At 43.9% G+C, this 143,789-nt stretch overlaps 6 protein-coding genes and 1 long non-coding RNA gene across 17 annotated transcripts; 2 read left to right on the plus strand and 5 right to left on the minus strand.

The window, feature by feature from the left end:
• Positions 1–7,897: 7,897 nt before the first annotated feature.
• Positions 7,898–83,246, minus strand: LOC110497941 (signal-induced proliferation-associated 1-like protein 1). 4 transcript variants are annotated; one of them, XM_021574424.2, is made up of 22 exons: positions 82,976–83,246; positions 41,476–41,841; positions 40,242–41,430; positions 39,864–39,994; positions 38,637–38,825; positions 38,253–38,427; positions 35,962–36,065; positions 35,540–35,697; positions 32,031–32,610; positions 27,201–27,475; positions 26,814–27,068; positions 24,451–24,600; positions 24,037–24,176; positions 23,811–23,887; positions 23,236–23,606; positions 21,155–21,379; positions 20,696–20,852; positions 12,103–12,304; positions 10,642–10,794; positions 10,416–10,524; positions 10,101–10,179; positions 7,898–9,334 (listed from the first exon to the last, which is right to left on the minus strand). In XM_021574424.2, exons 2-22 carry the CDS (start codon positions 41,686–41,688, stop codon positions 9,191–9,193), a joined length of 5,076 nt encoding a protein of 1,691 aa, XP_021430099.2. In that variant the 5' UTR covers positions 41,689–41,841; positions 82,976–83,246; the 3' UTR covers positions 7,898–9,190. The 4 variants fall into 4 exon arrangements, with proteins under 4 accessions (XP_021430099.2, XP_021430097.2, XP_036810783.1 ...); XM_021574422.2 differs by having other exon boundaries at positions 40,242–41,841; XM_036954888.1 differs by lacking the exon at positions 82,976–83,246 and adding an exon at positions 59,884–59,933 and having other exon boundaries at positions 40,242–41,841.
• A 16,343-nt stretch (positions 83,247–99,589) lies between these two features.
• Positions 99,590–101,081, minus strand: gpx2 (glutathione peroxidase 2). Its single transcript, XM_021574425.2, has 2 exons — positions 100,322–101,081; positions 99,590–100,173 (listed from the first exon to the last, which is right to left on the minus strand). Exons 1-2 carry the CDS (start codon positions 100,547–100,549, stop codon positions 99,820–99,822), a joined length of 582 nt encoding a protein of 193 aa, XP_021430100.1. The 5' UTR covers positions 100,550–101,081; the 3' UTR covers positions 99,590–99,819.
• Positions 101,082–104,373: 3,292 nt separating this feature from the next.
• LOC110497943 (ras-related protein Rab-15) lies at positions 104,374–109,479 on the minus strand. Its single transcript, XM_021574426.2, has 7 exons — positions 108,529–109,479; positions 105,799–105,859; positions 105,547–105,607; positions 105,308–105,385; positions 105,030–105,119; positions 104,870–104,935; positions 104,374–104,772 (listed from the first exon to the last, which is right to left on the minus strand). Exons 1-7 carry the CDS (start codon positions 108,650–108,652, stop codon positions 104,623–104,625), a joined length of 630 nt encoding a protein of 209 aa, XP_021430101.1. The 5' UTR covers positions 108,653–109,479; the 3' UTR covers positions 104,374–104,622.
• A 2,377-nt stretch (positions 109,480–111,856) lies between these two features.
• Positions 111,857–116,237, minus strand: LOC110497944 (protein max). Of its 4 annotated transcripts, none has more exons than XM_021574428.2 (4): positions 116,040–116,237; positions 114,169–114,276; positions 113,676–113,814; positions 111,857–113,139 (listed from the first exon to the last, which is right to left on the minus strand). In XM_021574428.2, the coding sequence occupies exons 1-4, from the start codon at positions 116,073–116,075 to the stop codon at positions 112,952–112,954; spliced, it is 471 nt and encodes a 156-aa protein (XP_021430103.1). In that variant the 5' UTR covers positions 116,076–116,237; the 3' UTR covers positions 111,857–112,951. The 4 variants fall into 4 exon arrangements, with proteins under 4 accessions (XP_021430103.1, XP_021430104.1, XP_021430105.1 ...); XM_021574429.2 differs by having other exon boundaries at positions 113,676–113,799; positions 114,160–114,276; positions 116,040–116,227; XM_021574430.2 differs by having other exon boundaries at positions 113,676–113,799; positions 116,040–116,226.
• A 4,021-nt stretch (positions 116,238–120,258) lies between these two features.
• Positions 120,259–124,559, plus strand: LOC110497947 (sodium/bile acid cotransporter). Of its 2 annotated transcripts, none has more exons than XM_021574434.2 (6): positions 120,259–120,411; positions 122,072–122,511; positions 122,796–123,000; positions 123,175–123,353; positions 123,473–123,672; positions 123,821–124,559. In XM_021574434.2, exons 2-5 carry the CDS (start codon positions 122,090–122,092, stop codon positions 123,657–123,659), a joined length of 993 nt encoding a protein of 330 aa, XP_021430109.2. In that variant the 5' UTR covers positions 120,259–120,411; positions 122,072–122,089; the 3' UTR covers positions 123,660–123,672; positions 123,821–124,559. The 2 variants fall into 2 exon arrangements, with proteins under 2 accessions (XP_021430109.2, XP_021430110.2); XM_021574435.2 differs by having other exon boundaries at positions 123,606–123,672.
• A 100-nt stretch (positions 124,560–124,659) lies between these two features.
• On the minus strand, positions 124,660–134,507 carry LOC110497946 (sushi domain-containing protein 6). Of its 4 annotated transcripts, none has more exons than XM_036954890.1 (8): positions 134,408–134,507; positions 129,758–129,909; positions 129,121–129,312; positions 128,584–128,976; positions 128,273–128,467; positions 126,746–126,884; positions 126,189–126,580; positions 124,660–126,078 (listed from the first exon to the last, which is right to left on the minus strand). In XM_036954890.1, the coding sequence occupies exons 2-8, from the start codon at positions 129,873–129,875 to the stop codon at positions 126,053–126,055; spliced, it is 1,455 nt and encodes a 484-aa protein (XP_036810785.1). In that variant the 5' UTR covers positions 129,876–129,909; positions 134,408–134,507; the 3' UTR covers positions 124,660–126,052. The 4 variants fall into 4 exon arrangements, with proteins under 4 accessions (XP_036810785.1, XP_036810787.1, XP_036810786.1 ...); XM_036954892.1 differs by lacking the exon at positions 134,408–134,507 and adding an exon at positions 134,125–134,389 and having other exon boundaries at positions 128,590–128,976; XM_036954891.1 differs by lacking the exon at positions 134,408–134,507 and adding an exon at positions 134,125–134,388 and having other exon boundaries at positions 128,584–128,973.
• A 3,304-nt stretch (positions 134,508–137,811) lies between these two features.
• Positions 137,812–139,861, plus strand: LOC110497948. The gene is made up of 3 exons (XR_002469746.2): positions 137,812–138,828; positions 138,983–139,064; positions 139,357–139,861. It is a non-coding gene; the product is annotated as an uncharacterized LOC110497948 (long non-coding RNA).
• The last annotated feature ends 3,928 nt before the right edge of the window (positions 139,862–143,789 follow it).

The following is a 143,789-nucleotide window of genomic DNA, read 5'->3' on the forward strand; positions in this document are numbered from 1 at the left end:
ACTGTAGTTATTCTGTAATTCTCATCAACATGCTATAGAAACATATTCCAACTAAAAATGTGCTTGTTCCAGGATGGCAAGAGACGATAATCTCTTTCCCTTGCCCTCCCGCTCTCTCTCTCTCACTGTCTTCTCCTCTCTCTTTAACACTCTAGGAACATCCAAGCTTAAATGGTAAACCAAAATGGCGGAAGCTTTTTTTTCTCTTATAAATGAGATCCAAATTCCCCCAATGAATATTCTCCCAGAAAATCTTTGCCTGGCCAATTTATGAATACATACAAACACACTCACTCACACACACACGTGCACATGCACACACATACACATGCACATGCACACACACACACACACACACAAATACTTTTCACAGAACCAGTTAACCGTCTACATATATAAACTCAAACAGAGCACAAGGGCCTGTATTGCGGCATATATCCTTGTTGTCTACTCTAATTCCTTCCCTGTCATTCCTCCGTAACACCTTCTCTTGTAGCCGAGCAGCCCACATGCTGCGACTGAAACCAAGGACACCTCAGAAACATGCAGCTTACCTTCTGCTTCTATCAGATGAACTGCGTCAAAGGGAGCATTTCTACTTTGGATGCAAATCATCATTCAACATCGAATTGTGTAAAAAACAAGCTCACAGAAACACAAGCAAACCATGTCAGAGCTGAATAGGAAAGTCAGACGTCAGACTACGTATGTCACGTCTATTATTAAATGTACAAAGAAAAGTAACCCCAGAGTGCTTCCATTGAACCTTCTCATATAGTACTGTTAACCATATACTATTACTACCCTCCCCCATTATGGCTGAGATGTATTAACAATACCCTTTGTTGGTGCTTACAGTAAAACATAAACCACAGTAATATGACAATATGATAATCCCCCACGCCCCACACCGTACAGTATTGCATTATGTCCGTGACCTGCAAAGCTGTTACTGTAACATCTCCCACTTACATCAGCCAAATGTACCATTAAGACAATCTAGGCTCTGCATCATTAACAAGCAGAGAAGGAGGTCTCATTCTAATCCGCTTTAAAGGAGCCAGGCTTCATCTGCATTCATGCTGAATTATTGAGGAGACATTCGCCACAGTTCTTCCCTGGTGATATATTAACCACGAGATCACCACATCTGACATCCCCCATCACCTCTGCTCCTCTCTGGGCCTCACTGCATTATTCAACTGGATCAGTCAACTGGGACAGGTTCTTATCTATGTACACCACAGCATGCATATGTTCTAAATCATGTCCTAGGACCTAGAGAGAACATCTGGAGAAGTCAGCAACTCTGAACTCAGCAGGGAAAACATACTTGGAAAAACATGGTCCTTTAAGCTTTTGATTTTTCTATTTAATCTTCATTTTTCCAAGTTTTTGCAAGAAAGACCTGGTTCAAGGCAGCTGCAGGGTCAGCAATGTTACAACTATATCAACAAATAACCTCCCTGTATAAAACACCTTCAATGCCAAGGCATCACCTAAAACCCCCTCCTCTCTCTTCCTCTCTCATGTTGAATCTGGCTGGGTGCGACATGCTGTAGCCTCAGTTAGGCTGTTGTGTAATGGTCTGTCAGTGGAAAAACAGCAGCTCACTATTAATCACAAAATAACACAGGCTACCGCCCACCTTCTGAGGCTGCCACTGGACTGGCAAGCAGGGTACGAATTACGGGGGAATGAGAGCTCAGCTCCCCTGAATGAGATGTTAGCTCCCCTTAATGCAACAAAAGTACAATATTGGGGGGTCCCGGGTGGCACAGCGGTCTAAGGCACTGCATTTCAGGTTTGATTCCAGGCTGCATCACATCCGGCCGTGATTGGGAGTCCCATAGAGCGGTGGGTTTGGCCGGGGTAAGCCGTCATTGTAAATAACAATTTGTTCTTAACTGACTTGCCTCGTTAAATAAAGGTTCAATTTAACCCCCCCCCCCAAAAAAAAAATATATATAATGCTAATTTAACCATTCTTCTATTTGTTTAAAATACAGTGGTAGCTGTTTTACAGTGGTAAATATGAAAATAAAAGCTTCCAAATGAAATGAACACCCCCACCTCCCTGTCATGGTTTACATCATTTATTGGCTCATATCTAAGACTACACCACTCAGTAGGGCTGAATGTCTGCCTCAGCTGTGCTTATTTGAGAATTCATTTTATCTTGTACTTCCTCCATTTGTTTGCCATGCGTCCTTGATTAAAATAGCCTTTATCCCAAAGCATTAGATCTATCCGTTGATTTACCATTGTTTACTTTTTGTCGGTCAGCTGTTTAGAGCGATCATTGCTTTGTTTTTCAGGTGCACACGGGTGCTGGTGTTCTCCATGCCGTCCGTGGCCAGAATTACTAGACCATTTATTTACCTTTATTATTTTCTATAAATATTTGTTTTATTTCCTGGATCAGCTGATGACGGTCAACAATATCACTAGACAACTAGACACCAACGTGCATCCAATCCATCCAACAAGTACATTAATGACAGTAGGCCTATAGTTGACTATTTCTGTTAGAAGCATTCGGCATAGGACTACATTATTTTGGATTTGAGGACTGTTGTCACGGCAGAACATAATGAAATGTTACGTAGGCATAGTTAGTTACAGTTACAGTGCATTTTCAGAGATCTCCAAGATACACACAGGGTTTAGGTTCAATGTTCTAATTCCATTGTTTAAATGCTTAGTAATGACAAATAACACTGTCATAAATGCTATTAAAGTAAGGAAAGAAAAGTAGTGTTTTATATCACATGGTCTGTATAGACTTCAAGCATTAACTCATGAATTATGCACAACAAACATGTTTTGATTCAACTAAGTATGAGGTCTATAGTGAATGTAGGCTACCTGTTCTGCATATGTTCCTGTGTGTAGAATTGCCTCAGCTGAGAGGATAGGCTACTGCCAGTGGGGTAGGCCTAGCGGAGGGTAAACGCAAGTAAACGCCATTTACCCACCTTTTTCAGAAAAATGCATTGAAAGTATAGGGAGCGTTAGGCAATCAGAGATAACCCACCAATTGTTTTTACTACTACATCACTACCGGTAGGCCTATTAGAAGTTCATGGTAATACACATTGTAGCCTAGTCTAGTATGTTGACATGTGTGTGTTAGCGTGGCCATCACGTTTTTCCCGGGACAGGTTCAGCCTAATTAAAGGTGTCCAACCTTTTCAGGCTACAAAAAATGTACATTTGTCAGCAAGATGTATCAATTAATAGACCCAATCAATATAGGCCTAATTAATATAGACCTAATTAATATAAACCTAATCAATATAGACCTAATCAAATAGACCTAAGACCTAATTAATATAGACCTAATTAATATAGACCTAATCAATATAGACCTAATTAATATAGACCTAAGGCCTAATTAATATAAACCTAATTAATACAAATGTAATTAATATAGTTGTCACGTTCTGACCTCTATTTCCGTTGTTTTTGTATTTATTTAGTATGGTCAGGGCGTGAGTTGGGTGGGTAGTCTATGTTTGTTTTTTCTATGTTTTGGTCTAGTTCTATGTTCGGCCTGATATGGTTCTCAATCAGAGGCAGGTGTTCGTCATTGTCTCTGATTGGGAACCATATTTAGGTAGCCTGGGTTTCACTGTGTGTTTGTGGGTGATTGTTCCTGTCTTTGTGTAGTGTTCACCAGATAGGCTGTATTAGGTTTCACGTTCCGTTTGTTGTTTTCATATTCATTTAGTTATTTCATGTATCGTCTATTATTGATTAAAGAACATGAGTAATCACCACGCTGCATTTCGGCCCTCTCTCTCTACAAACGAAGAACGCCGTTACAGAATCACCCACCACACCCGGACCGAGCAGCGTGTTAACAGGCAGCAGCGAAGGGAGGACGTTATGGACAGCAATGGCATGGAGTATACTAGTTGGGAGGACGAATTAGACGGTAAAGGACCTTGGGCTCAGCCAGGAGAATATCGCCGCCCCAAGGAAGAACGGGAGGCGGCGAAAGCGGAGAGGCGCTGGTATGAGGAGGCAGCGCGGCGTCGTGGATGGAAGCCCGGGAGTCAGCCCCAAAAATTTCTTGGGGGGGGGCTAACAGGGAGTATGGCTAGGCCAGGTAGGAGACCTGCGCAAACTCCCTGTGGTTACCGGGGGGCTAGAGAGACCGGGCAGGCACCGTGTTATGCTGTGGAGCGCACGGTGTCCCCAGTGCGGGTGCACAGCCCGGTGCGGTACATTCCAGCTCCGCGTATCGGCCGGGCTAGAGTGGGCATCGAGCCAAGTGCCATGAAGCCGGCTCTACGCATCTGGTCTCCAGTGCGTCTCCTTGGGCCGGCTTACATGGCACCAGCCTTGCGCACGGTGTCCCCGGTTCGCCTGCATAGCCCAGTGCGGGCTATTCCACCTCGCCGCACTGGCAGGGCGACCGGGACCATTCAACCGGGTAAGGTTGGGCAGGCTCGGTGCTCAAGAGCTCCAGTGCGCCTGCACGGCCCGGTCTATCCGTCACCACCTCCACACCCCAGCCCTCCGGTGGCAGCTCCCCGTACCAGGCTGTCTCTCCGGCCCATCCGTCCAGAGCCTTCCTCCTCTCCAGCGCTGCCGGAGTCTCCCGCCTCTCCGGCGCTACCAGAGCCTTCCTCCTCTCCAGCGCTGCCGGAGCCTCCCGCCTGTCCGGCGCCTCTGCCGGAGCCTCCCGCCTGTCCGGCGCCTCTGCCGGAGCCTCCCGCCTGTCCGGCGCCGCTGCCGGAGCCTCCCGCCTGTCCGGCGCATCTGCCGGAGCCTCCCGCCTGTCCGGCGCCTCTGCAGGAGCCTCCCGCCTGTCCGGCGCCTCTGCCGGAGCCTCCCGCCTGTCCGGCGCCGCTGCCGGAGCCTCCCGCCTGTCCGGCGCCGCTGCCGGAGCCTCCCGCCTGTCCGGCGCCGCTGCCGGAGCCTCCCGCCTGTCCGGCGCCGCTGCCGGAGCCTCCCGCCTGTCCGGCGCCGCTGCCGGAGCCTCCCGCCTGTCCGGCGCCGCTGCCGGAGCCTCCCGCCTGTCCGGCGCCGCTGCCGGAGCCTCCCGCCTGTCCGGCGCCGCTGCCGGAGCCTCCCGCCTGTCCGGCGCCGCTGCCGGAGCCTCCCGCCTGTCCGGCGCCGCTGCCGGAGCCTCCCGCCAATCCGGCGCCGCTGCCGGAGCCTCCCGCCTGTCCGGCACCGCTGCCGGAGTCTCCCGCCTCTCCGGCGCTACCAGGGCCTTCCTTTTCTCCAGCGTTGCCGGAGCTTCCCGTCTGCCCAGCGCCAGCTGAGCTTCCCGTCTGCCCAGCGCCGCCAACGCCGCCCGTCTGCCCAGCGCCGCCAACGCCGCCCGTCTGCCCAGCGCCGCCAGTGCCGCCCGTCTGCCCAGCGCCGCCAGTGCCGCCCGTCTGCCAGGAGCCGCCAGTGCCGCCCGTCAGCCAGGGGCCGCCAGTGCCGCCCGTCAGCCAGGGGCCGCCAGTGCCGCCAGTCAGCCAGGGGCCGCCAGTGCCGCCAGTCAGCCAGGGGCCGCCAGTGCCGCCAGTCAGCCAGGGGCCGCCAGTGCCGCCAGTCAGCCAGGGGCCGCCAGTGCCGCCAGTAAGCCAGGGGCCGCCAGTCAGCCAGGGGCCGCCAGTAAGCCAGGGGCCGCCAGTGCCGCCAGTAAGCCAGGGGCCGCCAGTGCCGTCAGTCAGCCAGGGGCCGCCCGAGCAGCTGCCCCTCTGTCCAGAGCAGCTGTCGCCCCTCTGTCCCAAGCTGCTGCCGCCCCTCTGTCCCGAGCTGCCGTCCCTCTGTCCCGAGCAGCTGCCGTCCCTCTGTCCCGGGCAGCTGCCCCTCTGTCCCGAGCAGCTGCCCCTCTGTCCCGAGCAGCTGCCCCTCTGTCCCGAGCAGCTGCCCCTCTGTCCCAAGCAGCCCCTCTGTCCAGTGGGGTCATTGAGAGGGGTGGGCAGGGTGAGTAAGCCACGGAGGCGGACAATAAGGCGGACTAGGCCAATGGCGAAGTGGGGTCCGCGTCCCGCGCCAGAGCCGCCACCGCGGACAGACGCCCACCCAGACCCTCCCCTATAGGTCAAGGTTTTGCGGCCGGAGTCCGCACCTTTGGGGGGGGGTACTGTCACGTTCTGACCTCTATTTCCGTTGTTTTTGTATTTATTTAGTATGGTCAGGGCGTGAGTTGGGTGGGTAGTCTATGTTTGTTTTTCTATGTTTTGGTCTAGTTCTATGTTCGGCCTGATATGGTTCTCAATCAGAGGCAGGTGTTCGTCATTGTCTCTGATTGGGAACCATATTTAGGTAGCCTGGGTTTCACTGTGTGTTTGTGGGTGATTGTTCCTGTCTTTGTGTAGTGTTCACCAGATAGGCTGTATTAGGTTTCACGTTCCGTTTGTTGTTTTCATATTCATTTAGTTATTTCATGTATCGTCTATTATTGATTAAAGAACATGAGTAATCACCACGCTGCATTTCGGCCCTCTCTCTCTACAAACGAAGAACGCCGTTACAATAGTCATAATCAATATAAACCTAATCAATATAGACCTAATCAATATAGACCTAATTAATATAAACCTAATTAATATAGACCTAATTAATGTAGACCTAATTAATATAGACCTAGTCATTATAAACCTAGTCATTATATACCTAATTAATATAGACCTAATTAATATAGACACAATCAATATAGAACTAATTCATATAGACCTAATCAATATAGACCTAAGACCTAATTAATTAGGTCTAATTAATATAGACATAATCAATATAGACCTAATTAATATAGACCTAATTAATATAGACATAATCAATATAGACCTAATCAATATAGACCTAATTAATATAAACCTAACCAATATAGACCTAATTAATATAGACCTAATCAATATAGACCTCATTAATATAGACCTCATTAACATAGACCTCATTAATATAGACCTCATTAATATAGACCTAATCAATATAGACCAAATCAATATAAACCTAAAATCGAATTAATATAGACCTAATTAATATAGACATAATCAATATAGACCTCATTAATATAGACCAAATCAATATAGACCTCATTCATATAGACCTAATTAATATAGACCTAATTAATATAGACCTAATCAATATAGACCTCATTAATATAGATCTAATCAATATAGACCTAATCAATGACCATAGCTAAATATCATTAGGCACACTGTTTTGTAACAGATGTCTATTTCCATTTATCAAATGGCACCAGAATACATGCAGTTTGGATGCTGGAATTATTTGGGTGGACGACCATGCAGTTAGCCTACTTTTAGAAGTGATTTATTTGACAACCAGATGAAAATATCATGACCGGTTGTGTTCATGCCACATTAAAAGGTAATTCATTTTTAACGTTAAATTACTTTTTTTTTTTTAAATTACTTTTTGTCTTTGTTATTAGGCCCATAAAACAAAATGTAATGCACACGCTTTACTTTTGACTACTTTAATACACTATAAGTGAATTTGTGAAAATACTTACGACATCTTCAACTGGGGGACTAAATACATAAAGTGCTTTCATTTCTAAACGGTAGAACAGATACGTCTCAAAGTACCCTCAAATTAAAGGTGACATTCTGTACTGTCACCTCATATGAAACATTAGATCTCAAATCATATTCTAGAACCAAAAGTTACTAAAAGTTGCTTCATTATGCAAATAAATACGGAGGGGAGTGGATAAAATCAATGCACTACTGCCGCTAAAAGCTAACCATGTTTATAATCTACTACATCTATAAATAATCTACATGGATTAGTGGAAAATAAGCGGAACCCTGTCCTGTGGCTACATCATACATACCATATCTGCATTTGGGTGTGCAGCCCCACACTATAACGACTGCTGTACAAAGACACAATCACTACAACGACCCCTGAACAAAGATAAAATTGCACAAAATATCTTTAATAGATATAAACATTTGTATACATCACAGCTCAAAGGAAAGATCATCACATGCTGTAAAACATGAATGAAGGTGCAAATTATGATGAGCATCAGAATCCTTTGTTATATACAGGGTGTACAGTGTCAGAACACACGGGAAAGCTTGGAGGTTTAATAGTACAACTGACTGTAGACATGGAGGGTCTACCAAGTCGCACCATTAACAGGTGTCAGGTCTCCCTTCTAAGCAGACCAATGGTCAGGTTGGACTCACTAATAGACTTACAGAGGACTGTAAACTGGCATTTCAGGATGTACATAACCTCTTTATATGGCATGGCATACAGTAGTGATTTCATCTACAGAGAGTAGTAAAGGATCACATGTGGCACCAGAGGCCTTCTAAAACGCTGCGGACCAGGATCGAGTATAGTACGTATTGCCATGTAATCTGACATGTTATTATCACAAGGTGCCCCTGTGGATCCAAAACCGCAGCCAGGCAAGGAAGGAACCATACCAATATTCTGGTAGGATATTAAAATAGATCAAGAAGAATTAATATCGTCACTATGAAGTTCATTGAACAGTAACCCTCACCTTCCAGTCGTCCACCCAGACAGCCCAGTTGTTTTCACACAGAAACCAACAGTACAATCTGGTACTACTGCATCCAGTAAGCCCATTTTACTCTCCTGAAATGAGGTCATTCCATAGAGAGACATGGGGAAGTGGTAAAACGATATCCGTTTTTTTTCAGTGGTAACATTTCTGTTCATATATATTTACAAAATAAATTGTTGAACAGCTGTAGTTGATGATGAATTGCCATCATTCTTCAACACAGTGGATGTGTAATACCGCAACCACTTACTGCTCAGTGAGGTTTTATAGGAGGAGAGAGAGGATGGATAGAGAGAAAGACTGAGAGATCAACAGCATGCAATCTTTTCTTTAGGATTTACTGGCACTGTACTGTAGTGTCCCTGCATGTCTGACAGAGATGTATTAACTTCCCTGGGCTATGATGATCATGACAATAATAAGCTTGGCGGATCAGTTCATGATGGGACCGTTGAAGACCAAAGTGATTCAGTTCCTGTTGATCATATAGCATTTAGATCCACTGTGAATCGGTCCATGTCAATAGCAGAATCACAGTTAATGTAGAAGGAATCAAAGACCAACTCCTGTGGTTCTGAGCATCCATCGTGTGAATCAGTTTAAGTTTGAGTGTGTTGTGGTCACGTGTGTTCAGGTGCTCCTCCTGTCTACTGCACATAGACAGAGTCAGTTCATGTCGATGGTGTTGAAGACCCACTCTGTGAACTTCTTGAGCTTGGCCGAGGCGCTGTAGGACTCCTCGTGGAGCCGCTGGTTGTGCTCTCTCAGGCTCTGTATCTGGGCCTGCAGGGACACCTTGGTATCCTTCTCCTGGACACACACATAGGGGGAGTCATCAATAACACAGAGAGGAGTGGAAAGCTCTCTTTACTCTCTAGTACTGTCCTCAGGAGATATACAGGGCAGCTAAAACCAGGAGGCAGAGTAGTAAATGCAGATGCTGAATGGGTACTGCTGATATACGGGAAACTGGAACCACACTACAGAGATATCCCTGCACACTTGTTTGACATTTCCACACTGAGAAGTAGTGATGGGGGATCAATACAATTACATATTGGGATATTAGTTTTGACAATATATCGCAATATTAGTTTTGACAATATTGCAATATTACATGTGTGCTAGTTAGCTGTACCTGCACCAAAACTCCTGTATTTTTTCTTTATAGCTTGTTCTCCATCTTCTTTTTGAATAGGGAGACAATTTGTTTTCAGCATTTTTATGCCCATGACTGTGCAAAATTCGTTTTCTCATGGCTCTCTCTTGTCCCGCTGCAGCAGAAATATGGTGAGCAATATTTTTGGAACATCGAATCGCAGGTTCGCAGGTTCGAATTGCAATACATATAGAATTGTTAGAATCTTTATACATATCATATTGGCACCTAAGTATCATGATAATATTGTATCGTGAAGTCCCTGGCAATTCCCAGCCCTGCTCTTTCAACTGTTCTTTCTACTGGTTGAACCCCTGTTAGGGAAAGGGCACAAGGTGTAGTAGGATGTCAACAGTAGAGTACAAGATGGCTAGGCTAAGACACGGGTGCTAGAGGTCTGGTTGTGTCTTGTCTCACCTTAATAAGGTCATCCTGCAGCAGCTTCACCATTGACTCCAGCTGGCTGACCTTCCCCATCAGACAGGCTGGGCTCTCACTGTGGGAGGGGACACACTGTTCACTACCATACTACCATATTCTAAACTAGAACAAGACTAGCATGACCTGGGCCAAATTGGCTTAGGCAGAGGAGTTGACTAATAGGCAGAGGAGTTGAATAATTCCTGGCCATGTGACCTAGCTGGGAAAAACTGGGCCCAAGTTGTAGGATAAACTCCTGGCCCTACCTATGTCTACAGAATTATCTGGACGTGCATGGTAAATGGGTCTTACCCAGGCGAGGGGTGTCTCTCTGGGGCAGCCTGGGGTTCTGCCTGCTGGGGGCTGGTGTCTGTGACCTCTGGCCTGGAGCTTTCATCATTTACAGATAACAGTCTCTGAACTGCCAGAGAAAAACAGAACAGTTACAGCTTCAGTCACAGCTCATATGGACAACACAAAGCAATTAGACAGAGTGCCACTGCCCTCTGCTGGTAAAGATAATACATCTCTAGCTTACTTTGCCTACCCTCGAAGGCCTTCGCAGCATCTACCAGGTTGGACCAGTCCAGAGCGCGGTCAGCTCCAGAGTTAGGTAGGGGTATGAGGCCTGGGTCCCCCAGCTGCTTCCTCATGCCCCCCTGGTCCTGGCTGGACAACTCACACAGGTCACCTGAAAGGGGGGAGGAGAGAGGGAGGAGAGACAGCAGATTACAACAAAGCCCCAACATATCAGAAGCCTTTCCCATCAAATAAAGCACTAAAAAAGATGACCAATTATACTCCATATACACATAATGGTAAACACACTTAAACCTCTTGGTACTAGGGGGCAGTATTTTCATTTTAAACGGGATATTAAACGGGATATTTTGTCAGGAAAAGATGCTAAAATATGCATAGAATTGACAGCTTTGGATAGAAAACACTCTATCGTTTCCAAAACTGTAAAGATATTGTCTGTGAGTATAACAGAACGGATGTTGCAGGCGAAAGCCTGAGAAAAATCCAATCCGGAAGTGCCCCAGGTTTTGAAAGAGCTGCGTTCCAATGACTCCCTGTTCAGCTGTGAATGTACCATCAATGAGCTTACGCTTTCTACGTATTACCTAAGGTGTCTACAGCATTGTGACGTAGTTTTACGCATTTCTGTTGAAGAATAGCTGTAGGCGGCCACATAGCGTAAGTGGTCACATGGTGGCTCCGAGAGAGATTCTCGCGTAAAATACAGAGGTAGCCACTACTCCAATCAGCCCTACCGAAAAACTAATTGTCCCGACGGATATATTATCAAATAGATATTAGAAAAACTCCTTGATGATTGATTATAAACAACGTTTGCCATGTTTCTGTCGATATTATGGAGCTAATTTGGAATATTTTTCGGCGTTGTGGTGATCGCAATTTCCAGGCGATTTCTCAGCCAAACGTGAAGAACAAATGGAGCTATTTCACCTACAAAAATAATATTTTGGGAAGAAATTAACTTTGGCTATCTACCTGGGAGTCTCGTGAGTGAAAACATCTGAAGTTCATCAAAGGTAAACAATTTAATTTGATTGCTTTTCTGATTTCTGTGACAAGGTTGCCTGTTGCTAGCAAGGCATAATGCTATGCTAGGCTATCGATAAACGTACACAAATGCTTGTCTAGCGTTGGCTGTAAAGCATATTTTGAAAATCTGAGATGACAGGGTGATTAACAAAAGGCTAAGCTGTGTCTCAATATATTTATTTTGTGATTTTCATGAATAGGAATATTTTCTAGGGATATTTATGTCCGTTGCGTTATGCTAATTATTGTCAGGCGATGATTACTCTCCCGCATGCGGGTTTGGGAATATCAAGAGGAGGAGTTATGGCATTAATCTGATAACACTTCTAAGATAAACCCTGCTCCCCTGGTTTGAGATAGAACTCAATTGGAATGAAATGGCATTCCCTTTACTCAAGGATCATTTGCAGGATAACCTGAGGCTCACCCAGAGACTTATGTGAGGGTTGCCGGGGTGGCGCGTGGCGGGCGGTGGGCGAGCGGGGCACGGTGGAGCAGTTGAAGAGCAGATCGCTGGGCGTCTCTCTGTGCCCACTGTGCGAGGGCTCCCGCTGGCCACTGTAGATGCTCTCATCTGACAGGGTCCTCTGCAGGGAGCGCCGGCTGGGTGGGGGGACAGGGAATGAGGGCTGGAGAGAGTGAGGGGGAGAGAGAGGAGCACTGTGAGGCTGCTGATTGACCTATAAACTCAGACTTTAGCATGTTGCACAGTTTACGTGGCAAAGCAGGGGAGGGAGTTTGGATTCATCAAGCAAATACTCACATCAACTACTCTGGAATACATTTTTTATATACAGTACCAGCTAAACGTTTGGACACACCTACTCATTCAAGGGTTTTTATTTATTCGTATTATTTTCTACGTTGTAGAATATTAGTGAAGCCATCAAAACTATGAAACAGCACATATGGAATCATGTAGTAACCAAAAAAGTGTTAAAACAAATCAAAATATATTTTATATTTGAGATACTTCAAAGTAGCCACCTTTGCCTTGATGACAGCTTTGCTCACTCTTGACTTTCTCTCAACCAGCTTCAATAGGTAGTCACTTCAATTGCATTTCAATTAACAGGTATGCCTTGTTAAAAGTTAATTTGTGGAATTTCTTTCCTTCTTAATGCGGGGGTTTATACAGAAGATAACCATATTTGGTAAAATACCAAGTCCATATTATGGCAAGAACAGCTCAAATAAGCAAAAAGAAACAAGAATCATTCATTACTTTAAGACATGAAGGTCAGTCAATTCAGAAAATGTCAAGAACTTTGACATTTTCTTCAAGTGCAGTCTCAAAAACCATCAAGCGCTATGATGAAACTGGCTCTTACAGTGGGGCAAAAAAGTATTTAGTCAGCCACCAATTGTGCAAGTTCTCCCACTTAAAACGATGAGAGAGGCCTGTAATTTTCATCATAGGTACACTTCAACTATGACAGACAAAATGAGAAAAAAAATCCAGAAAATCACATTGTAGGATTTTTTATGAATTTATTTGCAAATTATGGTGAAAAATAAGTATTTGGTCACCTACAAACAAGCTGTCCTCCACTCATTACCTGTATTAATGGCACCTGTTTGAACTTGTTATCAGTATAAAAGACACCTGTCCACAACCTCAAACAGTCACACTCCAAACTCCACTATGGCCAAGACCAAAGAGCTGTCAAAGGACACCAGAAACAAAATAGTAGACCTGCACCAGGCTGGGAAGACTGAATCTGCAATAGGTAAGCAGCTTGGTTTGAAGAAATCAACTGCGGAAGCAATTATTAGGAAATGGAAGACATACAAGACCACTGATAATCGCCCTCGGTCTGGGGCTCCACGCAAGATCTCACCCCGTGGGGTCAAAATGATCACAAGAATGGTGAGCAAAAATCCCAGAACCGCACGGGGGGACCTAGTGAATGACCTGCAGAGAGCTGGGACCAAAGTAACAAAGCCTACCATCAGTAACACACTACACCGCCAGGGACTCAAATCCTGCAGTGCCAGACGTGTCCCCCTGCTTAAGCTAGTACATGTCCAGGCCCATCTGAAGTTTGCTAGAGAGCATTTGGATGATCCAGAAGAAAATTGGGAGAATGTCATATGGTCAGATGAAACCAAAATATAACTTTTTGGTAAAAACTCAACTCGTCGTGTTTGGAGGACAAAGAATGCTGAGTTGCATCCAAAGAACACCATACCTACTGTGAAGCATGGGGGTGGAAACATCATGCTTTGGGGCTGTTTTTCTGCAAAGGGACCAGGACGACTGATCCGTGTAAAGGAAAGATTGAATGGGGCCATGTATCGTGAGATTTTGAGTGAAAACCTCCTTCCATCAGCAAGGGCATTGAAGATGAAACGTGGCTGGGTCTTTCAGCATGACAATGATCCCAAACACACCGCCCGGGCAATGAAGGAGTGGCTTCGTAAGAAGCATTTCAAGGTCCTGGAGTGGCCTAGCCAGTCTCCAGATCTCAACCCCATAGAAAATCTTTGGAGGGAGTTGAAAGTCCGTGTTGCCCAGCAACAGCCCCAAAACATCACTGTTCTAGAGGAGATCTGCATGGAGGAATTGGCCAAAATACCAGTAACAGTGTGTGAAAACCTTGTGAAGACTTACAGAAAACGTTTGACCTCTGTCATTGCCAACAAAGGGTATATAACAATGTATTGAGATAAACTTCTGTTATTGACCAAATACTTATTTTCCACCATAATTTGCAAATAAATTCATTAAAAATCCTACAATGTGATTTTCTGGATTTTTTTTCTCATTTTGTCTGTCATAGTTGAAGTGTACCTATGATGAAAATTACAGTCCTCTGTCATCTTTTTAAGTGGGAGAACTTGCACAATTGGTGGCTGACTAAATACTTTTTTGCCCCACTGTATGAGGACCGCCACAGGAAAGGAAGACCCAGAGATACCTCTGCTGCAGAAGATAAGTTCATTAGAGTTACCAGCCTCAGAAATTGCAGCCTAAATAAATGCTTCACAGAGTTCAAATAACAGACACATCTCAACATCAACTGTTCAGAGGAGACTGTGTGAATCAGGCCTAGATGGCCGAATTGCTGCAAAGAAACCACTACTAAAGGACACCAGTAATAAGAAGAGACTTGCTTGGGCCAAGAAACATGATCAATGGACATTAGAGCGGTGGAAATATGTCCTTTGGTCTGATGCGTAAAAATTTGAGATTTTGGGATCCAACCGCCGATCCTTTGTGAGACGCAGAGTAGGTGAACGAATGATCTCCACACGTGTAGTTCCCAACGTGAAGCATGTAGGAGGTGTGATGGTGTCGGGGTGCTTTGCTGGTGATATTGTCAGTAATTTATTTAGAATTCAAGGCAAACTGTCATGTTGTCTTGTCTCTGTCCTTTCCCTTCACCCTGTCTCCCTCTGCTGGTCGTTGTTATGTTACCTTTTCTCCCCCTCTTTTCCCCAGCTGTGCCTTGTCTCCTCCTAATTACCCATTCACCCCGTTCCCCACCTGTTCCCTTTTTCCCTCTGATTAGGTCCCTATATCTGTCTCTGTTTCTGCTCCTGTCCTTGTCGGATTCTTGTTTGTTTGTGTCATTCATGCCTGAACCAGACTGTCGTCATGTTTGCTGTAACCTTGTCCTGTCCTGTCGGAATCTGCCGGTCCATCTGAGCCTACCTGTGTGTGGTAATTAAAGAAGCTCTGTTTAAGTTGATTCGCTTTTGGGTCCTCATTCACGCACCGTAACAGAAGAATCCGACCAAGAATGGACCCAGCGACTTCGGATCCTCTCCACTCAGCCGTCGAGATCCAGGGAGCGATGCTAGGCAGACACAAGCAGGAATTGTCTGCTGCTCGACATGCCGTTGAGACCCTGGCCACCCAAGTCTCCAACCTCACAGAACAGGTTCACCATCTCCGCCTCGATCCACCGGCCACTTCCAGGGCTTTCGAATCTCCGGAGCCCAGAATCAATAACCCGCCGTGTTACTCTGGGGAGCCCACTGAATGCCGCTCATTCCTCACCCAGTGTGATATTGTGTTTTCTCTCCAGCCCAACACTTACTCCAGGAGCACTGCTCGTGTCGCCTACGTCATATCTCTCCTTATTGGACGGGCTCGTGAGTGGGGCACGGCAATCTGGGAGGCAAGGGCTGAGTGTATTAACCAGTATCAAGACTTTAAGGAGGAGATGATACGGGTTTTTGATCGATCTGTTTTTGGGGAGGAGGCTTCCAGGGCCCTGTCTTCCCTATGTCAAGGCAATCGATCCATAACAGACTACTCTATTGAGTTTCGCACTCTTGCTGTCTCCAGTGGCTGGAACGAGCCGGCCTTGCTCGCTCGTCTTCTGGAGGGTTTCCGCGCAGAGGTAAAGGATGAGATTCTCTCCCGGGAGGTTCCTTCCAGCGTGGATTCCTTGATTGAACTCGCTATTCGCATTGAGCGACGGGTTGATCTTCGTCACCGAGCTCGTGGAAAGGAGCTCGCGCTCTCCGTCGCCTCCCTCTCCGCATCACTACCATCTTCCTCTGCCGGCTCGGGTGCTGAGCCCATGCAGCTGGGAGGTATCCGCATCTCGACTAAGGAGAGGGAACGGAGAATCACCAACCGCCTCTGTCTCTATTGCGGTTCCGCTGGTCATTTTGCCACTTCATGTCCAGTAAAAGGCCAGAGCTCGTCAGTAAGCGGAGGGCTACTGGTGAGCGCTACTACTCCTGTCTCTCCTTCAAGATCCTGCACTACCTTGTCGGTCCATCTACGCTGGACCGGTTCGTCAGCTTCCTGCAGTGCCTTAATAGACTCTGGGGCGGAGGGCTGTTTTATGGACGAGACCTGGGCTCGGGAACATGACATTCCTCTCAGACAGTTAAAGGAGCCCACGGCCTTGTTCGCCCTGGATGGTAGTCCTCTCCCCAGGATTCAGCGTGAGACGCTACCTTTAACCCTCACTGTTTCTGGTAATCATAGTGAAACCATTTCTTTTTTAATTTTTCGTTCACCTTTTACACCTGTTGTTTTGGGCCATCCCTGGCTAGTTTGTCATAATCCTTCCATTAATTGGTCTAGTAATTCTATCCTCTCCTGGAACGTCTCTTGTCATGTGAAATGTTTAATGTCTGCTATCCCTCCTGTTTCCTCTGTCTCTTCTTCACAGGAGGAGCCTGGTGATTTGACAGGGGTGCCGGAGGAATATCACGATCTGCGCACGGTGTTCAGTCGGTCCAGGGCCACCTCTCTTCCTCCACACCGGTCGTATGATTGTAGTATTGATCTCCTTCCGGGAACCACCCCCCCCCGGGGTAGACTATACTCTCTGTCGGCTCCCGAACGTAAGGCTCTCGAAGATTATTTGTCTGTAGCTCTTGACGCCGGTACCATAGTCCCCTCCTCCTCTCCCGCCGGAGCGGGGTTTTTTTTTGTCAAGAAGAAGGACGGGTCTCTGCGCCCCTGCATAGATTATCGAGGGCTGAATGACATAACAGTGAAGAATCGTTATCCGCTTCCTCTTATGTCTTCAGCCTTCGAGATCCTGCAGGGAGCCAGGTTTTTCACTAAGTTGGACCTTCGTAACGCTTACCATCTCGTGCGCATCAGGGAGGGGGACGAGTGGAAGACGGCGTTTAACACTCCGTTAGGGCACTTTGAATACCGGGTTCTTCCTTTCGGCCTCGCTAACGCTCCAGCTGTCTTTCAGGCATTAGTCAATGATGTCCTGAGAGACATGCTGAACATCTTTGTTTTCGTTTACCTTGACGATATCCTGATTTTTTCACCGTCACTCCAGATTCATGTTCAGCACGTTCGACGTGTCCTCCAGCGCCTTTTAGAGAATTGTCTTTTCGTGAAGGCTGAGAAGTGCACTTTTCATGCCTCCTCCGTCACATTTCTCGGTTCTGTTATTTCCGCTGAAGGCATTAAGATGGATCCCGCTAAAGTCCAAGCTGTCATTGATTGGCCCGTCCCTAAGTCACGCGTCGAGCTGCAGCGCTTTCTCGGCTTCGCGAACTTCTATCGTCGTTTCATCCGTAATTTCGGTCAGGTGGCAGCTCCTCTCACAGCCCTTACTTCTGTCAAGACGTGCTTTAAGTGGTCCGTTTCCGCCCAGGGAGCTTTTGATCTCCTCAAGAATCGTTTTACATCCGCTCCTATCCTTGTTACACCTGACGTCTCTAGACAGTTCGTTGTCGAGGTTGACGCGTCAGAGGTGGGAGTGGGAGCCATCCTTTCTCAGCGCTCCCTCTCTGACGACAAGGTCCACCCATGCGCGTATTTTTCTCATCGCCTGTCGCCGTCGGAACGTAACTATGATGTGGGTAACCGCGAACTGCTCGCCATCCGGTTAGCCCTAGGCGAATGGCGACAGTGGTTGGAGGGGGCGACCGTTCCTTTTGTCGTTTGGACTGACCATAGGAACCTTGAGTACATCCGTTCTGCCAAACGACTTAATGCGCGTCAGGCGCGTTGGGCGCTGTTTTTCGCTCGTTTCGAGTTCGTGATTTCTTATCGTCCGGGCTCTAAGAACACCAAGCCTGATGCTTTGTCTCGTCTCTTCAGTTCTTCAGTAGCCTCCACTGACCCCGAGGGGATTCTCCCTGAGGGGCGTGTTGTCGGGTTGACTGTCTGGGGAATTGAGAGGCAGGTAAAGCAAGCACTCACTCAAACTCCGTCGCCGCGCGCTTGTCCTAGGAACCTTCTTTTCGTTCCCGTTCCTACTCGTCTGGCCGTTCTTCAGTGGGCTCACTCTGCCAAGTTAGCCGGTCACCCTGGCGTTCGGGGTACGCTTGCTTCCATTCGCCAGCGTTTCTGGTGGCCCACCCGGGAGCATGACACGCGTCGTTTCGTGGCTGCTTGTTCGGTCTGCGCGCAGACTAAGTCCGGTAACTCTCCTCCTGCCGGCCGTCTCAGGCCGCTTCCTATTCCCTCTCGACCGTGGTCTCACATCGCCTTAGATTTTGTCACCGGACTGCCTTCGTCAGCGGGGAAGACTGTTATTCTTACGGTTGTCGATAGGTTCTCTAAGGCGGCTCATTTCATTCCCCTTGCTAAGCTTCCTTCTGCTAAAGAGACGGCACAAATCATCATCGAGAATGTTTTCAGAATTCATGGCCTTCCGTCAGACGTCGTTTCGGACAGAGGTCCGCAATTCACGTCTCAATTTTGGAGGGAGTTTTGCCGTTTGATTGGGGCTTCCGTCAGTCTCTCTTCCGGCTTTCACCCCCAGTCTAACGGTCAAGCAGAACGGGCCAATCAGACTATTGGTCGCATCTTACGCAGTCTTTCTTTTCGCAACCCTGCGTCTTGGTCAGAACAGCTCCCCTGGGCAGAATACGCCCACAACTCGCTTCCTTCGTCTGCGACCGGGCTATCTCCTTTTCAGAGTAGCCTCGGGTACCAGCCTCCGTTGTTCTCATCTCAGTTCGCCGAGTCCAGCGTCCCCTCCGCTCAGGCTTTTGTCCAACGTTGCGAGCGCACTTGGAAGAGGGTCAGGTCTGCACTTTGCCGTTATAGGGCGCAGACTGTGAGAGCTGCTAATAAACGTAGAACGAAGAGCCCTAGATATTGTCGCGGTCAGAGAGTTTGGCTCTCCACTCAGAACCTTCCCCTTAAGACGGCTTCTCGCAAGTTGACCCCGCGGTTCATTGGTCCATTCCGTATCTCTCAAATCATTAACCCTGTCGCAGTGCGACTTCTTCTGCCGCGATATCTTCGTCGCGTCCACCCGGTCTTCCATGTCTCCTGTGTCAAGCCCGTTCTTCGCGCCCCCGCTCGTCTTCCCCCCCCCCCCCCCCCATCCTTGTCGAGGGCGCACCCATCTACAGGGTCCGTAGGATTTTGGACATGCGTCCTCGGGGCCGTGGTCATCAGTACCTAGTAGATTGGGAGGGGTACGGTCCTGAGGAGAGGAGTTGGGTTCCCTCTCGGGACGTGCTGGACCGTGCGCTGATCGATGATTTCCTCCGTTGCCGCCAGGCTTCCTCCTCGAGTGCGCCAGGAGGCGCTCGGTGAGTGGGGGGGTACTGTCATGTTGTCTTGTCTCTGTCCTTTCCCTTCACCCTGTCTCCCTCTGCTGGTCGTTGTTATGTTACCTTTTCTCCCCCTCTTTTCCCCAGCTGTGCCTTGTCTCCTCCTAATTACCCATTCACCCCGTTCCCCACCTGTTCCCTTTTTCCCTCTGATTAGGTCCCTATATCTGTCTCTGTTTCTGCTCCTGTCCTTGTCGGATTCTTGTTTGTTTGTGTCATTCATGCCTGAACCAGACTGTCGTCATGTTTGCTGTAACCTTGTCCTGTCCTGTCGGAATCTGCCGGTCCATCTGAGCCTACCTGTGTGTGGTAATTAAAGAAGCTCTGTTTAAGTTGATTCGCTTTTGGGTCCTCATTCACGCACCGTAACACAAACTTAACCAGCATGGCTAACACAGCATTCTGCAGCGATACGCCATCCCGTCTGGTTTGCACTTAGTGGGACTATCATTTGTTTTTCAACAGGACAATGACCCAACACACCTCCAGGCTGTGAAAGGGCTATTTGACCAAGAAGGAGAGTGATGGAGTGCTATATCAAATTACCTGGCCTCCACAATCACCCAACCTCAACCCAATTGAGATGGTTTGGGATGAGTTGGACTGCAGAGTTAAGGAAAAGCAGCCAACAAGTGCTCAGCATATGCGGGAACTCCTTCAAGACTGTTGGAAAAGCATTCCAGGTGAAGCTGCTTGAGAGAATGCCTAGAGTGTGGAAAGTTAACATCAAAGCAAAAGGTGGCTACTTTAAAGAATCTCAAATATAAAATATATTAATATTTTTTTAAAACTTTTTTGGTTACTACATGATTCCATATGTGTTCTTTCATAGTTTTGATGTCTTCACTATTATTCTACAATGTAGAAAATAGTAAAAATAAAGAAAAATCCATGAATGAATAGGTGTGTCCAAACTTTTGACTGGTACTGTATATTTCAAATGTGATTCCTAATCAATGTAACAATAACGTCCATAGTAAAATGGATGATCGTGACAAAGCGTTGCCAGCTACCTTTTGATCGTGGGAGGAGGGCGGGGGGCTGTCCAGGGTGATGAGTTTCTTCAGTTCTTCCTGCAGGTTGGACTTGTTGACCCGCTGGGGCGATTGGGCCCTGAGTTGGGCCCGGAGCTGAGGGTTGCCACCCAGCAACCCATCACTCTGGTGACGTCTGAGGAAGACGGAGAGTGAAGACCAGCAGTGTTATGTTGCAGTTCTCAGTTGAACCACAGGGTGGGAGTGTTGCACTTGTTTATAAACAAACGTGAGCCATGACTGAGGTGGGAAATGCATCTCCTCTCAGTTGACTCAGATCTTAAGCCTCCATAACATCAACAATCTAGGACAGTAGGATTTGTTTGTATGGGGAAATAACATTCTTTCACAACAAGACTCACAGTGTAATGGTCTCATTGACCTATCAATAAACACACGTATGTTCAACATTCCTTCTCTATTTCCCCCCATGCTTACTTGCGTATGTTGCCAAAGTCCACAGAGTTGATGGTGCCTCCAGGCTTCCTCCAGCCGATAAGGAACTTGGAGGTGGCTCCCTGGCGGGGGTAGAAGCTCTTGGGGGCTCCAGGGGAAAGGGAAGTGTGGGAGGTAGGGGAGGTGGTCAGGGCTGACTCCTCCTGGGAGGAGCTGGGGCTGCAGCCTGGACCCATGGGACTGCCTGAGTGGCTCGAACTCAGAGTACTGGGAGGGAAAACAAACAACTAGTATTGGTATATTTATAAACTGGGTGGTTCGAGCCCTAAATGCTGATGGGCTGAAAGCCGTGGTTTATGAGACCATATAGCATGGGTATGACAAAACATTTATTTGTACTGTTCTAATTATGTTTGTAACCAGTTTATAATAGCAATAGGACACCTCAGGGGTTTGTGGTATATGGCCAATACACCATGGCTATGGGCTGTATCCAGGCACTCCGTGTTGCGTCATGCATAAGAACAGCCCTTAGCCGTGGTATATTGGCTATACTCTCACCCTCTGCCTTATTGCTTGATTAAACACTACCGTTCAAAAGATTGGGGTCACTTTGAAAGAAAAGCATTTTATTTTGTCAGCTTCAGAGGAACTCTGCCTAGAAGGCCAGCTACCGGAGTCGCCTCTTCACTGTTGACGTTGAGACTGGTGTTTTGCGGGTAATATTTCATGAAGCTGCCAGTTGAGGACTTGTGAGGCGTCTGTTTCTCAAACTAGACACTCTAATGTACTTGTCATCTTGCTCAGTGGTGCACCGGGACCTCCCACTCCTCCTTCTATTCTGGTTAGGGCCAGTTTGTGCTGTTCTGTGAAGGGACTACTAGTACACAGCCCTGTATGAGATCTTCAGTTTCTTGGCAATTTCTTTCATGGAATGGCCTTAATTTCTGAGAACAAGAATAGACTGACGAGTTTCAGAAGAAAGTGCTTTGTTTCTGGCCATTTTGAGCATGTAATCGAACCCACAAATGCTGATGCTCCAGATACTCAACTAGTCTAAAGAAGGCCAGTTTTATTGCTTATTTAATTCGCACAACAGCTTTCAGCTGTGCTAACATAATTGCAAAATTGTTTTCTAGTGATCAATTAGCCTTTTAAAATTATAAACTTGGATAAGCTAACACAATGTGCCATTGGAAAACAGGAGTGATGGTTGCCAATAATGGGCCTCTGTACGCCTATGTAGATATTCCATAAAAAATCAGCCGTTTCCAGCTACAATAGTTATTTACAACATTAACAATGCCTACACTGTATTTCTGATCAATTTGATGTTATTTTAACGGACAATTTTCTTAGCTTTTCTTTAAAAAACAAGGACATTTCTAAGTGACCCCAAACTTTTGAACGGTGGTGTATATACATTTCTGTAATGTGCACTCATCTATGAACACATTTCTGTAAAAGTTTCAAAACTATTTCAAAAACAGCTGGTACTTTTCACTACTTTTCCCCACACACTACATTTCTGACACCTCCACATCTGAAATGAGAGAAATGAATAGGTCACAGTGTCCTTGGACTTCTTCTACTTTAACATTTCAAACAATATTTCTCCCCAGTTTGTCTTGAAAGCGAGCGTCTCCCACCTCAGACATGCTGTGTGTACATTAAAACAAAGTCTGGTGGTGCTGGAGTTATTTCAGGGCCACAGAGGAGAGGCTGAGGAGAGGAGGAAAGCCTCTGTTCACTCAAAGGAACGGTGGTTTGGAGTGTTAACAGTGTTGAGCTCTCACATTCAGCATTCCTCTGTGTTTCAAGTGCTCTCTTTCTCTCTGTGAGAAACTAGCTCACACACACACACACACACACACACACACACACACACACACACACACACACACACACACACACACACACACAGCAGATTGCAGCTTGCTACCTCTCTCACCGCAAAGTGCAAGGCTTGGGAGTTTTCCATCTGGGACAATAGGGGATATATATGGACTACAATGCATCACTGTCGGCTTAATGAAACATTGATACGTGAGAAGAAACATTGGCTGCATAAAGAGCTGACTGTAATAGAACTCTAGTGTAGCACAACACAGGGAGGCACACACCTGGAATGGGAAGCAGCATCACTGAGGGTGTAGGAGCCACTGTCTGGGGCTGAGGGGAACACAGGGGGGCTCTGGGCGGGGTCCTCGCTGCTCCCTGGGGGGGCGGGTGAGTCTGGGGCTGAAGGAGAGGTCTCTGGGGCCCGCCGCTCTTTGGCCCTGGAGCCCCCGGACCCTGAGGCCCCGTAAGAGGTAGCGTCGATGCCGCTGTCTGTGGACTCCCGCTGCAGGTAGCCGTTGAGCTCTGAGTCAGGCCGCACCCCCGTCCTGCTTGAGCCAATCTCATACCACTTTTCATCACTGTGGGCGGAGCTGGAGGCGTTACTGGACAGTGTGTTACTGCCTGATTGGCTGGAGGAATAGGAAGTTTCCACCTGTAGAGACAGGGATCATAAAGTCACTTCCTGGTTGTTTGACCACAGTAAATAAAGACGACTACTTTGGCATAGACAACAATACATTGCCAAGCTAGCTATATTCCTATGTCTATCTGCCAGAGCTCAAAGTCCTGTAAGACTACAGCCTCTTCACTAAACCTTAAAATACATATTTGGTCATATTTGAGCCTGCTGCCTGACCTTGATGTTAATGTTGGGGGACAGGTGCCCCCCCTGCTCCTGGAAACGAGGTACTGCAGCCTTGGAGACAGCTAGGTCTGGGAGGGACAGGAGCAAACAGAGGAATGAGACAACCAGGTAACAAAATGAGTAACATAGAGAGGTGGTCCTATCTCTGACTGTCACCCTCTGCATCAACCAAAACACCAGACAGGACATGGGCATTTTCTAAAGCATGTCCTCATACCTGTTGTGGCTCTATCGGCTCCCCTGTTGGCCCCCTCCCCCTCTCGGGGCCATCCGGGAGCAGGCTTAGCCCCGTTAGACCCTTCTCCAACTCCCTGGCGCTCAGCAGACACAGGGGAGTGACGGTTATTGTTGTTAAACCTGGGAAAGAGATGGAAGAGGGCATCATGTCTAGCTGCATCATTTACTGAAGAATAGTAGTTTATCATATCAGTTAGTACAACGTATATTTCAGTCATTTCCTTTCTGTTGTTGGATAACTCCCAAAGAAGTAATTCAAATAAATATGGACTACATCTGGAAATAAAGCAATTAAAGCGAAACCCTGCAGCGAATTTGGGTCTGTGTATGATCGGTGTATGGTCTGAATGTGTTAGCTTGGCCCAGGTTTGTTGCGGCCTGAGTGTTCTCTCACCCGTCTGGCATGGACTTCTGTCTCCAGTGGTTGGAGCCTGCACTCCCGGTGTCTGTGTAGGAGAGACTGGTGGGGGAGTTGCGGGTGTGTGGAGAGCGGCCCATTACGATTGAACAGGCCAGGGCATAGTTATCATTCCCTGGGGAATACCTGAGAGAGGGATACATACCAACATACATAGGGAGTTATCATTTAGGTTATTTCAATATGTTTAATGACAGAAAGAAAGGAAGCATAACGATTCCACCACTACTGATGAGCGATTAAACCAACATGTCTGTTTATTTTCTGTTTCTAAATAACTAATTGACCGAAGTCGGTTCCATTATTTGAATTCCATTTTGTTTTTGTAGTTTGTTTGTGCGCTCAACGCGCTGTTTGTGCCATTTCTCTAGAGAGATTTCTCTCTAAGACATGTTGTCCAACTCATCATAGTTAAAGGAAAACAATGTTTTGGTATTTGTTTCATTAGTCCATTGTTGATATAGTCCCAAAATGTTTTGCATGTGAGCAATCATACCGGACTATATCAACAGTGGACGAATGAAACAAATACCAAAACATTGTTTTTGGGTGGAACTTTCCTTTAAGCTCAGAAAACGTGGTAATGAACTACAATGACTAGAATCCATCCATCTACAGCTGCCTGTTCTCATTGGTTCTCGCCGTGCAAGCCTGTGGGTCCGGCAGACAGACAGACAGACAGACAGACAGACAGACAGACACTAAGAAGAAGAGCAATAGAGACAGGAGCGGGATAGAGAGTGGTTGTTAGCTACACTATATACAAAAGTATATGGACACCCCATCAAATTTGTGGATTCGGCCGTTTCAGCCACACCCATTGCTGGCAGGTGTATTAAATCGAGCACACAGCCATGCAATCTCCATAGAAAAACATTGGCAGCAGAATGGCCCGTACTGAAAATCTCAGTGACTTTCAATGTGGCACCGTCATAGAATGCCACCTTTCAAACAAGTCAGTCAAATGTATGCCCTGCTAGAGATGCCCCGGTCGACTGTAAATGCTGTCAGCGGGAGTAATGTAAAGCTCGCCGCCATTGGACATGGGAGCAGTGAAAACGCGTTTTCTGGAGTTATGAATCACGCATCACCATCTGGCAGTCTGACGGATGAAACTCGGTTTGGCGGATGCCAGAACGCTACCTACCCCAATGCATAGTGCCAACTGTAAATTTTGGTGGAGGAGGAAAAATGGTCTGGGGCTGTTTTTCATGGTTCGGTTTAGGCCCCTTAGTTCTAGTGAAGGGAAAACTTAACGCTACAGCATACAATGACATTCTAGACAATTCTGTACTTCCAACTTTGTGGCAACAGTCTCAGCATCCTGTCTCAGCATAACAATGCCCCATGCACAATGCGAGGTCCATACAGAAATGGTTTTTCGAGATTGGGGTGGAAGAACTTGACTGGCCTGCACAGAGCCCTGACCTCAACCCCATCTAACACCGTTGGGATGAATTGGAACGCTGACTGCGAGCCAGGCCTAACCGCCCAACATCACTGCCTGACCTCACTAATGCTCCTGTAACTGAATGGAAGGCTGCAATGTTCCAACACCTACTGGAAAGCCTTCCCAGAAGTGTGGAGGCTGTTGTAGCAGCAAAGGTGGGACCAACCCAATATTAATTACCATGATTTTGGAATTACATGTTAGACAAGCAGGTGTCCACATACTTTTGGTCATAGTGTAGTGTAGTTGTTATTTAGCAGCCTTAAAGGTATGCCTTGTCTAGTTTGAAGAACTACTGAAATAGTGATGTTGTCAGACAACAGGCAGCTAGCCAACTAGACTAGCCTACTAGCCTGAAGGATGACTCTTTGGGGAGCACAGAGATAGATGGCTGGCTGGCTGCTACTGTCTGAGCAGAGATAAGAAGATGACTTGGAATTAAATAGTAAGTCAACAAATAAAAAAAGGTAATATACACAACTTAAATATTTTATTAAAGTAAAGTAATGTGAATAAAGGATGGTTTATTAAAAAGTGATATGCAGTAATGGGCAGTCACTACCTTCATTGGGGTTTTATTAATTTAATAATAATGACATCGTTATACTAAAACAAATATGTAGTATAAACAACCAAAATATATTATTTAAGTAAAGTAATGTGAATAAATGATGGTTAGAGCCTAATAAGTGATAGAAATGGGCAGTCACAGCTATCAACTGTTTTATTCTGTGTTGTTACAGTATCGAACTCACATAATGCATTTATTAAAAACCAAACTGAAACCGAACCAACCTCAAAAATCACAAATCGCTCAGCACTATCCACCACTAGGCTTGAACACCTTCCCTCCTATATATCATATCAATAGCTGGGGTGACTATCTTACCTTTTGGGGTTGAGAGGGCGCCCATCGCTGGACACACTGCGCGGGATGACTCCGGCCCGGTCCTGATAGTCTGAAGCCGGGGCCTTGATGAGCGACCCCCCTAGCGCCGCTGTGGTGTGGCTCTGGGGGCTGGAGGAGGTGCGGGACCACTTGTTGTTGTTGTTGCTGCGGAAGGGGAATTTAAACTCATAGGGCATCCCTTCCTTGTGGTTCTTATAGTTCACCAGGGGCATGTGGTACAGCTCTGAACAGCCTCTGTGAGAGGAAACAGAAATATACACTAAAAACACCGCAATGCTGCACCAGTACCCAAATGCATGCTACTGATATGACTGATGGAGGGTATATCTGTTTATGGATAGATGATTGGCTGTCTATAAGCTGTACCTGCGAGGGGTGGAGTCCTCGTGCGGGGGGATGATGACCACCTTGACAGTGACGGAGGTCCTCAGCAGGTCGATCATCTGCTCGTGGGACAGCGATGCCACGGCCACCTTACAGATCTCTACCAGCCTGCTGCCCTGGCGCAGCCCCGCCTGCCAGGCGTACCCGTAGGACTCGACCTCCGCTACGATGCCCTCAAAGTTCACATGGAAGCCCAGCTGGCCCAGACCGTTTCTCCTCAGGATCATCTCTGTGGTCTGGCTGCCCTTCGTCAGAAGCTATGGACAGACAGGAGAGGAGGAGAAGCACGAGAAATAGGAGGAGGTGGAGGAGGAGGAAGAAAAGGAGGGGTAGGAGGAAGAGGTGGATAAGTGAGGAAAGAGTTTTTACTACAAAACATCAGAATCCTGCAGGGAAACTTAAATCGGTTTACCTCATTTCTATCAGCATGTTAGATGTGCAACCAAAAGGAGAAAAAATCTCTAGACCATCTTTACTCCAGACAGAGATGCGTACAAAGCCCTCCTTTTGGCAAATCTGACAATCATTCTATCCTCCTTATTCCTGCTTACAAGCAAAAATGAAAGCAGGAAGCACAAGTGACTCGGTCTATAAAAAAAGTGGTCAGATGAAGCAGATGCTAAACTACAGGACTGTTTTGCTATCACAGACTGGAATATGTTCTGGGATTCTTCCGATGGCATTGAGGAGTACACCACATCAGTCACTGGCTTCATCAATAAGTGTATCAACGACGTCGTCCTCACAGTGACTGTACGTACATACCCCAACCAGAAAGCCATGGATTACAGGCAACATTCGCACTGAGCTAAAGGGTAGAGCTGCCACATTCAAGGAGCGGGACTCAAGGACTCTAACCCGGAAGCTTTGAAATCCCGCTATGCCCTCTGATGAACCATCAAACAGGCAAAGCATCAATATAGGACTAAGATCAAATCGTACTACACCGTCTCTGACGCTCGTCGGATGTGGCAGGGCTTGCAAACCAATACAGACTACAAAGGGAAGCACAGCCGAGAGCTGCCCAGTGACACGAGCCTACCAGACAAGCTAAATAACCTCTATGCTCGCCTCGAGGCAAGTAACACTAAAACATGCATGAGAGCATCAGCTGTTCCGGATGACTGTGTGATCATGCTCTCTGCAGCCAATGTGAGTAAGACCTTTAAACGGGTCAACATTCACAAGGCCACAAGGCCAGACGGATTACCAGGACGTGGTCTCCGAGTATGCGCAGACCAAATGGCAAATGTCTTCACTGACAAGTTCAACCTCTCCCTGTCTGAGGCTGTAATACCAACATGTTTCAAGGTGACCACCATAGTCCCTGTGCCCAAGAACATTAAGGTAACCTGCCTAAATGACTATCGACCCGTAGCACTCACGTCTGTAGCCATGAAATGCTTTGAAAGGCTGGTCATAGTCCACATCAACACCATTATCCCAGAAACCCTAGACCCACTCCAGTTTGCATACCACCCCAACAGACCACAGATGATGCAACCTCTATCACACTCCACACTGCCCTTTCACACTTGGACAAAATTAACACGTATGTGAGAATGCTATTCATTGACTACAGCTCAGCGTTCAACACCATACTGCCGTCAAAGCTCATCACTAAGCTAAGGACCCTGGGACTAAACAGCTCCCTCTGCAACTGGATCCTGGACTTCCTGACGGGCCGCCCCCAGGTGGTAAGGGTAGGTAACAACCCATCAGCCATGCTGATCCTCAACACAGGGGCCCCTCAGGGGTGCGTGCTCAGTCCCCTCCTGTACTCGCTGTTCACTCATGACTGCACGGCCAGGCACGACTCCAACACCATCATTAAGTTTGCCGATGACACAACAGTGGTAGGCCTGATCACCGACAACGATGAGTCAGCCTATAGGGAGGAGGTCAGAGACCTGAGCATGTGGTGCAAGGACAACAACCTCTCCCTCAATGTGATCAAGACAAAGGAGATGATTGTGGACTACAGGAAAAGGAGGACTGAGCACGCTCATCGACGGGGCTGTAGTGGAGAAAATTTGGCTTTAGTTATCATTGGTCCTCAGATCCTCAAAAGGTTTTACAGCTGCACCATCGAGACCATTCTGACGGGTTGCATCACTGCCTGGTATGGCAATTGCTCGGGCTCCGACCCCAAGGCACTAAGGAGGGTAGTGCGTACGGCCCAGTACATCACAGGTGCCAAGCTTCCTGCCATCCAGCACCTCTATACCAGGCGGTGTTAGAGGAAGGCCCTAAAAATTGTCAAAGACTCCAGCCATCCTAGTCATAGACTGTTCTCTCTAATAACGCACGGCAAGTGGTACCGGAGCGGCTTCTAAACAGCTTCTACCCCCCAGCCATAAGACTCCTGAACATCTAATCAAATGGCTACCCAGACTATTTGCATCCCCCCCCCCCCCCCCCCAGCCCAACTATTGTTATTTTACTGCTTCTCTTTAATTATTTGTTATCTTTAGCTCTTACTTTGTTTAGGTATTTTCTTAAAACTGCATTGTTGGTTAAGAGCTTGTAAGTAAGCATTTCACTGTCAGGTCTACACCTCACACTTTTATTTGAAATCAAAAGACAGACAACGTTGGCTGAAGTCTGAATCGTTTAATCTTAACTATTCTGTTGGCTGCTACTGTAAAGCACACCATAAAACCCCAAATGTGCCCCATGGCAAAGATCTGATACACATGCCAGCACAGACACACGCCAGCACAGATTCAATCTATCACCAGCGGATGCAGCACCCTTCAATTAAAGTGTTTGTGTACAGGGGCGAGTGTTGAAGGAGACACGGGTAATAACCCTGCCTGGCCTTCTGAACCAGCGTCAGGTGGAAAGAGGTTGTAACAAAGTACTTAATATACAGTACCAGTCAAAAGTTTGGACACACCTACTCATTCAAGGGTTTTTCTTTATTTGTACTATTTTCTACATTGTAGAATAAGAATGAAGACATCAAAACTATGGAATAACACAATGGAATCTTGTAGGAACCAAAAAGGTGTTAAATCTCAAATATATTTTATATTTGAGATTCTTCAAGGTAGCCACCCTTTGCCTTGATGACAGCTTTGCTCACTCTTGGCATTCTCTCAACCAGCTTCATGAGGAATGCTTTTACAACAGTCTTGAAGGAGTTCCCGCACATGCTAAGCACTTGTTGGCTGCTTTTCCTTCACTCTACAGTACAACTCATCCCAAACCATCTCAATTGGGTTGAGGTCGGGTGATTGTGCAGCACTCCATCACTCTCCTTGGTCAAATAGCCCTTACGCAGCCTGGAGGTGTGTTTTGGGTCATTGTCCTGTTGGCATATTGCTGCAGAATGCTGTTGTAGCCATGCAGGTTAAGTATGCCTTGAATTCTAAATAAATCACCAACAGTCTCACCAGCAATGCACCCCCACACCATCACACCTCCTCCTCCATGCATCACGATGGAAACCACACATCCGTTCACCTTCTCTACGTCTCACAAAGACACGGCAGTTGGAATCAAAAATATCAAATTTGGGCTCATCAGACAAAATTACAGATTACCACCGGTCGAATGGCCATTGATCGTTATTACCACTGGTCTAATGTCCATTGATCGTGTTTCTTGGCCCAAGCAAGTCTCTTCTTCTTATTGGCGTCCTTCTGTAGTGGTTTCTTTGCAGCAATTCGGCCATGAAGGCATGATTCACGCAGTCTCTGAACAGTTGCTGTTGAGATGTGTCTGTTACTTGAACTCTGTGAAGCATTTATTTGGGCTGCAATTTCTGAGGCTGGTAACTCTAATAAACTTATCCCCTGCAGCAGAGGTAACTCTGGGTCTTCCTTTCCGGTGGCGGTCCTCATGCGAGTCAGTTTCATCATAGCGCTTGATGGTTTTTGCGACTGCACTTTGAAAGTTCTTGAAATTTTCTGCATTGACTGACCTTCATGTCTTAAAGTAAAGATGGACTGTCGTTTGTCTTTGCTTATTTGAGCTGTTCATAGCCGTAATATGGACTTGGTCTTTTACCAAATAGGGCTCTTCTGTATACCACCCCTACCTTGTCACAACACAAATGATTGGCTCAAACGCAAGAAGGAAAGAATTTCCACAAATGCACTTTTAACAAGGCACACCTGTTAATTGAAATGCATTCCAGGTGACTACCTCATGAAGCTGGTTGAGAGAATGCCAAGAGTGTGCAAAACTGTCATCAAGGCAACGGGTGGCTATTTTGAAGAATCTCAAATCTAAAATATATTTTGATTTGTTTAACACTTTTTTGGTTACTACATGATTCCATATGTGTTATTTCATAGTTTTAATGTCTTCACTCTTATTCTACAATGTAAAATAGTTTACAAAAATAAAGAAAAACTGGAATGAGTAGGTGTGTCTAATCTTTTAACTGGTACTGTAGAGCTTCAGGCAACCACAACAGAGCCAGAGCAGGATATTATGCTACAACACTGACACACTAACTAAACACAAACATTAAATAAGCCTTAGCAAACAGCGTTAATCTTTCATTGAAGACAACTGGCTTTGCCTAATCTCATGTGAATGATTAAACTACCTCCCCAAATAAGGTCACACTGGCTATTTCACCACAATGCTGAGAGCTATACGGTATCTCCTTTGAACATAATGGATAGTCAGAGGTGGAGATTAGAGATGTATTCATTATAACACATTTGTTAGTGAGGAAAATATCTTATATGGCTTGAAGCTTGAAAGACCTGTAATTGTCACAACAGATGGTGTCTGAAATATTATTTTAGGTCATCAGCCAGTAATAATACACAGACTAACTGTGCTGCTACTGACCTCCAGGCGTTTGACCACCTCTCCAAAGTCCTCCGTGTTGTTGTTGATGGAGCGCAGCGACACACTCTCCCCACGCTCATAGTAGATCTTCATGGAGGCGGGGCTGCCCGAGGACCAGCCAATGACGTCGCGCGTGGCGCAGTTGAAGACCACAGCTTTGGCTTCCTGGTCCAATAGGATGAGGAAGTCGTTGGAGATGGCCAGTAGACACTCCCTCTCCGCCCCGGCTACCTGGTCCTCTACATGCACCGGCCATGTCACCGCCCCCAGGCTCCGTAGCTCTGCCCCACTGTATGGCCGAACCCTCTCTCTACGCTTGTGAGCCAATGAGATGAAAGGGAATTTCCCTGTGGGCTCAACCGGCGTGCCGGTCACGTGACGTTCTGCCAGGTCCCGCAGGTACTCCTGTCGCGTGCGTGTCGCCATGGCTCCGAACTTCTCAGACTTGTGGGCGGCGTTCTCAGCGTTGATGACCTTGGCCAGCAGGAAGTCCCTGAAGACGCTGGACTTGGGGAAGGTCACGCCCTTGGGGATAGGGGGGCCAAAGGAGGGCACATCCCTGGAACGAGTCACAGCCACTCTGGGGAGAGGAGAGAGAGAGAGAGGGAGAGGTCACTAATTAGTAAGCACACTGAAAGAAGGAGTCCTACACCCAATCTCAATGGATCCCCAGGGCACTAGATCTGAGAGAATTTAATAGGAGGAAGCAAGATGGCAATATGTAGCTTTTACTATATTTCTTATACCTATCCTCTCAGGGAGAACTTACACACTTTGCACATGACAGAAATTAATTTGGTTTGGTGACACTGGGCCTAGAGTGCAGAAAACAGTAGAATAGGCTGGGAAATAAGAGGAGTGACATCCTTATAGAGTTTTCCCTTGGCTATTGTTCCATTGAGTCTTCCTAAAGGAGGGCGTGAGTATTCGTAAAGGAGGGCGTGAGGCTTCCTAAAGAAGGGCGTGAGTCTTCATAAATGAGGGGGTGAGTCTTCCTAAAGGAGGGCGTGAGTCTTCATAAATGAGGGCGTGAGTCTTCCTAAAGGAGGGCGTGAGTCTTCATAAATGAGGGCGTGAGTCTTCCTAAAGGAGGGTGTGAGTCTTCCTAAATGAGGGTGTGAGTCTTCCTAAAGGAGGGTGTGAGTCTTCCTAAAGGAGGGTGTGAGTCTTCCTAAAGGAGGGTGTGAGTATTTCTAAAGGAGGGTGTGAGTCTTCCTAAATGAGGGTGTGAGTCTTCCTAAAGGAGGGTGTGAGTCTTCCTAAAGGAGGGTGTGAGTCTTCCTAAAGGAGGGTGTGAGTCTTCCTAAAGGAGGGTGTGAGTCTTCCTATAGGCAAGGCTCTCCTTAGATCACCGACTATTCTTCCCAGTCAACTACCATTGTTGCTCCACAATAGGCCTCCTAGAGTTGAATTACTATTCATTAGTCATGAAGTAGACCTGGAAATGAAACACTGTCTCATATCCATTGGTAACCACCTGATTTGCCATACACACACTGACAATACATCCGTCTTTGGCAGGCTACATGGCAGGTTTCTTTTCTACTCACATGAACGCTAACCTAGTTCTGATTCAGATAATTGACAATGATTGGCTTCCAAATCAATATACAACCCAACAATGGTGAGGTAAGGCTGAACAGCAGCACTATAGAAACCCACTGCAGGCCAGGCTCGGGTAGACTGATGTCAGAGTCATGACAAGCCTCAGTCCATTAAACAGACAACATAACGATCGCATGTGACATTACAGCCCAAGCCTCGCTAAACCAGGCCGGCGTATATAAATATAGATTCAGCACATCTGACAAGCCAGCTACCACTGAGGCGGCCACTCTCAGCCAGCCCCAGATTACAGGGAAGAGGAGTGGAGTGGAGAAGGCTACTCCCTATTTTTCGAAACAAAGCTCTGATCGTTAAGCAATACGGCTGAGTTAATCTATCTGTGTTTGGACAGCAGTTGATAGCACAAGATTATCACTAGGCTGTATCGCTAGGCTGTACCACTATCAATATTTAAAGCTACTATATAGTCTGATCAATCAAAATGCAACAGTAACTTAAGACAAAATAAATGATCCAATAAAAAAAGTAGATGTATATTGAACTATGAGATAAATTACAGTAGGGCAGGTGTGTGTGTGTGCGTTTGTGAACATGCTGAAACCTCTGTCCACTGACCCCTCTTTTTCACACAGGTCATCAGCATCACACCTCAGATTCCCCCCCCCCCCCCCCCCCCCCCCCACACACACACACACCCCACACACACCCCAGACCCACCTTTGTCTTCCGTAGTGCCTCTACTCACTCCTGACTTGGCTAGGCATTACAATAAGAAGTATCCATGAAGTGAATCCTCTCCTGTCTGTTTGGTCTGATCACAATACTGCAGGTACACACATATTTCTCCAACTAATTATAGCTGCTCATGCTGCCGTCCAACCGTTGTTCTGTTGCTAGATCTTGTGCGTTTCTTACTCCTCTTTGAAATGGCATCTCAGGCTTCAAACCAATCAGGCTCCTAGCGAATCAGCTCTCTGGAGGAGGCAGAACAGAACAGAGAGGGTTTGGAACTTGTAGTATGTTCATTAAATTCATGGGATTGAGCCAGAGGCTGGAAGCTGAGAGCTGCTCTGGGTGGAGTGGAGTCTCCACTGCTTCAGGGTCCTGCTCTCCATTTCATCCAAGAGGAAAACCAGGCAAACCAGCATTTCTCCCAATCAGCCTCTTCTCTTCGACGACACTTGTTGGCTTTAAATCAAAAGATGTTCCCTTTAAAAAATAATAACTTCAGCTGAGGAGGGTATCCAATCTTTAGCAGGCAGCGCTGGGGGGGTGGAGAGGGGAGAGTTCAGAATAAATTAGCCCAACTTTGATGAGTTTAAGCTCAGACCCAGAGCCAGTACAAGTGTTCCCGTGGAGGGTCTGTGAGCACTGAGGGACAGAGCACTGCTCGGCTGCTCAAGAATCCTCTGATTCGCTCGTCCAGCAAGGGAAACCTTGATGTGCATGCCGATAACTCCTTCAGATCGCTCCGACTCCAGTGCTCCAAGGCAGTGTGGCAGGCAGGAGGGTTGAGTGAGTGCGTGAGTGAGTGAGTGAGTGTGTGTGCGTGTATGTGTGGTAGGGGGGGATGCCACAGAGCTCTGTGATCACAGGGGGTAAGGAGAACAGTAGAGTAGGGGCCCATCCTATCAGCTAGTCAGCTGCAGGGGTGATCTCTCCTAGTCAACCATAATCAAACAAATGTATACACTGCCTACAGTACCCTGGCTACAGAGAGAGAGCGGAGAGGAGAGTAGGGCTAATAGTTACACAATACATTTGATCTGGGTTTGTGAGCATGCCTCCCAGTGGTTCTCTTCCTCTTTATGTTATCTACCTGCATGAGTTGTTCAGAACAACCACTGTTGTAGCACCAGGGGCTTTCCAGGTTGTTTGTGACTGCCAGGTCCTCTAGTGGTCGCTAGTGGTCTGACCGCGCTTTCACCGCGGTCTACGCTCACCTGTAGCAGGTGTTGTCGGAGCAGGGGCTGTGTACGCGGACGATGATGAACACGTGTTGGAAGTGGGAGAAGATGGTCTTGGGGGTGAAGGGGAGGGCTCCCGGCTCCTGGAACACGATGGTGACGATGTCGTTCCCAATGTGTCTCTTCCTCAGCAACTACAACACAGAATTAAGGAATCTCAATGACAAAATCTCAATGAATATCCTATTCTTCTTGAATTAAAGTTGATTAATCATTTATTCTTCTTGAATTAAAGTTGATTCATAATTTATTCTTCTTGAATTAAAGTTGATTCATAATTTATTCTTCTTGAATTAAACTTGATTAATAATTGAATCCATCTATGACATAACATGTTATCCCAATGCATGTCATTTGATTGTCATTTCCTTATGTGATATCATAGAGCCCTTCTGTACCTGTTGTTTGTTGTTGGGTGTGTAGGGCAGCATTGTAGACACATGGAACATGATCTCATAGTCCCTGTAGGCCGTGTAAAGGGAGTGGGTTCCAGTGGAATCAGCTGGAGGAAGAGATAGGATCACCACAATGTAAGGTCTCATTGTACTGCTACTGCAACCCAACTCTGTCCTCCAGCAGCAACCTATCTGCTCAGTGCTTTAGGCCTGCGTGCCGAATTTGGCCCACGGGTGATAATATTTGGCCTCCAAACTTTTCCAAGAAAAAAAAAAGATTATTTATTTTATTTTATTGGGAGATAAAGATAAAAGACTAAAAACAACAAGTTATTTTAAATTTGGAAATCTGTTCCAAAGTATTCCCACGCATAATAGAGAGAGATATGTGATTATATACAAATGTAAGCAAGGTTTGAAATGAATATGTTTTTGTGAAATATTGTATCTGTTTGGCTTCTTGTGGTCAATTTGCAGTCTACAAATTATTTGGAATTATGTTCCGGCACCCTGACCATCCGCTCGAGAACAAATTGGCCCGCGGCTGAAATGAGTTGATGATCCTGGTACTAGACTGTCTCCTGTTACATAGCACAAACAACAAGCCATGATAGTGTAGACTGATCAATGTCTGCCCGGATAGTGTGACAGGAAAACAAAAACAAATCATCGCAGTCATACAGATTGAGCCCTCTCAATACTATTGTTGCTTAAACAAAATGCTTTTCACATGGAACTATATTAAATATATAGCACAGCCTCTTGTGCATTACTGCAGGCATTGGAGTGGACAATTATACCATAACCCTATCAGTCTACCATAACCCTATCAGTCTACAATAACCCTATCAGTCTACCATAACCCTATCAGTCTACCATAACCCTATCAGTCTACAATAACCCTATCAGTCTACAATAACCCTATCAGTCTACCATAACCCTATCAGTCTACCATAACCCTATCAGTCTACAATAACCCTATCAGTCTACAATAACCCTATCAGTCTATAATAACCCTATCAGTCTACCATAACCCTATCAGTCTATAATAACCCTATCAGTCTACAATAACCCTATCAGTCTACAATAACCCTATCAGTCTACCATAACCCTATCAGTCTACCATAACCCTATCAGTCTACAATAACCCTATCAGTCTACCATAACCCTATCAGTCTACCATAACCCTATCAGTCTACAATAACCCTATCAGTCTACCATAACCCTATCAGTCTACCATAACCCTATCAGTCTACCATAACCCTATCAGTCTACCATAACCCTATCAGTCTACCATAACCCTATCAGTCTACCATAACCCTATCAGTCTACCATAACCCTATCAGTCTACCATAACCCTATCTGTCTACCATAACCCTATCAGTCTACAATAACCCTATCAGTCTACCATAACCCTATCAGTCTACCATAACCCTATCAGTCTACCATAACCCTATCAGTCTACCATAACCCTATCAGTCTACCATAACCCTATCAGTCTACCATAACCCTATCAGTCTACCATAACCCTATCAGTCTACCATAACCCTATCAGTCTACCATAACCCTATCAGTCTACCATAACCCTAGGAGAAAAGTTTCTGGGTACCCAGATTACCCAGGCAGCCATCACAATCAAAATGTATGGACAAAATAGGAATGTTCATATTCATTGAGTTTATGGATAGAGGAAGTGAAAAAAATAGCCAAATGTAATTAAGTGCATGATTGGGACGAGCTGCCATTTCCTGCTCTGCTCTCATGAGGAATATAAAAGATGTAGTGTAGTGTGTGGGCCAGCCATAGCGGACCTGATTTAGTCCTCAATACACCAGAGACAAAAGGAGGGAGGGAGGGAGAAAAGAGAGAGAGCTAGGGGTATGAGGAAGGGTTGGTCAGAGGAACAGGTATAGTGGATAAGACAAGCCAGGGGAAATGAGGGGTTTACAAGACAGGCTACATGAAGTAAACGGGATTGAACATAAAACATGTGAGAGACGGGACAGGAAAGGCTCTCTAGATTACAGAGATTACCCCCAAACCAGTAGCTGCTTACATGCAAAGCAGAGCAGAGCACCACCTACAGCAGATAGTAAGCAGATCCTACAGAAGGACTCATAATTCATGCTGTGAGACCTGGGGTGGAGGTCAGAGAGAGGGTCAGAGAGGTTCCCACACAGGAGCCTGTCACGCTGCATCCTTGGTCAAATAAAAATACCAATCACTCTTTTAAACGCACGCTGCGTGCGTGCATGCGTGCGTGTGTGTGTGTGTGTGTGTGTGTGTGAGCGTACTCTTGATGTCAAGCTGGGCGCGGTACTTGGTAAAGCCTTTGAGGCGGACTCTCTCCCCTAGCAGCTGTAGGAACTCTTCCAGGGCAGGGCCCGCCATTTCATTGTTGTACATCTCCTCCTCACTGCTCTGCCCCGCCCTGCAGTACATCACCCCCACCTTCACCTGGAAACTCAACTAGAGAGGAGGATGGGGGGAGTTATAATGTTAAGACATTTTTGCAGTGCAGAACTACAGAAAATATGTTATAGTGCCAATAGTAGAGACAACTAAAGGTCTGCCATCTATGAAAAATGACAACTGCCCCATTAACAACATACAGCTGTGGCATGACTCAGGGCTATTCAGCGAGTCTTTTTATGTCATGTGAGTGTGTATCCTCCTACCCCCTGTTCGTCCAGTTTCATCAGCTGTTCTGTGACCTTGGGCGTGTTGAGGGCCAGGCGGAGGCAGGGCACGTCCAGCTCTGGTAGCAGGTGCTCCAACACCTCCTTCAGGGGCAGACCGCGAGTAGTGCCATGCTTAGAGGACGAGGGGACAACGTCCTCCAGAATAGACCCCCGGAGTGTGGTCAACTAGATAGAGGGATAAAAGGAGGAGAGGAAGAGAGAGAAGTGTAAGTGGAGGTAGGTGCCTCAGGAATCACCAGTTCATGGAATTTTATTTTCAAGATGGAACAAACTGTTTAAGATGGAACAATATGAACATGTCAGTTCTGCTTCCCAAACACCATAACATCTCCTGAGTAAGTTTATAACTATTTAGCTAAAAGAATCTGACATAAAGCAACAGAAAAGAACAAAGCTCAGTTATGAATCAAACTTTTGGCCTGGGGGAAGTAGGAAGAGGAGGGTGGAGTGGGGGTTGTTCAGCGAAGCATAATGTTTACACAGAGTGTGCATTGTGTTCAGCAGCGGCAGTGAACTCAATCACTTTGCTATTATGTGCAGCTGGAACGGAGGGGAACTTTCTCTCCCCCACCCCTCGGAGAGGACCCTAACAAACGTCCAGTGTTCCCCATGTTTGGGGCCCTGGGGTCCCGGGATGTCTCTCACAGAGCTGGAGGGTCTAATCACACACACCTGTCCACCATCCAACCGGGGGAAAACCCCCAAGAACCCTCTCTGAACACTCCAAGGCAGGTGTCTGAAATCTATAGCTGGGAAGGAAATGGTGCAGTTTCACAGTCACTCCATAACAAAAAGCATGACCTTCCAACTAAAAGTGGCCATGACTTTCCAGTGAAATGTAAAAGAAGAGTTCTCTATAGTGGTTTGAAGTTGTGTAGCATTGAGATGTGTGGAGGATGAGAGCAGTATCTATAGTTTCTATACACAGAGCTGATCCGAGAGGACAGCTGATGGCTCTCTGGGCTTCTTACATAATGTGAACCTACCAGGCAGACAGAGATAGGGGAGAGGGACTGATCTACAGAAAAACAAATCTACAGACAATCAATGTGACATGATTTTAAAACAACAGAAATCTCTATCTATCTAGCAGGAGTCATTAACATGAGTTTGACACCCCTATACTAAGGGAATCTTTGATCATGTAATAAGTGACATGATCTAGGGAGAGTGGTTGTAATGTCAGAAGGCTAGCTGTCTGACCTCTGAGGTTCTGAAGATGACCCGGTAGTTGTACTGCTGGCCGTGCTCTTTGTGCTCCTCCTGTTTCTCCCTGCGCAGACTCACAGCCACCGGACCCAGAGCCTCGTCCATCCCAAAGTAGTTCCAGTGTTCTGAGGGAGGGAGAGAGGGAGGGAGAGAGAGAGGGAGGATAGGGAGAAAGGGGGGTAAAGTGAAATAAAATAACCTTTCCAACTATGTATAAACATACACTTGAATTTGGTAACTGTATTAAACGATGGGCTGTGTAAGACTGTTTGTTTATGTTTTACATTCTAGTGTTATAGTTCTTCATGTACTGTATAATGTTTGAACAGAATAAGTTTCATTGTGTATGTTCTGCATCGTGTATGTTCTCACCTCTAAGGTAGAAGAACTTCCTGTAGTAGTAGGCTCCCAGGTCCACGTGTTCTACGATGTAGTGTTTGCCCCGATCACCGAGGGCACTGGGGTTGTCCTTGGGCCCCTCCAGCACTGCCACCCCAGCGTTAGTGCAGTGGGCGCTGAGGGACAACTCAAACAGTCTGTTCTCGCCTCCCAGGGTCCCTGAGCCCCCACTTCCCTGTCTGGGGGGACCGCCCCCTGCCCTGCGCCTGCAGGTGGCCCCAATCTCGTTGCAGAAGCAGGGGCAGTTGAGGAGCAGTTCATTGCTCTGCTCATCCCCGCAGTCCATGCTGGGGCTGTCCCTGGCCCCGGTGCTGAGCTCCTCCTGACTGCCAGTGGGGGAGCTATAGGCCAGGCTCTGGGTGGAGGACACGGTGGAGGTGGTGGAGGCTGCAGCTGCAGCAGATGCCCCCGTGGTGGTGTTCTTCCTCTTCACTGCCGCCATCTGCCTGCTCTGGATTACCTTTTTCAGGTCAAACATCATGCTCTGCACGTCGTAGTGGGAGAAGCCCCTCTGGCAGACCCAGGACTTGAGGGGGGTGACCCCATCGTCTGAACGGCCGTCCTCAGCATCAGACCCTGCTCGGGGCGAGTCAGATTCCCCCCTCACGCCGCGTAGCTTCCGGAATATAGACTCGCCCCCTGTCTCAGACTTGGAGCGTCTCTTTGGGGGCTTCTCTCTCTCCTTGACTCTGCTGGATGCCTGGTTCTCACTAGTCTCCTCATGTAGTTCTATTGAGGCCTGCTTGAGTCCAGCAGTCAGCAGATCCTCTAGTCTGTCTGGGGCAGGGCTGCGCTGGTCAGGCTTCACTCCCTGGTAGCCCTTCAGCATCTCAAAAAAACTCTCCCCTGACGCCCCGTGCTGGTCTATAGAGGAGGTACTGCCATACTCTCTGTGTAGAGGGGACCACTTGGCCCCTGAGGAGCCCAAGTCCTCCCCACTGTCCCACCCACCGTCCAGCTCACTGATGGTGATGTCACTGTTGCTGCGCTGGCGGATGCGGCCGGTGTTCCTGTGGGATGGGACTCTGTAGTCTCCCGGGGACAGGTAGTGGCTGTCTGGGCTGTAGCTGGCCCCCTGGGTTTTACTCTTCAGTGTGTTCTGGATGTTGCGGAGCATGGAGGAGTCCTGGGGGCTCATCAGGTGACCGAGTTTCAGGTGGCTCTGCCCCCCTCCGGCCAGGGCTGGGGAGTCTGGCTCCATGGTAACTTGCCACAGAGCTCCCAAGTCCTTCCTCGGGGGCCATTCGGCAACCCGTGCCCGCACCCCCATTTTGGGCACCCCCAGGCCCACTTGAAGGTGGGCGCTGTCTGTACGTGCCCCTCCGTTGGCCAGGCGAACATGGCGGGTGTAGAACTCGTCAGAGGCAGGGATAGAACCCCCGACGATGCGCTCCATGGGTGGGCGCTTCAGACTGGTCATGGTGCCAAGGCCAGGGCTGGTCACCAGGGCACTCAGCAGCAGGGCATGGCTAGGCTGACTGTGGAGCTGGTTGCTCAATGTTCAGGCTTCCATACTGACCCTACAGCTCTGTCTGTCTGCCAATCCACTGGGTGCTCATCTTGCTCCAACTGGCTACAACCGTGAAATAAACAGAGTTTTTGTATTAGAACATACTGTAAACTCAATAATTGCACAGCCTCTCATTTCATATTGACACCAACTTTCTCTAACTAGGCGAAGAGAGGAAACAGTTGGGGAATGTACAGTAAACTGACTGACTGGTGTTGGATAATACAAACATATAGATCTGGTCTGGATAGGTAAACAATTACACAGTGACACAGGATCCCTGCCTGCTAATTGCCTGCTGTGTACAGTACTCTGTTACTGATGTGGCCTCCGCCATCCTCCTAGGTTTTATAGCAGGCTAGCAGGCAGCACAGTGGAAAGTACTGGACTGAGTCTTACTACCTACTCTCTCTTTGGGCCTTGAGGCAAGCAAGCTAATGTTCTCCAAGTCTAATCATCTGACTGTGTGGGAGTATGAAAATGGCTGCAGAACAAAAAATGTATCTGGAAGCATTTGCACATTTTTTTTTTTTTTTACATTTCAGGGTTTTCCAGATGTGCTTTCTCATGACATGTCCGGGGGGACAAAGTCAGTCAGCTAGCTGCTTTTAGAAACTCCAGGACAGCATTACAAATGTGCCGACATTTCTATTCTACAGGATTGAAAAGGATATCTGGATTTCACAAACCTGCCTGCAGAGTCATATTTGGATGTGATTTTTGCCTAACGGCTTTCTGACTCAGTTAGAAGTTGCTGACATGTTCAATTCCAGATAACGGCTCTAACCTTTTCAAACCAATTTCAGCATAAACGTCTGGGGTGGAACATGAAAGTTCAGCCAAATCCAAAAAGTTGTAATTATTTTCTCCAACCTGAGCAAAATGATGCCTTAAACCTCATCATTAAATTCCTCAAATGAATTCCCAAAGTAGATTATTAGGTCATTCAATAAACCAATAGAAACATACTTATGTAATTACTTATAAGGTGTTACAAAAATCATGAAATTTCGATCTACAATGTGTACAGAGTACAGTCTGTTCAGCTGGAGGCAGGGCTCTCAATTCCCACTCTCTGTCACTGAGCTGGACTACTGATCTCTCTGAAGTCCCTTCACATGCTGTGGACAGCAGACTCACCAAATCAAAATGCTGAGATCCAGTATACTGGATCAAACACCTCGAGCCCACATCAAAAAAGGCCCTTTGAAAGGCGGCAGCAGAGAACTCAGTGATGTTTCTCCCTGGCAGATTGAGCCAATTTGGCAGCGAGAAACTGGGAGAGATTAAGGTTCCTCTCAGTCAGTCCTGCAGCACACAAGCTGTGATTACATTAGCCACTGGATGTCAATGCTGTGATGGGCTTTATCCATGCCAGGCACATTTACACAAGGAAAACATCTGTGTCAACTTTACACATTCACAGACAGTCAAAAATTCTGGGAAAATGGACATTGATCTGAACAGTAATTGATTTACCTGATGAGACACCAAAAATATAAACACATTCTCTAAGCATGTTATATCCTCAATGTGTGTCGAAAATGATTACAAGCTGATGGAAAATCAAAGGCAGTACAAACAAATGCTTCTGCCACCAAGAACCACTGAACACAAAAAATGTATACATTTTCCACACAACCAGTTCATATTACCCAGGAGCCATCAGCGCTGCTACTGTAAGCCAGTGACCCCAGGGAGATGGGTCAAACGGTCACTCTGAAAAGAGCACAATTTGCACACTGCACCCAATATAATATTGTGAACAAAATACATTAGGAACCAAAACAAAACTACATTGTAGAGGTCGACCGATTAATTGGAATGGCTGATTAATTAGGGCCGATTTCAAGTTTTCATAACAATCGGAAATCGGTATTTTTGGACACCGATTTGTTTTATTTTTAACACCTTTATTTAACTAGGCACGTCAGTTAAGAACACATTCTTATTTTCAATGACGGCCTAGGAACGGTAGGTTAACTGCCTTGTTCAGGGGCAGAACGACAGATTTTCACCTTGTCAGCTCAGGGATTCAATCTTGCAACCTTACGGTTAACTTGTCCAATGCTCTAACCACCTGCTTCACGAGGAGCCTGCCTGTTACGCGAATGCAGTAAGAAGCCAAGGTAAGTTGCTAGATATCATTAAACTTATCTTATAAAAAACAATCAATCAATCAATCATAATCACTAGTTATAACTACACACAGTTGATGATATTACTAGTTTATCTAGCGTGTCCTGCGTTGCATATAATCGATGCAGTGCGCATTTGCGAAAAAGGACTGTCGTTGCTCCAACGTGTACCTAACCATAAACATCAATGCCTTTCTTAAAGTCAATAGTATATATTTTTAAACCTGCATATTTAGCTAAAAGAAATCCAGGTTAGCAGGCAATATTAACCAGGTGAAATTGTGTCACTTCTCTTGCGTTCATTGCACGCAGAGTCAGGGTATATGCAACAGTTTGGGACGCCTGGCTCATTGCGAACTAATTTGCCAGAATTTTACATAATTATGACATAACATTGAAGGTTGTGCAATGTAACAGGAATATTTAGATTTGGATGCCACACGTTAGATAAAATACGGAACGGTTACGTATTTCACTGAAATAATAAACGTTTGGTTTTCTAAATTATATTTTCCGGATTCGACCATATTAATGACCAAAGGCTTGTATGTCTGTGTGTTATTATGTTATAACTAAGTCTATGATTTGATAGAGCAGTCTGACTGAGCGGTGGTAGGCACCAGCAGGCTCATAAGCATTAATTCAAACAGCACTTTTGTGCATTTTGCCAGCAGCTCTTCGCAATGCTTCAAGCATTGCGTTGTTTATGACTTCAAGCCTATCAACTCCCGAGATTAGACTGGTGTAACCGATGTGAAATGGCTAGCTAGTTAGCGGGGTGCGCGCTCATAGCGTTTCAAACGTCACTCGCTCTGAGACTTGGAGTAGTTGTTCCCCTTGCTCTGCATGGGTAACGCTGCTTCGAGGATGGCTGCTGTCTATGTGTTCCTGGTTCGAGCCCAGTTAGGGGCTAAGAGAGGGATGGAAGCTATACTATTACACTGGCAATACTAAAGTGCCTATAAGTTCATCCAATAGTCAAAGGTACAGTGGGGAGAACAATTATTTTATACACTGCCGATTTTGCAGGTTTTCCCACTTACAAAGCATGTAGAGGTCTGTAATTTTTTATCATAGGTACACTTCAACTGTGAGAGACGGAATCTAAAACAAAAATCCAGAAAATCACATTGTATGATTTTTAAGTAATTAATTTGCATTAATTAAGGCACCATAAGAGTCTCAGACGATGACAAACAAGATTCTCTGGTCTGATGAAACCAAGATTGAACTCTTTGGCCTGAATGTCAAGCATCACGTTTGGAGGAAACCTGGCACCATCCCTACAGTGATGCATTTTGGTGGCAGCATCATGCTATGAGAATGTTTTTCAGTGGCAGGGACTGGGAGACTAGTCAGGGTCAAGGTAAAGATGAACGGAGCAAAGTACAGACAGATACTTAATGAAAATCTGCTCCAGAGCACTCAGGACCTCAGACACCTTCCAACAGGACAATGACCCTAAGCACACAGCCAAGACAACACAGGAGTGGCTTCGGGACAAGTCTCTGAATGTCCTTGAGTGGCCCAGCCAGAGCCTGGACTTGAACCCGATCGAACATCTCTGGAGAGACCTGAAAATAGCTGTACAGCGACACTCCCCATCCAACCTGACAGAGCTTGAGAGGATCTGCAGAGAAGAATGAGACAAACTCCCTAAACACAGGTGTGACAAGCCTGTAGCATCATACCCAAGAAGACTCAAGGCTGTAACCACTTCCAAAGGTTCTTCAACAAATTACTGAGTAAAGGGTCTGCATACTTATGTAAATGTGATATTTCAGTTGTAATTTTATTTATACATTTGCAAAAATGTCTAAAAACCTGTTTTTGCTTTGTCATCATGGAGTACTGTGTGTAGATTGTTGAGGGGGGGAAAAACTATTGAATCCATTTTAGTATAAAGTTGTAATGTAACAAAATGTGGAAAAAGTCAATGCACCGTATACTCATACTACAGTTTCTAGAGAGTACATAGCGCTCCAGGCTGAGCCTCCCCGTTGAGCTGATATGCACGTTGAGTTGACGAGGGAGTTTTTGACAACAACAAAAACTCCTAAATCTGTGCATATTATACACCCTCCTGATGTGCCCCAAATCTTATTGGATCTAGTAGTCTAAGTAGCATAAAGCTTGCAGCCAGATTAAGATAAATGATTCCCATTCTAAACAAACCAACTGGATTCCCTCACATGAATACTGCTCAGACAGATACAGACTCACTCTATTTCAGGCTCTATGTCTATATTTTAAAATACACTGTAATTTGCTCCTGCAGCAGACAGTTACCAAAACTAGCATAGCATAAATTCATTATTCCACATCAGTGTCACAATTGACTGTTAGAAGTCATATTATGAATGATGAAATCCAACCTCCAAATGAATAGTGTAATGGAGCCTGCGGTTGGTCGTGCTCACAGCACATGACCTCCATCACCTGGCCGGGCTCTGCGGCTAGTGTTCTTCTCTAATGGATGGTATTCCGCTGTGGCATGGGAAACCTTGCCCTGTTTGCACTCTGAATTTCAATCACTGCAGCTTTGGGCCTGCTGCCTGCCTGGTTGGCTGCTGCAGCACAGAGCAGTATCTACACGGACATATTAACAGAACCACAACACACACAACCACCGCAGCCGAAACACAGCCACAGGCCTAAATCTGGCTGCTGACAGACATTTGGAGGGCCCGAATTCATGGGACTGTCAGATTAGTCTGGGCGGGGTGGAGGGGAGAGGTGAATGAAGCTTCTGACTGACACTTCCCACCCCACCCCATACAGTAGTCCCTTCTCCCTATCAGTTGTCTATTTTAGCAGGTCTGTGGGACATGTCGAGGCACTGTGAGTCTGTCCACTAAGTGAGGTTAACTTCCTGTAATTGGGGCACTGACTTCCCAGCTGCTCCAATGAGCCTGAGGACAGATGAGTATTATGCTGCACCACTCAGACAGAGAGACAGCGGTGATGTCATCATGGCTGCCTCTGGGGAGATTAAGACTGGATGGGCCAGCCAGGGCACAAAGCCCTGTGTGCTGCTAGAGTAATATAGCCTTACTTTTCCAAACTTTTGTCTTGGCTCTTGGTCGGGTCTGATATAATTACCACGGGTGTTGGGAATGTGATATTAAAACTGATTTACCGACTGGACCCAATTGGACCTGTCCTCTGTTCATGTAGTGTTTGTGTGATGAGAACTGCTCAAGCTTGTAATCTGTGTCAGACACTTGCAACTCAATATTTGGCCAATATCGCTTGTTTATTGATGGCGATGGCAGCACCCAGTCGGAGGTTTCTTTCACTCTATATTTCTACTCTCGGATCTGAACAGGTCCCTCAGATCTGAACAGGTCCCTCGGATCCGAACAGGTCCCTCGGATCCGAACAGGTCCCTCGGATCCGAACAGGTCTCTCGGATCCGAACAGGTCCTTCGGATCCGAACAGGTCTCTCGGATCCGAACCAGCACGGGTCTGTTTGGGTCTTTTTTCCACGGAACGAGTCTGACTGTCCTCGGGTCCATTCGGAACGAGTCTCTGTAAATCAGGGCCACACAGAGTGATTCTTGGTAGTCTTACACAAATCTACTTTGAAACAAAGGTACTGTATATATCTCACACACATGGTTATGGCATTAAAAAAAATAGTTGTATTCCATTTTGAGGTTGCATCCCAATATTACAGAAAACTGAAATATAACAAAACCATTGAAACATCTTTGTCGTAAAAATATATATATATCATTTAAATTCTGAAACATATTAATAGCATTCCACCCATGAGGCCAGAGGCCGCTTTTGGTCACTGACTGCAGGAAAGTTGCTACATGTATTTATGCAGGTGGGAAAGCCATGAATCCATTTCCCATTGGTACAAAAAGTTGACGTTGAAGACTGCTATTTCTCACTACTGTGTTATGAAGCACATTCACAGATAGACCCAGTTACCAAGAACATTAACCATATTTAAGTATTTAAGTATATTTGGTGATCAACAAATGTATTTTGACACAATAACACTTGCAGAGCTGGTGAATGGGAGTTTTCTGGGCGTTAGAGAGGTCTCTAACGCACAGATACTGGTTCACCAAGTACACAACATCAAAACCACTGCCGAGGACACATAGCACTGAGATGGGGAATGGATTATAAAAAGCACCTTTTTTTAAGGTATTCTAAAAGCTTCCGGTAACAGCTAACACACTCACAGATAAAAAACTGCAGTAGAAAGCAAAACAAATGTGGTCATTTCCTTGTGATTTCCTTGTGAGGGCACATTCTGTAGAAGTTACCAAGGCAACTTACAGCCAGGGCTCACTGATGCCAGCTTAAAATGATGAGAGGCACACTCCTGTTGGTCGGCCTGAGCACCATGGAGGCCAAGCTATGCCCTATGAGAGAACCCACAACATGTCTGGGAATGTCCAGGAGACCTCTAGCTGTTTCCCAGTGCCCTGCTCAGCTGGCACAAAGTTCCCTCTGTCCTGTGGAAGACTGGGATTCCTCTCCAGCACAGAGAAGCCCTTGATAAGAGGCTGGTCCTGACTGTGTAGGGCCCACTAAGAAGACCGAATGAAAGTCAGAGACAGAGAGAGACAGAGAGAGAGAGAGAGGTTAGGGGAGAGAGGGAGAGGGAGAGAGGTTAGGGGAGAGAGGTTAGGGGAGAGAGGGAGAGTGATTAGGGGAGAGAGGGAGAGAGAGAGAGGTTAGGGGAGAGGTTAGGGGAGAGAGGGAGAGAGAGAGGAAGAGGGGTTAGGAGAGAGAGGGAGAGAGAGAGGGGTTAGGGGAGAGGGAGAGAGATGTTAGGGGAGAGAGAGAGGGGTTAGGGGAGGGAGAGATAGAGATAGAGAGCGGGAAGAGACAGAGAGAGAAGGAGGGGTTAGGGGAGGGAGCGATAGAGAGCGGGGAGAGACAGAGAGAGAGAGAGGGAGAGAGAGATTTAAACATACCAATTAGGATCTGGCTAAAAATACTTGAATCAGTCATAGAGCCCATTGCCCTTTACGGATGTGAGGTCTGGGGTCCGCTCACCAACCAAGACTTCACAAAATGGGGCAAACACCAAATTGAGACTCTGCATGCAGAATTCTGCAAAAAAATGTACAACGTAGAACACCAAATAATGCAATTATATAATTATCAAAATCCAGAAAAGAGCTGTTAAATTCTACAACCACCTAAAAGGAAGCGATTCCCAAACCTTCCATAACAAAGCCATCACCTACAGAGAGATGAACCTGGAGAAGCTGGTCCTGGGGCTCTGTTCACAAACACAAACACACCCCACAGAGCCCCAGGACAGCAGCACAATTAGACCCAACCAAATCATGAGAAAACAAAAAGATAATTACTTGACACATTGGAAAGAATTAACAAAAAAACTGAGCAAACTAGAATGCTATTTGGCCCTAAACAGAGAGTACACAGAGGCAGAATACCTGTCCACTGTGACTGACCCAAACTTAAGGAAAGCTTTGACTATGTACAGACTTAGTGAGCATAGCCTTGCTATTGAGAAAGGCCGCCGTAGACAGACCTGGCTCTCAAGAGAAGACAGGCTATGTGCACACTGCCCACAAAAGGAGGTGGAAACTGAGCTGCACTTCCTAACCTCCTGCCCAATGTATGACCATATTAGAGATACATATTTCCCTCAGATTACACAGATCCACAAAGAATTCGAAAACAAATCCAATTTTGATCAACTCCCATATCTACTGGGTGAAATTCCACAGTGTGCAATCACAGCAGCAAGATTTGTGACCTGTTGCCACAAGAAAAGAGCAACCAAGTGAAGAACAAACACCATTGTAAATACAACCCATATTTATTCTTATTTATTTTCCCTTGTGTACTTTAACTATTTGTACATTGTTACAACACTGTATATATGTATATATATAATATGACATTTGTAATGTCTTTATTGTTTTGAAACTTCTGTATGTGTAATGTTTACTGTTAATTTTTATTGTTTATTTCACTTTTGTATATTATCTACCTCACTTGCTTTGGCAATGTTAACACGTTTCCCATGCCAATAAAGCCCCTTGAATTGAATTGAGAGAGAGAGAGAGAGAGAGAGAGAGAGAGAGAGAGAAGGAGGGGTTAGTAGAGGGAGAGATAGAGAGCGGGGAGAGAGAGAGAGGGGGAGAGAGAGAGAGAGAGAGAGCGAGGGAGAGGGGTTAGGGGAGGGAGAGATAGAGAGCGGGGGAGACAGAGAGAGAGAAGGGGGAGTTTGGGGAGGGAGAGATAGAGAGAAGGAGGGGATAGGGGAGGGAGAGATAGAGAGAGACAGAGAGATAGAGAGAAGGAGGGGTTAGGGGAGAACAGAAAGAGGGAGAAGGGGGGTAGGTAAGGGAGGGAGAGATAGAGAGGGGATAGATAGATACAAAACATTAGGAACACACTCCCTTTGCCCTCAGAACAGCCTCAATTTATCGGGGCATGGACTCTACAAGGTGTTTAAAGCATTTCACAGGGATGCTGGCCCGTTTTGACTCCAGTGCTTCCCTCAGTTGTGTCAAGTTGGCTTGATGTCCTTTGGGTGGTGGACCATTCTTGATGCACACAGGAAACTGTTGAGCGTTAAAACCGCAGCAGAGCGGCAGTTCTTGACACACTAAACCGGTGCGCCTGGCACTGAAATATTTTGTCTTGCTCATTCACTCTCTGAATCGGCACACAAACACAATCCATGTCTCAATTGTCTCAAGGCTTGAACATCCTTCTTTAACCTGTCCCCTCCCCTTCATCTACACCGATTGAAGTGGATTTAAGAAGTGACATCAATCAGGGATCATCGCTTTCAGGTGTCCCTAATGTTTTGTACACTCAGAGTATAGTCTCTCCCACACAAGGCTTACTTCTGTAGTTCTGTAGAAAAACAAGAGGTGAGGCCCACAAACAGAGCAGAGGCACATATACTGTACACAACCCTCCTCCTCACTCACTCTGTGCAGCTGGCTGCAGACCAAGTAGCAACCTTTCTGTTGGAGCAAACAGAGAATCTGACACCTCCTGAGAAAAACACACATGCCTCGCGGAAGCAGACAAATGATAACGATACACCCGCACAAAACTGCAGGCGGGCGGGCTGGAATTTCACAAATTTCATCAATGTAGGAAGTGATGAGTGTGTGACAGATAAAGGCAAGTAAAAGGTGGAGACTGTCCGATCCAGACGACCTGTTCAAAGTTACAAAGAAAACAGCCACATACCCAAAGTTCCCCCGAAACTGTCATAATCATCCCCTTTGGTTTCACAATCAGCGCCAATTATATCAGCTTTGATCATGGGAATACTTTTCTCACATGACTTAGCACACCACAATAAACAATAATTGGAGTGATGACATGCTCTACTGACCACACAGACATACATACAATATGCATGGCGTGTTACCACTTCAAAGCAGCGCTGTGGCTACTAGCTGCTACACAGCTCACCACCACGGTGTTGCATGCCCTGGTCCAGCCCTTCAGCGGCAAGCCACAGTTCAGTGAGCATAGCTAACCACTGACAAAGTGTGATTAACTGAACCCTACAGAAGAAGACAGATCTGGAGGCCCGCCAAACGAAGACACTGACAGTATCTCTGCTGGGGCCTTCTCTCTCTCTCTCTCCTCCTCCTATCCTAGGATTTTACTCAACCACAGTCAATTGTTTTGTGTTGGGGAAAGCAGTGATAAAGGGTGGGTGGCACCACTTTCTAAATTCCATTTAATTGAGTAGTATCTGTTTCAAACAAAAGTGGTGAGTATATAGGTGGGCTGGAGGTTTGGCACGAAGTTGTGTAACTTCTGAGATCAACTGTCTGACAAAGCCTATACAATTATTTACTTCTCATGGTGGCATTGTGTGCATATAAAAAATCATTCATGTTCTGCTTAATAATTCTCGAGATTAATAGCATTTACAGTTGAAGTCGGAAGTTTACATACACTTAGATTGGTCATTAAAGTCATTAAAACTTGTTTTTCAACCACTCCACAAATTTCTTGTTATAGATTTGGCAAGTCGGTAAGGATATCTACTTTGTGCATAACACAAGTAATTTTTCCAACAACTGTTTACAGACAGATTATTTCACTTATAATTTACTGTATCACAATTCCAGTGGGTCAAAAGTTTACATACACTAAGTTGACTGTGCCGTTAAACAGCTTGGAAAATTCCAGAAAGTGATGTCATGGCTTTAAAAGCTTCTGATAGGCTAATTGACATAATTTGAATCAATTGGAGGTGCACCTGTGGATGTATTTCAAGGCCTACCTTCAAACTCAGTGCCTCTTTGCTTGATATCATGGAAAATCAAAAGAAATCAGCCAAGACCTCAGAAAAAGAATTGTAGACCTCCACAAGTCTGGTTCATCCTTGGGAGCAATTTACAAATGCCTGAAGGTACCACGTTCATCTGTACAAACTAGAGGTCGACCGATTAATCGGAATGGACGATTAATTAGGGCCGATTTCAAGTTTTCATAACAATAGGAAATCGGTATTATCGGGCACCGATTTTGCTGATTTATTTATATTTGTATTAATATCTTTTTTTTACACCTTTATTTAACTAGGCAAGTCAGTTAGGAACACATTCTTATTTTCAATGACGGCCTAGGAACGGTGGATTAACTGCCTTGTTCAGGGGCAGAACGACAGATTTTCACATTGTCAGCTCGGGGGATCCAATCTTGCAACCTTACAGTTAACTAGTCCAACGCTCTAACCACCTGTTTCTCATTGCAATCGATGCAACGCTGGGGGATGATTTACAAAAGCGCATTTGCAAAAAAAGCACAATCGTTGGACGACTGTACCTAACCATAAACATCAATGCCTTTCTTAAAATCAATACACAGAAGTATATATTTTTAAACCTGCATATTTAGCTAAAAGAAATCCAGGTTAGCAGGCAATATTAACTAGAGGTGGACTGATTATGATTTGTCAACACCGATACCGATACCGATTAATTGGCCAATTTTTTTTTTTTTTTTTGTAATAATGACAATTACAACAATACTGAATGAACACTTATTTTAACTTAATATAATACATCAATAAAATCAATTTAGCCTCAAGTAAATAATGCAAAACCAAAGTGTTGGAGAAGAAAGTAAAAGTGCAATATGTGCTATGTAAGAAAGCTAACGTTTCAGTTCCTTGCTCAGAACATGAGAACATATGAAAGCTGGTGGTTCCTTTTAACATGAGTCTTCAATATTCCCAGGTAATAAGTTTTAGGTTGTAGTTATTATAGAAATTATAGGACTATTTCCCTCTATACCATTTGTATTTCATTAATCTTTTGCATGTAGGGGGCAGTATTTTCATTTTTGGCTAAAAAAACGTACCCATTTGAAACTGCCTTTGTCTCAGCCCCAGAAACTAGAATATGCATATAATTGACAGATTAGGATAGAAAACACTCTAAAGTTTCCAAAACTGTAAAAATATTGTCTGTGAGTATAACAGAACTGATATTGCAGGCGAAAACCTGAGGAAAATCCAATCAGGAAGTGCCTCTAATTTTGAAACCTCTCTGTTCCGATGCATGCCCATCCTCCATTTAAAGCGATATCAACCAGATTCTTTTTTCTATGGCTTCCCTAAGGTGTCATCAGTCTTTAGACATAGTTTCTCAAAATGAGCGTGAAAGATCACATTACGTAAGTGGATATGGGGGGCTCTCAGAGTGAGTTTTGCGCTACAGAGTAAAGCGGCCATTGTTTCTCCCGGTGTTATTGAAAAACCTACACACCCAGTTGATATATTAAACAACCTGAGGATTGATTATAAAAAACGTTTGACATGTTTCTGTGGACATTATGGATATTATTTGTCGTGACCGCTCTTTCCTGTGGATTTCTGAACATAACGTGACAAACAAACTGAGGTATTTTGGGTATAAAATAATCTTTATGGAACAAAGGGAACATTTGTTGTGTAACTGGGAGTCTCTTGAGTGAAAACATCCGAAGATCATCAAAGGTAAACAATTAATTTGATTGCTTTTCTGATTTTCGTGACCTAGCTACTTAATGCTTAGTGTACATAATGTTATGTAATGCTATCGGTAAACTTACACAAACGCTTGGAATGCTTTCGCTGTAAAGCATAATTTCAAAATCTGAGACGACAGGTGGGTTAACAAAAGGCTAAGCTGTGTTTTGCAATATTGCACTTGTGATTTCATGAATATTAATATTTTTTTGTAATATTATTTGACTGTGGCGCTATGCTATTCAGCGGTTGCTGATTAAAATGATCCCGCTAACGGGAAGGGTAGCGTCAAGAAGTTAACCTTTGACTATTGGATGTTCTTACAGGCACTTTAGTATTGCCAGTGTAACAGTATAGCTTCCGTCCCTCTCCTCGCTCCTCCCTGGGCTCGAACCAGCAACACAACGACAACAGCCACCATCAAAGCAGTGTTACCCATACAGAGCAAGGGGAACACTACTAGAAGGCTCAGAGCAAGTGACGTTTGAAACGCTATTAGCGCACGCTAACTAGCTAGCCATTTCACTCCGGTTACACCAGCCTCATCTCGGGAGTTGATAGGCTTGAAGTCATAAACAGCGCAATGCTTGACGCACAACGAAGAGCTGCTGGCAAAACGCACAAAAGTGCTGTTTGAATGAATGTTTACGCGCCTGCTTCTGCCTACCACCGCTCTTAGATACTTGTATGCTTGTATGCTCAGTCCGATTATATGCAACGCAGGACACGCTAGATAATATCTAGTAATATCATCAACCATGTGTAGTTAACTAGTGATTATGATTGATTGTTTTTTATAAGAGAAGTTTAATGCTAGCTAGTAACTTGCCTTGGCTTACTGCATTCGCGTAACAGGCAGTCTCCTTGTGGAGTGCAACGAGAGAGAGGCAGGTCGTTATTGCGTTGGACTAGTTAACTGTAAGGTTGCAAGATTGGACCCCTGAACAGAGCTGACAAGTTGAAAATCTGTCATTCAGCCCCTGAACGAGGCAGTTAACCCACCGTTCCTCGGCCGTCATTGAAAATGAGAATTTGTTCTTAACTGACTTGCCTAGTTAAATAAAAATTAAATAAAGGTGTACATTTTTTTTTTATTTTTTAAATCGGCGTCCAAAAATACCGGTTTCCGATTGTTATGAAAACTTGAAATCGGCCCTAATTAATCAGCCATTCCGATTAATCGTTCAACCTCTAATATTAACCAGGTGAAATTCTGTCATTTCTCTTGCGTTCATTGCACGCAGAGTCAGGGTATATAAAACAGTTTGTGAAGCCTGGCTCATTGCGAACTAATTTGCCAGAATGTTTAGTAATTATGACGTAAGTTAGTTATTCCCCTTGTTCGGCTTTTGTGGAGCGATGGGTAACGCTGCTTCGAGTGTGGCTGTTGTCGATGTGTTCCTGGTTCGAGCCCAGGGAGGGGCGAGGAGAGGGACGGAAGCTATACTGTTAGACTGGCAATACTATAGTGCCTATAAGAACATCCAATAGTCAAAGGTATATGAAATATTAATGGTATAGAGAGAAATAGTCCAATAAATACTATATTAACTACAACCTAAAACCTCTTACCTTGGAATATTGAAGTCTCGTGTTAAAAGGAACCACCAACTTTCATATGTTCTCATGTTCTGAACAAGGAACTCAAACGTTAGCTTTTTTACATGGCACATATTGCACTTTTACTTCTCCAACACTTTGTTTTTGCATTATTTAAACCAAATTGAACATGTTTCATTATTTATTTTACGCTAAATAGATTTTGATTGATGTATTATATTAAGTTAAAATAAGTGTTAATTCAGTATTGTTGTAATTGTAATTATTACAAATACATTTTTTTTATTTTTAAATCGGCCGATTATTCAGTATCGGCCTTTTTGGTCCGCCAATAATCGGTATTGGTATCGGCGTTGAAAAACCATAATCGGTCGACCTCTAGTACAAACAATAGTTTGCAAGTATAAACACCATGGGACCACGCAGCCGTCGGACCAGACAGCCGTCATACCGCTCAGGAAGGAGACGCGTTCTGTCTCCTAGAGATGAACGTATGTTGGTGCGAAAATTGCAAATCAATCCCAGAACAACAGCAAAGGACCTTGTGAAGATGCTGGAGGAAACAGGTACAAAAGTATCTGTATCCACAGTAAAACGAGTCCTATATCGACATAACCCGAATGGCCGCTCAGCAAGGAAGAAGCCACTACTCCAAAACAGCCATAGAAAAGCCAGACTATGGTTTGCAACTGCACATGAGGACAAAGATGGCACTTTTTGGAGAAATGTCCTCTGGTCTGATGAAACAAAAATAGAACTGCTTGGCCATAATGACCATCGTTATGTTTGGAGGAAAAAACGGGATGCTTGCAAGCCGAAGAACACCATCCCAACCGTGAAGCACAGTGGTGGCAGCATCATGTTGTGGGGGTGCTTTGCTGCAGGAGGGACTGGTGCACTTCACAAAATAGATGGCATTATGAGACTGGAAAATTATGTGGATATAATGAATCAACATCTCAAGACATCAGTCAGGAAGTTAAAGCTTGGTCGCAAATGGGTCTTCCAAATGGACAATGACCCCAAGCATACTTCCAAAGTTGTGGCAAAATGGCTTAATGACAACAAAGTCAAGTTATTGGAGTGGCCATCACAAAGCCCTGACCTCAATCCTATCGAAAATTTGTGAGCAGAACTGAAAATGCGTGTGCGAGCAAAGAGTCCTACAAACCTGACTCAGTTACACCAGCTCTGACTGGAGGAATGGGCCCAAATTCACCCAACTTACTATGGGAAGCTTGTGGAAGGCTACCCAAAACGTTACACCCAAGTTAAACAATTTAAAGGCAATGCTACAAAATACTAATTGAGTGTATGTCAACTTCTGACCCACTGGGAATGTGATGAAAGAAATAAAAGCTGAAATAAATAAATTCTCTCTACTATTATTCTGACATTTCACATTCTTAAAATAAAGTGGTGATTATTAGGATTAAATATCAGGAGTTGTGAAACACTGAGTTTAAATGTATTTGGCTAAGTGTATGTAAACCTCTGACTACAACTGTACTTACAAGTTCTATTTGTGTTTTAGTGGGTGCAGATGAGACAAGGTGGTAAAACTGGTCATATTTAATAGTGTCAGCTTGACCCATTTTACAGAGAGGCTCAGACTTCTGTGGTCATCAACTTTCCCCAGCTAGCTCTGTGGTATCAAGAGCAGGGAAGAGGAAGCAGAGAGAGCATTGGTGCCTGAAAAGGAATGTGAAACATTCTAATGAGGTGCCTGGCTGCCTCTGTTCCTGGCTATAGAGCTGCAGCAGTCAGTCAGTCAGTCAGTCTGAGCCTGCTCTAGGCTGCACTTTCCCTCTCCTTGCCCTCACTGCTGCCTGTCTCTAAACTACCACTTACATCTCTCTCCCAACTCTCCTCTCCGCCTTTCTCAACCAGCAGGGCTTTCATTCCATTAAAAAGATGAGATGCAAGGCAAGACAGGATGACAGAGGCTAGATGCTGCGAGTCACTTCTTGGTACACACACCACAGTAGTACGATTCTTATTGATGAGCGGGCTCAGCAGTCAGCTGTATGACTGATACTTCCTAACTTCAGTGACCTTGATGGCTGCTACAAAGCTAGCACACTTTAACCCTCTGGACTGTCAAATTCCTGTCTAAGCCGGGGAGGGGATTCTAAACTAACATATGGAATTGCTTTAAGATGGTCATAACAAAGATTATTTAAAGAGGTCGACCGATTAATCGGAATTGCCGATTAATTAGGGCCGATTTCAAGTTTTCTTAAAATAATCAGAAATCTGTATTTTTGGACACCGATTTTCCCGAAATTATTATTATTATTTTTTTTTTACACCTTTATTTAATCTTTATTTAACTAGGCAAGTCAGTTAAGAACTCAATCTTATTTTCAATGACAGCCTAGGAACGGTGGGTTAACTGCCTCGTTCAGGGGTAGAACGACAGATGTTTACATTGTCAGTTCGGGGGATTCAATCTTGCAACCTTACAGTTAACTAGTCCAACGCTCTAACCACCTGATTACATTGCACTCCACAAGGAGCCTGCCTGTTACGCGAATGCAGTAGAAGCCAAGGTAAGTTGCTAGCTAGCATTAAACTTATCTTATAAAAAACAATCAATCACTAGTTAACTACACATGGTTGATGATATTACCAGTTTATCTAGCGTGTCCTGCGTTGCATATAATAGATGCGGTGCGTATCATTGCTCCAATGTATACCTAACCATAAACATCAATGCCTTTCTTAAAATCAATACACAGAAGCATATATTTTTAAACCTGCATATTGTCGGGCTGTTTCACCGTCTGGTACGGCAACTGCACCGCCCACAACCGCAGGGCTCTCCAGAGGCACAACGCATCACCGGGGGAAAACTACCTGCCCTCCAGGACACCTACAGCACCCGATGTCACAGGAAAGCCAAAAGGATCATCAAGGACAACAACCACCTGAGCCACTGGCTGTTCACCCCATTACCATCCACAAGGCGAGGTCAGTACAGGTGCATCAAAGCTGGGACGAGAGGCTGAAAAATAGCTTCTATCTAAAGGCCATCAGACTGTTAAACAGCCATCACTAACACAGAGAGGCTGCTGCCAACATACAGAAGTGAACTCATTGGCCACTTTAACAAATGGATCACTATTCACTTTATTAATACCACTTTAATAATGATGTTGACATATTTTTGCATTACTCATCCCATATGTATATACTGTATTTTATACCATCTATTGCATCTTGCCTATGCCGCTCGGTCATTGCTCATCCATATATTTATATGTATATACTCTTATTCCATCCATTTACTTCGATTTGTGTGTATTTGGTAGTTGTTGTCGAATTGTTAGATTACTTGTTCATATTGTTGTACTGCCGGAACTAGTCGGACAAGCATTTCGCTACACTCGCAATAACATTTTTGCTAACCATGTGTATGTGAACAAAATTTGATTTGAAAGCTGATTATTTTTGCCAATTATTTTTTTTACAAATATTTTTATTTTATTCTTCCAAACAAAATATTGACCAATGAATTGATTATCACATTATGAGCACAAAAAAAGCTATTTTAGTCTGCCATTGGTGTCAGTAGAGGACATAACTTCTTAGGGCTGCAATCCCGTTAACAGGATGATATGACAACAGCCAGTGACAGTGCAGGGCGCCAAATTCAAAACAAAGGAAATCTCATAATTAAAATTATACCGTTTTAAAGGTAATCTTGTTGTTAGTCCCACCACAGTGTCCGATTTCAAATAGGCTTTACAGCGAAAGCACCACAAATGATTGTTAGGTCACCACCAAGCCACAGAAAAACACAGCCATTTTTCCAGCCAAAGAGAGGAGTCACAAAAAGCACAAATAGAGATAAAATGAATCACTAACCTTTGATGATCTTCATCAGATGACACTCATAGGACTTCATGTTACACAATACATGTATGTTTTGTTTGATAAAGTTCATATTTATATCAACAAATCTGAGTTTACATTGGCGCGTTACGTTCACTAGTTCCAAAAACATCCAGTGATTTTGCATAGCCACATCGATTCAACAGAAATACTAATCATAAATGTAGATGATAATACAAGTTATACACATGGAATTATAGATATACCTCTCCTTAATCTCTCTAGGATAGGGGACGCTTGCGTCCCACTTGGCCAAAAGCCAGGGAAAATGCAGCGCGACAAATTCAAATTTAAAATCAAATTTTAATTCATTCACACATGTAAGATACTAAATTAAAGCTACACTCGTTGTGAATCCAGCCAACCTGTCAGATTTTAAAAAGGCTTTTCGGCGAAAGCATAAGAAGCTATTATCTGATGATAGCACAACAGTAAACAAAGAGAATAGCATATTTCAACCATGCAGGCACTACACAAAACGCAGAAATAAAATATAAACCATGCCTTACCTTTGACGAGCTTCTTTTGTTGGCACTCCAATATGTCCCATAAACATCACAATTGGTCCTTTTGTTCGATTAATTCTGTCCATATATATCCAAAATGTCAATGTATTTGGCGCATTTGATCCAGAAAAAAAACTGCTTCCAATTTGCGCAACGTCACTACAAAATATCTCAAAAGTTGCCTGTAAACTTTGCCAAAACATTTCAAACTACTTATGTAATACAACTTTAGGTATTTTTAAACGTTAATAATCGATCAAATTGAAGACGGGTCTATCTGTGTTCAATACAGGAAGAAAACCAACGCGACTTCAAGTCTTGCGCAACTCTCAACAGTTTTACCCAGTTCCTACCCAGTTGCACAAAGGAATAACCTCAACCAAATTCCAAAGACTGGTGACATCCAGTGGAAGAAGGTAGGAACTGAAAACAAGTGCCTAAGAAATATCGTTTCCCAATGAGAACTCACTGAACAGACAGAGACCTCAAAAAAAATATCTGAACGGTTAGTCCTCGGGGTTTTGCCTGCTACATAAGTTCTGTTATACTCACAGACATGATTCAAACAGTTTTAGAAACTTCAGAGTGTTTTCTATCCAAATATACTAATAATATGCATACATTATATTATTGGCATGAGTAGCGGGAAGTTGAAATTGGGCACGCTATTTATCCAAAAGTGAAAATGCTGCCCCCTATACCTTAAGAAGTTAATGCTACCACTGTGTCAGATTTTTTTAAAACTTAACGGAAAAAGCAAACCATGCAATAATCTGAGACGGCGCTCAGAAAAAAAACATTTTCTGCCATGTTGGAGTCAACAGAAACCAGAAATAACATTATAAATATTCCCTTACCTTTGATGATCTTCATCAGAATGCACTCCCAGGAATCCTAGTTCCACAATAAATGCTTGATTTGTTCGATAATGTCCATTATTTATGTCCAAGTAGCTACTTTTGTTAGTGCGTTAGGTACACATATCCAAACGCTCGTGCAGGTCCCGCATAACTTCAGACAAAAACTTCTAAAAGTTATATTACAGGTTGAAGAAACATTTCAAACTAAGTATAGAAATAATCTTTATGGTGTTGTTACCATAAATCTTCAATAAAGTTCCAACCGGAGAATTCCTTTGTGTCTAGAGAAGCAATGGAACACAGGTCGATATCATGTGGAATGCGCGTGACCAGGAAATGGCTCTCTGCCAGTAACCTGACTCATTCAGCTCTTATTCAGGCCCACAACACAGTAGAAGCTTCATTCAAGTTTCTAAAGACGGTTGACATCTAGTGGAAGCCCTAGGAAGTGCAACTTCATCCATATCCCACTGTGAATTCAATAGGGCTTGGGTTGAAAATCGACCAACCTCAGATTTCTCACTTCCTGTTTGGATTTCTTCTCAGGTTTTTGCCTGCGGTATGAGTTCTGTTATACTCACAGACATCATTCAAACAGTTTTAGACACTTCAGAGTGTGTTCTATCCAATACTAATAATTATATGCATATATTAGCAACTGAGACTGAGGAGCAGGCCATTTACTCTGGGCACCTTTCATCCAAGCGACTCAATACTGCCCCTGCAGCCATAAGAAGTTAAACCTATTGAAGTCATCACCCAATGCTAAATCTACAGGTTATGATCTTATGGACAATTTTTTACTTTATTATGCTACTCAGATTGCAGCTCCACTGAAATACATATGTATTTGGTCACTGGAAAAGGGAACATTTCCAAATGTATGGAAGCATGCTAACCTGTGTCCAATTCTGAAAGACAGCAAAGAACCCATTACTCCTGCCAATAGTCGACCAATTGGTCTACTCGGTTCACTCAGTACGATATTTGAGGGTATTGTGTGCAGAAAAATATGGGAATATATGAAAAAAAATGATCTGATCACAGCCAATCAGCATGCTTATAGCAAAAACCATTCCACTACCACTGCATTGGTTGATATGATTGACCAGTGACTCAATGCTATGGATAATGGCAGGTTTGTGGGTTACCATTTTTAGATTTCATTGCAGCATTTGGTTTAGTGTATCATGAAATAATTTTGACAAAATTACTGCATTATGGGTTTAAGAAGGCAGCATTGAATTGGGTACAGTCATATCTAACTGACATATAAATGGGTTGTTTTCTTCCCCTCATGCTCTAAACTGTGGAAGGGCAGCTGCCTTGGGCCACTTCTTTACTAACGACCTTCCTTATACCTTATCTGAAACTCAAGCTACTATACTTGCAGATGATACAACAATTTATAAAGCAAGACAATCGGTTCAACAGGTACAGCAAGCTCTACAAGTAGATCTGGGAAGTATCAGGGAGTGGGTTTTCCAGAACGAACTTGTTTTGAACGCCAAGAAAACAAAGGTTATGTTGGTCTGTTCCACCAGGAAAAGGTCAACACAACACAACAATTAAGTATGGGGTGAAGTACAAATTGAGGAAGTGGCAGAAATCAAACTGCTAGGGGTGCAGCTAGACTCCTGCGTATCATGGCCATCTCAAATAACTAATCTACACTGCATTCAGAAAGTATTCAGACATCTTGACTTTTTCCACATTTTGTTACATTACAGCCTTATTCTAAAATGTATTAAATCATTGTTTTTCCTCATCAATCTACAAACATACAGCATAATGACAAAGCAAAAAGCAAAAACTGTTTTTTGGACATTTTTGCATACGTATTAAACAGAAAAACAGAAATACCTTATTTACATAAGTATTCAGACCCTTTACTATGATGCGACTCAAAATTTAGCATGATTTGGAAAGGTCTATATAAGGTCCCACAGTTGACAGTGCATGTCAGAGCAAAAACCAAGCCTTGAGATCGAATTGTCCTTAGAGCTCCGAGACAGGATTGTGTTGAGGCACAGATCTGGGGAAGGGTACCAAAACATGGCTGCAGTTTTGAAGGTCCCCAAGAACATTGTGGCCTCCATCATTCTTAAATGGAAGAAGTTTGGAACCACCAAGACTCTTCCTAGAGCTGGCCGCCCGGCCAAATTGAGCAATCGGGGTAGCTTCAACAAAGTACTGAGTAAAGGGTCTGAATACTTATGTAAATGTGACCGACTGGCTCGATTCGGTCTTTTGAAGCAACATTTGAAATTGTGTTTTTTACATTGGATAAAAGTAGAGACTCAGAGCTAGAATATGGTATATCATACACTACAGTTGACTAACAACAAGAAAGTAATTATGCTTTGAAAGTTGATAAACTTGTAACCCCACTTTGAGAAAATGTCCCTTGAATGTTTTGATACACCTACTGGAGAGCTTTTCTTTGTCTACACTACATTCAGCTTTGTTCACACCCTCTAAAGCCTTAGCCCCACCCATCTCTGTAACGATTCACATGTGAGGCCATGTACTAAACAACCAAAGATTTCAAGACTAAAGGTCCATCTCCTTAGCTATCATACTCTAATTTCACTGATTTCAAAACTCGGTCCTCCAGAAAGTAGAGAGCAACACTTATGCAGTTCTACTACACGATATCTTAAAAAAAAGCCACGTTATAAAGGATTACCTACACATACTGACCAGCTCATGTTATAGACAGAAGCGTGCTACATGGCAGACCAATCAAAACTCATCTCTCGGCATGCCCAGCCCACTCATTATCTCAGCCAATGTGATGTCTTTTTCTGTGGCTAAACCAACTAGGCTTGTAATTTAACAATTGTATTTGTTTTTACAGACTGTATACAAGTTTGTTATTGAGGCACATGAAAGTTCACATGTTGCAGAAAGCATTTCTGCCAAAAAAACGCATTTAGATTTTTTTTTTAAATGGCTATCCTGTGAAGTAGTGTCATGCGACACACGCCTAGTTTTAAACTTGGTTTTAGGAGTGGGGTGTTTTATGCATTTGCAAAAATGTATATAAACCTTTTTTTAACTTTGTCATTATGGGGTATTGTGTGTAGGGAAAACATTTTTTTAATACATTTTAGAATAAGGCTGTAACATAACAAAATGTAGAAAATGTCAAGGGATCGGAATACTTTCCGAATGCACTGCATGTAAAAAATATATATATATTAAAACCGCATGCACGATCAGAAGGATAGCTAACTATTTACTGGGAAAGATTCTTAAGCAAACAACCCAAGCATCAGGTGAACTACTGTTCTGTGGTCTGGGGAAATGCATCAGCGGGTGAAATTAGGAGGATGCAGATTGCACAGAACAAAGCAGCAAGGACTGTTTTAAGGTGGAGATATGACTATTCTGTTGTAGTCATGCACAATGCTCTAGGATGGTCATTAATCAACAAGATAATTGAATAAAACATGCTTATTTTATTTCACAATGTACACCATTTAAAATGGCCAAACTCCATTCACAACAGTATTCAGTTGGTAAGAGACAGACACTCAGTAAATACTAGGAATAGATTGTCCACCATCTATATATGTGTTATCCAGACAGAAAAGAGAAATAGGCTAAAGAACGTTTCGAGTCAGAGCAATAAAGAAATGTAATAATTTATCTGAGCAAAACAGAAACCTTTCAATATATTAATTCAAACAATACTTTCGAACCATTTAAATATAATAAATTGAAAGGTTGTGCAGGACTATGGTAGATGATGGATTCAACCTATCTTCTCAGACTGTTACAGTATTTATCTGGTCAATATTTCAGTGTATTATGTCTGATGTGTGTAACAGTGTGTTATATGTGAAAATGTGATTGTATTATAAATTGTATTATAAATTGTATTTTAATGTTTAAGGACTCTTGGAAGATTAGTCCAAATTAGGACTAAAAGAGATCCTAATAAAATCAGCGCACCCTCAGCGCACCCTAAGATGACAGTGATTCAGCATCAAAAACAATGGGGAGCTCGCTCTCAGGCTAAATCTACAGTAGCGAGTAGCCTAGCATAGTTTGAATGCTACACTAATCAATGTCAGAGCCAATTAGGAGCAGAGAATGCTCACTATGAGAGAATGTATGTCTGGGAAATGTAGTGTCTGGGAGAATCTAGTGAAAATGCAAGCAGTTAAACCAAATAACAGCTCAATGATAGGCTATTATTTCCATTTTGCCCTTTCGTTAGGTAGTGTAAGAGATGATTGGGTGAGTGTTCAATACAGCAGCAGTGCATTCACACATGCCTGGGTCAGTAAGGGTAGCCAGTGACGGTGCATGTCCGGGCTCTGTGCTGGTGCTGTATGGGGGTAGATTTGTGCTGTGTGTGCCAGTACCAGTCCATTCTGGAACACAGCCAAAATAACCATTTACTTCTCCCACACTGGACACTGTAGGTCTCAGTACAACAGGGACTTAACAACAGCCCTAGACAACGCTTAAGCCATGTACATATCATATTCGTTTCAAACAAAGTACACAAAGCAACAACATCTATCCTATGTCCCTGTGTGTGAGAGCTCTTGCACGAAGTGCATGAGTGTGTGAGAGAAGTAGGGAGGGAGAGGGAGAGAGAGATAAATGAGACTGAGTGGCTCTAGTGACAAACTGCAGTATAGCAGCAAGGTCAGTTGACAGTGACCTGCCAGATTCCCTCTCCAGAGGTGTCAATATGGCACAGACCTGTGATGTCTGAAGCCATCCAGAATCCTCTCACACTGTGGGCCAGGACACAGAGATACTTGGGGCTAAGGCCCTATTCCCACTACGAGAGATGGAGAGTCTGAGGAGCTGAGTGGTGAAAGGGATTTCTTCATTACATCCTTGCCTTACTTTTCATTGTTGCTGGCTATGCAACATTCTTGGTCCCCAGCTCAAATTAACCATAAATATCAAAGTATCCAGTAAGCACAAACTATTTAAGAATCCAAGCAACTTTTCTACGGATAATGCAACCAAGCCATACTACTCTTGAATAATGCAACAATTCACAAGCATGAGCAGACAGTTAAAGGGTTTACTTTCTCGTCCGTACACATTAAATTAGCTAACAATACACATCCAACTCCTGCTAGCTAGCTAACTAGCAACATGCTTCATGATCAAGTAACGTTAGCATATTAATAATGCATGTTTACCCCTCCCATACAAATATAAAAGTACAGTAGTGTTATCATACAGTGTAATTCATATTATAACATAATTTACACAGCTAGGTAACATTAGTGAGCAATCTATCTAGCTAAACAAAATAATTTCTGCTGACGTTTAGCTGAACCATAGCTAGATAGGTGATCTTAAGCGTACACTAGCGTATTAAAGTTATCTTAGAACAAACCACAATGTAGAAAATAGTAAGTGTGTCAACTTTTGACTGGTACTCCAGTCAAACGTTTGGACACACTTACCATTTTCTACATTGTAGAATAATAGTGAAGACATCAAAACTATGATATAATAACAAAAAATTGTTAAAACAAATCAAAGTGTGCCTTGAACAAATCATTTTACATTTGAGATTCTTCAAAGTACCCACCCTTTGCCTTGATGACAGCTTTGCACACGCTTGGCATTCTCTCATCCAGCTTCATGAGTGCTTTTCCAACAGTCTTGAAGGAGTTCCCACATATGCTGAGCACTTGTTAGCTGCATTGCCTTCACTCTGCGGTCCAACTCATCCCAAACCATCTCAATTGGGTTGAGGTCAGGTGATTGTGGAAGCCAGGTCATCTGATGCAGCACTCCATCACTCTCCTTCTTGGTCAAATAGCCCTTACACCGCCTGAAGGTGTGTTTTGGGTCATTGTCCCACTAAGCGCAAACCAGATGGGATGGTGTATCACTGCAGAATGCAGTGAGGTAGCCATGCTGGTTAAGTGTGCCTTGAATTCTAAACAAATCACTGACAGTGTCACCAGCAACAAAAAACACACCATCAAACCTCCTCCTCCACGCTTCACAGTGGGAACCACACATGCGGAGATCATCCGTTCACCTACTCTGCGTCTCACAAAGACACGGCGTTTGGAACCCAAAATCTCAAATTTGGACTCATCAGACCAAAGGACAGATTTCCACCGCTCGAATATCCATAACAGAACTTATGTAGCAGGCAAAACCCAGAGGACTAACCATTCAGATTTTTTTTTTTTTTTAGGTCACTGTCTATTCAATGAGGTTTAATTGGGAAACAAGATTTCTAGGGCACTTGTTTGCAGTTCCTACCGCTTCCACTGGATGTCACCAGTCTTTGGAAATTGGATGAGGTTCTTCCTTTGTAATGAAGAAGTAAGGCCATCTTGGATCAGGATAATGTTATGTGTACTGTTTGAGAGTTGCGCAAGACTAAAAAAATAGCGTTGGTTTGTGATCCTCCTGTTTTGAAAACAGATAGACCCGTCTTCAATTTTATTGATTTATTAACGTTTGAAAATACCTAAAGTTGTATTACAAAAGTAGTTTGAAATGTTTTGGCAAAGTTTACAGGTAACTTTTGAGATATTTTGTAGTGACGTTGCGCAAATTGGAAGCTGTTTTTTTCTGGATCAAACTCACCAAATAAATAGACATTTTGGATATATATCGACAGAATTAATCGAACAAAAGGACCATTTGTGATGTTTATGGGACATATTGGAGTGCCAACAAAAGAAGCTCGTCAAAGGTAAGGCATGTTTTATATTTTATTTCTGTGTTTTGTGTGGTGGCTGCAGGGTTGAAATATGCTATTCTCTTTGTTTACTGTTGTGCTATCATCAGATAATAGCTTCTTATGCTTTCACCGAAAAGCCTTTTTGAAATCTGACATGTTGGCTGGATTCACAACGAGTGTAGCTTTAATTTGGTATCTTACATGTGTGTTGTAATGAAAGTTTACATTTTATAGTATTTTATTTGAATTTGGCACTCTGCATTTTCCCTGGCAATTGGCCAAGTGGGACATTTGCGTCCCGCCTATCCCAGAGAGGTTATTAACTAAGCAAGTCAGTTAAGAATAAATTCTTATTTTCAATGACGGCCTAGGAAAACTGGGTTGACTGCCTTGAACGACAGATTTTTAACTTGTCAGCTCGGGGATTAGATCTTGCAACCTTTTGGTTACTAGTCCAACACTCTAACCACTAGGCTACCTGCAGTATGCCATCTGTAAATACTAATATCATAGTTACAATACAAATTGTTGGTTAAGCCACAGAAAAAAACAGCAACCTTCCCACTAGCCATGATTGGCTGAGATAATGAGTGGGCTAGACATGCCGAGAGAGGACGTCGGATTGGTCTGCCATATAGAGGGCTTCTGTCTATTTGACCTGGTCAGTCTGTGTTGGTATTCCTGTCGAAAGCTGCTTTTTTTGTATGTATCGTGTAGTGGAGCTGCATAAATGTTTCTCTCCACTTTCTGGAGGATCGAGTTTTGAAATCATTGAAATGATAGCTAAAGAGATGGAAAACACCTGTCTCTAGATTACATCTTCAAATTAAGGGCAACCGTGGAATGACATCCGTGACAGGGAGAAGCGTCCATCATACGGGTAAGATAGTTGCGTTAGCTACCTACATTTTCAGATATTACACATTTCAAATGTTTTCATTTCAAGCTAAAGTGTACTATTAGCTAGCTAGCTAACGTTAGCTGGCTGGCTCCCTACCTAACGTTATGTGTATGACGTTATTATTCGTATCCCAGAACCGTTTGCTCTGTTAGTTAGAGCCTAATGTTAGCTAGCTAACATTGAATCTGGTTGGTTAGCTCCCAGCAGATTCATGCAGGGTAGTAACGGCATGATTTGGCACTATGTTCATTGTTGTTTAACTAGCTAACGTTAGCTAGATGACTCATTAGCTAACGTTACGAGACATGTGTGATCTTACACGTTGTTTACCCTAGCTAGCTACATCTCTTAAGCTAAAGTGTACAACACCCGTTGAACATGGCAGGTGTCAGTAAACGTTGGCAAAAAAGCATAATGAAAGTGTTGCCAGCAGAGCTGGTTAGGCTGTTTTTATGTTATCCAGAAGTAAACAAATCATTGGCCAGAGCGGCAAGTGAGTGCTCTGAACGCTCCGGGACCGAAACGAGATAGGTGTGGCTAAAGCTTAAGAGGGTGTGAACGATGCTGAATGGGTGTAGACAAAGAAGTGCTCTTCACTAGATACCTGTCACGTCCTGACCATAGAAAGCCTTTATTTTCTATGGTAGAGTAGGTCAGGGCGTAACTAGGGGGGTTAGTCTAGTTTATATTTTCTATGTGGGGTTCTAGGTTGTTTTTTCTATGTTGGGGTTTTGGTATGATTCCCAATTAGAGGAAATGGCTATCGTTGTCTCTAAATGGGGATCATACTTTTTTATTATTATTTTTTTTAATTTTACCCCGTTTTCTCCCTAATTTTGTGGTATCCAATTGTTTTTTAGTAGCTACTATCTTGTCTCATCGCTACAACTCCCGTACGGGCTCGGGAGAGACGAAGATTGAAAGTCATGCGTCCTCCGATACACAACCCAACCAAGCCGCACTGCTTCTTAACACAGCGCGCATCCAACCCGGAAGCCAGCCGCACCAATGTGTCGGAGGAAACACAGTGCACCTGGCAACCTTGGTTAGCGCGCACTGCGCCCGGCCCGCCACAGGAGTCGCTGGTGCGCGATGAGACAAGGATATCCCTACCGGCCAACCCCTCCCTAACCCGGACGACACTAGGCCAATTGTGCGTCGCCCCATGGACCTCCCGGTCGCGGCCGGTTACGACAGAGCCAGAGACCAGAGTCTCTGGTGGCACAGCTGGCGCTGCAGTACAGCGCCCTTAACCACTGCGCCACCCGGGACGCCTGGGGATCATACGTAGCATTTTTTCCACCTGTGGGTTATGGGATACTGTTTATGTTTTGAGTTAGTGTTGTAGTCACGGTTCGTTGTTTGTTAGTTTATTGTTTATAGTTTTGTCTTTGCTCAAGTTCCACTTCATTAATAAACATTTGGAACTCTACGTACGCTGCACCTTGGTCCAACCATTATTACGAACATTGTGACAATAGCAAAACATTCAAAGGCCATTTTCTCAAAAGTGAGTTTACAAGTTTATCAACTTTCAAAGCAGAATTACTTCCCATTGTTCCTCAAAAATGCAGTGTATGATATACCATTTTATATCTCTGAATCACTACTTTTATCCAATGTAAAAAACACAATTTCAAATATTACTACATAAGACGGAATCACATATGAGTCACATATGGACTTGGTCTTTTACCAAATAGGGCAATTTTCTGTAGAAGTCGACCGATTATGATTTTTCAATGCCAATACCGATTATTGGAGGACAAAAAAGCCGATACCGATTAATCAGACAATTTTTTAAAAATGTATTTGTAATAATGACAATTACAGCAATAATGAATGAAAACTTATTTTAACTTAATATAACACATCAATAAAATCAATTTAGCCTCAAATAAATAATGAAACATGTTAATTTGGTTTAAATAATGCAAAAACAAAGTGTTGGAGAAGAAAGTAAAAGTACAATATGTGCCATGTAAGAAAGCTAACGTTTAAGTTCCTTGCTCAGAACATGAGAACATATGAAAGCTGGTGGTTCCTTTTAACATGAGTCTTCAATATTCCCAGGTAAGAAGTTTTAGGTTGTAGTTATTATAGGAATTATAGGACTATTTCTCTCTATACCATTTGTATTTCATATACCTTTGACTATTGGGTGTTCTTATAAGAACTTTAATATTGCCAGTGTAACAGTATACCTTCCGTACCTCTCCTCGCTCCTACCTGGGCTCGAACCAGGAACACAACGACAACAGCCACCCTCGAAGCAGCGTTACCCATGCAGAGCAAGGGGAACAACTACTTCAAGTCTCAGAGCGAGTGACATTTGAAACGCTATTAGCGCGCACCCCGCTAACTAGCTAGCCATTTCACATCACATTGTTACACCAGCCTAATCTCGGGAGTTGATAGGCTTGAAGTCATAAACAGCAGAGCTGCTGGCAAAATGCACGAAAGTGCTGTTTGAATGAATGCTTATGAGCCTGCTAGTGCCTACCATTGCTCAGTCAGACTGCTCTATCAAATCATAGACTTAATTATAACATAATAACACACAGACATGCGAGCCTTAGGTCATTAATATGGTCGAATCCGGAAACTATCATCTCGAAAACAAGATGTTTACTCTTTCAGTGAAATACGGAAACGTTACGTATTTTATCTAATGGGTGGCATCCATCAGTCTAAATATTCCTGTTACATTGCACAACCTTCAATGTTATGTCATAATTACGTAAAATTCTGGCAAATTAGTTCGCAATGAGCCAGGTGGCCCAAATTGTTGCATATACCCAGACTCTGCGTGCAATGAACGCAAGAGAAGTGACACGATTTCACCTGGTAAATAATTGCCTGCTAACCTGGATTTATTTTAGCTAAATATGCAGGTTTAAAAATATATACTTCTGTGTATTGATTTTAAGAAAGGCATTGTTGTTTATGGTTAGGTACACGTTGGAGCAACGACAGTCCTTTTTCGCAAATGCGCACTGCATCGATTATATGCAGCGCAGGACACGCTAGATAAACTAGTAATATCATCAACCATGTGTAGTTATGACTAGTGATTATGATTGATTAAGTTTAATGCTAGCTAGCAACTTACCTTGGCTTCTTACTGCATTCGCGTAACAGGCGGGCTCCTCGTGGGGCAGGTGGATAGAGCGTTGGACTAGTTAACCATAAGGTTGCAAGATTGAATCCCTGAGCTGACAAGGTAAAAATCTGTCACTCTGCCCCTGAACAAGGCAGTTAACCCACCGTTCCTAGGCCGTCGTTGAAAATAAGAATTTGTTCTTAACTGACTTGCCTAGTTAAATAAAGATTAAATACAGGTGTATTTTTTTTTTTTAAATAGCCAAAATCGGCATTCCAAAATCGGCCATTCCGATTAATCAGTCGAACTCTAATCTTCTATATACTACCCCTACCTTGTCACAACACAACTGATTAGCTCAAACGCATTAAGAAGGAAAGAAATTCCACCAATTAACTTTTAACTAGGCACACCTGTTAACCTTTCTGATCTCCCCATCCCGGATCCGGGTTCGTGAATACAGACTCAAGCTCATTACCATAACGCAACGTTAACTATTCATGAAAATCGCAAATGAAATGAAATAAATATGCTAGCTCTCAAGCTTAGCCTTTTGTTAACAACACTGTCATCTCAGATTTTCAAAATATGCTTCTCAACCATTGCAAAACAAGCATTTGTGTAACAGTATTGATGGCTAACGTAGCATTTAGCATTAACATTCAGCTGGCAACATTTACACAAAAAAACAGAAAAGCATTCAAAAAAATCATTTACCTTTGAAGAACTTCAGATGTTTTCAATGAGGAGACTCTCAGATAGCAAATGTTCAGTTTTTCCTGAAAGATTATTTGTTTAGGACAAATCGCTCCGTTTTCTGCGTCACGTTTAGCTATGAAAAATACCCTGTATCCAGGATTGTGTAAATCTATCAGCAAGCTCATTAGCATAACACAACGTTAACTATTTATGAAAATCGCAAATGAAATGAAATAAATATGCCATCTCTCAAGCTTAGCCTTTTGTAAACAACACTGTCATCTCAGATTTTCAAAATATGCTTCTCAACCATAGGAAAACAATAATTTGTGTAAAAGTAGCTAGCTAGAGTTAGCATTTCGCGTTAGCATTTATCGTTAGCATTAGCGTTAGCATCCAGCACGCAACATTAACAAAAACATAAAAGCCTTCAAATAAAATCATTTACCTTTGAAGAACTTCTGATGTTTTCAATGAGGATACTCTCAGTTAGATAGCAGATGCTCAGTTTTTCCAAAAAGATTCCTTGTGTATTAGAAATAGCTCCGTTTTATACATCACATTTGGCCACCAAAAAAAATCCATAAATTCAGTCCTCAAAACGCAAACTTTTTTCCAAATTAACTCCATAATATCGACTGAAAACATGGCAAACGTTGTTTAGAATCAATCATCAAGGTGTTTTTCACATATCTCTTCATTGATACATCGTTCTTGGACACATGCTTTCTCCCCTGAATCAAATGGTAAAGTGGAAGCAGCTGGCAATTGCGCACCGAATTCGACGCAGGACACCAGGCGGACACCTGGGAAATGTAGTCTCTTATGGCCAATCTTCCAATGATATGCCTACAAATACGTCACAATGCTGCTAAGACCTTGGGCGAACGACAGAAAGTGTAGGCTCATTCGTTGCGCAATCACAGCCATATAAGGAGAGAATGGAAAACAGAGCTTCAGAAATTCTGCTAATTCCTGGGTGATGCATCATCTTGGTTTCGCCTGTAGAATGAGTTCTGGGGCACTTACAGACAAAATCTTTGCAGATTCTGAAACTTCAGAGTGTTTTCTTTCCAAAACTGTCAAGAATATGCATAGTCGAGCATCTTTTCGTGACAAAATATCGCGCTTAAAACGGGAACGTTTTTTATCCAAAAATGAAATAGCGCCCCTAGAGCTCTAACAGGTTAATTGAAATGCATTCCAGGTGACTACCTCATGAAGAATGCCAAGAGTGTGCAAAGCTGTCATCAAGGCAAAGGGTGGCAACTTTGAAGAATCTCAAATATAAAATATGTTTTGATTTGTTTAACACTTTTTTGGTTACTACATGATTCCATATATGCTATTTCATAGTTTTGATGTATTCACTATTATTCTACAATGTAGAAAATAGTAAAAAGGACGAAAAACCCTTGAATGAGTAGGTGTGTCTACATTTTTTACTTATACTGTATATATTTGCTACTCTCGACTACAAAAGTCTCGGCCAACCAACCTGTTGACCAAACAATTGACCAAGCGACTAATTGGGTTCAGGGTTATTATGGAGACAAATTTATTGCAAACTTGACATTGCTTCACATTATAAGCTACATGATAGAGAGCGATGTTTTCCTCATGAACCCCTAAATTCCCACAAGCCCTCATATGGCCAATCAGGATGCAATACGCAAATAACACCACAGCATCCACATTAATGTAGAAGTGTTTAGAAACATATTCTATTCTTATTTAGAATAAATGTAACTCCAAAATGACACAATGGTGGGACTATGTACAAAATGGTGGGACTATGTACAAAAATGTCTAAACGGTTCACCCGATATGGATAAACAGAGGCGCTTTTGTTTTAAAAGTTGGGGGGACTTTTTTTTTTATCTAGCCGGATAAACACTCCAAACAGACTACCCGACCGTTCGGTGTCGTCCGCATGGTCCTACAGCACACCGTTGCCTTGTTTTGTATTACAGTCCAATGATAAAACTGGGGGGAATGCAATTTCAGAATGTCCCCTCAGTCCCCTGTCAAAGTTGCGCCCCGTGAATTATTGTGAATTATAATTCATGTACATATTTTGTAGGGGTTGCTAAGTTTTTCAAATCTGACGTTTTAAATGACAAATAACAAACTTTATACGCCTTTTTAAAACTGGAATACATTATAAGTTTGCATTATCTGCCGTGCAAGAACATTTTCAGCAACAACATAATGATCAAATTAAGATCCTACATCTGTAGTAACAACATACTGAGAATAATCGTATATTTTCATTTTAGACATTTAGCAGACACTCTTATCCTGAGCAACTAGGGTTAAGTGCCTTGCTCAAGGGCACATCAATGTATTTTTCACCTTGTCAGCAATTCGAATCAGCAACCTATCGATTGAGGCCCAACGCTCTTTATGGCTAGGCTAACTGACGTCCATTACACAGTAATCGCACATTAAATGTAGAAATGACTGAGACATCACAGCTTGTCTAGGCCAACTAATCACAGTGGAAGCAGAAAGTATTTCAACTGCTGCTCAACATCAACATCTGGACTATTCATGTTTTCCATTTCCAGCTACATCAAACATGCTAATTGAGAATATAACATATCTTTCACTATGTAAGGCTTACCTGCAATCTGAGGTACAGACAACACACTATACTAAAGAGTGAATGTTCACGGGTAGGTAATGGTAACCCTCTCTCCAAAAAGCACCTTTCCTGTCTTCTATCTACAGACCTGTCAACTCATATACTTATAACTACGTTACTACTCAGCATATACTGTACTAAATAAAGAATCTGATGATGAAACAACTGCATTAATCATATTAGATAACACAGGCATAAAATGACAGGCCTCTAAATCATGGTTATGTATTGCTGGAAGGTTGGCTGGGTTGATCTGATGGGAGAGGAGCTGTAGTGACAGTTAAGAAGCCTCAGTATGGGAAAGGTCAGGAACTCACTAAGTGAACATATATAAGTTACCATGAGCTCCCGTCTACCATCCAAACACCACCAAACCAAATGGCTAGAGTAAGCCCAGTCAAACCAGCTACAGTAAGCCTAGTCTCACATTGCCATATTTTGTAGCCTAAGCCTGTAACCAGGAACATGAGAGCAGGAGAGAGCACACTCAATAACCATGACCTACATTATAATAAAGTGATTCAGTACAAAACATGATGATCCCTCACTGCCAACAAATAGAAGGGAATACAACAAACACTGTGTTTCTAGAATAATAACAGAGTAATAGCATTTGTATGACAATCAGTGTCATTTAGAAAGCCTGATGCAGCAGAAGCTCAGTGAGACACCCTTTTCTTTCCCCACTAACACAGATCTCAAGGTGAAAGCCTCATTAATATCCCCTCACACCCGCCAAAAATCTGCCCTGCTGCTGTCACATACTAATTGCTTCTCTACCACACAAGAAGATGTGCTCTGGAAAAGATGAGCTCTTTTAATTAACCCCTCGACCGACTGTGGATTAACAAGAGAGGTTCTAATCCATTCAAATCTCATAGAAGAGGAAGTGCTACCTTAACTCTCATGTTCTGCAGGACCATGTAAGCGTTTAAAGAACATCCGGTACTAGTCGCCTGCAGGTGCTGACTACAGGGGAAAGCTGTGGCTGTTAGGAGTCCCAAGCTATGTTGAAGGAGAATACTAAAGAGGAGAAACACTGGATCTCTCCACTGAGGAGCCCATCTGACAGAGAGCTGGCTCAGTCAGAGAGAGAGTGACAGCGTCAAATACACAGGTACTGCTGCTCAATGAGCTAAATCTAACAGAAACCAACTGTTGGAGTGAATGGGACAAATGTAGGCATCCCTTAGCATATTCTCACAGCAGGAAGATGTTGCAATGTGAAGTCAAATATGTAACATCAACATATCATATTGTATTGGGCCTATACCATTTAGCACATCAATTCCACAATGTTTCCTTTGCACGTTAACTACTTCCAGCCATTGATTAGGGCATGGCTCCACTTATGGCTTGATGTACTTCTAGTCCTATTATGTACAGTAAAGCCTCAGAGTTAATCAATTCATACGAAGTCATTTGTGCAGCAGTAATTCAGGCAGCATTGCATAACAGGAGCCATGCTAAATCACTGGCCGTGCCAGGAAACCAATGTCCAACCTGCATAGTGCACTGCTGCTGACCTGCACTGCAAACACACCACACTGTAGCCCACAGTGTAGACAGCTCTGGAACGGTGCTGATCAAAAGCCAAAACTAATCTACACAGGGCCTAGGGAGGAGAGCCTTCCTATTCTTATCAAAAAAGAAAAGCAAAAATACAGAGACCTCATTCACAGTCAAAAAACCCACAAGGCCTACAGATTAGCATATGCTGTATTAGGTTGACAACATCTGACAGTTGTTCCAATTTTTCAATTTTAGTCTTGGTTCACAGGACTCAGGAAAAAGCGGATTGCAATTACCACGCCCCACTCATACCCCCACTTCGCTCTAATCAGGGCTCAGAATCCCCAGAAGTCTTGAAGGAAAAAACATGCAGAGTTTAGGTTTGAGCTCTGTGTGATCCTTAATTTGTATCTTTACAATAAGAGTATCTCACGCACACACACACCATAGACACTAATATTCTCCCCAAGGAACATACAAACATGCACACGCAGGCACACACACTCATGTTTGCATCAGAGCTGTGGAGAGAGCTTCAACCTGGATCACTATAGACACAGTGACATCTGCAGAGGTTAACTAACAACAAATACAAGTTAAACGTAACGGTGTGATAATAAGGTTACCAAGTGGAGCAGAAGGGCGAGAGGCCAGGGTGTGCCGGTGTTTTGAATCCAACAGTACATGATCCCTAGCGAATAATTAGCATTCAAAGCAGGGAGCCGCGCCACATAAACACATGCCCACCTGCCGCAAAAGGCCCACATCACAAAGAATCATCCCTGCCTCTCCTTGAGCAATAATGGCAGCAGGCTTTTATGTGATACCTTGCACAGCAGACCTCTTGCACCTCTTTCCCATGCAGTCCCTCCTCCCAACACATCAACAAATTAATGTATTGTAACAGAAGACCGGCCTTCAACTCAACACTTTAAAACGATCAGATCTATTGTCCGTTTAGTAGTCTAGCTCTTCGTTCTTGGACTTAAGAACAACATCTGAAAACAGACAAAATCTGTCAAAACTGAATTGTTATTTATTTCTGAGAGCATGAGCTCCCAAATATGGAGTTGATGTATGTATGTATGTATCTCATACCAGCAGAAAAGCTGTAGCCAAGATATCCAGGAATACATCAATTAAATACACAGGAAACAGGCTGGGGGGAAAGCCCGGAAAAGCAGCAGCCATGTTTGTTATTGGTCGGCCTCATCTGCTCTCTCCACCTGGGAACAGATGGAAAGAGTGTCTCTCTGCAGCAGTCAAATTGATAGGGAGTGGGACAGTTTATCAAGTCAGAAAGTAGGCAGGGTGCTGATGTGTTACCCATTTCTAATTCTCCTAATCTATGAGGTGTGGCACTGTCAACAACAAAGTGAAAGTCACGTGTGGCTCAGATTGTGGAGCATGGCGTTTGCAACACCAGGGTTGTGGGTTTGATTACCGCAGGGGACCAGTATTAATAAAATATAAAATGTATGTACTCACTTCTGTAAGTAGCTATGGATGAAGGATTCTGCTAAATAACTGAAAACTAAACAGTAGGAAAGGAGAGGGGTTGTCCTGAATATCACAGAATTGTCCCCCCTTGTCAGTGAATCCTAGCAATATCAGGTGAGAACACAGTCAATTGACTATTCCATTGTGTTCCCTCTCTCTCTCTGCATGTGTTTCAGAGGAGAGCCTCTGAAATTCTCACACAGGACAAGGAAGGAACTGGAGCCAAGCAGTCTCATTCCTCACCCCCAACCATGCCTGGAGTAGAGCAGGAACTCAACTCACAGGATGGAAATGTATTACGTGTTTTGACTAGAGAGAGGATGTGGAATCTTGGAGCAATATGAACAGGGATTTCTGCTAGTTGGGATGCAGGAAACCAAGAGGAGGGAGCCTAAAGTGCAACTCTTTCAGAAATGTTAACAATCAGCGTCTTTAGATTTTGTGTTGGGGGTTTCAAATCAAATAAGTTCTGAGCAGAACTCATGCGGTGCTGTGTGGCATGGAATTTCAGTTTTACTGTACGCGACGCTGCACCTGAAAGTAACAAAAACAGTTGAGCCGTTAAAGTGAAGGAATGAGGACTAGCTGAACAGACCTGTCTGCAAATTGATATCCTGATTCAGGCATGCTCAACCCACTGCATATTCCAATCTGCTTCTCAGATTTCTGCCCACAGAACAACACTATAGCTGTGTGATTTCGACCCCGTATGGGAAAATAATATGTCACTATTGTATGGAAGACACAGCATGAGGCATGGGCCTTGTTCTCTGTTTATAGACTAGGAATGGTAGCAAAGATTTGTATGTGAGGGAGATACAGGGGGGAGTAGATCTGACAGTGTGATACTGTAGGCAGTGACTGACATGTTTAGACACAACCAGGCAGATCATCACTATAAGGCAAGATAGCCTAAGGCAACTCAACACATCCTCAGGTACCAACATTTTATTACGGAAGCGTGTTCTTTCTTTCCGTGTGTGGTTGTTTGTTGGAGATGTGTTTTCCCCAATCCTTTCCCAGAACACACTATTTCCAGCACTTGTGCCTGAGAGGCAGAGAAAGATGGGAATTACAGCCTGTCTGGTCTGGTGAGACTGTGGCTTTGGGTTAGAGTTGAGAGTTAGATTAAATTAGTCAGGGTATCACTCTTTCTCTTAGTGTGAGGTTACTTAAAATCATCAGCATCAGCAACAGACCTATGAGGGCAGCACAAGAAGTGGATTGATGCTGTGGGGAATAGGCCTATTTGTCAGGGCTAGATTAGAATAGACATCTTGTCCCAAATCAGCACATCAGCTATGTTGCAACTGCACCACTACATTACATTCTGCCTCATCAGGAGAATAAGTGTGTGTGTGTGGGTGGGGGGGTCACAACGCAAAATAATGTGACCTCCACATAAATAATTGTAAAGCCGCAAAAGTTAAGAGTTGCCTATATCATTTTTGTGTGATGTGGTGGAGGGGGCAGTTTCTTTGTTCGTCTGCATTTACTCTGTGACAGCGAGTTAAAAGAGATGACATCATCTCCATTGTGAGTTCCGTGCTCTTTCGCTGTTTCCATTGGTTGACATATACCCGGCAGGCCCAAGCAGACAAAGCCGGAGCATTCCAACAGTTTAACAGGAGACAGTACCACAGTCATCCTCATCCCAGTCAGCTTTATCACCCCCATTCAACTCAATGGTGACATCGTAGGGCACCGGAGGACAGATTGCCAAGACAATCATTTACTCTTCTGCCTTTGGTCTGACAAACATTGCTTAATCATTCGAACAGGAGCCTACTCATTTTTTTCATAACGTAATATATTTCTAGTCGTTATCCTTTATGGTTACGGAAGGTCAATCCGCTTCTTTAATTTCACAGAGTTTAGTCAGAATAGAAAGGAAAATGACATGGCCTTGTACTTGACATCAGACATGTGTATCAGTCCATTCAGTGGCATATCCCAGGGCCTGTTATGTCTGTTCTCAGCCTTCAACAACTAACAACAGGAGGGAAGGCAGGCAACATTGCAAATTCAAGCAACACATTACTTGAGGAGAAAGACGATTTAAATCAAGGTGGACTAGACATTGTCTTTCTAATTAGAATTCTTACTGATTATTCTAATTATTGTTGAATGTAAACATTTGAGCACCTTGAATAGGCAGGCAGTGGGCCAGGGAATTTAATTGGCCCGGAAGCATATTCCACCCTGTTATATTAACATGATATGTTATACCTATATATAAGAGTAGGCCTGTGATGAACAAAGCAAACATTTAGTTTTAGTATTTCACTTCAAACACATTCCAGAGAAGCACTTTAGAAAACTGAACTATGCTCCAATTGTTGCTCCTCCTATCTAGCAGATTCAGAGCCAGGAGTCAAGAGCCTGCCCTGGACTCAACCTCCCTGACTCTGCTGTCATACTCTTGTGATAAGATATGCGAGCTGCATTTACCCTATACTATTGTCCTATGTTAACCATGGGGGAGGGGGGGGGGGGTCTGTGGCACAAAGCAGAGAATAGTTCACCCATCATGGGAGATTAAAATAGAAAGACACTTTTCCCCATAACAGTGTCAGCACTAGATTGATTTAAAGTGAAAACTCCATCATAATGGGGCACTGGTCCAGTTTGCATGATGATTTTGCTTCAGCAAAACAATATCAGACTAAATATAATGAGTAATGAGGTTAAGAAAATATTTATTCAACAGTAAAACAGAGGTCTTCAATTGTTATGACTATGGACCTGTCTGATGTTATCCCAGTCATCAATCTCCCATGTTCACAAAGAATGCTAATATTTTGTCCACTATGCAACTCAATATTCCTTCCTTCCCCTTTCTGACTCATCCCACCATAACCAATCCAGTTTCCTACAGAACAATGCCACGGATCAGCATACACCAATATGGGTAGAGAGACAGAAGAAACAGTAGGGCAGGGATCATCAACTAGATTCAGCCGTGGGCTGATGTTTTCTTGAACGGATGCTCGGGGGGCCAGAACATAATTACAATTTCTTTGTAGACTGTAAATAATTGGGAACAGATTTCCAAAATTAAAATCACTTGGAGATGATTTCGTGGTGTTTTTACAGTCTTTTATGTCCAACAATTAACATGTTATGAAATTTGCTCAGAAAACCACAGGCTGCCAGTTGGGGAACCCTGTACGAGGGGGACTCCAATTTCAACACTGTGATGTTCAAGCTCTTATATGCAGAAGACAGAAAGTACAAACAGTGAGTGAGTGCTAAATCGACGGTATTTGGACTCCTTGTGACAGCTACTGGAACTGTCAGAAACAGCTGGCCAGAGAGGCCAAGTTCAAATCTCATGTCTAAGTGCATCCAGATTTGCCACTGTAGGGGCCCTTCAATGCAAAATATAGCCTGCCCCATAGAATGTCAACCAATAGCTTTATGTAACTCAATAGGCTACTACTTGGTCAGTGGGGCATTTGAATTCCCCCTGAAACTAAAACTAATTTCTACCGTGTCTCACAGGTTGCATACAAAAATGATCGTTTTTTTTGCCAGTCACATGTCGGTAGGTCTATACTTCATCTTCCAGAAATGTATAACACTTTACATTAACCTGCTCTAATTCTTGTGTAGTAACTCTGTAATAATACTTTAATAAAATTCAAATCAAAGTGTATTTGTCACGTGCTCCGAATACAACGGATGTAGACCTTACAGTGAAATGCGTACTTACAAGCCCTAACCAACAGTGACATTTTTAAGGAGAAAATAGGTATTAGGTAAACAATAGAAAAGTAAAGAAAAGAAAAAACAGCAAAAATAACAGAAGCGAGGCAATATACAGGTGGTACCGGTACAGAGTCAATGTGCGGGGTTAACGGTTAGTCGGGCTAATTGAGGTAATATGTACATGTAGGTATAGTTAAAGTGACTATGCATAGATGATAAACAGAGAGTAGCAGTAGCGTAGAGGGGGTTGGCGTAGTAATAGTTCAATAGTTAGTGTTACTTATTAAACAGGTGTACAGCCTGAGAGCAACAATGTAAAATGTTACTCAGAACTCTGACTAATACATTGCCTGCTTTATTACAACAGCAATGTCTAGTCAGCTGTGTCAGATCATCAGTTAGCCTAATTTAGCTGATGTAAAGTATCAATTTTCCAAACAAACTGTGTTAATTTGGCCATTCTGTCCAAAACAGGGAATGCAAGGTAGGTGTTCTTTCTTTGAGTTCGAGACGAACCCACAGGCTTGGAGGCATCTCACTGACAAAGAGACAAACAGGTAGTGTAAAGGCCAAGTTAGCATACTGTATGTCCTAACCGCAGTGTTGAGCAATACTGTACATGAATTCAGCTTTGTACCTATAGTGGTTGAGTAGACAATAGTGTTATGCCTTGTGACAGTCGAACCTGCATATGTGTTGCCTGGCTAATAGAAAGATCCATCAACATTAACCCTTTAGAAACATTAACCCACCACTAGTAGAGGCATGGGTTAACAGACCTAACAATATTTATGTGGTTCTCAACCTTTTTCACAAATTTTCGGTTATTGTACCACCAACTGAATTTTGCTTTACCCGTACTACCCCATGAAGTACCCCCTTATGTGCATTTCACCATAGGCCTATGGTCTCATGAGTCGTCTCAAGTACCCCCTGTGGATAGGCCAAGTACCCCCAGGGGTCCTAGTAGGCTTCTCTGGTTGGGAACCACTGGTTTATATATACCAAAGGAGAGTACTACAACAAAAACTGCAGCATAACAGGTCTATTACAGCGCTATTAAACCATGTCAATTTGCTCGATACCACCTGTAAATCAGCAAACACAAACTGAACTCGAAACAATGCACATTGTCCTTGAAAAACGTGATACAGTGATGCACTGCATTGATCATGACAAGACCAAAATTGACATTTTCCACTCCAGTCACGTGCAGCGTGCGCGTTCTAAACCCACAAAGCAACCTTTCTGGATCCCTCCTAATTTGGGGAAAGAAAATACCCTGATTGCGTATTCAAATGTAGATTACTTACTAGTAGAGAACATAAATCGGTCATATTTTGCTGTTTAACATGCTAATTGTTTGGGGAGACAATCCAGATGTTGCTTGCGCCCATGTAGCTTACTCCCAAAACACCATGCACATGACATGCATCGTTCCCCAACGACATAACGCAGGTTTGCGACTCACCTTTTCTTGTCTCTCCCTCAACCGTTGGATGGCATGAATACAATACTACGCGTTTCCCCCCCCCTTTTGCTTCTCATGGAAGACCCTTTAATGTAAAAAATAAAATACAAAAATACAGGAACAACGTTAACTATATGGCTTTAAAGCAGATGTTTCCGTTCCAGTTAAAATCACAATTATCTTTGCGCCTTCCTCAGAGATGCAGTCTAACTTAGAAGTTGGATACAAAGTTACTGGTTTGCCTCGCTGCGCTATGCAGTTGCTGTAGGGATGAGATCATACCAATATTACCAACCACCCTCCCGTCACTGTACTGGAATCTCGCGAGAGGGCTTCATACAACAAAGCAAACGTTACTGTGGTAACAAAGCAATTTCTGCTCACCTGGTAGTGTTTCTGCTGAAGCTCTTTTTGAAATTGCCCAAAATATAACAAGGTCTATCTAGGATAGAACATGTGAAAGCAACTGCAATACTTTGCAAATCAATGTGACTGAATGCAATCAATCATTTCCATGTCATATCAGCTTTATTTTACTCTAATGGGCTGTGAAAGGTTTATTATCCTTGTTCATTTTGCCTATAGGGACTATGGATTGTTTCTGGACTGAGCTACAGTCTTACATTAGCCAAGGCACTCATTCTACTTGCAAAAAGCACAAACCTCAGAGAATCCTTAACTGTTGTCACAGATCTCCCCAAGGGCTGACAATGCATACATGACATTAAGGCATTACTCAGCAGCAATGTCTCTCTGTCTCAGCCTGCAGTAGATGTGACTGTTTGAGAGAATATGCAATGCTCACTCTCTTCCTCTACTGCTGAGTGGCTCTGCCAAAACTTCCCTTTTAATAGAACTAAAACCAAGAGGATAGGAAGAATCACACCAGGTACTCTAGTGTTCAGAGAGGACACAGTGCAAGAGGATGGATTGGGTGGCTGCAACCTTGACTCAAGTAGAGTAAATAGAGTAAATGTAAATCCGGGGCACGACAATTAGTATGATGTGTTACATTTCGTATGGTCGATGTCCATTATCCAATTCGTATGATATGTTATCAATTTGATGAGGCTAATGTTAGCTAGGTGGCTAGGTGTCTAATGTTAATGTTTGCTATGTGGCTAACATTAGCTAGGCTAGGGGTTAGGTCTTAGGGTTAGGGTTAAGGTTAAGGTTAGGATAAAGTGTTAAGGGAAGGGGAAGGGTTAGCTAACATGCTATGTAGTTGCAAATTAGCTAAAAAGTAGTTGCAAAGTTGATCCTTAGCTAAATGTACAAAACTTATCCGTGATGAGATTCAAACACGCAACCTTTGGGTTGCTGGACGTTCGCGTTATATGCCCTCACACCACGACTTTGCGTTATATGCCCACCCCTGACCGACTGACTTACCAACCACCCTATTGCCTTAAGTAACCATCTGTCTTATGTAACCATACCAAATGTAACATCATCATTGGCGATTTTAGCATGTAAATCTTGGTGGGGCAAACCCCTCCCAAAATATTTGATGCATGCCAGCAAAGCGACTACTGTCACACCCTGACATGTTTCACCTGTCTTTGTACTTGTCTCCACCCCCTCCAGGTTTCTCCCATCTTCCACCTTATTTTCCCCAGTGTATTTATACCTGTGTTCTCTGTTTCTGTTGCCAGTTCGTTTTGTTTGTCAAGCCTAGCAACATTTTTGCCCTTGCTCCTGTCTGTTTCTAGTTTCTGTTTTCTAGTTTTCTGCCCTGACCCTGAGACTGCCTGCCGTTCTGTACCTTTTGGACTCTGATCTGGATTGCTGACTTCTGCCTGCCCTTGACCTGTCATTTTGCATGACCCCTGTTCTAGTAATAAACTTTTATTACTTCGACACTGTCTGCATCTGGGTCTTCCCTAAAAAGTGATAGTACGAACTGGCCTTGACTGACCCAGCAGACTCGGACAAGCTCCGCAATGCCATCTCCTCCCAAGGAGCCACCATTGGAAGGCATGAGGACTTGCTTCGTGGTCTGATGGAAGGGTTTCAGACCTTGGCCGAACGCCATGACCGAGCATTTAACACATTGCTGGAGCAATTCCGTGTGTTGTCTGTTAGGCAGCCTACCACGGCTGTAACCTCCCAGCCCCTCAGTAACTCGGCTGTTAGCACCGCCGCCTCCCCAGCCACCCCGGTTTCCCGGGGAACCCCGCTTACCTCGCCCGGAATGCTTCGATGGAGAGTCAGACACCTGTCAGGCGTTTCTCGCTCAGTGTTCCCTCATCATCGAGCTGCAGCCCTCCTCCTTCCCCTCGGACTGCTCTAAGATAGCATACCTCATCACGCTAATGTCCGGGAGGGCTCTCACCTGGGCTAACGCAGTATGGGAACAACAGTATGCTTCAGTCTGGAGGAGTTTGTGGCAGAGGTAAAAAAAAAACATTTTCAATGCTCCATTGTCTGGGAGAGAGGCTGTCCGGAAGTTACTCCAGCTTCGGCAAGACTCCAGCAGTGTGGCAGACTATGCGTTGGATTTCCGCACTTTGGCAGTTGAGGGTGCCTGGAACCCGGAAGCGTGGTTCGACATGTTCCTACACAGAGTTTCGGAGGACGTAAAGGACGAGCTTGCAGCCCGGGAACTGCTGACAGATCTCGACTAGCTCATCGCCTTGACCATTCGGATCGATGGGCGACAACAGGAATGAAGGAAGGAGAGGAGATTCGATTTCACTCGCCCACCCAAGGATTCCACCTCACCTTCGAGGAATCCTGATGGCTCCGTTGCTGAGAGAACCCGAGGCTACCCGAGTTCCCCCGAGAGTCTCCGAAGTCTGCCGATTCACCTCTATCTGAGCCAATGCAACTAGGCAGAGCTAGGCTGTCTCCAGTCGAATGGCTATACAGGCTTAACTCTAAGCGTTACCTGTATTGCGGGACTACTGGTCATTTCGTCTCCATCTGTCCACTAAAAGACCAGGCTCACCAGTAGGAGCGAGTACTCTGGTGGGCCATCCGGAGAACTTTTTCTCTCCACTTATTCACACCTCTTTTCATGCCATTTTGCTGCGAGGGAACCAATTGAAATCATTCTGGGTACTCATCGACTCTGGGGCCGATGAGAGCTTTATGGACACTACCCTGGCATCCGAGCTGGGCATTCCCATTCAGCCCCTTTCCATTCTCATGGATCTGAAGACCAAGGTTGGCGGAGTCCGCTGGCGGAGGACAAAACCCTGCACCCGTGCATCAACTACTGGGGCCTTAACAAAATCATGGTGAAGAACCACTACCCGCAACCACTTATCTCCTTGGCCTTCGAGCCGCTCCAGTCAATATAACTATTTGTTCAGCACTTTTGAAATGTATAACAACAGAACTCAGAACATGGGCCGTTATTACAGTATTCTCCCTGTATAGAACCATAGGATAATTAAAAGGGTCATATAAGCAGACAATGAAAGAAGCTCTTACAATATTTGATTATGACATTTCTCTTAAACAGGCTATAGGCTACATGTGCACCACCAAGTCAGAACAGTAGGCAAAATGATCCGGGGAAAAGGGATCAAATTAGTAGCGCACATAGGCTACTAACAGCTTACTACACAACATATACTTAAATTTTATTTTTTTTTACCCTTTTTTTCTCCCTAATTTCGTGGTATCCAATTGTTTAGTAGCTACTATCTTGTCTCATCACTACAACTCCCGTACGGGCTCGGGAGAGACGAAGGTTGAAAGTAATGCGTCCTCCGATACACAACCCAACCAAGCCGCACTGCTTCTTATCACAGCGCCATCCAACCCGGAAGCCAGCCGCACCAATGTGTCGGAGGAAACACCGTGCACCTGGCAACCTTGGTTAGCGCGCACTGCGCCCAGCCCACCACCGGAGTCGCTGGTGCGCGATGAGACAAGGATTTCCCTACCAGCCAAACCCTCCCTAACCCGGGCGCCGCTAGGCCAATTGTGCGTCGCCCCACGAACCTCCCGGTCGCGGCCGGTTACGACAGAGCCTGGGCGCGAACCCAGAGTCTTTGGTGGCACAGCTGACAACATATACTTTGTACTACTTTCTTAGCTACAGTATTCTTATCTCCCTGGCATATTATATAATTTATGCAGCAGCATACAATACATTATTGGACTCATGTTGTTGTGCTCTGCTCACTTGAACAGGAAGATGGCGCAACGGTCCCTTGTGGGCATATTGTGTCATACAACTTTGTCATCAAGGTCTGGTATCCTTTGGATTTCTGGTTCTTTCCAGACAACTGGGAACAAGGTCGAATCATGACATGGATTTGACAGCATGGTCTTGTTGAATGTTTATCTTTTAAAGCTTGGAAAAGAGATCCTCAAAACCAAACTTGGACCGCACTCCCACTCCACTGAATAGCAGGCAAGTGATTGCTTTGCAATGCTTGCAGTTAGCCACGGATTCCTTACAAACCACTCATTGTTGAATTTGCGCTTTCCAATTTCTTCTGTATTGTTTCTGTCCAACGGCTGATGAGCACCGATATGTTTTATCTGCCATTTCTCTTCATAATTTCTCTTCATATGACCAGGATGGAAAAGGATTTGCCAGGAGATTGTCGAATGTATTCATGATGATGACTGCTAGCTTGCTAGCTAAGATTTTGAAGGTATGATGTTGACATGATCAGTCCAATCAAAGCTATGGTAGATATAACGTGATTTGACTTAATTTTATCTGAAGCCAATGACCTTGAGCCTTCTTGGACGGGCACTTCTAATCTAACTCTATGGCAGCACCCAAGGGGCTAGAATTTTCAAGCTCTACCCATAGATTTTGCAGTGACGCAGTGTCTCCATTAGTGACAGAACACTGAGTCAATCACGACGTAACTAGAGAACATTACCAACCCTGATGTTCCGTATTTTCCGCTGGCTGCCCCAGCACCACAGAAAGTACTGAGCTAGGCCGAAACACCTGCATTTTGGAGCTGCTTTACTCAAGAAAGCGAAAAAGAGATCATGATTGTATGCGGCTTTGTTAAGTTAATGATTTTTTTTACACTGTTTGCAAACTAGTATGTGACATATTAATGCCAAAGTAACATGCAAGATAGGCAACAACAAAAAACAGGTAGGGTTCATAACAGGTGGCACACTGGGTCGCAAGTGCATATCATACTAATTTTCAGTGGTGTAAAAAGTACAGAATTGTAATACTTGAGTTAAAGTAAATACACCTTAACAGAAAATGACTCAAGTTAAAGTGAAAGTTACCCAGTAAAATACTAATTTGTTACGGTTGTCATCGGAATGAGACCAAGGTGCAGTGTGGTATGCGTACATTTTGAATTTATTAAGTGAACAACACAAAAAAACAAGATAAACGACACGTAAAGTAATGTAGCGCTAAACCAGCAAAAAACAAAAACAAGATCCCACAACGGAAAGTGGGAAATAGGGCTGCCTAAGTATGATTCCCAATCAGAGACAACAATAGATAGCTAGCTGCCTCTGATTGGGAACCATACTCGCCAAAAACAAAGAAATTGTCATGTACTGTCATGTTGTCTTGTCTCTGTCCTTTCCCTTCACCCTGTCTCCCTCTGCTGGTCGTGTTAGGTTACCTTTTCTCCCCCGCTTTCCCCCAGCTGTCCCTTGTCTCCTCTAACTACCCATTCACCCCGTTCCCCACCTGTTCCCTTTTTTCCCTCTGATTAGGTCCCTATATCTCTCTCTGTTTCTGCTCCTGTCCTTGTCGGATTCTTGTTTGTTTGTGTCATTCATGCCTGAACCAGACTGTCGTCATGTTTGCTGTAACCTTGTCCTGTCCTGTCGGAATCTGCCGGTCCATCTGAGCCTACCTATGTTTGGTAATTAAAGAAGCTCTGTTTAAGTTGATTCGCTTTTGGGTCCTCATTCACGCACCGTAACAGAAGAATCCGACCAAGAATGGACCCAGCGACTTCGGATCCTCTCCACTCAGCCGTCGAGATCCAGGGAGCGATGCTAGGCAGACACAAGCAGGAATTGTCTGCTGCTCGACATGCCGTTGAGACCCTGGCCACCCAAGTCTCCAACCTCACAGAACAGGTTCACCATCTCCGCCTCGATCCACCGGCCACTTCCAGGGCTTTCGAATCTCCGGAGCCCAGAATCAATAACCCGCCGTGTTACTCTGGGGAGCCCACTGAATGCCGCTCGTTCCTCACCCAGTGTGATATTGTGTTTTCTCTCCAGCCCAACACTTACTCCAGGAGCACTGCTCGTGTCGCCTACGTCATATCTCTCCTTATTGGACGGGCTCGTGAGTGGGGCACGGCAATCTGGGAGGCAAGGGCTGAGTGTACTAACCAGTATCAAGACTTTAAGGAGGAGATGATACGGGTTTTTGATCGATCTGTTTTTGGGGAGGAGGCTTCCAGGGCCCTGTCTTCCCTATGTCAAGGCAATCGATCCATAACAGACTACTCTATTGAGTTTCGCACTCTTGCTGTCTCCAGTGGCTGGAACGAGCCGGCCTTGCTCGCTCGTCTTCTGGAGGGTTTCCGCGCAGAGGTAAAGGATGAGATTCTCTCCCGGGAGGTTCCTTCCAGCGTGGATTCCTTGATTGAACTCGCTATTCGCATTGAGAGACGGGTTGATCTTCGTCACCGAGCTCGTGGAAAGGAGCTCGCGCTCTCCGTCGCCTCCCTCTCCGCATCACTACCATCTTCCTCTGCCGGCTCGGGTGCTGAGCCCATGCAGCTGGGAGGTATCCGCATCTCGACTGAGGAGAGGGAACGGAGAATCACCAACCGCCTCTGTCTCTATTGCGGTTCCGCTGGTCATTTTGTCACTTCATGTCCAGTAAAAGGCCAGAGCTCGTCAGTAAGCGGAGGGCTACTGGTGAGCGCTACTACTCCTGTCTCTCCTTCAAGATCCTGCACTACCTTGTCGGTCCATCTACGCTGGACCGGTTCGTCAGCTTCCTGCAGTGCCTTAATAGACTCTGGGGCGGAGGGCTGCTTTATGGACGAGACCTGGGCTCGGGAACATGACATTCCTCTCAGACAGTTAAAGGAGCCCACGGCCTTGTTCGCCCTGGATGGTAGTCCTCTCCCCAGGATTCAGCGTGAGACGCTACCTTTAACCCTCACTGTTTCTGGTAATCATAGTGAAACCATTTCTTTTTTAATTTTTCGTTCACCTTTTACACCTGTTGTTTTGGGCCATTCCTGGCTAGTTTGTCATAATCCTTCCATTAATTGGTCTAGTAATTCTATCCTCTCCTGGAACGTCTCTTGTCATGTGAAATGTTTAATGTCTGCTATCCCTCCTGTTTCCTCTGTCTCTTCTTCCTTTCGGCCTCGCTAACGCTCCAGCTGTCTTTCAGGCATTAGTCAATGATGTCCTGAGAGACATGTTGAACATCTTTGTTTTCGTTTACCTTGACGATATCCTGATTTTTTCACCGTCACTCCAGATTCATGTTCAGCACGTTCGACGTGTCCTCCAGCGCCTTTTAGAGAATTGTCTTTTTGTGAAGGCTGAGAAGTGCACTTTTCATGCCTCCTCCGTCACATTTCTCGGTTCTGTTATTTCCGCTGAAGGCATTAAGATGGATCCCGCTAAGGTCCAAGCTGTCATTGATTGGCCCGTCCCTAAGTCACGCGTGGAGCTGCAGCGCTTTCTCGGCTTCGCGAACTTCTATCGTCGTTTCATCCGTAATTTCGGTCAGGTGGCAGCTCCTCTCACAGCCCTTACTTCTGTCAAGACGTGCTTTAAGTGGTCCGTTTCCGCCCAGGGAGCTTTTGATCTCCTCAAGAATCGTTTTACATCCGCTCCTATCCTTGTTACACCTGACGTCTCTAGACAGTTCGTTGTCGAGGTTGACGCGTCAGAGGTGGGAGTGGGAGCCATCCTTTCTCAGCGCTCCCTCTCTGACGACAAGGTCCACCCATGCGCGTATTTTTCTCATCGCCTGTCGCCGTCGGAACGTAACTATGATGTGGGTAACCGCGAACTGCTCGCCATCCGGTTAGCCCTAGGCGAATGGCGACAGTGGTTGGAGGGGGCGACCGTTCCTTTTGTCGTTTGGACTGACCATAGGAACCTTGAGTACATCCGTTCTGCCAAACGACTTAATGCGCGTCAGGCGCGTTGGGCGCTGTTTTTCGCTCGTTTCGAGTTCGTGATTTCTTATCGTCCGGGCTCTAAGAACACCAAGCCTGATGCTTTGTCTCGTCTCTTCAGTTCTTCAGTAGCCTCCACTGACCCCGAGGGGATTCTCCCTGAGGGGCGTGTTGTCGGGTTGACTGTCTGGGGAATTGAGAGGCAGGTAAAGCAAGCACTCACTCAAACTCCGTCGCCGCGCGCTTGTCCTAGGAACCTTCTTTTCGTTCCCGTTCCTACTCGTCTGGCCGTTCTTCAGTGGGCTCACTCTGCCAAGTTAGCCGGCCACCCTGGCGTTCGGGGTACGCTTGCTTCCATTCGCCAGCGTTTCTGGTGGCCCACCCGGGAGCATGACACGCGTCGTTTCGTGGCTGCTTGTTCGGTCTGCGCGCAGACTAAGTCCGGTAACTCTCCTCCTGCCGGCCGTCTCAGGCCGCTTCCTATTCCCTCTCGACCGTGGTCTCACATCGCCTTAGATTTTGTCACCGGACTGCCTTCGTCAGCGGGGAAGACTGTTATTCTTACGGTTGTCGATAGGTTCTCTAAGGCGGCTCATTTCATTCCCCTTGCTAAGCTTCCTTCTGCTAAAGAGACGGCACAAATCATCATCGAGAATGTTTTCAGAATTCATGGCCTTCCGTCAGACGTCGTTTCGGACAGAGGTCCGCAATTCACGTCTCAATTTTGGAGGGAGTTTTGCCGTTTGATTGGGGCTTCCGTCAGTCTCTCTTCCGGCTTTCACCCCCAGTCTAACGGTCAAGCAGAACGGGCCAATCAGACTATTGGTCGCATCTTACGCAGTCTTTCTTTTCGCAACCCTGCGTCTTGGTCAGAACAGCTCCCCTGGGCAGAATACGCCCACAACTCGCTTCCTTCGTCTGCGACCGGGCTATCTCCTTTTCAGAGTAGCCTCGGGTACCAGCCTCCGTTGTTCTCATCTCAGTTAGCCGAGTCCAGCGTCCCCTCCGCTCAGGCTTTTGTCCAACGTTGCGAGCGCACCTGGAAGAGGGTCAGGTCTGCACTTTGCCGTTATAGGGCGCAGACTGTGAGAGCTGCTAATAAGCGTAGAACTAAGAGCCCTAGGTATTGTCGCGGTCAGAGAGTTTGGCTCTCCACTCAGAACCTTCCCCTTAAGACGGCTTCTCGCAAGTTGACCCCGCGGTTCATTGGTCCATTCCGTATCTCTCAGGTCATTAATCCTGTCGCAGTGCGACTTCTTCTTCCGCGATATCTTCGTCGCGTCCACCCGGTCTTCCATGTCTCCTGTGTTAAGCCCGTTCTTCGCGCCCCCGCTCGTCTTCCCCCCCCCCCCCCCCATCCTTGTCGAGGGCGCACCTATCTACAGGGTCCGTAAGATCTTGGACATGCGTCCTCGGGGCCGTGGTCATCAGTACCTAGTTGACTGGGAGGGGTACGGTCCTGAGGAGAGGAGTTGGGTTCCCTCTCGGGACGTGCTGGACCGTGCGCTGATTGATGATTTCCTCCGTTGCCGCCAGGTTTCCTCCTCGAGTGCGCCAGGAGGCGCTCGGTGAGTGGGGGGGTACTGTCATGTACTGTCATGTTGTCTTGTCTCTGTCCTTTCCCTTCACCCTGTCTCCCTCTGCTGGTCGTGTTAGGTTACCTTTTCTCCCCCGCTTTCCCCCAGCTGTCCCTTGTCTCCTCTAACTACCCATTCACCCCGTTCCCCACCTGTTCCCTTTTTTCCCTCTGATTAGGTCCCTATATCTCTCTCTGTTTCTGCTCCTGTCCTTGTCGGATTCTTGTTTGTTTGTGTCATTCATGCCTGAACCAGACTGTCGTCATGTTTGCTGTAACCTTGTCCTGTCCTGTCGGAATCTGCCGGTCCATCTGAGCCTACCTATGTTTGGTAATTAAAGAAGCTCTGTTTAAGTTGATTCGCTTTTGGGTCCTCATTCACGCACCGTAACAGAAATAGACAACATAGAATGCCCACCCCAAGTCACACCCTGACCTAACCAAATAGAGAAATAAAATGGCTCTCTAAGGTCAGGGCGTGACAGTACCACCCCCCCAAAGGTGCGGACTCCCGCAAACCTGAACCTATAGGGTAGGGTCCGGGTGGGCATCTACCCTCAGTGGCGGCTCCGGGTCGGTACGTAGCCCCCGCTCCCTACGCTGATCCCTCCGCTTCTGTGGAACCGGACCGTGAATTGAATCATCGCCGGAGGCTCTGAACTGGGGACTGTCGCTGGAGGCTCCGGACTGGGGACTGTCGCTGGAGGCTCCGGACTGGGGACCGTCGCTGGAGGCTCCGGACTGGGGACCGTCGCTAGAGGCTCTGCACTGGGGACCGTCGCTGGAGGCTCCGGACTGGGGACCGTCGCTGGAGGCTCCTTGCCATGGATCGTCACTACAGGCTCCGGGCCATGGATCATCACTGGAGGCTTCATGCCATGGATTATCACTAGAGGCTCCAGGCCATGGATTATCACTGGAGGCTTCGTGCCATGGATCATCACTGGAGGCTTCGTTCCATTGATTATCACTGGAGGCTTCGTACGTGGAGCCGGAACAGGTCTCACCGGACTGAGGAGACGTACTGGCAGCCTAGTAGGTGGAGCTGCCACAACACGTCCTGGCTGGATACCCACTCTAGCTCAGTGAGTGTGGAGAGCTGGCACCGGACGCACTGGGCTATGATGGCGCACTGGAGGCATAGTGCGTAGAGCCAGTGCAGGACACACTGGACCGTGGAGACGCACCGGAGGTCTGGAGCGCAGAGCTGGCACAACTCGTCCTGGCTGGATACCCCAGTAGCCCGGCAAGTGTGGGGAGCTGGAACAGGCCGCACGGGGTTGTGCTGGCGAACTGGGGATACCGTGCGTAGAGCTGGCGCAGGATAACCTGGGCCGGAGAGACACACCGGAGGCCAGGAACGCTGAGCCGGCACAATCACTCCTGGCTGAATGCCCACTCTAGCACGGCAACTGCGGGGAGCTTGCAGAGAGCGCACCGGGCTGTGGCTGCGCACCGAAGGCATGGTGTGCAGAACCGGATAACACGGTGCTTGACCAGTCACTCGCTCCCCACAGTAAACACGGGGAGTTGACTCAGGTCTGAACCCTGACTCCGCAATCTCCCCGTGTGCACCCCCCCAAAATAAATGTTTTGGGGCTGCCTCTCGTGTTTGCTTCGTTGAGCCAACTCCTCGCAACGTCGCCGTTCCGCTTTAGCTGCCTCCATCTCCTCCTTCGGAAGGCGATACTCTCCAGCCTGCGCCCAGGGTCCTTTCCCGTCTAAGTTCTCTTCCCAGGTCCATTCCTCCTGACCACGCTGCTTGGTACTTTGGTTGTGGGATCTTCTGTTACAGCTGTTGTCGGAATGAGACCAAGCGTGGTAGGCGTACATTTTGAATTTATTAAATGAACAACCCAAAAAAACAAGAAAGATAAACAACACGTAAAGTAATGTAGCGCTAAACCAGCAACTAACAAAAACAAGATCCCACAACAGAAAGTGGGAAAAATTGCTGCCTAAGTATTATTCCCAATCAGAGACAACAATAGACAGCTAGCTGCCTCTGATTGGGAACCATACTCGGCCAAAAACAAAGAAATAGACAACATAGATTGCCCACCCCAAATCACACCCTGACCTAACCAAATAGAGAAATAAAATGGCTCTCTAAGGTCAGGGCGTGACATAATTGAGTAAAAGTCTAAAAGTATCTGGTTTTAAATGTACTTAATTAAGTACAGTGGTAGAAAAATTACTAAATTTACTAAAGTTAATGTAAATGCTATACATCAAATTCCTTATGTTAAGCAAACTAGACGGCACTATTTTCGTATTATTTTAAATTACGGACAGAAAGGGGCACACTTCAATTTACAAACACAGTAGTTGTGTTTTGTGAGTCCACCAGATCAGAGGCAGTAGAGATGACAAAGTGTTATATTGATAGGTGCTTGAGCATTCTAAATGTAACTAGTATATACACACAATACCCCAATCTACACACAATACCCCATAATGACTAAGCAAAAACTTTTGCTAATTTATTAAAAACAAAAAACATTTACATATTCAGCCCCTTTACTCAGTACTTTGTTGAAGACCTTTGTCAGCAATTAATGCCCTGAGTCTTCTTGTGGATGACGCTACAAGCTTGGCACACCTGTGTTTGGGGAGTTTCTCCCATTCTTCTCTGCAGATCCTCTCATGCTCTGTCAGGTTGGTTGGGGAGCGTCGCTGCACAGCAATTGTCTCTCCAGAGATGCTTGATCGGGTTCACGTCCGGGCTCTGGCTGGGCCACTCAAGGACATTCAGAGACTTGTCCCGAAGTCACTTCTCCATTGCCTTGGCTGTGTGCTTAAGTTGTTGCCCTGTTGGAAGGATTACCGTCGCCCCAGTCTGAGATCCTGAGCACTCTGGGGCATGTTTTCATCAAGGATCGCTCTGTATTTTGCTCTGTTCTTCTTTCCCTCGATCCTGACTAATATCCCTGTCCCTGTCGCTGAAGAACATCCCCACAGCATGATGCATGCTTCACCGTAGGGATGGTTCTAGGTTTCCCCCAGATGTGACACTTGGCAATCAGGCGAAATAGTTACATTTTGGTTTCATCAGACGAGAGAATATTTTATTTTTTATTTTCTCATTTCACCTTTATTTAACCAGGTAAGCCAGTTGAGAACAAGTTCTCATTTACAACTGCTACCTGGCCAAGATAAAACAAAGCAGTGCGACAAAAACAACAACACATAAAGTTACACATAAAGAAACATACAGTCAATAACACAATAGAAAAACATATGTACAGTGTGTGCAAAGGCAATAAATAGGCCATAGAGTTGAGATAATAACAATTTAGTATTAACACTGGAGTGATATATGTGCAGATGTGTCAGTTTATGCTCTACTGGTGTTGAAGTCAGGTTCAGGAGAGCAGACCGTTGTGATCAGGCGCACTCTTTATTAGGGCAGAAGTACAACAAACGGACACAACTGCGTCAAACCTCCAGCCGAAATGCAAAAAGAGGAATGCGCAAACTACAGTCACAAAACTAACGTAATAATCAAACCTCATATGGGTTAACCAAGAATACCCAGGGGGGAAATAACCAGCCTGGCGCGTCACACTGAACATGAAACAAAAACAATTCCACACAAGGACATGGGGGGAACAGAGGAATATATACAGTGCCTTGCGAAAGTATTCGGTCCCCTTGAACTTTGCGACCTTTTACCACATTTCAGGCTTCAAACATAAAGATATAAAACTGTATTTTTTTTTTGTATTTTTTTTTCTGACCAGAGCACCTTCTTCCACATGTTTGGTGTGTCTCCCAGGTGGCTTGTGGCAAACTTTAAACAACACTTTTTATTGATATCTTTAAGAAATGGCTTTCTTCTTGCCACTCTTCCATAAAGGCCAGATTTGTGCAATATACGACTGATTGTTGTCCTATGGACAGAGTCTCCCACCTCAGCTGTAGATCTCTGCAGTTCATCCAGAGTCAAGAATCGGTAGGATAGTCAGTTTAACAAGGGTATGTTTGGCAGCATGAGTGAAGGAGGCTTTGTTGCGAAATAAGAAGCTGATTCTAGATTTAATTATGGATTGGAGATGCTTAATGTGAGTCTGGAAGGAGAGTTTACAGTCTAACCAGACACCTAGGTATTTGTAGTTTCCACATATTCTAAGTCAGAACTGTCCAGAGTAGTGATGCTAGTCGGGCGGAAGGGTGCCGGCAGAGCACACATTTAGTTTTACTAGAATTTAAAAGCAATTAGAGGCCACAGAAGGAGTGTTGTATGGTATTGAAGCTCGTTTGGAGGTTTGTTAACACAGTGTCCAAAGAAGGGCCAGATGTATAGAGAATGGTGTCTATGTAGAGATGGATCAGAGAATCACCAGCAGCAAGAGCGACATCATTGATATACAGTATATAGAGAAAAGAGTTGGCCCGAGAATTGAACCCTGTTGCGTCCCAAAGAGACTGCCAGAGGTCCGGGCAAAAGGCCCTCCAATTTGACACACTGATCTCGATCTGAGAAGTAGTTGGTGAACCAGGCGAGGCAGTCATTTGAGAAACGAAGGCTATTGAGTCTGCCGATAAGAATGCGGTGATTGACAGAGTCGAAAGCTTTGGGCAGGTCGATGAAGACGGCTGCACAGTACTGTCTTTTATCGATGGCAGTTATGATATCGTTTAGGACCTTGAGCGTGGCTGAGGTGCACTCATGACCAGCTCGGAAACCAGATTGCATAGTGGAGAAGGTACGATGGGATTCGAAATGGTCGATGATCTGTTTGTTAACTTGACTTTCAAATATTTTAGAATGCAAGGCAGGATGGATATAGGTCTATAACAGTTTGGGTCTAGAGTGTCTCCCCCTTTGAAGAGGGGGATGACCGCGGAAGCTTTCCAATCTTTGGGGATCTCAGACGATACGAAAGAGAGGTCGAACAGGCTAGTAATAGTGGTTGCAACAATTTCGGTGGATAATTTTAGAAAGAGAGGGTCCAGATGGTCTAGCCCAGCTGATTTGTAGGGATTCAGATTTTGCAGATCTTTCAGAACATCAGCTGTCTGGATTTGGGTGACTGAGAAGCAGGGGGGGGGGGGCTTGGGCAAGTTGCTGCAGGGGGTGCAGAGCTGTTGGAAGGGGTAGAGGTAGCCAGGTGGAAAGCATGGCCAGCCGTAGAAAAATGCTTTTTGAAATTATCAATTATCATAGATGTATCGGTGGTGACTGTTTCCTAGCCTCAGGGCACTGGGCAGGTGGGAGGAGGTGCTCTTATTCTCCATGGACTTTGTAGTGTCCCAAAACGTTTTGTAATTAGTGCTACAGAATGCAAATTCCTGTTTGAAAAAGCTAGCCTTAGCTTTCCTAACTGACTGTGTATATTGCTTCCTGACTTCCCTGAAAAGTTGCATATCGCGGGGGCTATTCAATGCTAATGCAGAATGCCACAGGATGTTTTTGTGCTGGTAAAGGGCAGTCAAGTCTGGGGTGAACCAAGGGCTATATCTGTTCTTATTTAAGATGGTGAGGAAAGCACTTTTAAAGAGCAACCAGGCATCCTCTACTGACAGGATGAGGCCTGCTCGCTGAAGTGTTTTAGGGAGCGTTTGAGGGGTGGTCGTTTGACCGCGGACCCATTACGGACGCAGGCAATGAGGCAGTGATCGCTGAGATCCTGGTTGAAGATAGCAGAAGTGTATTTTGAGGGCAAGTTGGTCAGGATGATATCTAAGAGGGTTCCCATGGTTACGGATTTAGGGTTGTACCTGGTAGGTTCCTTGATCATTTGTGTGAGATTGAGAGCATCTAGCTTAGATTGTAGTAAGGCCGGGGTGTTAAGCATATCCCAGTTTAGGTCACCTAACAGTACGAACTCTGAAGATAGATGGGGGGCAATCAATTCACATATGGTGTCCAGGGCACAGCTGGAGGTTGAGGGTGGTCTATAACAAGCGGCAACAGTGAGAGTCATGTTTCTGGAAATGTGGAAATAATCTTGTTTCTCATGGTCTGAGAGTCCGTTATATGCCTTTTGGCAAACTCCTTTTACTGAGGAGTGGCTTCCGTCCGGCCACTCTACCATAAAATCCTGACTGGTGGAGTGCTTCAAAGATGGTTGCCCTATTGGAAAGTTCTCCCATCTCCACAGAGGTACTCTAGAGCTCTGTCAGAGTGACAATCGCGTTCTTGGTCACCTACCTGATCAAGGCCCTTCTCCCCCGATTGCTCAGTTTGGCAGGGCGGCCAACTCTAGGAAGAGTCTTGGTGTTATATTATATTTATAGTTATATTTGAGTATGTCATTTTAGGCTGATATTTAAAAAAAGGGGCGGATCCTTTTAAGACTATTTTCTGGAATAATTTTCAGCACGGGACAGCAGCTCCTGTAACAACACAGTTAAGTTTAACTTTGGAACGAGTTAACTGGATGGTGTTTTGGGAAACCGGTGTGACGTATGCCTAAATTCCATCGCTATGGGGAATCCAGACCCTGGTCATCCAGAATCACAACACACGGACTACAGCCCCATTGAAGTGTGCACATCATCTTCGTGATGTTGTCAGCTAACCCATTTACACACCCACACACTATTCCAAAACAAAATGTGTTTTTTAACATACTTAATTACCATTTTTTGGAACGAAAACTTCGTCACTCATGTTGTTATTAATTATATGTCATATTTCATAGAAATCTGGAAACATTGGAGTCACTAAAATAAAAGTGTAATGTGAAACTAGAAAATGTCAAATTATAACATGATTAATACACATGGGATATGGTGGAACGATAAGAACAGTTTTTACAAGTAGAATCAAATAATTTTATTCCAACTACAGTTACCTTATATATTGCCTTTTGTCTGACAAACTTCACTAACAACTCAACGAGTTGGTGGCAAAAATCTAATCAAACTCAAGTTAGTGGCACCACCTGCTGGCCAGCATAGAAAAAGACAGCGGAGAGGGTTTACTATAGGTCAGGATCACTGCTGGAGGACATACAAAAATATAGCTGATGCTTTACATATTTTTATTACATGAGCAAGAAGACTTATCAAGGCATAACCCACAACTCTTGAGCATTTACATGGCCTCAGATAATACTCCCAAGTTTTTAGAATATTAACCTCATTTAGTAAAACTCAAAAGGATGGACGACGCCATAATAGTCCCTGTCTATCATAGATGTGAAGTCATTTGTGTAGCAGAATGAGTAGTACACAAGGAGAACATTCCCATGCTATTTTCAGGTCTTGGTTAGTCTCAACAGTCTTTGAATGTCAGGCTCGATGTTGATAGTCTCAAATTTTTTGCTGTAACGTTTAAAGGGCTCTCCCTCTGGCCCAACCAGGAATTTCTCAAAATTCCAAGAGATGTCTGTCCTGCTGATGGGACTCCAGATGAGGAATTTAGGATCCTGGATGAGGGTGTGTGGATCATCATCAGGATAGGGAAGTTTGTCTTTCAAATAGGCAAAGACAGGGTGGGTGTTGGTTCCATTCACATCACACTTTTCAAAGACAGTGAAGCCAGGCTGGTAGCCATCTCCTGGACGCACATACTTTAATGAGTTCAGGATCTCCCCATTTGAACAGTTCTCCTGTAAAACATGCAACATTCTCATCTGACATGAATCATTAAACAAATCACCCGATACCTGTAAATTAACAGAATCTTTTACTAGATTAGCTTGTTTTCATTGATTTTACAGAACCACATAACCATAGGCCACAATGTCACATACTGACCTGGTAGCCAAACTGATTGCAGGGGAAGCCCAGGACCACTAGCCGGTGAGGGTACTTGCTCTGGAGCAAGTTGAGCTGGCTGTAGTCCCGGGTGGTTGTCCCTCAGAGCGATGCCACATTCTCAATGAGGACCACCCGCCCTCGAAACACATTGAAATCTACTGAATCCCCCTCCAGGGTCGTGGCCTTCAGATCATAGAAGGTCTTCGCGATGAACGCCATGGTCATGTTCTGTAGTTACTGGCAGTAGTGAGGACCAGTGTGTCTGTGTGTATTACTACCTCAGGTCACCGGACTTCAGATATGTGCCTGCCTTACCCGGGTGTCAAATATCTCTGCAGTAAAATGATACCCACCTGACATTCAATACTGTCACACACAAAGGTAGATAGGCTCATATCTCAGCTTGTAAACTTGCACAGAACGGTATGAACGGGGTCATGTTAAATTAAATCTATGGTTATTCGTTGCATGGTTTGTTAAAATGGCCTAATTTAAAAAACAAGAATACTTACATACTAAATACGTAATGTTTTTTTATACAAATGAAATGTTCTTCATGTTGGCCAAATACACCTAGCGGTTTTACAGTCAGACTCTTGTCTGTGAATCTGATCTAGTAACAATGTATTCCACAGTATCGAAACATTTACCAGAGATGTACTGTACAGTAAAATATAGTATTTGACTCCTGAGTGGCACAGCGGTCTAAGGCACTGCATCTCAGTGCAAGGGGCATCACTACAGTCCCTGGTTTGAATCCAGGTTGTATCACATCTGGCTGTGATTGGGAGTCCCATAGTGCGGCGCACAATTGGCCCAGCATCGTCATGCTTTGGCCGTCATTGTAAATAAGAATTTGTTCTTAACTGACTTACCTTGTTAAATAAAAGGTAACTTCATATATATATATATATATATATGAATATAAATAAAAAGTACAGTTGTCATTACAAAGCCCTTTATAATAGTGTATGTGCATGCACCATAGTGGCATTTGCTACAGCTTTTCAACCTGTAAAAATACCTAGAATTTGTCATGACAACTTATAAATTCACAAAACATTCAAGCTACTAACAATAGTATTGAACATTATGTCTGTTTTAGATTTGAGTTTTTGGCTTCATGCATGTTTGAGTATGGGTTAGTCTTCCACAGGTAAATGAGCCCTTCTTGCTAGCCTGGATTTTATTTCTGCTTGTGAATAATTTAACCATGCCCTCTGCCCAACCTATCTCCCATTTCCTCGTCTCATCTCCTAAAGCACCAATCAAGAGCTTCAGATTCTCTTTGGTCCGTCCCACTATTAATCTATTTAGCAAATTAATTTGTAAACATAATTAGCTTTTTCAGGTAGACAGCAACGTTTGTGATATGAAGGTTAAAATTGTGGCAAAACTTTGAGGCATCATGCCCATGGGGACACAGGGGCACGCGCACCCTCAGATTTGTCTCGTTTAAAAATTTAAAATAAATACTAACGCTACTAGCCACCAAACAATTTTATGACGTTGGCTTTAACTAGCCCATATAGATTCCCAATCTCCTAACCTCATAACTAGCTACCAAGAAGGCATTTCAGGCTATCAAGTTACAGTAGCTAGCTTGTCTAACAATCTTAGCTGGCATGCCTGCCAGCAAGGTTAGTAGATTTTAGAAAAGCAAGCAATAACTAAATGTATTGAAGACTCACATTCCTTTAAATATTTTACCCGAGATTTTAGTCTCTTAAAAAAAAAAATCCACCAGTCAGGACAATAGACAGCTCAAGAGGTATGCTTAGATAAGCAGGGGAAACATGTATATAAAATTATGCATATTGATGGCTCTAGATGCAGGAAAAAGCTAAATTGGGCCCTCTTCTGATCCACCTGCCAATCCTCCTCCATGTACTTTGTGCACCTCAGATTTTTGGGGTGCATGACGCCCCTGGTGGCAACACAAATTATACAGGGGTAAGCTTAAGTATACCGTGTCGATCCAAACGAGTGGAGCTGCAACTTTCAGTGTAGCATTGCAGACAGCAGTCCATCTGCAGGCAAATCTTCTTATTACATGTTGACTACTCAACTCAGGGTGCCATCAGTTTTGGTGTTGCAAAGCCGGGTAATAAACATGAAAAGGTCAAGTAACTATAAAACAACACATGAAGATGAACATTTAACAGTGAGTAAAAATATAAAATGCATGAATCTGAGCAACAGTCAGTAAAAACCGGAAGTCGGAAGTGTTGGAGTCATTAAAACTTGTTTTTCAACCACTCCACAAATTTCTTGTTAACAAACTATAGTTTTGGCAAGTCGGTTAGGACATCTACTTTGCGCATGACACACAATTTTTCCAACAATTGTTTACAGGCAGATTATTTCACTATCACAATTCCAGTGAATCAGAAGTTTACATACACGAAGTTGACTGTGCTTTTAAACAGCAGAAAATTATGTCATGGTTTTAGAGGCTTCTGATAGGCTAATTGACATCATTTGAGTCAATTGGAGGTGTACCCGTGGATGTATTTCAAGGCCTACCTTCAAACTCAGTGCCTCTTTGCTTGACATAATTGGAAAATCAAAAGAAATCAGCCAAGAACTCAGAAAAAAAATTGTAGACCTCCACAAGTCCGGTTCATCCTTGGGAGCAATTTCCAATTGCCAAGAGGTACCACGTTCATCTGTACAAACAATAGTACGCAAGTATAAACACCATGGGACCACGCAGCCGTCATACCGCTCAGGAAGGAGACACGTTCTGTCTCCTAGAGATTAACGTACTTGGTACGAAAAGTGCAAATTAATCCCAGAGCAACAGCAAAGGACCTTGGAAGATGCTGGAGGAAACAGGTACAAAAGTATCTATATCCACAGTAAAACGAGTCCTATATCGATGTAACCTGAAAGGCCGCTCAGCAAGGAAGAAGGCACTGCTCCAAACCGCCATAAAAAGCCAGAATACGGTTTGCAACTGCACATGGGGACAAAGTACTTTTTGGAGAAATGTCCTCTGGTCTGATGAAACAAAAATAGAACTGTTTGGACATAATGACCATCGTTATGTTTGGAGGAAAAAGGGGCCTGCAAGCCGAAGAACACAGTGAAGCACGGGGGTGGCAGCATCATGTTGTGGGGGTGCTTTGCTGCAGGAGGGACTGGTGCACCTCACAAAATAGATGGCATGATTTTATAGGGAAATTATATATATATATTTTTTACCCACTTTTTCTCCCCAATTTCGTGGTATCCATTTGTTATTTACTGTCTTGTCTCATCGCTGCAACTCCCGTACGGACTCGGGGGAGGCAAAGGTCGAGAGCCATGCGTCCTCCGAAACACAACCCAACCAAGCCGCACTGCTTCTTGACACAGCGCACATAGAATGTGTCGGAGGAAACACCGTACACCTAGCGACCTGGTCAGCGTGCACTGCGCCCGGCCCGCCACAGGAGTCGCTAGTCCGCGATGAGACAAGGATATCCCTAACGGCCAAACCCTCCCTAACCTGGACGACGCTGGGCCAATTGTGCGCGGTCGCGGCCGGCTGCGACAGAGCCGAACCCAGAGTCTCTGGTGGCACAGCTATCACTGCAATGCAGTGCCTTAGACCACTGCGCCACCCGGGAGGGCCCCAATATGTGGATATATTGAAGAAACATCAAGACATCAGTTAAAGTTAAAGCTTGATCGCAATTGGGTCTTCCAAATGGACAATGACTCCAAGCATACTTCCAAAGTTGTGGCAAAATGGCTTAAGGACAACAAAGTCAAGGTATTGGAGTGGCCATCACAAAGCCCTGACCTCAACCCCATAGAAAATGTGTGGGCAGAACTGAAAAAGCGTGTGCAAGCAAGAAGGTCTACAAACCTGACTCAGTTACACCAGCTTCGTCAGGAGGAATGGGCCAAAATTCACCCAACTTATTGTGGGAAGCTTGTGGAAGGCAATGCTACCAAATACTAATTGAGTGTATGTAAACTACTGACCCACTGGGAATGTGATGAAAGGAATAAAAGCTGAAATGAATCATTCTCTCTACTATTATTCTGACATTTCACATTCTTAAAATAAAGTGGTGGTCCTAACTGACCTAAGACAGGGAATTTTTACTTGGGATTAAATGTCAGGAATTGTGAAAAACTGAATTTAAATGTATTTGGCTAAGGTGTATGTAAACTTCCGACTCAACTGTCCTCACAGATTTAATAAGTTAATCATAATTTCATTGCCATGTCACAGGGCCAGAGATATTGCAAAAACAACTAAATATTTTAGCCAAACACTCCCAGGTTGAGAGTTTTGCCTCATGCTAACATGCGCAGGCCTTCTGGGAGTTGTCCTCTTTGTCCTGCTCTCCCTCCAGAGAAGTCATGTCTAGGTATTTATTAATTGAACCCTGGAAGGCATCCATCTCTTTCTTGTGAGCATGCAGGACCAGCTCTGTCAACCGGGTGAACGACTGGAAGACGTAAAGAAAATATTTTATCACAATTGCCTCACATAATCACCCAATAGAGTACATACAAGGTATTGACTCAATAAGGCCTATGACTCACCTCATTTATGTTGCAGTTGGTGCAGGCACTTGTCTCAAAGAACTCCATTCCATAGGTTTTTGCTAGCTGTAACACAAGAGCTCATTAAGGATGGAAAATGTCAAACTGTGTATGAAAGAAAACTATTATGACTGAGGAAAACAGCAAGATAAAGGCCAACCTTGTTCCCTTGTTCTTTAGGCACTTTCCTCTTCTGCTCCTCATCAGCCTTGTTCCCCACCAGGATCCTCTGCACCTGGTCAAGTGCAAACTTAAACATATTGAGACAGGGTTGTGAAAAAGACGACTGGGCACCTACAGTTCAATAAAAAGATGTAAAAACTGGGTAACAAACAAAGATAAACAGAAACAGAGAATGGGAGAAACAGAGAATGGGAGACAAAGAGACTGACCAAGTGAATGAAGGAGGGCAGTTTGATCAGTAGGTGTTAGCCTTACCTCATCCACATCGCTAGCCCACTTCACAATGTGCTGAAAGGAACGGGAACTAGTGATGTCATACACCAGGATAAAACCCTGGTGAATGATAAAGAGAGGAGGGAGGGACCGTCATGACCGATTGTGAGCACATAACTAACGGTGAGCACGGGACCAAGCACTTGATGTTGTAAAATGGTTTTAACTCTGGTAATGTACTTCATTTCTGGACAGTGATTATTGGTGTGTAGAGAACCCACCTGTGCCCGTCTGTAGTACTGCTTGGTGATGGTCTGGTACCGTTCCTGGCCAGCAGTATCCCTAGTGTAGACAGAAAGGCATAGAGGCAATCCCCAGTTTTACATGGTGATGTGACCACATATCAGAATATGTCTCAATCAAAGAGGTAAATCTTACCCTTACAAAATGAAAACATGACATTTGTGATGGATGTGTCAGTAACTACTGCATTATGGTGAGTGAGTTGTTCCCGCAAAGATCTGTTCACTCACCAGATCTGTACGCGCACTTTAATGCCATCTATTTTTAATGTTTTCATTTTGAAATCCACTCCTACAGAATACAAAAATATATTGTTATGCATGGCAAACATGTTACTATTGGCTTGTTAATTCATCTTCTCTAGCTTTTGTCTCAATTGGTTTTATTTAATTTCACTCGTGCTATCCTGTTTATTCTTTCCCCATTGCAGGACTGTAGTTTTACTGAAGGCTCAAATATTGTAGCCTATCCTACTGGTGGTTAAAACAAGTTTTTCCTGAATAAATAAATGATTAAAAAGAAATGACATCGTATTGGCACATTTTCCTTCTCATGACTTACCAAATCAGCCTGTACTAGTCAATAAGTATCGCTGGTAACGTAACATTCTTCCACTTGGCTAACAAAAATGTATATTGGCCAGGTTGGAAGTAGACACTGATGGGGACTTTTTTTTTTTTGATATTCAACTGTGATAAGTGGGTGTCCTTTCAATCCGTCATCTTGCTCATGGAAATTCCATTTTTGTCATTTACTACAGTGTACTTCAGCAGGGCCAATGGACAGGGAAGACGTGACTTCAGTGTATCGACTTCTGCATGAAATATATCTCACTCACAACAACCTTCATTTAAATGTCAGTGGTGTGTGATAGCTTCACAGTTGAAAAAGCATAAAAACCCATCAAATAGTCAGACGTAAAATGTCAGTTGCTTGCAACATTGTCATAACCACCATACCTGCCACAAACAGAGTAAACACAGAGCTGACACGTCACACAAGGATATGCTTCAGGCAACAGACTGGCCATTATATGTTCTTGGTAAATCCAAACTGTGCTTCTAGTCATGTTAGAAACCATTCTGACTGTGTGTTGGACATGACTAAAAAATGCCATGTCATCATCTTCAATAGCGATGGAGGCAGCCTTCCCAATTAGCACCCCAACACTGACAGATGGGAGAGAGAGCACATTCAAATTGGACATGCTGTACATGCTTCACTACCTTTGCATGCGTGTATATCTCCCTGTGCCAGTGTTATAGGCTAACCATGTGTTCAACACGTCTGACATTACATTCACTGCCAGTGAGGCCAGCCAAATCTTAATTGAGCTAATTTAGTGGGTAACACTGTATTTCAGGAACTGGGGTTGGGGGTTCAAGACTGAACAATAATAAGGAATGAAGCAGAAGTAGAATCTAGGAGGGGAGACATCAGGTGCCTTCGTCTGATTCTGTTCTGTATGCTACTCTAACGGACCCATCCCCCTCACTAACACCAACCAAATACAATCGTTTTTTAGTAGATCAGCAGCAGCTAAGATTGCTTCACAGAGATTAAACACACCAGTAGAGCTGCAATGTAAGTCACAACCTTCCCCATTTCTTCTAATCACATATTGTTTTGTTTAAGTTGAACAAACAGGAGGAAGAAAGTTACAGGGTTAGATAAACAACCTGAAAACATGTGCCTTAGTGTGTGTGTATATATATATATATATATATATATATATATATATGATATGTAGACTTTCCTGTAATCTGCTGCTTTTCTAACAGAACCCCTGCTCTGTTACCCAGTCAGTCATACTGCTGGATCACCACCATTTTCATAAATAAGAGGGTGCAATGACTGCCGATAACCCATGGGAAATAAATCAGACCGTAGGCTGAGTAGCCCTAAACAAAACAGAAGTCATTCTGGCCAATCAGTCCATTTTCTGCTGCATATCACATTTGTCATTATCATTAGACATTGGCCACATAAATAGGGGAAGAAAGGCTTCAGTATTGAGCGCACCATTTTAATGTGAGTTACATTGTCTGTCTATACCTGTACTTTGTATGAAAACAAAAATGAAGTGGTGGAGTAATGGAGTTACACAATCAGAGGGAACACAGAAGATTAATTTCCCCCAACCCTGCCACTTCCTGTTCAAGAAAGACCTCCCTTCCGAGTAAATACCATCATCAGGCTTGGAGAGGCTTTCTAAGTAATTACAGATTGTATTTCCTTAAAGCTTCCCCCATCCATAATAGGCTAAAAGGCCCTGTATGTGATCATTATTGCAGAAAACACTGTACCATGAAAGTTTTGTCCAGTTTTAGATCCTTAGTCCATTCTGAATGCTTAGGCGACTAAATATATGCCTACACCTGTTGGCTGAAAACTAGATATTCCTTTAAACCATGTGTTTCTTAATGGACAACATTTTTTATCATGATGATAGATGGGAATCTAACCCTATTTAGAGAATAATTGGTAATGTAATGTGACTGAGGCCTATCTTGAGCACTGTCCAGTGAGCTCACACTGGAGTTTCTAAACAAATGTGTCCACAGCCTGGGTCCAGGGGAAAATTATGTTGAACACGGAATGATGGAAACAATCAACTGGTTCTAGTAGAGGCATGTTCTTTAGAAAACTGGTGTTTGTGAAAAGTCTCTTTTAGGTTTGCAGGCCTAACAAAAACAACATTTGATTTATTTAACTAGGCAAGTCAGTTAAGAACAAATTCCTATTTGATACAGTGCGGACTACGGCATAGCAGAGTTTCAGAAATATGTCATTCAATCAAGTCTTAGGTGACAGCATTTTAAATCTATTAGGAAAAGCCCCGTCAAGCGTTTCGTATAGAATTGCTGTCAATCACTTATTGTGGGAGTTGCATATTCGCGGCAAACTTGACTGAATCAGTCAACAGTCAAACTAACCAATTGCAATCAACAGCAGCTTACCAAGTGTAGAGATATGCGACGAATGGAATTCATTATCCGTGAACCTGCACAACAAACAGGTCTTTCCAACCCCGGAATCTCCTAAAAGTAGCAACCTGAGCAAAACGTCATACTGCTTTGCCATGGCGGACAAAAAAAACTAGTTTCTTGTTCAGCGAAAACTCACTTGCATGGGGGCTGCTCTATGATTTGCCAGAAATCTGACAGATGGGAGGATCGAACATGCTTTTAGTACGGCGGTTAGATCAAAAGGCTTGGAGACGCGACAACAGCACCACAAAAATAGTGTTTACAAATTAGCCTTTGTAAAAAAAAATGCCTTTGTCTATCTCCCCATGTGCCTCACTCAAATGAAAAATTGCCTATATACGTTTCATCTCTGTAAAGTAAAAAAAAAAAAAATGTAAGCGGTATCTTAAATGTAGTGTCAAAATGGTAACGTTAGCATTTGGTAATACATCTTCAATTCATGTTAAACTGCGCAGACCGATTTCATTAATATTGATACGTTGCCATTATCTACCAGGAGATGTCAGTGTTTCTCGTAACAAATACTGGGACTCTTTCCTCCTGTTTTTTTTTTTGTTTGTTGTTGTAGTTCTTGAAACTAGGTCTAACTCTGCCATTTCCCTAGTTTTCAGCTGTTGGCTCATGTGAACTTTGTTTTAACGTCAATAATCATAATTTGCGATATGGCCCTTATCTTTCAACAGCGTGAAAGAATCCTTCAAAAATCCTCCATACAGCTGTGTGCCTCCATCTGCCGAAACTACACTTCCACACAGGTGTTCAGAGCACGTTAGATAGCACAGGTGTATGTTTCAGTCTTGTTTTCCATAAACAAGCGCTGTGATATGGCCGTGTGGGAACACTAACCCTATAACTTTGTTTCAATTTAAACGTTTAAATTTCTCGCTGATATGAAACATAACGTCATTGTGCTTCCGAAACCGGACCGCCATGGCTCTTAACAAAACTCACCCGCCCAAAAGACTCCTTTTGACGTCCAATGACTTATGTGTAATGTACTGAAACAGTGTCATGATCAAGGGCTAGGGTTTTGATGTATGCATACCCCGCAATAAGCTTACCATGGTGTTGATAGACTAGTGCAGCAGATAGTGTTGTATATGGACATACCAGTCTACCATCCAGTGGCGACTCGCCATTCAGGGTAGGTGGGGCGGAGCCCAACCTGTTTTGTGCTCCACCTGTTTGTTTTGCATGTTATTTTGTCATTCCGTGTCACATATCAGTTTACAAACAATGTTAAAATAATCATTGAGTTAATAAAGTCACATACAAACATGGTCACTTTGTTTTGCTTTCTTGAGTAAGGCAGCTCCAAAATGTGGATGTTCCAGCCTAGCTCAGTGCTTTCTGAGGTGTCGGAAAATACGGAGTGGTGGGGTTGGTAATGTTCTCTAGTTGCGCCGTGATTGGCTCAGTGTTCTGTCACTCATGGGGACACCACATAAATCTACAGGGGGAGCTCAAAAATTGAAGCCCCTTGTGTGCTGCCATAGAGTTACATTAGAAGTGCCCATCAATGAAGGCTCAAGGTCATTGGCCACAGATACAATGACATAAAATAACATATCTATGGTAGCTTTGATCGGACTGATCATAACATCATATTCTCAAAATCTTAGCTAGAAAGCTAGACAAGCAGTCATTATCATGAATCATGTTGACAATCTACTGGCAAATCCTTTTCAATTATTGTCATACGAAGAGAAATTATAGATAAAATGTACCGGTGCTCATCGACCATTACAAGTTGGAAATCATGAATTCCACAATTAGTGTTTTGGAAGGAATCAGTGGCTAACTGCAAGCGTTGCCAAGCAATCACTAGCCTGCTATTCCGTGGGGTGGGTGTGTGGTCCAAGTCTGAGTTTAAGATTCTGTCAATCCAGCATGACATCTGCCACGCTCAATACAACTGGGAACTCTTGAGAAAAAAAGAGCTCAGACTGGGAAAATAAGTTTGGTCATCCAACTCGGGAACTCAGGCCTTTTCTAGCGCTCCGACCTGAAGATCACTGACGTCATGACTCAACAACCCCCCCCCCCCCCCCCCCAAAAAAAGAGTTAATTGAGAGAATACTTTGATGAATCAATTTGCCCACGAAGAACCGCCATGCCACCTTCCGGTTCAAGTAAGCACAGCACAAGGAGAGTCCCAAAATGTATTGTATGCAGCATGTGGAGCACATGTAGCCCATAGCCTGTTTTAGAAAAATGTAATCAATACATTTTGTAAGAGCTTTCTTGTCTGCTTATATGCCACTTTATTTATCCTACGGTTCTGACTTTGTGTACAGGGAGAATACTATGAGAATGGCCCAAGTTCTGAATTCTGTTGCAGTACAAATAGTTATATTGACGTCAGTCCTAGCTCGCAATCGAAATTACAGATTTTCTCTTATCTGCTCGCCATCCCCTTACATGCCATAGCTTGCACTTTTCAATTGTCAGAAATCACATTTGTTTAAGCAAGTCAGCCATGTTTTTTTAAAGGCATTAAATAAGGCTGAATTAACTGTTTCGATGGCAGTTAACTATCTACTGATAGTCAGGTGTAGCAGTGGTAAGGATTCACTCCATGGTGCTGAAAAGAAAGCTCTGCTGTTGGAACAGCTTTATGTTGGCCCTAACAGTTTGTGGGCACTGTTTGTCAACATCCTAGTGCAATTCATGTATTGTTTAGTGTTGTGTAGCGCTTTGCTGGCATGCAAGTTAAAAAAAAAAATATTTTTTGTTTGCGCCACCAAGATTTACATGCTAAAATCGCCACTGCTACCATTTATCCTCTTCTAGCAATATGTTCCAAAAACTGAAAGCCATTAGTGTACTGAACAAAAGAGATGCTATCTCAACCATTTTGAACTTCTTTGAATTGCTAACATTTTTTCATCCTCAACCTTAGACAAACACCAGTCTTTGAGATCCTAGTGTTGATATGGACGCTTCACCAGTCATTCCTTTACTCTCCTAAACTGAAACTCATTCATTTACTCCACCAGATATCAAGATGGCTCCTTTGAGATGCATGTACCTGCATGAAAAGTGGGTGTCAGGTGTGCGGATAAGTGCTCAGTGCGCACTGCAAAGCATCAGTGTCAATTGGCCAGCCAACACCATGCCACTCAGTGCTTAGAGCAGGCATGGTTTAAAATGTGGTACAAAAACATTGACACATAGGACAGTGCAGAGGTGTACCGTGCCCAGCACTGTGTGGTACAGAATACCAAGAAAAGTCAGTTTGCTTGGGCATAGACGTTAAGCTGCCCTCTTCGCCAGGTCTCCCTTCTACACACAGCACTAAAGGATAAAATAGTTTTATTTATAATAGTCTCATAGCAAAGGTATGCCTCAACTTGCAAGACAATTGTTGGCAGTATGTACAACATATCTGTAATTTCCATGGAATGGAATCAATCAAATATCTATTTTGTACACACTAATTATCTCTGTAAAAAAGAAAAGAAACATTCCCAGTACAGGCAAATATTTCCAAATAAGTTTTTCTTTGTAGAATTGACATTTAAGAGTATAGTGTTATGCACTACACTGATATGGATTTATTTTCCTTTCATAAAAATAAAAGGTTACTTACTACCTTTAACTGCATTGTGTAACATTCAGTATGGATTTTAAGAAACTTTTTTTCTTCAAATCTCAATTTCCTTGAGAATAACAAAAATAAAAACAAAGTGTTGAACCTGTGAGATGAGAATATATTAAATGAGGCCAACATTGTTCATCTATCTATCTCCATTGACAAGTGGTCAAGCTAAATGACAAAAATGTACAATATGGGATACGAAATTCATTTCAATATAACGATCACTCTAAATTTAGGGATTTGATTACACAAATATTTCAAAGACGGAAAACATCAGCCATCTACACTGATTCAGGAGGGTTGCAATTACATATCATTTTTCCAAAGCAACTTCAAATTCTTTAGTGAAAAAGTACAACTATTAACAAGGTAAGCTATTCCTTAGGACAATTTCTCAAAACTCTGCCTAAGTCTCAAAACTCTGAACAGGTTCATTGAGGTGACATAAAAAGAGAAATTGGGCTATTTGTTGTAAACTAGACTAAAGCTGTACACCTGGTCACCTCCATATCCAATTCGGAATCAATAGAATTAGGTTTTAAACGCATTAACTCCTTCAAACTGCAGAGCTGCCTCACTTTGAGGGTGTTGAGAGTTGTTGCTGTGCCATGAAAGTGTGACAATATGCTGGCGAGGGAAGAGAAAGGTTGAAGCATTGTATATATGATAGCAGCTCTATCACAGTCTTCCCTCTGTCTCCTGGACTGGCATGAGAAGGCTGGAAAGAGACTGAACAGGAGGAGTGGGCTGGTAGATAAGAGAGTCTCTAGTGATAGCACTGTGGATGGGGGTCTAGCTGGGCTCCACACGCAGCTTCTTTCTGTTGGGCGGCTCCTCTGGCTCTGATTCAGAGCTGGAGTCGGAGCCACCATCAAAGGCGGACACTGTGCTCCCCTTGGGGTTGGTGTACAAGCTGCTGTCAGAGGATGTGTAGTTGGCCTGGAGCGTAGTGTTCCCCTTGGCTTTCTCCAGTGCACGGACTGCAATCACCCAGAGAAACACAAGTCAGAAAACAACAGGAGAAGTATCGGTCTCTCCCTTCACCATGAAACATTGTTCAATGGGATAATGCAAAAATCCATCAGTAGCATATCCATAATGGCACATTTCCATTCAGGATTTACCAGTGTTTTACTCAAAAGGTTCAGACCTTTCTGTTTCTATCTACGTGGGCCGGCACCTGCGTCTCACTGGGCCACGGCTCTGGCGTACCTGCTCTCACTTGGGGCCAAAGCCAGGCCACTGTTACTTTCAGCTGTCATTAAATAATGGCTAACTGTTCCCACAAAGCAACTGTTTTGATTATACAGAAGTTCTTGATTCTGCTCTTCTCAAGTCTTCACTGCCAGCCCTAGCTATGGAAACACAACTTTCCTAGTATAAGATAAGGATGAATAGACTAGTGTAACCCTGGTGTTACAGCTGAAAAGCAGCATAAGTATGGTTCTGATCCCATGACCCAACCACTCACCCTCCTGCTACTGCAGTTGTCCCTGGGCCTTGAGCCCACACTCACCCTGCTGCTCCAGCAGTGCATTCTGCTTCTTCAGGTCGTCAATGTCCTGCTGGTGTGTGTGGTTTTTCCGTCTCATGTACTGGATGTAGTCTGTGGCTTTGTCTAGGATCTGAGCTCGGGAGGCCTGTTTGACAGATTGCTGTCAGCAACAAATGACAAACTCAGCCATGAGGCAATGTTGCATGTGTCACTTATCACAGTATTACAGGTGAAACATGCACTGCTGGCCCAGTTATTCAAGACGGGCTAAATACCATTCACTTATTGGAACCAAGTAGAAATCCAAACTGATTCATAACTGAGCTAATCATTAATGAAAATGAAAACTAAACCATTCAAAATAACGGTTGAGGCTTATTTGATCATCATTGATACAGCAGTACATTTAGCATTAATACATTTGGACATTCATACAAATTAACTTCACATAGCATTCTTTCTACAGTCAGTCAGAGCTGGAAAGTAGAAAATATCGATTACTAACTTTACTAACCTTCTCCCCTTGTAACGCAGGCACAGAGTCCCGTAAACTGCTGAAGCTGTCTTTAATGTGGTCCCTACGCTTGCGCTCCAGCGCATTGTGATGTGCTCGTTTGTCTGCCTGCAACGAGAGATTCACAGACAAAACAGCATCAACCAAAATAGCAATAATTAGAGGCCAAGTAATAAGTGTTTAAAAAAAGGGTTTCTTCCTGCAATGTTCAAACGTGTATTTGTGTTATTTTTTGTGTGCCAACTAGCAAGCAATGTTCAATTGACCATTTCAATCCCCATCCAAATCAAAACACAATTATTTAACACCTTTCATATTGTGATTGCTATTGAGTTAATCACAGTAATAGTTAAACAAAATAGACTGATGTGAGATTTTCATGACATAAAAGTGTTGAATCAATACTGACTGTTGGAATGAAGTCTACAATACTGGTTGCTATGGACAATGTCTGTCTCATACCAAACTACCTCCTATGCACCCTGATCCTTATCACCACCGACCTCTAGCCTATATTTCTTTGTTATATTATTTTAGAAATCACTAATGTCTCATGTTCTAAGGAGGACAGAATGGTACCCGCCTGTTGGTTGCTTGGCAGCTACCTCTGCTCTCTAAACAGCCAAAAAAAACATATTATGACTCCATGTTTATCACCAAGCATTATAAGGGGTTCAGCAAGCAGCATTGAATGAATGCATAGAAGACATTATGGCATGATTCAGTGTAATAGCACTGTTCTTATCCTGAGCTGATATCCATCATCCAGCTTCATCAAAATGTGTGAGGGCATCTCTCCGTTAGTTCTCTATGAAAATATTTGTTTATGTTGCTTTTAACAGCACCAAATGCAATGCACGATCTTATCACCTATTGATAAAGTATGAACAACCTGTCAAAAAGACTAAACAAATTAACTATGATGGTAAGGGCACAATGTACATTATTTCCTCTCATGGGGTGCACAAAATGACATGACTTCTGAATGGCTTATCCTCTGCATAACATAATACTAGCTTCAAAGGACAATTCCCCTTGGTTTATGGGATGAGACTACCCTTTCATGCGTTAATATTTTCAGGGTTGATAACTCCCCATCAAACCTGAAAAATTGCACGAGCCTTGTAGGTAACTGCCATTTTACATAACGTACAAGCGCAAAGTATAACTAGCTAACTAACTTAAGAAACATTACACTGCCCGTGTAACGTTACACTTCTCAACAACAGTGGTTCTCAACCTTTTTCGCTTACCACCAACTTAATGTTACTCTGCCTGGAGTACCTCATGTGCATTTTACCATTAAGCCTATGGTCTCATGAGTCTTCTCAAATACCCCCTGTGGATAGGCCAAGTACCCCTGTTTGGGAACCACTGCTCTACACCGACTTACCTAACTAGCTACATTAGCTAGCTGACCTTGCAAGCGAGTTGTAGGTAATATTTAACTACATAGCTTGCTGCTTTTGCCGTCGCATGCATCGCTCGCTGTTTGTTGTTCTAGACAAGTTAGCGCCAGCTAGCAAGCGATGTTCAGTTCACCGCTTCAAATATAACAATCAAGCTCCGTGTTAGCTAGCTAGGTAGCTACGTTGCTAAAACTGGTAAAATTCGCTAACAAGTCAACAAAGTTTTTTGGATGACATTATGATAGATGCATATATTGAAATGATCATTTGTTGAGTAATCATGTATGCATGTGTTATGTTTCATTGGCAAGCTACTCAAGCTGATTGGGTTTGCAGTCTACTGTGTCGAAAAATATTTCTGATCTGCCAGCTAGTTCATCGAGCCAGCTAACATACCCCAGGGAACAACGAAAAGCACGCGTTTCCCTAATCAAAAATACAAACGCAATCACATTAACTTACGTCACTGTCGACATCGATATCTTCGTTGTCGCTCATTCTTCGGTGAAATGTATGAGAAAATTTAAATAGTTTAAAATGAACACAGTAGATTGCTAGCAACCAAAATGAAACGAAGAACGAAACGAATCCTACAGCAGGGACATGACGACCAACGGATTCTCTTACACGTGATTCGCCTACACATGGACACAACAGTCTGTAAGGCGCATGTGCGAAGACGAAAGGTTTTATGGGTATTGATGTCCTTGGTGTGACTCGTTTGGTTTCTACCATTATGTGACCGTCTGTAATCGGACTATATTCCCCACAAAGCTTCTTTATTTGGACGCGCCCGTGCTACGGAAAAGTCTCAAAATACCCTTACAACTGTTCAAGGATCTGTTTTGATCATTTTGCCTTGCACATTGAAATAGCTGATCCTAATTCAGCGATTTATACATATGTATAGAAAGAGATCCAGACAGACGTACAGAGACAGGCAGACTCTTTGACCAATAACTACTTTTTCTAATTATATATAATATCAAACTACACACAGATGAGAACTCACAGTAATATCATCATTGCTGACTTGTTTATTGTTATTCAGATATACATGTTAACTGCTTAAGCATTCAGGGTTATCATTCTTGTTTGCAACGGCCGTTGATCACAAGACTAATAGGCATGCGGAGATCATAACCAGGCCTCTCCCTCTGTAGCCTGTGATTATGAGGCCAGATGGCAGCCCAGTTTCAGCATCCCTCCCCCACTCCTCACCCTGATCATACACTTCTCTCCATAGGACCTGTATAAACCTGCTGTTCCCTACAAGCACCTGAATATTCCCATTGCTGCAATCTGAGGGTATGCAGAGTTCCAATGTAATAACAAAAAAATCATATCACAGATCGGGATAATATTTGATAATCAAGGAAATAACTGCACAATTGGCTTTTGTATATGTACTGTAAAACAAAAACACACAGAAAACAGGCTATAATTCATAAATGGGATTATGTTTGGTGTTTGGTGTTCACCTAATCAATCAGACAAGTATCCAACCATCTGACATTCTGCAATTATGTGATCCTCTGATGGTTGACGGATGATCTTACAGTCGATGATACAAACACTCGACGGTGCTTATTGTACAAGTTATGTTTGACACCAATTCTTTAGCAGTAAAGATAATGACACTGTCAAATGATGAATATCCAAAGGAGGCACTACCAGAGACTGAGGGCCAGACTAAATCCAACTAGGAAACTTGCATCCTGTTTACTTAATTAGTGTCCATAAAACAACCAGCACTTTCACTTTCTGTACTTCTGCAGCTCTTTCTAATGTCATATTCATCACCAGCCACACCATATGCTACCCTCAACCCTCACAGCCGTTTCCATGACACAATGGCCAACATACAACCATTGGCATATTTCCCCCTCTCCTCCAAAGAATCCTCAGATATTTCTTGATCAATATACTGTATATATGTAGGGCAGCCCCGAAGTGACTCTTCTTATCAACTGTATCCAACTATTTCCTCTGTGTTGTCTTAGGAATTCAGCATTCTCTGTCTTGATCTCCAACCCCCATTTTCACAGATATGCAAAGCAAAGGTTCTGTTGTCTTTACAGGTCTGTAGGTCTGATATCTGATTAGAGGTTAACTTTACAGTAAAAATATTGGTCAACAATATTTTGAATCCAAACAACTCAGATGTTATAAATTGTCTTAGATTCATTGTCTCTTTCTCTTATGTTGCGCTGGTGAAATACATTACCTACAGTCTTTCTTTCTCTCTCCCTCGCCCATGAGCTATGGGCCATGGCACAACCATGGTTTCTTTGTCTCTCTTTTTCTCTCTGACCATGCTTTGAATAATGCCTTGTAATTCTTGTCAATGCTTTGCAACTTAAGCTTATGCCTTGTATAATGTTAAACGGAGTCAAATAAAGATAAATATTTGAATAGGCTAATTGCTTAGTCTTATTACGAGTCACATGTGAGGTATATATAATACAGCATATATAATAAATATGTTAAATATTACCCACTACATATATAAAGAGTAAATGTCAAAGTAATTTATTTCTCAAATAGCTACAACTTCCCAAAGAACTACAAAGCATAAGTTTACCCACACATAGCTCACTTGATGTGGTAAAACACTATCCAACAGTGCACATATTTGGGGACTGCCTGTGGACACAGGTCTCATGAACTGCCTGCCTACTTCAGTAAATGCCGGTTTCCTGAGGTGCTGTGTGCACCCATTGAGCCTAAGCTCCACAACCACTACAGCGAAAGGGATCACTGGACATTTTTGTAACACTGGAATGTGAGCAAGTAAGAAAAGCACAGGTTCAGTTTGAAAATAAGTTGTTTTTTTCTTCAAGCTCTTTCATGGCATGCAAAGCATAGTATCACATACATCATTTTTTTTCCAGTGAAATGTTTAATCAGAATGCATATCTGGTATTTGTAACACACAACAGGTGTGGACAAACAGTGAAATGCTTACATCCCAACAATGCAGAGAGAAAGCAAATAGAGAAATAATAGAAAAATAAAACACGTAATAATAGATACACAATGAGGAACGATAACTTGGTTATATACAAGAGGTTCCAATACTGAGTCGTTGTGCAAGGGTGCAAAGTAATTAAGGTAGATATATACATATAACTAGGAATACAGTGACAGATGGTAAATAGTAGCTGCACCCTATGTGATGAGCAGTCTTATGGCTTGGGGGTAGAAGCTGTTCAGGGTCCTGTTGGTTCCAGACTTGGTGCATCGGTACTGCTTGCTGTGCGGTAGCAGAGAAAACAGTCTATGACTTTGGTGGCTTGAGTCTTTGAGCATTTTTAGGGCCTTCCTCTGACACCGCCTGGTATAGAGGTCCTGGATGGCAGGGAGCTCGGCCCCAGTGATGTATTGGGCCATTCGTTCTACCCTCTGTAGCTGCCATACCAAGCAGTGATGCAGCCAGTCAAGATGCGTTCAATGCTGTAGCTGTAGAACTTTTTGAGGATCATGCCATGCCAAATCTTTTCAGCCACCTGAGGGGAAATAGGTGTTGTTGTGCCCTCTTCACTATTGTGTTAGTGTGTTTGAACAATGATAGACCCTTAGTGATGTGGAAACAGAGGAACTTGAAGCTCTCGAGCCGCTCCACTATAGGCGTCGATGTGAATGGGGGCGTGCTCGGCCCTCTGTTTCCTGTAGTCCTCGATCAGCTCTTTTGTCTTGTTGATGTTGAGGGAGAGTTTGTTGTCCTGGCACCAGACTGCCAGGTCTCTGACCTCCCCCCTATAGGCTGTCTCCTTGTCGTCTGTGATCAGGCCTACCACCGTTGTATCTTCTGCAAATGACTGATGGCGTTGGAGTCGTGGCGGCCATGCAGTCGTGTGTGAACAGGGAGTCCAGGAGGGAACTAAGCAGACCACCATAGCCCCTGGGAGAGGTTGACAATGTCAGTGAAGACACTTGCAAGCTGGTCAGTACATGCTCTAAGTACATTATTTGACATCTCTGGCCCAGTGACTGGAAGGTCCTAAGTTGCCAAGGATGGCATAAAGTGAGGAGGGGCTCCACTGAAAGGACTGGCAACTTTGCCAGGCGAAGGCATTGAACTTTCAGCCTGGTTGTGTAATATTAATTGATACTTGTTCCATGTGCATGAATGCCAAGTAGAAAAAATCCTCCTGAAGTGTTCTGGCAACAATTACACTCTGTCGACACAATCTGACCCATTGATGCTAAACAGGGCTTTCCCACGGTACTCAAGTCTAATAGAAATACAGCCAAATAAGGGACAGAGCTGGCATCTCATATTAGCAGGTGTGGATGAGCATTTACTGGAACTTATTGGTACAGCATTGTGATCAGCTTATCTTCAGCTGTACCTAATGTTAGCTCCAGAGCCCTGAAACATTTTATAAGAGTGTTGACATCATCATTAACCATGGATATCTAACAAGCTGTTTTTAGGTGACAATTATGTCAATTCTGCTAAGAAAGTTGAATTGGGAAGAAATACATGCATTCCTTTGTCTCATGAACATCCCCCTGTCATATACAAACATATTCAGTTGGATATGTCCGGGATGTAAGAGGGCAAAGAGTACAGAAATGTGATGATTGTTATGCATTTGAAGATGTAGCCTGTTGCGCAGGAGTTAGCCCCCCTAACATGTGACCATAATGCCATGTGACAGGGGGTTCTAGATAGAGAGCTATGGGGTTAGATAGAAGAATGTGAGGAGGGATGGGTAAAGTGTGTGTGCTAGAGAGGGGAGAGACGGGGAGTAAGAGAGAGAGAGAAGAGAGAGAAAGCACACAGCGGACCAGAGACTTGAACATCACAAGACTGCACACAATGAAGGTAAGAAAATACTTTTTAAATAATCACAGTGCCTTGAGGTGTCATTAAATTCTTTACTACTTGCATTATAATCTGGGATTGTTATCTACTTTTTAAAATCTTTTCAATTGGACTTTAATAACAATGTAATAACTAGTTAAACTACAGTGCCACTTCAGGACTCATACGTTTAAAACACAGACACGACCTGCATGAAAGTAATCTAATTTACACATAAAGCAGATCTAGATTTAGTTTATCTCATTACATGCAAATAAATACTAATGAGTAAGGGCAAGAAAAAAATACCAATAATAAAACCTAATTAAGCCTTGAGACAATTGAGACATGGATTATGCATGTGTGCCATTCAGAGGGTTAATAAAACAACAGATTTAAGTGCCGGTTTATGTCAAGAACTGCAACACTGCTGGGTTTTTCACGCTCAACAGTTTCCCATGTGTATCAAGAACGGTCCACCACCCAAAGGATATCCAGCCAACTTGACACAACTGTGGGAAGCATTGTAGACAACATGGCCTAGTATCCCTGTGGAACACTTTTGAACTTTGTACAGTCCATGCCCCGACAAATTGAGGCTGTTCTGAGGGCAAAGGGGGGGGTTCTAATGTTTGGTATGCTTAGTGTATTTCTGCACTCTGTTTTGTAAAAAATATCCTTTCGGGTCCTGATATTTTCATTAAAGACGTGTTCTGAGACACTTCTAAGAAATTACTAAATTCGCCCTACTTGAGGCCTCTTTGAATCCGTGTATGATTGGGCACCCCCCTGCACTCTATTCTTTGGGGCACTGTGCCTGTTTGTTGCTCTCTGAATAGCATGGGTTGATGAATAGCCCTTCAGTGGGTGCCTAGGGAACCGCATTAGGATAGCAAACCATGTAGAAAAACAAATCGTACTTATCCAATTAATTGTGCTAAAATGTATATGTTTGCTCTTTAGTCACATATTCTAGGAAAGGGAGATATTCTTTGAACAATCATTTGTCCCTCATCAGTTCAGCTTCTGTAGCAGCTGAAAGTCACAAGGAGAATATCTCTCTGAGTAACACCAAAGGCTAATACTCAGATCAAATCACATTTTACTTGTCACATGCGCCGAATACAACAGGTGTAGTAGACCTTACAGTGAAATGCTTACTTACAAGCCCTTAGCCAACAATGCAGTTTTAAGAAAAATAGCATTAAGAAAGTATTTACTAACCACTGTACGGTCAGAACTGAGTGACGATGGTATACATTTATAGAGTAGTGTATTAACTCTCTGGACTGGTGTGTCATCATCAGCATAGCTACGGAGTCATTCAACACTGCAGGATAGATTTGATTCATCTTCTGAGGTGAAATGTTGCCTGGTAGCAAAATACATTCATAGATTGCATTGTTCTCATCAAATATATTAATTGTGTGGTGTCATTGAGTAACGTAGCTAGTACCAAACTGTCTTATTGTAAAAATAGTAATACTCATGATGGAAGTCTAGAGTAGACACCATTCAAAGTTTAGATCACAAGGCTGAAGTGTAATAGAGTGGATCGGAGGAGTTGTGACTCTCCAGTTGGTCAAGTCCAAGAGACAACACAGAACCATTTGCTCTCCATTTGACATAGATCTGTTTCTTCATTTTTTTTTTTATGTTCGGTGTCTCATTAAATATAAAGTAAACAAACAGCTTTGGGATGAATGGTACCATGAACCAGACAGAGGGACAGAACAGAGATGGCTATGAGACAGCTTGGAATGGCGGCAACACCTACAACATCACGCCTCATAATGTCACCACTGGCTTCCAGTCCCCCTTCTCCCCGGTTATGGACATGGCCATCAGTGGCATCACCATCATCATCCTCTTCATCACCATGGTGTCCCTGGGCTGCACCATGGAGATCTCCAAGATCAAGGCCCATATCCTGAAGCCCAAAGGGGTGGCCATCGCAGTGGTGGCCCAGTTTGGTATCATGCCTCTCACTGCCTTCAGCCTGGCCAAAATCTTCCAGCTGGGCGCCATCGAGGCTGTGACCGTGCTAATCTGTGGCTGCTGTCCGGGGGGAAACCTCTCCAACATCTTCGCCCTGGCCCTGAAGGGTGACATGAACCTAAGGTGAACTCATTGACATTTTGATCTGAAGTTTTTTTTTATTTAGAGAAATTATTAGGCAGGACATGTTGGACAAAAATGTTGGACAAACCATTTATACAATTGTTTCACAATACAGAAAAATGCAAAGGTTTGAATAATTTTGCACATGGCATGAATGCTAAACTAAAGATAACACATGTTCTATTGTTAAGATTTGGCAAGGATATCACCAAAACTCAGTTAAAATTGAAAATTGAATGGAAATTACAAAAGTTTCAACCTCCCCTTCTCTTTATATCCTACAGCATTGTAATGACCACATGTTCTACTGTTTTGGCCCTGGGTATGATGCCTCTGCTGCTCTTCCTATATTGCCATGGCTTCAATAATTTGGAAAACGCTGTGCCTTACACTGGCATCACCATAGCTCTCATCATGACCCTAGTGCCCTGTGCCATTGGCATAGCCATCAACCACCGGGTACCACAGTACTCTCAGATCATCATCAAGGTGAGCTTGACTCCAGATCCTGTATTTTTGGTCAACAAAGTGACACATCTTAAGGTATATAAAATAGTGTTTCTAATCCAAGTTCATTCATATAGCATTTTCTATTTACGAAAGGACAATAATTAACATCCTCTGTAAAAGCATGTTTGATTTGACAGAGCATTTACTCCACAGGTTGGTCTAAGCATCTTACTAATTGCCACTGTGGCCATTGGTGTCATGTCAGGCATCTCCATTGGGGGAACAGTGTGGGTGGTTCTCTCACCCCAACTCATGGCCGTGGCTGCACTGATGCCCCTGACAGGCTACCTGCTGGGATACCTCATGTCCACCATCTTCAAGGTCAATCATCAGTAAGTGCACTGCTGTATTCATCGGTTCAAGGATAGACTGGGCCAAGGGGTATGCATCCATTCACAGCTATCAATAATAATATACAGTTGAGCAAACCATGTAACACATATTTTCTCAGATGCAGAAGGACTATTTCTATGGAGACAGGCTGTCAAAACATCCAGCTGTGTTCCACCATCTTGAAAGTGGCCTTTCCCCCGAAGGTTATTGGCCCCCTGTATCTGTTCCCGCTAATCTACATCCTATTCCAGGGAGGCGAGGCGCTGCTTTTCATCATCCTCTTCAGATGTTACCAAAGCTTCTAGCCACCAGCTGAGGGTAAGTGTCATAGCTGCCTGGGTAACACTAGGGTAGCGTGGCTCAGAGAATGTACTGTCCCCTTACCCCTGCTGTTGTTACAGTGCGCCAGACTGTTTGAGAAAATATAGGCAATCTTTCTAAAGAAATCTATTTTTCTCTCCCATAGCAAAGCCTGTATACATGACAGTGGCCGGTAAAATAGAGGAAGTAAAGGTTTTATAGGTCCCATATGGGAGAGGCCCATAGAGATGGAGTGGCCACAGGAGGACAGCGGACCAAACTGAACAGGCCCAGGACAGGAGCCAAGACCACAGCATTGGAAAGGCAAAGGAATGGAGAGGGACACCTCAGACAATCAGGATGTGTTGAGAACAGAAGATGGTAGTCTAATATGGTCATCGCTTAGTCACTTCAATGACATCAAATGTATGGGTTTTTAGGGAAACATAACTGCCTGGCGATGTGCAGCACAATTTTACCAATGCAACTGTATACTGTAGTTGGAATGCAGTGTCTAAGCCACTAGATACTAACTGGAGGAAAGAAGGAGTAACTGTATTTATATTGACAAGCTTTTATTTCTAGAGAAGATAATGAATTTAAATACTTTATCTACTGCCAATATTTAGCATTTTGACAATAGATTATGCCCAGGTATTTTATACTTAAGAGTAAATATAAAAAATGTATAATGTAGATTAAGGTTTTAACCAAATACACAATGACAATGGGGTCATTTCTGTAGAGGACATAAAAGCAGCATAAAGTTGTACAGGGTCTCCATCTTTGTTGCAGTTTTATGAAAACAAAAATTGTGATGTTTAATTACAAAAAAAAGCCTAAAATGTCAGAAAATTAATTTTCAAGAAGTGGGTTCTTTATAAATAAAGTGCATTACAATGCCACCTAGTGCTGACAATGTCCACAAAACATAGAGATCAAACAGTGCAGTGAAAGAGGTTGAACTGTTGAAGAATAGAATTGGTTGACAAGGACAAAACCTTGCACAGCTCAAATTATATTTATTCAAAATTATAACAGGGTATTTACAGAGTAAAATTAACAAACCTTTTTTCAAATATTAAAATACAATCTTTACACCAATTGCATTGTGTAGTCCCAAAGCAACTGAAACCATTTGAAAAGAGATGACACTAAGCTTCTGTACATAACAATAATGATCTGTTTTGAACTATGGTTAACCCAATTAACTTTAGTCTTCCATATATTATGTCCTTATGAGTCCACCAAGGTGGAAATGTTAAAAGACACGTCTTAATATGCTTTTTCAAGAATTGTGGAAGCATCCAAGCAACCATGGCTGATCAACAGCATTCTGGACATGAATATACTAAATACTCAATTTAGTTTACCCGTCTTAACTTAATGCATCATTTTAAACAACCCACAAATAAATATAAAGTATAACATTGTCAGATCTCCAAGAACCACCAACTATGCTCCAACTTGTTACGTCACGGAGCTGTGAAGAGCGAAAATGGACAATTTTAAAATCCTTTTTTTTTTAGGAAGGAAACTCAATACAAATGCTTTTTGTGCATAGCAGTGGAGCTCTAAGGCCACCTGGGAAAAGGTGTACTGACATGAATAAGAGGATATGAACGCTAAGCCCAATGTCAATAAGCTGAGAGGTGTGCCTCAACCTAGGGAACACCGGCCTTCAGCAAAATCATCTAATAAGTGCATGAAAAAAAAAACACTGCGCTCAAAACTATGATCAGAATGGATACGTGACATCAATTAGTTGTGCCATTAAGAACCCCATTCAGAATATTATCACAAGTTACTCTTACTTACCTTATCGAGCATAAATGGTCAAATCTGTGTATGTGTGAGAATGACCAGTTCAATCTAAGTTGCAGTGGTCTTCATGCATCATTCCTAACATGCTGCTGTGCATGTTCTGCAGTGATCATGTAAAAACAAGTCGACATGGTACAAATTGGTGATGGGTGCAATGATTAGCTCATAAAATGTGTTTAACCACTGAAAAGAAATACATGTAATGCTGTAAAGAGAATTTTCAAATGTCATATCGAGCTTTCCAGAAGACCATCCAACATACAGGGTGGTCATTCTTTTACAGTTACGTCCCTGCGCTAAGCCAATGGTTAAAATAACAAGTGTCAGACACTTAGAAAATGGCTAAGCATTATGTACATGTTAAACCCCTCTGAGCCCTCCTCTGGATGGGGGAGAAGCAACATTCTGCTGAGCATGACACGGCCTCACTTAGTGCCCCTGGAGGAGGTGGGTGGGTAGTCTTGTGTTGGCAGCTGCTGCAGTGGGGAGCTTCATACATGCCTCCGACTCAACACAGCCGCACAACAGCAACCCTGGATGTCTCTAATGTACGCCCAAGTGGCTGCAGCATGATTCAGGCCTCCTTTAACAAAGGCATATCTGCAGAAACAAAGAGACATCATCAATACGCCGTATGCATATATGGGCATTATCAACCAATACATGTGTGAAGAGGCCTGTTTGGAGAGACATGTTGATAGGGGGCCTACCGTCAGAGTAGTCCATCTCAGAGTTGAGGAGGGGCAGACTGTGCTGCTCACTGCCTGTGGAGTCCCTCCGCTGTGAAGGTGAAGGCGCTGCAGCAGCAGCCTGCTCCGGGCCCCAGCAGGAGTATGAAGGGGAAGAAGTGAAGGATGGTGGTACTGGGTGAACCAATGCCATCTCTGAGAGCTGGGAGAGGGTGGAGGGCCTGGCCTGTGCAATGAGCGGCTCGGTCGTCCCTGCAGCCTGCTGGCCCTCTGACAGCACTATTTGGACCCGGGACTCAGAGCTGAGACTCAGACCCCCTCCACCACACACCGCCTCCTCATAGGAGGGCAGGGCCACCTGCACCCCCTCCACCATGATGGACACAGGCTGGCCTGACACCCCCTGCTCACGGCTGTGAGGGGGACCAGAGAGGAGTGAAACTGTTAATTACGCATTACGTTAGAGACTTATGAGCTAGTTTTATGAGACATGCACACCCCTGGAGTACACAAATAGCTAGGATAAGTCTACCATAGCTGATGCTGAATAAGCATGTCTGTAGTTTCAGGCCACCCACCGGCTGTGGTTGAAGGACTTGAGTTTTGGCTGCAGCAGGACAAACAGGACCACCAGCAGCAGGATGAGGGCTACAGAGCTGGCAGTGGAGGCCACGATGGACAGGGTGGGTATGCCCAACGGCAGGGCAGGGTCTCTGTCTGGAAGAGGGGAATAAGGCAATCAGCCCAAGTGCAAACAGTGTCACAGACCTGCCAACCTTGAAGAATATTTAGGAGTACCAATTCAGCACGGTGGTGCCACCGCCGGCCCCCACGACAGCGCACGTGCGACTCCCACACTGCTCACATCATAAGCAATTCACTTTTTTTTGCCTAATAATGATGTTGACAGAAGACTGCCTAAGTAGGAATGTGAGGCTTTAGACTGGTATGGTACTTGGTAATTGGCTGCTCTTCGATAGCTAACTAGAAGAGATATGCTTAAAATGCATACATCAGGGCTCTCCCTAGGATTTTATATCAAACAACATAGCCAACACAGAAGTCTTGTGTTTGATCCTAAATTAAATTGATGTGGTCTCAATGAAATGTTTCTAGGTTACATTTGAGTGAAAATGTAAACTGACTTAATTTTTGGAGGGGAGTAAAATCTGAACAATTCCAACTACTGGATGCAATGTAGTAGTCTAGTTTACTGTAGGTTATTTGGAATATGAAACAACTGAACTAGGCCTCCTGAGCAGCAAAGCAGTCTAAGGCACTGCATCGCAGTTCTAGAGGCGTCACTACAGGCACCCTGGTTCAAATCCAGGCTGTATCACAACCGCCGTGATTGGGAGTCCCATAGGACGGCACACAATTGGTCCAGCGGCGTCGGGGTTTGGCCGGTGTAGGTTGTCATCATAAATAATTTGTTGTTAACTGACTTGCCTAGTTAAATAAAGGTAAACAATAAATAAAAAATTGCCCACAGAGCAGATCTACCGCTTCTTAGACTTGTTTCAATGAGTAAAAAAAAAAAAAAAAAAAAAAAAAAAAAAAAATTCCTTGGTTCCCCCCCCCCCCCCCCATAAGATTTCCATCCCTGACCTAATCCATCAAGTTTGACTACTAGGCTACCATTCATTCAACATGCCTTGTCATTGGTGAACAGACTTATCACATCATTTGCAGCCTACTGTCGACATACAACTGTATCAAGAGGACAGATCAAGAAGTGATTAATTAACATAGGCCTACTAATGTTTAACAGTCTAACATAACCTTTTGTGAAGGACATATTAGCGGAACAGCTCTCTGCCATGTCTGTTTCCATCCAAGCAGCGACACTCACTGAACTACCGCAACATAGGTTTCCTTGCTCGTCAATGCCTACCACCGCAACGTGCCTATTTTATAATAGTTTATTGTGCCAGCATACTTTGACCTCAAATTGCGTGCATGGTACGCAAAATGTGTGCAGGTTGGCAGTCGCTCGAGGTTTGAAAAAAGCAATAATGTTAGTGAACTTTCATCTTGCAGATTGATACAACAAAAAGCAAATAGTTCAAGCGACCCAACACTGAACTCTGAAGAGTAAGACCAACCTTGGTCCAGGAGACAGCTAATCTGCATGGGACCGTCCCACTCCCCGTCCTGACAGGTCAGGTATTTGTACTCTCCCTTCAGGATGTAGCCTTCATCACAGAAGTACTCAATCACAGTGCGATGGTTCAGTCTATGGCAGGGGGACGGGTGGCAGGTGTAACCCCCATTCTCTGGCTCAAATGGAGACAGACACACTGTTGACAAGAAACAAGAGAACCATCATCAGTGAGTTCACAAAACAAATTTTAGACTTCCAAATATGTTAGTGTGTGTGGAATGAATTCAGAGTATTTAGTAAAGCCATTAGTACTATCACTGTGTATGCAGCGGGGTGGGTCTGAGGACCAGTGGCCCAGGGGAGTGCAGGTGAGGATGTTGGGCCCATCCTCCAGGAAGCCTGGGTCACAGCTGTACTGGAGCACCGTGCCGACAGGAAAGGAAGCCCCGTTAGTCTCTGTCAGGTTGGCTGACCCATGTTGGACCATGAACGGCCTCGCACATCCTTGGTTGACACAGCTAATCTGCATGGGGCCGTCCCACTCCCCATCCTGACAGGTAAGATATTTGTACTTGTAGTCTCCCTTCAGGATGAAGCCTTCATCACAGAAGTACTCGATCACAGTGCCCTGGCCTAGCCGATGGCAGGGAGACGGGTGGCATGTGTACCCTCCATTCTCAGGCTCAAACAGAGGCCGGCACACTGCTGGTCAGAAACAACACAATCATGTTGTAAAGTTATAATCCTACATTATCCAAATTTTGGTATCAACTTTGTTGTTCAAATGGAAAGAAATAATCCTGTTCACAATGAGTCATACTGGTGGCCACATTGTAGAGAGCCACTCACCGTCACTCCGTTTGCAGTGGGGTGGGTCTGAGGTCCAGAGGCCCAGGGGGTTGCATGTGATGATGCTGGGCCCATCAGCCAGATAGCCTGGGTCACAGCTGTACTGGAGCACCGTGCCCACAGGGAAGGAACCCCTGTTAGTCTCTGTCAGGTTGACCCAGCTGTTCTGCACCATGAATGGCCTCACACATCCTGAGGAGGGACAAAAGGTCATGATTGATGCTAGCGCATACTGCTGTTTTTTTCCCCTGCTATATTTTGGTTTTAAAACACTGTTGTTAAGGGCCTCGCTATAAGTGGTTTTTATGAGGTTTATATAATATCAATGAGTCACAAAGGCAGTGGGAGGTGAGTGGGACTTCTAGCAACAGCTTCACGCACTCCATCCAGCATCTTTTACTCATCAGCTATGAGAGGATGTGGGGACTTTACACCTTAATATTGAGTGTAGCTCATGTGTTGGCCAGTTGTTTGTTCAAATAAACCCAATTCCGATGTTATAATTTACCACATACAGTAGGTTAATGTACATCCTACATTATTAGACTGAAAGAGAGAAGCGGAATTGTAGCAGCATAACAGTAATGTATGGAACGGAGACGTGTGGGGGGGATTTTGCTGACGAGAGATCTCTTACCTGACCCTTGTCCCGTGGATAGCACAGTCAGAAAGAGCAACAGTGAAAGTGCCCGCTTGTCAGCTGAGGTGAGCAGCTCAAGGGCTTTTGACATTGACTCTACCATTCCATTGCACATATTTTACTTCCACTGCAGAGGGATTCAGCTCAACCTAGGGATAGAAGACCAGAATGAATTGACTGACAACTGAACGGAGTTGTCGCCCACCCCCCAAATAATCAACCCTGTCCAAGTTCTAATTATTATTTACTAGCAACTGCAAAGTCACATTTGACTGAGTCTAATGCATATATCCCAAGATCAAGAAAGAGCAGATGCTTTGTTTGGGGACCATGCAATCACGGACCCTTGGGACGTCCCTATCCCCATTGAAGTTGACATTTAAATGGTTAAGGTTGTAGTTTAGGGAAGGGATTTTCCAAGTATCCCGAATAGCACTGACCCTTTATTTGGGTCCAATGAGAACTAAGTGGCGCACAACAGACCCTGGTTCGATCCTTGGCTGTATCACAACCGGCTGTGATCGGGAGTCCCATTGGGCGGCGCACAATTGGCTCAGCATCGTTCAGGTTAGGGGAGGGTTTGGACGGGGTAGGCCAAATAATCATTTGTTCTTAACTGACTTACCTAGTTAAATAAAGGCTAAACAAAAAAAAGATCTGACTGTAGTTAAGTTACAGCCAAAGACACTCATACTAGCATCCTATTTGATAACTACCTAGCTAGCTAATTAACTAGGTAATGTAACTACGGTCTGGGTATGTCCTCCCAAACCAAGTTTTAAAAAAAAAGTTAAGTAACTTTTTGGGCAAACCAACCAAATTCAAAGAAATCTGAGTTATAGATCTGTCATACTCATTGAAACAAGTTTAAGAAGCAGTAGACCTGCTCTTTGGCCAAAAAAAAGTACTTAAAAAAAAAAAAACTTTATTTAACTAGGTAAGTCAGTTAAGCACAAATTCTTATTTACAATGACGGCCTACACCGGCCAAACCCGGACGACGGCAGTTGTGCCCCGCCCTATGGGACTCCCAATCACAGCCGATTGTGATACAGCCTGGAATCAAACCAGGGTGACTATAGTGACGCCTCAAACACTGAAATGCAGTGCCTCAGAACGCTGCGCTACTCGGGAACACATTTCTATGCTTCCACTTTCTTATGTTTAATTTTTGCATATTTTACTTACAACTTCAGCTTCAAACAGCTGAAAATACAATATTTTTGGTTATTGAAAAGACGGTACAATAATTCTCTACACTCAGTGGTTTGTTTTGTCACATTTAGGAGAACTATTAGAATTCATGTGCTTTCTGCTTATTGCATCTTTATACTAACCAGATAGCAGAGGGGAAAACTATTAGCTACAGTGCCTTGCGAAAGTATTCGGCCCCCTTGAACTTTGCGACCTTTTGCCACATTTCAGGCTTCAAACAAAGATATAAAACTGTATTTTTTTGTGAAGAATCAACAACAAGTGGGACACAATCATGAAGTGGAACAACATTTATTGGATATTTCAAACTTTTTTAACAAATCAAAAACTGAAAAATTGGGCGTGCAAAATTATTCAGCCCCCTTAAGTTAATACTTTGTAGTGCCACCTTTTGCTGCGATTACAGCTGTAAGTCGCTTGGGGTATGTCTCTATCAGTTTTGCACATCGAGAGACTGACATTTTTTCCCATTCCTCCTTGCAAAACAGCTCGAGCTCAGTGAGGTTGGATGGAGAGCATTTGTGAACAGCAGTTTTCAGTTCTTTCCACAGATTCTCGATTGGATTCAGGTCTGGACTTTGACTTGGCCATTCTAACACATGGATATGTCTATTTTTGAACCATTCCATTGTAGATTTTGCTTTATGTTTTGGATCATTGTCTTGTTGGAAGACAAATCTCCGTCCCAGTCTCAGGTCTTTTGCAGAATCCATCAGGTTTTCTTCCAGAATGGTCCTGTATTTGGCTCCATCCATCTTCCCATCAATTTTAACCCTCTTCCCTGTCCCTGCTGAAGAAAAGCAGGCCCAAACCATGATGCTGCCACCACCATGTTTGACAGTGGGGATGGTGTGTTCAGCTGTGTTGCTTTTACGCCAAACATAACGTTTTGCATTGTTGCCAAAAAGTTCAATTTTGGTTTCATCTGACCAGAGCACCTTCTTCCACATGTTTGGTGTGTCTCCCAGGTGGCTTGTGGCAAACTTTAAACGACACTTTTTATGGATATCTTTAAGAAATGGCTTTCTTCTTGCCACTCTTCCATAAAGGCCAGATTTGTGCAATATATGACTGATTGCTGTCCTATGGACAGAGTCTCCCACCTCAGCTGTAGATCTCTGCAGTTCATCCAGAGTGATCATGGGCCTCTTGGCTGCATCTCTGATCAGTCTTCTCCTTGTATGAGCTGAAAGTTTAGAGGGACGGCCAGGTCTTGGTAGATTTGCAGTGGTCTGATACTCCTTCCATTTCAATTTTATCGCTTGCACAGTGCTCCTTGGGATGTTTAAAGCTTGGGAAATCTTTTTGTATCCAAATCCGGCTTTAAACTTCTTCACAACAGTATCTCGGACCTGCCTGGTGTGTTCCTTGTTCTTCATGATGCTCTCTGCGCTTTTAACGGACCTCTGAGACTATCACAGTGCAGGTGCATTTATACGGAGACTTGATTACACACAGGTGGATTGTATTTATCATCATTAGTCATTTAGGTCAACATTGGATCATTCAGAGATCCTCACTGAACTTCTGGAGAGAGTTTGCTGCACTGAAAGTAAAGGGGCTGAATAATTTTGCACGCCCAATTTTTCAGTTTTTGATTTGTTAAAAAAGTTTGAAATATCCAATAAATGTTGTTCCACTTCATGATTGTGTCCCACTTGTTGTTGATTCTTCACAAAAAAATACAGTTGTATATCTTTATGTTTGAAGCCTGAAATGTGGCAAAAGGTCGCAAAGTTCAAGGGGGCTGAATACTTTCGCAAGGCACTGTACATTACCAAAAGTATGTGCCCACAAGTATGTGGAGTTGGTCCCCCCTTTGCTGCTATAACAGCCTCCACTCTTCTGGAAAGGCTTTCCACTAGATGTTGTAAAATTGCTGTGGGGACTTCCTTCCATTCAGCCACCAGAGCATTATTGAGGTCGGTCACTGATGTTGGGCGATTAGGCCTGGCTCGCAGTTGGCGTTCCAATTAATCCCAAAGGCGTTAGGTGGGGTTGAGTTCAGGGCTCTGTGCAGGTCAGTTAAGTTCTTCCACACAATCTTGACAACAATTTCTGTATGGAACTCGCTTAGTGCACTGGGCATTGTCATGCTGAAACAAGAAAGGGCCTTCCTCAAACTGTTGCCACAAAGTTGGAAGCACAGCATTGTCTAGAATGTCATTGTATAAGAGATGTCCTGTCACTGGAACTAAGGGGCCTAGCCCGAACCATGAAAAACAGCCCCAGACCATTCCTCCTCCACCAAACTGCACAGTTGGCACTATGAAGTCGGGCAGGTAGCGTTCTTTTGGCATCTGCCAAACCCAGATTCCTCCATCGGACTGCCAGATGGTGAAGCGTGATTCATCACGCCAGAGAACACGTTTCCACAGAGTCCAATGGCGGCGAGCTTTACACCACTCCAGCCGACGCTTGGCATTGTGATTTTAGGCTATTGTGCGGTTGCTTGGCAATCAATGGAAATCCATTTCATGAAGCTCCAGACGACAGTTCTTGTGCTGACTGATGTTCCAAACAGCCTCTGGAAGTAACTCGGTAGAAAGTGTTGCAACCAAGGACATATGAGTTTTACGCGCTATGCCCTTCAGCAATCGTTGGTCCCGTTCTGCAAGCTTGTGTGGCCTACCACTTCACGACTGGGCCGTTGTTACTCCTAGAAGTTTCCACTTCACAATAACAGCACTTACAGTTGAACGGGCAGCTCTACCAGGGCAGAAATTTTATGGACTGACCATGACGGTGCCACGTTGAAAGTCACAGTTCTTCAGTAAGGCCCTTCTACTGCCAATATTAGTCTGTGGAAATTGCATTGCTGTGTGCTCGATTTTATACACCTGTCAGCAACGGGTGTATAAAATGAAATAACTGAATCCACTAATTTGATGGGGTGGCCACATACTTTTGTGTGTGTGTATATATATATATATATATAGACGTTACCTACTACCTACACACCACATTACCTGGCTAGCAGCGGCAGATTAATGTTACGTAGAGAACACCAGCTGGTTAACATTAGATTGCTACTGTAGATAACGTTCTTTCTCACACTAGACCTCGTCAGCATAACAACGCTAGCTAATTGTGAATCATGTAACGCTAACTACAGTAGCTATGTTAACAACAATAAACCATTATCGTTACCTTTGATTGTAGTTAGCAACGTCAGCTATACCTAGCCAGCTAATCTCTTCGTTTACTCACACAAAAACACGGACAGTCAGGTCCTCCTCCACCCTGTTCTACTGTACTCGCTCACTGTGGTCGATACATTCCCCTAATCAGTTTCTGTAAAACGGCAATTGTCCCTCACTAAAAACATCAACTATGCGCGGTCAGGGGAGACTGCAAATCGCCCCCCCGCTAGACTAGCTTCGCAACGGCTTTGCTGCTAGGCTGAGCCATATAAATAATGAATTAATTGTACCTGCTGAGCTGCCTCGATTTGGTCTCTTCCATCGAAGTCTGTTATTGTGAAAAGAAAATTAACCAATAAAGATACAACTTTTGTATAGTTACCACATCCGGGTCTTGTGCGTCCTTAGATACCAGTCCAAAATAAAAAGCATTACCACGGCTACCTCATCGCTGCAATGAGGTAGACTTAATATGTATAATTTAATGTACAATACTGTAATGAAACAGGGACCTTCTAGCCCGAGGTCCGGCGCGCTATCGACTGTGCCACAAAAGCATGCTCGTGCGCCAGAGTCGATTTCCGGGGTTATAAACCCAGGGTCGTTACAATACAATATGAAATGTTATTTATTTACCTCAAATGTCTTGCAAAATTGTCTACTCGATAGCCCCTAGATAGCCTCTAGCTACCAGTGGCGGTCAGTGCCGTTTAAGATGAGGGAGGATGATTTTTAATGAGCATGGCCTTATTTCTATTACAGCATATTGGATGACTGCCATTAATATTCCATTCACCCAGGTCAATGTAACAGGGACTACAGGTTTAGGCTATTACATGATACATTCCCTACATCATGAGGTTGCTACAACCTAGCCTATGAATGAACATTTACAACATAGGTGCACACAGGTCGAGAGAAAAATATGAGCTGACAGACAGTGACACATTGAATACCGCCTTGCACACTTACCTGCGTCTAGCTGATATAGGGTGTAATTATTAGTCCAACAGTTGCAAACGAGAGTTTATATTGGACAAATTCAGGTATGTTTTGTTCCGTTTGCTTCCGTTTTTAAGAAACATGTTTCAACAGAATCGGCAGAATGAATACACCCCTGATCACTTGTAAACAAAGTTCACTTTCATTGCAGTAACGTTGTATTCCTTCTTGCGCTCTCTTTCTATCCCCTTTTCCCCTCGGTTGTGGACTTCAATGAACAACATGTCAGCTGTATGTGACCCTGGTGAAAAAAACCTTATCAAGCCAAACCAAATTGTTGTCATCATATTAGCTAAAGTAAGGTCGTAGTCAACATAGCTAATAGAACGGACGCGTTAGTAAACCTGTTACAATCATGTAGTAACGTTACAGTGTACAGTCAGTAAACTGTTCAACTATTGTCTTTCTCCTTCTTTGTCTTTGAGTCAACTAATCACCAGATTTTATGCACTGCAGTGCTAGCTATCTGTATCAATCAATCAATCAGCGAGAGAGAGAGAGATGCGCCAACATCTGCCCTATGTCTAGTTTAACGCCGATGTCAAGAGAGAGATGTCTGCATCGGCCCGATGTCTAGTTTAACGCAGATGTCCAAAACCGATGTCAAAGCTGAATTGTATACCTACCTATATGACATAATGACGCCACAAAAAATACAGAGTTACACTGAACAAAAGCCGATAAATACTAAGCGCACACTGTCAACAATTAAACAAGTTCAAGTCGAGCACTCATTTTAAAGAGTAAGAACATTTCAGCGAGACAACTCAAAGGCGAAATCCATTAACGCCAAGATAATGGAATTGCCCTTGACAATCAACCATTCTCTGTCGTGGATGATGTTGGCTGTCGTCAACTGGTCGAGCACCGGTACACACTACCAAGTAGGAGCTATTTTTGTCCAGATGTTACCATACCGGAGTTACACAGTACTGTTGAAACACATCCATGAGCTACTTGTTATGGGCGTCACTGCTATTAGCTTCACGATTGACATTTGGAGCAGCGATTTCGGCCCCATGAGCATGCTGAGTCTGACAGCACAATGGGTTGATGAGGATTTCGTACAGAGGAAAGTCGTATTGCATGTTTAAGAATGTGCTGGTTCTCATACCGCTGCTGCCATTTCAATGGCATATGAGAACATGTTTGAAACTTGGAAACATTGAACACACTCCTAGCGCCATTCGAACAACTGACTCGAGAAATAAGCTAATCAACTGCGTCTGCAGCAGACGTGATACCCTCTGTCATGGCATTGAAACGCCTGCTCAACAAAACTGCCCACAGACCGTGGGGTTAAAACTTGCAAAAGTACTCTACTAGAGGCTGTGAACAAACGATTCGTTGGCATTCACTCTGAGCCTTTACTGTGTCACCACCATGCTCGATGCTAGGTACAAGTACCGCTACTTCGATGCAGACGAGAAATAGAGTTTCCGTGAAATGCTAGACAGCTGGACAAGATGGACATGGACACAGTGACAGTGTGCACCGAGGAGGAGAGGCCACGGACAGACAGAGCTGAAACTTCATTGCTTGACCTGTATGATGAAATCCTGGTTGAGAATGAAAGGACTGAGCAAATGAACAATGCAACAGCACAGCAAGTAAGGGAAATAAATGGGTTTTGATTATGTTTTACTTGTAATGGGGACATATGTAAATGCTAACAAAATAACTTTTTGGTCAGTGTGTGTGTGTAACCTTTATTTAACTAGGCAAGTCAGTTAAGTTAAATTCTTATTTACAATGACGGCCAAACCCGGACGACGCTGGGCCAATTGTGCGCCACCCTTTAGGACTCCCAATCACCGCCGAATGTGATACAGCCTGGATTCGAAGTGAAAAAAAAGTGGAAAAAAAAGTTTTGACATTTTTGGAAATGCACTAAAAAATAAACAGATACCTTATTTACATAAGTATTTATACCCATTGGAAGGGTACCAAAACACTTCTACAGCATTGAAGGTCCCTGAGAACAAAGTGGCCTACCTCATTCTTAAATGGAAAAAGTTTGGAACTACCGAGGCTTTTCCTAGAAATGGCAGCCCAGCCAAACTGAGCAATTTGGGGAGAAGAGTCTTGGTCAGGGAGGTGACCAAGAACCCGACGGTCACTCTGACAGAGCTCCAGAGTTCCTTTGTGGAGATTGGACAACCATCTCTGCAGTACTCTACCAATCAGGCCTTTATGATAGGGTGGCCAGACAGAAGCCACCCCTCAATAAAATGCACATGACAGTCCGTCTGGAGTTTGCCAAAAGGCACCTAAAGGACTCTCAGACCATGAGTAACCAAGATTGAACTCTTTGACCTGAATTCCAAGCATCACGTCTGGAGGAAACCTGGCACCATCCCTACGGTGAAGCTTGGTGGTGGCAGCATGGTGCAGCGACGCTCCCCATCCAACCTGACAAATCTTGATAAGAGAAGAGAGAGAGAAGGGGAGACACTCCCCAAATACATGTGTGCCAAGCTTGTAGTGTCATACCCAATAAGACTCAAGGCTGTAATCGCTGCCAAAGGTGCTTCAACAAAGTACTGAGTAAAGGGTCTTAATACCTATGTAAATGTGATATTTCAGTTGTAATTTTAAATTTTATATGTGGTATTTTGTGTAGATTGATGAGGAGAAAAAACAATTTAATCAATTGTAGAATATGGCTGTAACGTAACAATGTGGAAAAAAGTTAAGGGGTCTGAATACTTTCCGAATGCACTCTATATCACTTTGAAATTGGAATAAGTGGTAAAGAATAGTGAAAAAACGAATTGTGTTTGTTCATCTCTAAAAATCCCAACCAGCGCCTGATGCGTTGGACTTTGTTCTTGCAACCATTCAACCTTGATATTAGACACATTAGTGGTAAGGATAATATCATTGCTGATGCTCTGTCCCGTGCTCCTTTAACCTAGTTTGTATCTTCTCTCTGCTGACCCCTACGGGCTGTCTGCGCCTCTTTCCTCTTAAATTGCTCCCCAGGTACCAGGGCTGCCGAGTTTGAGGGGCGGACAGTCAGCTGGGGGACACGGGGCTACTGCTAGGAGCCGGGACTGGTATCCTTTTTTTTTCTTTTGGGGGAACTTTGGATTGTTTTGAATATGTTGGGCCGAAATTTGGGTTGAGGGTGGGACCCTCATTTTAAGGAGGGGGGTGTCACGGCCCCTCCTCTGCATTGCAGGGGCGGTTCCTCCTGCAGGCAGAGGAGGGTCGTTAGTGATTGGAGTCACATGGGCTCAGGGTATTTAAACTGCTTCACTAACCACTCTTGTCTCTCTCTCTGCTCCTCCAGGTATGATCCTGTTTTGTTTGTTCCTTTGTAGTTTTACATAATTTTCACTCAGTCATGTTCACACACACAGATTCACGCATCCCTGCACTTTATATACATCCTACATTATGATACTTTCACACCTCATTCCCTTTTCTTCGTTTAAAGTTCATAGTTTTTGGTTTATAACAAAGAACCTTTTTGATTGGCCTATACCTGTTGTTCGTGTCCCCTCATTTTTGCCACAGGCTATGAGCCGGCCTGTGACAGTATGAATTTCCAGTTAACTTGATTGGAGATGTATCTGATGAGGAGAGCGAAGATCCAGAAGTCCAGAAGGACATTAAGACATTTTAAGTACTTGACAAAATCCTGGCTTCAAGGATCTCAAATGGAAAAGGGAAGGAGTTCCATCAACTATGGAAGGAACTATTGGTAAGCACAAGGATACGCAGAGTACACAGAAGTTAATGCAGCACCATATCACCAAGTAAAATTCTAAGTGTGTAAATGTACTTGGCGAATGAAGGCGATTCTGATGTGAGAATGTGTATATGCTGAAGGATATTTTCTACCAATTTTTGTGCAGCAGCTAAAACCCAACATATATTCAGAATGTGCAGATGAAGCAGAAAATACAAGGATATTTTTGGTCCTGGCTCCTTCCAGTAGTAAGTCAAATAGTATCATTTCAGAATGCTGATCAGTGTGGATACTGTCTACAATGCACATTGACTGGAGCTTTGAGGACAATGTTAGTCATAGTACTCACATGCCAAGTTACGATTCCATGATAAACTAAAGAACTTGGAAAATGGTGATATAAATCATCAGCTTTCTTTTGCATGGGATATGGCACAGCAAATTGATAACCTTACGTAGATTCAGTCTCAGAATTTGAATATGGTAATTTGTTATTCATATGCAGGCTATGTTTTAATAATACATTTTCATTCACCCTAGTTCATGGATCCAATGAAGAAGTGGACTTTGTTCCTGTGTTTGTGACTCAAGTGCCTGACAAAGAGTATGAGACACAACACAAGTGGAGGAAAGTGAATTTGTTTAAATATGCTGGAACATAATTATAGATGGTAACAATTTACATAATTAATTTGCTCATAACCCAAAGACGTGGATGTCGATTAAGGCAGCCCCCACACCTCTCTGATTCAGAGGGGCTGGGTTAAATGCGGAAGACACATTTCAGTTGAAGGCATTCAGCTGTACAACTGACTAGGTATCTCCCTTTCCTATGTAGGCCAATTTATACTAACTACTCCTGTAACAATGTTAGTCTTACAATGCAGTTGTATTATTCTACACTAGATGGCAATATAACCCTAGGAAACAATGTAACTGCGTTGTACTTTCACTGTATTCTGTTTTTTCTTGGTTCTTTGATTTCTGAAAACACCACATAGGCAACCAGTTTCCCATTAAACTGTCCATGAACAACTTTCCCATATTCTTTTGAATTTGCTGTTTGGTGGATGACATGTCACTTAAACTCATAGTTAGAGAGTTATGAACATTGTCCAGTGGGCTCTTTTTCAAATTGCATGTATTTCAGTGGTCTAGAAAAAAACATGCATCAGGTTTAATTGATATATGCAAATTCTGAATTATTGCTTAGATTGTTGACAATGTCTCTCTCCTAAACATCTCAGGATGATACTAGACAGAGCTCGCCAATGGTCCTTAAACTCTGAGTTTAGGCTTCTGTATGCCATGTTTACCTGCTGGAATCCAAACAATGCATGAACTCAACTCCCACACAGCAGCAGAATTGGCTGAAGTGGGTCACGAAGAGAGGGCAGATGAGTCACAAGGCAGCCAGTCCAATTCCCAGGGACAAAAAGAAACAAGACTTTGTGAAGAACAACATTGAGATATGTCAAAGTTCATGTTGGTCCAAGTACAGTGTCAGACTGTCACATAGATTTGGACAAGTCCCATGTTACGTGTGTTTTTTTTTACCCCACTGGGAAAAATAAATATTTATTTGACATAGGGGCCTGATTGAAAATAACTACGATCTGATGAAGGATTGTTTTCACTACTATGTGATACATGCAGGAGGCCCGGTGCAGATGACACAGGAGGAGCAGGATCGCCTGGATGACCTCCTCAAATCAAATCCAATTTTATTGGTCACATACACATGGTTAGCAGATGTTAATGCGAGTGTAGCGAAATGCTTGTGCTTCTAGTTCCAACTATGCAGTAATATCTAACAAGTAATCTTGACAAATTCACAACAACTACCTTATGCACACAAATGTAATGGGATGCATAGAAATATAAATATATGGATGAGCGATGGCGTGCGGCATAGGCAAGATGCAGTAGATGGTATAGAATACAGTGTGATCCCGCTGCTGTTTCCTGTAGTCCACGATCATCTTCTTTGTTTTGTTGATGTTGAGTGAGAGGTTATTTTCCTGACACCACACTCCGAGGGCCCTCATCTCCTCCCTGTAAGCCGTCTCGTCGTTATTGGTAATCAGGCCTACAACTGTAGTGTTGTCTGCAGAATTGATGATTGAGTTGGAAGCGCGCATGGCCACGCAGTCATGGGTGAACAGGGAGAACAGGAGAGGGCTGAGAACGCACTCTTCTGTTGAGGCTCAGCAGGGTAGAGAAGTTGTTTCCTACCTTCACCACCTGGGGGCAGCCCATCAAAGTCCAGGACGTAGTTGCACAGGGCGGATCGAGTCCCAGGGTCTCGAGCTTAATGACAAGTTTGGAGGGTACTATTGTGTTAAATGCTGAGCTGTAGTCAATGAACTATACATAGGTATTACATAGGTATTCCTCCTGTCCAGATGGGATAGGGCAGCGTGATGGTGATTGCATAGTCAGTGGACCTATTGGGGCGGTAAGCAAATTGGAGTGGGTCTTGGGTATCGGGTAGGGTGGAGGTGATATGATCCTTGACTAGTCTCTCAAAGCACTTCATGATGACAGAAGTGAGTGCAATGGGGCGATAGTCATTTAGTTCAGATACCTTAGCTTTCTTGGGAACAGGGACAATGGTGGCCATCTTGAAGCATGTGGGGACAACAGACTGGGATAGGGATTGGTTGAATATGTCCGTAAACACACCAGCCAGCTGGTCTGCGCATGCTCCGAGGACGCGGCTAGGGATGGTGTCTGGGCCGGCAGCCTTGCGAGGGTTAACACGTTTAAATGTCTTACTCACGTTGGCCACGGAGAAGGAGAGCCCACAGGCTTTGGTAGCGAACCGTGTCAGTGGCACTGTATTATTCTCAAAGCGAGCAAAGAAGTTATTTAATTTGTCTGGGAGCAAGACGTCGATGTCCGCAACGGGGATGGTTTTCTTTTTGTAATCCGTGATTGACTGTAGACCCTGTCACATACGTCTCATGTTTGAGCCGTTGAATTGCGACTACTTTGTCTCTATACTGACGCTTTGCTTGTTTGAATGCCTTGCGGAGGGAATAGCTGCACTGTTTGTATTCGGTCATGTTTCCAGTCGCCTTGCCATGATTAAAAGTGGTTGTTCGCGCTTTCAGTTTTGCCCGAATGCTGCCATTAATCCACGGTTTCTGGTTAGGGAAAGTTGTAATAGTCATATGGCATCTCTGATGCACTTGCTAATAAACTCGGTCACGGAGTCAGCGTATACATCAATGTTGTTGTCTGAGGCTATCCGGAACATATCGCAGTCCACGTGATCGAAGCAATCTTGAAGCGTGGAATCCGATTGGTCAGACCAGCGTTGTATTGACCATGAGCACGGGCGTTTCCTGTTTTAGTTTCTGTCTAAATGCTGGGAGCAACAAAATGGATTCATGGTCAGATTTGCCCGAAAGCAGGGCGCGGGAGGGCTTTGTATGCATCGCGGAAGTTCAAGTAGGAATGATCCAGAATTCTGCCAGCTCGTGTCGCGGATTCGATATGCTAATATAATTGAGGGAGTATTGATCTTAGGTTAGCTTTGTTAAAATCCCCAGCTACAATAAATGCAGCCTCAGGATGTACAGTTTCCAGTTTACAGAGTCCAGTGAATTTCTTTCAGGGCCGACGAGGTTATCTGCTTGGGGGGCGGATATACACGGCTGTGACTATAATCGAAGAGAATTCTCTTGGACGATAATGTGGTCGGCATTTGATTGTAAGGAATTCTAGGTCAGGTAAACAAAAGGAGTATGTTGCTGTTATACCATGAGTCGTTAATCATAAGGCATACACCCCCACCCTTCTTCTTACCATAGAGATGTTTGTTTCTGTCTGCCCGATGCGTGAAGAAACCGGGTGGCTGTACCAACTCTGACAACATATCCCAAGTGAGCCATGTTTTCGTGAAACAGAGAATGTTACAATCTCTGATGTATCTCTGGAAGGCAACTCATGCCCTAATTTCGTCTACCTTGTTATCTAGAGATTGGACATTGGTGAGTAATATCCTTGGAAGCGGTGGATGGTGTGCTCGGCGTCTGACCAGTAGGCCGCTCCATCTGCCTCTCCTGTGGCGACCGCGTTGTTTTGAGTCAGCCACTGGGATAAGATTGCATGTCCAGGGTCGAGGTCTGAACAAAGGATCCACTTCGATCCACGGACGTATTCCTGGTCGTAATGATGGTAAGTTGACATCGCTTTTATATCCAATAGTTCTTCCCGGATGTATGTAATAACACTTGAGATTTTCTGGGCTAACAATGTAGGAAATAGTACATAATAAAAACAAATAAGTGTATCGTTTTCTAAGGAGCCGAAGCGAGTCGACCATCTGTCGGCGCCAGCTGATTCTCCTCAGAGACATGAAGGAAGAGGAAGGGGACAATGCTGTGAAGGCATGCTGTGAGGTAGGCCAACATACAGCCCTGATGGGGAGCATGTGCTGGAGGATGACTCATGTTTTCAACTGTCTGAATGTGGCAAACAGAGTTCGTCTAGAGAACACCGTTTGTCTCTCTCTCACAGCACTTGTTCTACACACAAACATTTCACGAATTATGTTTAGGGTAGTAGTAGCCAGTAAATACTTGTTATCAGGGTGGGAATAGTTTTGAAATATAATGATCAACATCTTTCAAGCACTATGTTACTCACATAGCTGTTATGATTGTTGCTATAGCCATTGCTCTTGAGTACACAGAGAAACGGTTTAACACTTAAATTGCGTTTTTGTGTTTATGAAAGTCACGGGTAATATTAGATTATGAAAAAATGTGTATTTCAAAGAACACCTGCAGTTTCATTGGTTTGTTACTGTAGGCGGTCTGCTGCTGCATGCTCTCATGTGGAGCACAAAAGAACTGCGGTTATTCTTAGAAAAAGTGATATTAATTATATATATATTTTTTCAAAGATGTGTTTTGGAAACCTCAATCTCTTTCTGATACTATCCTAAACACAAATATAAACGC

The sequence above is a fragment of the Oncorhynchus mykiss genome, chromosome 19 (genome assembly GCF_013265735.2).
Source record: "Oncorhynchus mykiss isolate Arlee chromosome 19, USDA_OmykA_1.1, whole genome shotgun sequence".
In the NCBI taxonomy this organism is placed as follows: Eukaryota; Metazoa; Chordata; class Actinopteri; order Salmoniformes; family Salmonidae; genus Oncorhynchus; species Oncorhynchus mykiss.

What these genes read in the sequence shown, in the direction of transcription:
- LOC110497941 (XM_021574422.2), bottom strand. Translation starts at nt 41,688, where the DNA reads ATGACCAGTCTGAAGCGCCCACCCATGGAGCGCATCGTCGGGGGTTCT. An exon ending in TGAAACTGGACGAACAGGGG is followed by an intron (nt 38,428 to 38,636) that starts GTAGGAGGATAC and finishes CCTCCTCTCTAG; the next exon opens with TTGAGTTTCCAGGTGAAGGT. An exon ending in AGCCGATAGAGCCACAACAG is followed by an intron (nt 23,888 to 24,036) that starts GTATGAGGACAT and finishes TGTCCCTCCCAG; the next exon opens with ACCTAGCTGTCTCCAAGGCT.
- LOC110497943 (XM_021574426.2), bottom strand. Translation starts at nt 108,652, where the DNA reads ATGGCAAAGCAGTATGACGTTTTGCTCAGGTTGCTACTTTTAGGAGAT. An exon ending in AAAGTGCGCGTACAGATCTG is followed by an intron (nt 105,608 to 105,798) that starts GTGAGTGAACAG and finishes TGTCTACACTAG; the next exon opens with GGATACTGCTGGCCAGGAAC. An exon ending in GGGCTAGCGATGTGGATGAG is followed by an intron (nt 105,120 to 105,307) that starts GTAAGGCTAACA and finishes AATATGTTTAAG; the next exon opens with TTTGCACTTGACCAGGTGCA.
- LOC110497944 (XM_021574427.2), bottom strand. Translation starts at nt 116,075, where the DNA reads ATGAGCGACAACGAAGATATCGATGTCGACAGTGAC. An exon ending in ATATCGATGTCGACAGTGAC is followed by an intron (nt 114,277 to 116,039) that starts GTAAGTTAATGT and finishes CTCTCGTTGCAG; the next exon opens with GCAGACAAACGAGCACATCA. An exon ending in AAGGGGAGAAGGTTAGTAAA is followed by an intron (nt 113,815 to 114,159) that starts GTTAGTAATCGA and finishes TGTTGCTGACAG; the next exon opens with CAATCTGTCAAACAGGCCTC.
- LOC110497947 (XM_021574434.2), top strand. Translation starts at nt 122,090, where the DNA reads ATGAATGGTACCATGAACCAGACAGAGGGACAGAACAGAGATGGCTAT. An exon ending in AAGGGTGACATGAACCTAAG is followed by an intron (nt 122,512 to 122,795) that starts GTGAACTCATTG and finishes TATATCCTACAG; the next exon opens with CATTGTAATGACCACATGTT. An exon ending in ATCTTCAAGGTCAATCATCA is followed by an intron (nt 123,354 to 123,472) that starts GTAAGTGCACTG and finishes ATATTTTCTCAG; the next exon opens with ATGCAGAAGGACTATTTCTA.
- LOC110497946 (XM_036954890.1), bottom strand. Translation starts at nt 129,875, where the DNA reads ATGTGCAATGGAATGGTAGAGTCAATGTCAAAAGCCCTTGAGCTGCTC. An exon ending in ATCCACGGGACAAGGGTCAG is followed by an intron (nt 129,313 to 129,757) that starts GTAAGAGATCTC and finishes GTCCCTCCTCAG; the next exon opens with GATGTGTGAGGCCATTCATG. An exon ending in CCGCTGCATACACAGTGATA is followed by an intron (nt 128,468 to 128,583) that starts GTACTAATGGCT and finishes TCTTGTCAACAG; the next exon opens with TGTGTCTGTCTCCATTTGAG.